The sequence below is a fragment of the Monodelphis domestica genome, chromosome 1 (genome assembly GCF_027887165.1).
Source record: "Monodelphis domestica isolate mMonDom1 chromosome 1, mMonDom1.pri, whole genome shotgun sequence".
NCBI classification, from domain to species: Eukaryota; Metazoa; Chordata; class Mammalia; order Didelphimorphia; family Didelphidae; genus Monodelphis; species Monodelphis domestica.
The window spans coordinates 722,313,715-722,457,893 of NC_077227.1; the positions used below are offsets into that span (position 1 = coordinate 722,313,715).

The following is a 144,179-nucleotide window of genomic DNA, read 5'->3' on the forward strand; positions in this document are numbered from 1 at the left end:
CTCTGCAAGGAGTATTATATTTTTATGAGGTTTATTAAAGGTTAAGGATTAAAGAAAATCCAGAAGAAAGCACATGTCTAGGCCCAGAGAGGCCTAGACAACCTCACTTACATCATGATAGAGACGCGCCTGCTGGGAAGCGGAAGTACGAAAAAAAGCCAATAGCCTTTACAGCCAGGTTAAACAGAAATTCTTGACCTCGCCCAGGTGGAAATCTCAGTGAGATTAGAGGACATTCTGGGAACTAGCAAGGACTCCTGGGGTTTAGAGTCCAGAGTTCAAGTCTCCATTTTTACACTACCATCCCAATAGAGAGTTCACCAGTTTGTTAATAGAAAGCCAGTGGGATGTGCAAAGGGCTACTCCCTTTCCCCATCTCCACAGGCACCTAAGGACATTTCTCATATCACCCACCCCTCTAAAAGGTTTGCCATCACTGCCCTAGGCCATTTCACCAGCCTAGGCTATTATATCATCCCAAAAACTTCTTTAAATGGAATTCTTTCAAATTTCTGGATTGAATGGAGTTTTGAGCTTCCCATTCTTAAGGCAAGCTCCCACCACAAATCTTGGTATCTTTTCCCACAACAACAACAGAGTAGTTTGCCATTTCCTTTTCTATTTCATTTTGTAGTTGAGGAAACTGAGACAAACAGGGTTAAGTAGCTTGCCCAGGGTCACACAGCTAGTAAGTGTCTGAAACCAGAAGTCTCTCTGACTTCAAGACAGACACCATATTCACTGTGCCACCTAGTTGCCCTCAAAGTCCCGGTGAACATGCTTTAATTTTCTGGCAAAATTATAAATTATATCTTTAAGTGCTTTTAAAAAATTTTATTCTTATTATCATGCAAAACACACTTCCATATTTAAGTACTACTGAAGTGTTTTGTTTTGTTTTAAACTCTTACTTTCTTCATATATTAACTCTAAGACAGAAGGGCAAGAGATAGGTAATTGGAGTTAAATGACTTGTCCAGGTGTTCCAGTAAATGCATCCCTTTGGGGAAGAACTTTCCAACAAGGACAATGGAAGCTCTTGTTCCATTTGCTGCAATACTTGTTCCCAGAATATCCCAGCCCAACCAAGTGCAGGGTTATCAGTTTCCTAACTTTTTTAAGAGCATTGACCTCAGGAAGTGATGTCTTGACTTCTGCAATAATTGGATAAGTGAGGCAGGGTAGCACAAAGTCAACAGCCTCACTCTGTCTTCCAAAGTCAGAGTCATTGAAGTCCAGTGGCAAGGCAAATAACAGGATAACTGATGATGGCCCAGGATGTAGTGGATGGCTTTGGTGTATCTGATGTCTGACAGCTGTTTCACAGCTACTTTCATGGCAATTGAAATAAAATGAATCCCTTCTAGAACTGGTTGAGACATTGCAGAGCCAATTTCTGAATGTTGTATGCATTAACTTACCAAAGCTTCCTTTAACTTAGAGCCCAAACTTGGGACCACTGTAAATTGAACCCCATTGGACTTTGCACTCCTCTGGCTAGAACCGATGGGCAGATTATTGGAGTTTAGGGAATGGAGCAAAAACCTTAGATTTTTCCTCCCTGCTGCAGAAAGACCTAAGACTCAGAGTTCAATAATCTGGTCTATGTTATAGATGATTCCGAATTTTTTAGGAACAATTTTATTTTTTTAACATTCTTTTTTTAACTTTGAGGTCCAAATTCCCTCTCCTTCCATTGCCTTCCACACCCATTATGAAAGCAAGCAATATATTAATTATATGTGAGCTTGGCAGATAATAGGTATTATATAAATGTTCATTCCCTACCTCTTTTGGGAGAAGAGACAATTCCATTTTTGTTATTGCATCCTTAACATCAAGCAAAATGTCTAATGCATGTCAGACAGTCAATAAGTTCTCATTGATGGAAGAAATTAAACATGTGAAATCATGTAAAACAAGTTTCTAGAATAGCCATGTCCCCTAAAAAGTAAGAAAAGTAAAGAAAAATTTAAAAAACCCTATATTTCAATTTATACTGAATTCATCAATCCTCTCTCTAGAGGTGGATAGTACTTTTCATTACAAGTCCTTTATAATTCTCTTAGATAATCATCTCATAGCCAAATTTTTCACAGTTGTTCCACATTATGATAATGCTGTTACTGTGTTCTGCTCATCTTCACTGAGAATCAATTCATATCGGCCCTTCCAGGTTTTTTTGAAACCAACCCTCTTACAATTTATTCTGTTGTTGTTTAGTCATCCAGTAATTTTTAACTCTGTGACTCCGTTATGAGGTTTTCTGGCAAAGACACAGGAATGATTTTGCCATTACCTTCTCCAGTACATTAGAACAAATGAAGTTAAGTGACTTGCTCAGAATCACACAACATAAGTATATGAGGCCAGATTTGAATTTACATCTTCCAGACTCCAGGCCTGGTGCTCAAGCTCCTGAGCCATCTAGCTAGTATAATTTCTTATAACAAAATAGTAGTCCACCACAATTATCACCAATTTTTTTCATCACTTTCCAATTAGTGGGCATCCCCTCAATTTCTGATTCTTTGTCACCACAAAAAATTGCTATAAATATAAAGTACATGTAGGTCTTTTTCCTTAATCTCTTGTTAGTATAGCTGGGTCAAATTTAGTACATGTAGGTCTTTTTCCTTAATCTCTTGGTAGTATAGCTGAGTATACACAATTTTATATCCCTTTGGGTTTAGTTTCAATTGGTTCTCCAGAACAGCTGAACCACTACAGAACTCTACCAACAGTGCATAAATGTCCCTATTTCACCCACATCCCCTTCAGAATGTGATTTTCCTTTTCTGTCATGTTAGCCAATCTGATAAGAATGAAGTAGTATCTCAGTGTTGTTTTCATTAATAAAGAACCTCTCAAATTGTGAATTCTCTGATGGATATAAATGTGTGTCCTCAGTCTAAAAGCCTTCTCACATGCATTACACTCATAAAGGTTTTTTCCAGAATGAATTCTTTGATGCTGAGAAATTTGTGTCTTCAGTCTGAAGGTCTTCCCACATTTATTACATTCATAAGGTCTCTCTCCAGTATGAATGTTTTGATGTTAAATTCTCCATTCATGTGGAAGATCTTTCCTTATATGGTACATTCAAAAGGTTTCTCTCCAATATGAATTTTTTGATGTTGAATAAGATCTTCATCATAGGGAAAGCTTTGACACACAAAACAATCATGAAGAATCTTTCCAATATGAATTCTCTGACATACAATAAGATGTGCCTTCCTCCTAAAGGCCTTCCTACATATATTACATCCATAAAGTTGTTCTCTAGTATGAATTTTTTTAATGTTGAATCAGTTCCAATTTGTAGGGGAAAGCCTTCTCATAATCCTTACATTCATACAGAATCTCTCCAGTATGAATTCTCTGATGGATATAAAGGTGTGTCCTTTGTCTAAAGAACTTCCCACATTCAGTGCATTCATAAGGTTTCTCTCCCGTATGAATTCTCTGATGCACAGTAAGTTGTGTCTTACTCCTGAAGGCTTTTGTACATACAGTACATTCATGAGGTTTCTCTCCAGTATGAACTTTTTGATGTTGGATAAGATCTGAGTTGTAGGGGAAAGCTTTCCCACACTCCTTACATTCATAAAGAATATCTACAGTATGAATTCTCTGATGGATATAAAGGTGTGACCTCTGTCTAAAGAACTTCCCACATTCAGTACATTCATAAGGTTTCTCTCCAGTATGAATTCTTTGATGCACACTAAGTTGTGTCTTACTTCTGAAGGCCTTCACACATACAGCACATTCATAAGGCTTCTCTTCAGTATGAATTCGCTGATGTCGAGTGAGATCTGAGATATAGAGGAAAGTCTTCTCACACTCCTGACATCCATAGAGAATGTCCCCAGTATGAATTCTCTGATGCAAGGTAAGATGTGCTTTCCTCCTAAAGGCCTTTCCACAATCATTACATTGATAAGGTTTCTCTTCAGTATGAATTCTTTGGTGTTTGATAAGATTTGAGTTGCAATGGAACTCCTTCCCACATTCCTTACATTCATAAAGACTCTTTCCAGGATGAATTCTCTGGTGCACTGTAAGTTGTATCTTACTCCTGAAGACCTTCCCACATTCACTACATTCATAAGATTTCTCTATGATATGAATTTTCTGATGTTTAATAAGATCTGAGCTGCAGAAGAAATCCTTCCCACAAACACTACATCCATAAGGTCTCCCTCCAGTATGAATTCTCTGATGCACAGCAAGCTGTGTCTTCCTCATGAAGGCCTTCCCACATTCACTACATTCATGAGAAATCTCTTGAGTATGAACTGTCTGATGGACATAAAGGTGTGTTCTCTGTCTAAAGGACTTTCCACATTCACTACATTCAAAAGGTTTCTCTCCGGTATGAATTCTCTGATGCACAATAAGATTTCCATTCATACTGAAGGCCTTCCCACATACTGTACATTCATAAGGTTTTTCTCCAGTATGAATTCTTTGATGTCGAATAAGTTCTGAGTTACAATGACAAGCCTTCCCGCACTCCTTACATTCATAAAGAAATTTTCTAGTATGAATTCTCTGATGCACAGTAAGCTGTGTCCTACTGCTGAAGACATTTCCACATTCACTACATTCATAAGGTTTCTCACCAGTAAATTCTTTCATCCCTGAAAGGAAGAATAAACAGTCGATTAACCTTACCTTTCCATCCTTTTTCCATCATTTCTAGTTCCTTAAAGATTTCAGTTATTCTCTTGCCTTCCCACTTGAGAAGACTAGTCTCATTGGCCTTTAACTATGGATCACAGTTTATCTTATGTGGAAATATGATGGTTAAAAGTTAACATATAGGGGGCAGCTGGGTAGCTCAGTGGATTGAGAGCCAGGCCTAGAGACAGGAGGTCCTAGGTTCAAATCTGGCCTCAGACACTTCCCAGCTGTGTGACCCTGGACAAGTCACTTAACCCCCATTGCCTAGCCCTTACCACTCTTTTGCCTTGGAGCCAATATACAGTATTGACTCCAAGATGGAAGGTAAGGGTTTTAAAAAAAAAAAGTTAACATATATAAATAAATAGAATTAGAATGAAATTACCAGGGGGGATAAATAATCTCTAACCTACTATAAATAGTTTATATTTGAATAAATAAGGACATAAACAACTACCTTAAAAATAGATGATTTAAAAAAATAGAGAACTTAAAAATATATATTTACTATCTAAGGTAAAACTAGGAAGGGAAAACACTGAACAAAAAGATAAGGAGAACTTATGAGTTTATAGTGAAGAGGAGAGCTAAAAAAGAGATGAAGTAAACAGATCAAAAATAAAGTATGGGGAAAGGGGATCATATCAGACAATTGTTGCCATAAATTTCCAAGAAAAATCCAATGTATCTTCTTTGTAGAGAACCAATTCATATTTTTAAATTAGAGCCAATTGCAAAGAGGTAAATGATCAAGACCTACAGGCATTTTTCACAAGAGAAATTATTAATAATTTCCTAAAACACTATTCAAACTCTGGTAAACAGAGAAGTAAAAATCAAAACAACTTGGAAGTATCACCAAATAGCCATCTAATTAACAATGATACTTTAAAAGAATAACACATTTTGGGAGTTAAGATGAAAAAGTTATTTTTTAAGTAGCTGTTGCCATTTTCCTGAAAAGCAACTGAGAAATTTAAGCCAAGCTACAAAAAATTTCATATCTTTTGATCCAATGGTCCACAACTAGTTATCCACTCCAAAATGTTATTGAAAGCAAATAAAAATCTCAATCAAAAAATACTCACAGAAGCTTTTAGAGATATAGTAAAATACTAAAAAGTTACAGATATAATGAATGATAGGGTTGAGGCCAAACAAGTCCTGTCATAGGAATATATTATTTTGCCTTTATAAATAGAACTTCAAAGCATAAAGGAAAACAGTATTGTTAAATTAAAATTAATAACTGTGTCCCAGTTTCTTATTTTCCATAGTTTATTAATAATCACTTGAAATAGAGAAAGAAGATATATAGAGATTTAAGCCTAATCTAACCTAACCCTGACCATGTGTTGATCCTCAGGCACAGTCCTCCATCTGTGCTCTTGTGCCCCATTCAGGAAAGTAGAGAGAGCATACCCACACCCTTTAATTCACTTTCATGGCTGCAGCACCGGCAAGCAAAAATGGGATAAACCGGGTCAGCAATCCAGGAGGAGAAGGGGATGAAACTCCTTCTCCACAGGATAATATATAAAATGATAGGCTAGAGAAAGACAATTTACATTATGATTAAATATCTTAAAAAGTAACAGTAGCAAAGCAACATAGTCATGAACAAAATGAAAGAAAATATCAAAAAGGGACTCAGAAGCAAAAAGGATAAATTTTTAAAAATTAAAAATTCCTTAAAATGCTGATTTTAAAAGAGAATCAATTCATTCATGGGAGACAAGAGAATGCCTACTTAAGATAAGGCAGTCTTCAACAAACAGAATAGAAATTTGAATCCCACACTGAGGAAACAACTTATTTGACAATAGAGGTACATGTAAGCAAAGAAATGCATTAAAAAGTAACTCATTGAGTTAAAAAAAGAAGTTTTAAAGTCAACTATTCTTGGCAGCCTTGAGAAACATTAAACAGACCACTCTGTTCAATACTATATAAGAGTGTTGACCTAAAATGACCAACAGATCTATATTTGCAATGAACCCTCTACTTGATTTTTATGTAATCACCTGAATAACTGCTTTGTGAAACATCTGCTTCTGGCATCCAAGATGTTTCCTTTCTTTCCAGTTGGTGGATCACATCTGGCTTGGAAACTTCAAATCCTATTTGTTAAAAATAAAAAAGAACTCAGGACAGTCATCTCGGCATTCCATCACAGAACAGATAGATGAAATATTCCTCCCAACTCTTAGTAGAAAGATGGGGAAACAAGGGTATAAAATGTATCTTATACAATCAAGGGCACTGGCTACACCAGCTGATTTTTTTTCTGAGATCCATTTTTTCAACAGGGAGAGTTCAATGAGCTGGTTGGAGGGGGAGGGGAGGGCTTTTAGTTTTTTTAAGCTAGGAGGCAAAGAGGGGAAGAGAAAAGAACTGACTTTTTTTTAAAAAAGCATTCATAATACTTAACAAAAGAATCCAAAACTAGTTTGAGCTCTCTTTGGGAAAAAAATAAGTATGCTATAAAGATCCCAAGGATAGTACAGAGGACCACTGAAAGATAATCTATATTATGAAGGAATGGGTTACAGAATAAAACTTGAGAAAAACAATTCATCTGACTCCCTGCTTGGACAATGGGAATATTTTGTATATAATGCACTAGGATTGAACATAGATCGAAGCAACAGAGGAGATGATACATGCTCAAGGACAACAACAAATCAAGTCTCCAGGCATAGTAAGCAAAGGCCTTTCCCCTCAAAACAGGTAGCATAAGAGTGCTTTCTCTTGGCTACAAAAGGAGTAAGAATATCTTCCTTTCGTATGCCAAAGAATAACTATTAGAACTTCAGAGTTTCTAATCTATATATGAAGACTCCAAAGGATTAGCTGTTCTTACCCAAAGAGATCAAACTCTGATAGTTCTCTAGCATCACATCCTTGTACAACTTCTTCTGAGATGGGTTCAAATATCTCCACTCCTCCCAGGTGAATTCCACAGCTACATCCTGGAATGTCACTGATTCCTGAAACATCCAAAATATTTGTGCTTAACCGAGTATAGCTCTGGCTGTAATGAAGTTTGAATGTAAACTCCCTGCTAGTAGGTTGTTTCATTTATTTATTTGTAGCCCAGTACAGTGGCTGGTACAGAGTAGACACATAATTCCTCTCACATTAGAGTGATTCTGAGCTCCCTGAGGCCAGAAGCTGTTTTTGCTTCCTTTGTATCCTCAGCACTCAGCACAGTTCTGGTACATATTAGATATTTAAATTCTTACCATTGTCAATGGATCCAATGACATCATTTTTAAATGCTTTTTTTTTTACAAGATGTACTCATATTCCTACTTCCTACTCATTGCCCTGCAAACTCAAACAGTTATATGCCTAAATCTTTTTCTACTTGCCAAAATAAAAAAATGAAAATGAAAGAGTTCAAGATAGCTATCATGTGCCTCTAATTCTTCCCTTCCCACCTTAATATGCCCAGTTCCTTTGACCAATTAGCCTTATTTCCTTACCACTAAGGGAGTCACTTTCTTCTCTTCATCCAATCTCTGTGTTTCTTAAAATGTGGTGCTGTGAAATGAACCATAGATATTCAGTGCTCCCAGAAGCCATAAGAGTAAAGGTAAGCATGGAGGGCTACCCTCTATACCATCTGGAAAACTATATGAATTTTTTTTTACAGTTGAAAATAACAAAATTCATCTGGAAGGACAAAAGATCAAGAATATCAAGGGAATTAACGAAAAGAGTGTGGATGGTGGCCTAGCTGTACCAGATCTCAAATTGTACTACAAAGCAGGAATCATCAAAATAATATAGTACCATAAAATGGTGGATCAAATAAATAGATTATGAGTGAATGACTGTAGTGTTTAATAAACCCAAAGATCCCATATTTGGGGATAAGAATTCACTATATGACAAAAACTACTGGGAAAACTAGAAAACAGTATGGCAGAAACTAGACCAATAGACCAATCTCTTACACTATAAAACAAGATATGGTCAAAATGGTATATGATTTAAACTTAAAGGATGATATTATAAGTAAATTAGGGGAACAAAGAATAGTTTACCTGTCAGATCTATTTAGAAGGGAAGAATTTATGACCAAATAAGGGACAGAGAACATTACAAGATAGAAAATGAATAATTTTTGCTATATTAAATTAAAAATGTTTTGTACAATCAAAACTATTGTAATCAAGATAACAAGGGAAACAACAGTGGAAAAATTTATAACAAATTTCTCTGATAAAGGTCTTATTTCTCAAATAATAGAGAAATAAGTCAAATTTGTAAGAATATAAGCCATTCCCCAATTGACAAATGGTCAAAAGAGATGAACATGAAATTTTTAGAAGCTATCAATAATCATATAAAAATGTTCTAAATCACTCTTGATTAAAGAAATGCAAATTAAAACAACTTTGAGATATGACCTCATACTTATGAGATAGGCCAATATGACAGTAAAGGAAAGTGCTAAATGTTGAAGGAGATGTGGCAAAATTGAAACACTAATTGCATTGTTGGTGGAGTTGTGAACTGCTACAACCATTCCAGAGGGCAATATGGAAGCTATAAAATTGTGCATACTCTTTGATCTAAGCCTATATTCTAAAGAGATAAAAAGTAAAGGGTAAAAGGATAAAGAACTTACTTGTACAAAAATATTTATAACAGCTTTTTTTGTGATCAGGAAGAACTGGAAATTGAAGGAATGGTTCATCAATTGTGGAATGGTTAAACAAACTGTGGCATATGATGGTGATTAAATACTATTGTGCTATAAGAAATGAAGAACAGACTTCCGGTCAAGATGGCAGCTTAGAGAAAGCTAAAGTTCAGATCTCCAGAAACCCTTCCCTACCGAACTCAAACTATATGCTCCTAGGGCACCGAAATTCAAAATGATCAACAGCATAGACCCCGGGAATCCTCCTCCTGGACCTGGACCAAAAGGTATGCCCCCCCCCCAAAAGCCAGAACCCGAGAATACTCGGACCTAAGGGGTAGGCAGAAGGAAAGTCCCAGGACCCATCCCCCCAACCCAGAGCGCTGAGACCGAGGCAGCAGAGGGAACCTCAGAACCTCAGGGCCAGCTATTCTGAAGGCCTCTTCCTGAAAACAACCTGACTCACCCAACACAGACAGAAGGAAAACAGAGAGAGACTGGGGGAGCTTGTAACCCCCTGGCTGGATCCCTCCATCCAAGTCTCACAGAAGGTCCATGCCTCAAGGCATACTCAGTTCAACCCAGGGAAAACTAATCTTATCAGGAGCTTCTGGAAGCTGCGACCCCTCCCCCTCACTGTGCTGGCTCTTCTGGCAGCCTAAGGCACTGAAAAACCTTGCAGAGAGTGCCGAGCCAGGCTCAGAGCGTGGAAGTAAGGCAATGGAGAAGCATCGGGAGGGAACTGAGGAGGGCAGTAACACGGAAACACCAGCACTTCCTGGCATCCCTGGGAAGACAGAACAACAACTGCATAGAACGGACAATCTGCCGAGGGCTAAAACCTCTAAACAGCAGACAGAGATAAGAAAAACTAATCCTCCCCACTCAGATAGAGATGGTAAACTCCACAGAAGCACAAAAGCCCCCAAATTCCAAGAAAAACAAGAAGAAGGGGGCAACTTTGGACACATTTTATAGAGCAAAAATACAAAATACAGAGGAGAAAGAAGAGGAAACAGAAGCAAATGCTCCAAAACCTTCCAAAGGAAATGGAAACTCTCCACAAACCCATGAAGAATTTGAATCGGAAAGGATCAAAAAGATGGAAGCCCTCTAGGAGGAAAAGTGGGAAATAATGCAAAAGAAATTCACGCATCTACAAAACCAGTTTGACTAAAGTGAAAAGGAAAACCAGTCTTTAAAAGTCAGAATCAGGCAACTCAAAGACAACAAGCAAGAATTAATAAAGCAAAGCCAAAAGACCAAGAAATTAGAAGAAAACATAAAATATCTCACGGACAAGGTGACAGACTTGGAAAATTGAGGAAGAAGAGATAATTTAAGAATAATTGGACTTCCAGAAAAGCCAGAAAAAAAACGCAAACTCGACATCGTAATACAAGATATAATCAAAGAAAATTGCCCAGAGATTCTAGAACAAGGGGGCAATACAGCCACTGACAGAGCTCACAGAACACCTTCTACACTAAACCCCCAAAAGACAACTCCCAGGAATGTAATTGCCAAATTCCAAAGCTCTCAAACAAAAGAAAAAATCCTACAGGAAGCCAGAAAAAGACAATTTAGATATAAAGGAATGCCAATCAGGGTCACACAAGACCTTGCAAGTTCCCTCTGAATGATCGTAAGGCAGGGAACATGATTTTCAGAAAGGCAAGAGAGCTGGGCCTTCAACCAAGAATCAGCTATCCAGCAAAACTGACTATATACTTCCAAGGGAAAGTATGGGCATTCAACAAAATAGAAGATTTCCAACTTTTTGCAAAGAAAAGACCAGAGCTCTGCAGAAAGTTCAATATCAAAAAACAAAGAGCATGGAATACCTGAAAAGGTAAATATGAAGGAAAGGGAAAAGGAGAAAAATGTTATCTTTTTCTTTTACTCAAACTCTCTTCTCTAAGGACTACATTTATATCAATCTATGTATACTAACATGTGGGGGAAATGTAATGTGTAAATAGGGGGAAAAGAAAGACCAAATAGAATAATCTTTCTCACACAAAGATTCACGCGGGAAGGGGAGGGGAAGAAAACTCCTATAAGCAGGAGAGGAAGAGTTTTTACTTAAACCTTACTTTAAGGGAAATCAACTCTGAGAGGGAAAAATATCTAGATCCATTGGGATCTTGAATTCTATCTTACCCAACAAAGGAAGGGAGAATGGGAAACCAAGGGGGGTATGGGGGAGGGAACACAAAAAAGGGAGGGAAGAAGAGGGGGGAGGGGGAAGGAACAAAAAGGGAAGGACTAGAAAGGGAAGCATATCAAGGGAGGGGACAAGGGGGACTGATTTAAAGTAAATCACTGGACTAAAAGGTAGAGCTGAAGAAGAAAGGTTAGAATTAGGGAAGGATATCAAAATGCCAGGGAGTCCACAAGTGACAGTCATAACTTTGAACGTGAATGGAAGGCACTCACCCATAAAACGTAGACGAATAGCAGAATGGATTAGAATCCAAAACCCTATCATATGTTGTCTTCAAGAAACACACATGAGGCGGGTAGACACCCACAAGGTCAGAATTAAAGGATGGAGTAAGACCTTCTGGGCCTCAACTGATAGAAAGAAGGCAGGAGTGGCAATCATGATATCTGATAAAGCCAAAGCAAAAACAGACCTGATCAAAAGGGATAGGGAAGGTAATTATATTTTGTTAAAAGGGACTTTAGATAATGAGGAAATATCAGTAATCAACATGTATGCACCAAATAATATAGCAACCAAATTTCTAATGGAGAAACTAGGAGAACTGAAGGAAGAAATAGACACTAAAACCATATTAGTGGGAGACTTAAACCAACCATTATAAAATTTAGATGAATCAAATCAAAAAATAAATAAGAAAGAGGTAAAAGAAGTGAATGAAATCTTAGAAAAATTAGAATTAATAGACATATGGAGAAAAATAAATAAGGATAAAAAGGAATACACCTTCTTCTCAGCACCACATGGCACATTCACAAAGATTGACCATACATTAGGTCACAAAAACATGGCACACAAATGCAGAAAAGCAGAAATAATAAATGCAGCCTTTTCAGATCACAAGGCAATAAAAATAATGATCAGTAATGGTACATGGAAAACCAAATAAAAAACTAATTGGAAATTAAACAATATGATACTCCAAAATCATTTAGTTAGAGAAGAAATCATAGAAACAATTAATAATTTCATCAAGGAAAATGACAATGGCAAGACATCCTTTCAAACCTTTTAGGATGCAGCCAAAGCGGTAATCAGAGGTAAATTCATATCCCTGAGTGCATATATTAACAAACTAGGGAGAGCAGAGATTAATCAATTGGAAATGCAATTTAAAAAAAACTCAAAAGCGACCAAATTAAAACCCCCCAGCAGAAAACCAAGCTAGAAATCCTAAAAATTAAGGGAGAAATTAATAAAATCGAAAGTGATAGAACTATTGATTTAATAAATAAGACTAGAAGCTGGTACTTTGAAAAAACAAACAAAATAGACAAAGTACTGGTCAAACTCATTAAAAAAAGGAAGTAAGAAAAGCAAATTAACAGCATCAAAGATGAAAAGGGGGACAGCACCTCTGATGAAGAGGACAGTAAGGCAATCATTAAAAATTACTTTGCCCAATTATATGGCAATAAATACACCAATTTAGGGGATATGGATGAATATATACAAAAATACAAACTGCCTAGACTAACAGAAGAAGAAATAGAATTCTTAAATAATCCCATATCAGAAATTGAAATCCAACAAACCATCAAAGAACTTCCTAAGAAAAAATCCCCAGGGCCTGATGGATTCACCAGTGAATTCTATCAAACATTCAGAGAACAGTTAATCCCAATACTATACAAACTATTTGACATAAGCAAAGAGGGAGTTCTACAAAACTCCTTTTATGACACAAACATGGTACTGATTCCAAAACCAGGCTGGTCAGAAACAGAGAAAGAAAACTATAGACCAATCTCCCTAATGAATATAGATGCAAAAATCTTAAAGAGGATACTAGCAAAAAGACTCCAGCAAGTGATCAGAAGGATCATTCACCATGATCAAGTAGGATTTATACCAGGGATGCAGGACAGGTTCAATATTAGGAAAACCATCCACAGAATTGACCACATAAACAAGCAAACCAACAAAAATCACATGATTATCTCAATAGACGCAGAAAAAGCATTTGATAAAATACAACACCCATTCCTATTAAAAACACTAGAAAGCATAGGAATAGAAGGGTCATTTCTAAAAATAATAAACAGTATATATCTAAAACCATCAGCTAATATCATCTGCAATGGGGATAAACTAGATGCATTCCCAATAAGATCAGGAGTGAAACAAGGATGCCCATTATCACCTCTACTATTTGACATTGTACTAGAAACACTAGCAAGAGCAATTAGAGAAGAAAAATAAATTAAAGGCATCAAAATAGGCAAGGAGGAGACCAAGTTATCACTCTTTGCAGATGACATGATGGCCTACTTAAAGAATCCTAGAGATTCAACCAAAAAGCTAATTGAAATAATCAACAACTTTAGCAAAGTTGCAGGATACAAAATAAACCCACATAAGTCATCAGCATTTCTATATATCTCCAACACAGCTCAGCAGCAAAAACTAGAAAGAGAAATCCCATTCAAAATCACCTTAGATAAAATAAAATACCTAAGAATCTATCTCCCTAGACAAACACAGGAACTATATGAAAACAACTACAAAACACTCTCCACACAACTAAAACTAGACTTGAGCAATTGGAAAAACATTAACTGCTCATGGATAGGATGAGCCAATATAATAAAAATGACCATCCTACCCAAACTTATTTATCTATTTAGTGCCATACCCATTGAACTTCCAAAAAATTTCCTTACTGATTTAGAAAAAAAACCATAACACAGTTCATTTGGAATAACAAAAGATCAAGGATATCCAGGGAAATAATGAAAAAAAAACCCAGAAATAATGGGGGCCTTGCAGTCCCAGACCTTAAACTATATTACAAAGCAGCAGTCATCAAAACAATTTGGTACTGGCTAAGAGACAGAAAGGAAGATCAGTGGAATAGACTGGGGGCAAGTGACCTCAGCAAGACAGTATACAATAAACCCAAAGATCCCAGCTTTTGGGACAAAAATCCACTATTTGATAAAAACTGCTGGGAAAATTGGAAGACAGTGTGGGAGAGATTAGGAATAGATCAACACCTCACACCCTACACCAAGAGAAATTCAAAATGGGTGAATGATTTAAACATAAAGAAGGAAACCATAAGTAAATTGGGTAAACACAGAACAGTATACATGTCAGACCTTTGGGAGGGGAAAGACTTTAAAACCAAGCAAGACATAGAAAGAATCACAAAATGTAAAAATAAATAATTTTGACTACATCAAATTAAAAAGCTTTTGTACAAACAAAACCAATGTAACTAAAATCAGAAGGGAAACAACAAATTGGGAAAAAATCTTCATAGAAACCTCTGACAAAGGTTTAATTACTCAAATTTATAAAGAGCTAAATCAATTGTACAAAAAATCAAGCCATTCTCCAATTGATAAATGGGCAAGGGACATGGATAGGCAGTTCTCAGATAAAGAAATCAAAACTATTAATAAGCACATGAAGAAGTGTTCTAAATCTCTTATAATCAGAGAGAGATGCAAATCAAAACAACTCTGAGGTATCACCTCACACCTAGCAGATTGGCTAACATGATAGCAAAGGAAAGTAATGAATGCTGGAGGGGATGTGGCAAAGTAGGGACATTAATGCATTGCTGGTGGAGTTGTGAACTGATCCAACCATTCTGGAGGGCAATTTGGAACTATGCCCAGACGGTGACAAAAGAATGTCTACCCTTTGATCCAGCCATAGCACTGCTGAGTCTGTACCCCAAAGAGATAATGGAGAAAAAGACTTGTACAAGAATATTCATAACTGCGCTCTTTGTGGTGGCCAAAAATTGGAAAACGAGGGGATGCCCATCAATTGGGGAATAGCTGAACAAATTGTGGTATATGTTGGTGATGGAATACTATTGTGCTAAAAGGAATAATAAAGTGGAGGAATTCCATGGAGACTGGAACAACCTCCAGGAAGTGATGCAGAACAAGAGGAGCAGAACCAGGAGAACATTGTACACAGAGACTAATACACTGTGGTATCATCGAACGTAATGGACTTCTCCATTAGTGGTGGTGTAATGTCCCTGAACAATCTGCAGGGATCTAGGAGAAAAAAAACACTATTCATACGCAGAGGATAAACTGTGGGAGTAGAAACACCGAGGAAAAGCAACTGCCTGACCACAGCGGTTGAGGGGACATGACAGAGGAGAGACTCTAAATGAACACTCTAATGCAAATATTAACAACATGGCAATGGGTTCGAATCAAGAACACATGTGATACCCAGTGGAATCACATGTCGGCTATGGGGGGTGGGGGGGAGGAAAAGAAAATGATCTTTGTCTTTAATGAATAATGCTTGGAAATGATCAAATAAAATGTTATAAAATTTAAAAAAAAAAGAAATGATGAACAGAATGATTTCAGAAAGAGCTGAAAAAACCCACATGAACTGATACAAATTGAAATAAGAAGAACCAAAGGAGGGCATTGTACGCAGTAACAGCAATATTGTGGAATGATCAAACTGTGAAAGTCTTAGTATTATTCTGAATCATTATATTGCTAAGAGTACCTGAGGGACTTATAACAAATAATGCTATCCACCTCCAGATAAAGGACTATTGGAATGAGAATGCAAACCAAAGCATATGATTTTTCACTTTAGTTTATCTGGATTTTTACTTGAGGGGAGTTGGTTTTAGAGAAGTATTCTCTTCCCAAAATGATCAATACATTAGTAAGTTTTGCATGATAATATATGTATAGCCCAGATCAAATTGCTTAACATCTCTGGGAAGTCGGAGGGAAAGGAAAGAAGGAGAAAATTTGAATCATATAACTTCAGAAAACTTATATGGAAAATTGTTATTACATGTGTAAGGGCAGGTTGCAAAGGACTGTGAGATTTAATATGGTTGAGGTCTTAAACTGTAGTGATTAAAATAGTGGAAGATATAAATTGTGATAGATATAAGAGAGGGTGAGTAAATTTGACCGCAGAAATATGTTTCACTACAGTGTTTTTGGTTTTAAAATCAAATATAAGGTGGTCACCAGGGAAATATTCCCAATTATTCAAGCCCAAGTCAATTGGGTTTTATAGAGATTTTAATTAACAATACAATGAGTAATCAAAGAAAGAGAGAGAGAGTAAGAAAGGAATAAGTATGAAGGACCTCAAGCCAATATGGCCTAGACCTGAGTCTTAAAAGAGAAAGAAATCAGTCAGTTTTTAAACACTCACCACAAGGTCTGACTAAACAAGGATTCTAGAAACACCAGGCCAGCATCCTTCCTCAAAGAGTCTTCCAGCTAGAGATTGTTTCAAAGGGCCTCTCTCAAGAGCCTCCAGAGCTCCTACCCCAGAGGGACAGAGCCCCTCAGAGGAGCTCCTCAAGGAACTCTCCTTCAGAATAAGAGTCAGAAACTGAGATATCCTCCTCCTGCTCTTCTCTGAGCTCTTATTTTTAAGGGCAAAATCTCCTCTGTCACCTCCCCTAAGTCCTTACATCTACCAATCACTGTAGATGTTTCTAAAGGACCGCCCATTTTGAATTCACAACTGAGTAGTTTTAATCTCTTTAGTAAGTCAGAAAAAAATACTGCTGTGTTGACAAATTTCATTAGAAAAAACCTCTGAATAAGTTATCACCCTTTTAGGTTTAAGTAGTTTACAAGTTGCCCCACCTTTATAGGTACTTAGTATCCCACTGTATCAATTCTAAAACAGTCATGACTCAAAGAACTTCCTGTCCCTTCCATAAGCATGGATCAAAGTACTTTCATTGTTTAGCAAGCCATTTTCTGTCCTAAAGCAGTCTTAAGTAGGGTGGAGCAGGGACACTCCCATAGCTAGGAGCCCCCACACTCAAGCAGAGTTCTCACCATCTTCTAGGGAATTTTTTTAAGTAGAAGATTCCCCAATGGGGGAAATCCCTAACATTCATAAGTCTGAGAAATTTTGAGGTTTACAGGACATTGAAAGAAGAGATGATTGACAGCAAAGACTGTTGGCAGCAGAGAATGCTGGGAGAGAAGGGACTTAGCAAAGTTCCATGAAGAATTCTGGGCTTTTGAATGGAGACCTCAAATAGTTAGGAAGCATTTCTTTGCTAGGGATCTTGCCAAGAGCCACTAAAGGATTCACCTGTGTATAGCCCTGTGATTACTCCTACCAAGTTATTTCAACAAGGTATTACATCAGGGAACATCTCAACAGTGTCAAGATTCTGCAGACCTGGGAAGGTCGTGGATTCTGCCTGAGAGCCCAGCTCTCTCCCTTTGCCTTTTGCGCCTACTGAGACTATTTCTTAGCCCAATAGTATTATAAATAGGATTGAGAGAATTAGTGGGTAAGGGTAGGAGAAACTCAGGTTGGCTTGACAGCTGCCTGAGTGAAGGACCTTTAGGGGGATAAATCAGGGACCCTGACTTCCTCATTCCAACTCCCCAGTTTTCCTTACAGTCATTGCTCATAAAATCTTACATGTAGTCAGATATTTTCTTGTGGCTTATTTCTAGGAGCTAAGAGGAAGGGTATCTGTTGTGGCTAGATCAGTCGTAACAGAAGTGCTATCCAAGACCTCTCCCCTGCTGAGTCAAAGACTCGGGGAGGCTTATCTCCATAACATCTTCGTGCCAGGGAAATCTGGGGTACCTCTTATATCACCTGATAGGAGAGACCTGCCTTCATCTTCCTGTCACCCTTACACAACAGGAGAACCCCAATTTCCCAAGTAGTACACCTTGACAGCATTACCCAGGAGGAATGAGTGAGAGTAGGAGTCATCCTATCAAGGCTCCTACCTTTCAACACCTTTCCTCCTTCACAACTAGCTCCCTTTGACCATCTTTAACCAGCCTTAAAAGTATTAAAGTAACACCAGGGTCAAGTTCACATATAATCATTACACATATAATTGGTAAATTAAAATATCTTCACAAAAAAATAAAAATGTTCTTGGAAATCAAACACACCATTTTGAAGACTTCTCTCAAATAGAAATCACGTTTAGAATTCAGACCTCCCACAAAGACAAAGACAAATTTTCTCTTGGCAAAGTCATCTGTCTCTATCTATGAGATAGGCCCCAATTTAAATCCTTTGCTGGAAAGAAATAACAAAATGAAAAATAATAGCACCTAGATCTACTTTTTTGGACTCACCAGTCATTTCCTAGACTCACTAACAAACTCCAGACACACTGAAAAGTACTCAAATTTAATTTGGCCAGACCCACTGTAGCAGTCCGCCCCCTAGCTATGGGCAAGGGGAACAGTCAGTCTTGGGCATGCTCAGTAGTGCTCATGGCTGGGAAGGCCTCTGACCCTTGACCCCAGCTTCTCCCAGGTTAGGCGGGAAAACAGGTTTCTTTGTTCTCCCCTGGTTAAGAGAAACCACACCTATGCCTTGTCATTGACCAATGAGGGTCATCCCTATGTACTGTGTATATTTGCATATCAAAAACTATTTAGCCCAGCAAGCTCCGCCTTCTCTCTCTCTGCTCTCCTTCTCTTTCAGGCTACCTGATGGCTGTCCTTGCAGGAGCTTGGCCTCTGGCCAAGCTCCATCTTTAATCTTTCTCTATTCACCTCTCTGACCTGTGTGGTATGGATCTCAGGACTGGAAAAGCCTACGCAATGGTCCTTTGATCAGAGCTTAGCTGTGGCTCATTGATAATTAATAAAGACTCATTCTGACCACCTCATATCTCTAATTTGACTCCGTCACTCCCCTCATGGTATCAAAACTTCTATCCTGTCTCTATCTTCCTACCTTGTGGCTTTCTCTCCCCTCTGAGAGAGAGCCATACCCACTGACTCAATTGGGTTCCTTTTCCTGACCCCTGCACATGGCTCACTAGAAATTATAGAGAAAAGGATAGTAAGAACAATATACACAAGACACAGGACTTAACACAACACATCCCATGAAAGAAATAGGGCTTACCTCACCTCAGAATGGCTAGGATCTTTAATGAGGAGTCAGAAACCAGATAGTTCCTTGAAAAGAAGAGTTCTCAGGTGTCCCCATGAGTGTTTTTTACCCTTGAGGGACCTTTAGCTCCGAAGTCTGTCCCATATGAGGTGCCAAAATGTAAGAAATAAAAATATCTAAGCCATGCTCCAGGGCTGAAAAATCTGACTATTTTGTGGGTAGAGTTATCTCTCCTCATCACTCCTAGTCTGTGGCAAAGACCTCATTTAGATGTACAACAGTTCATTTTATAGGCTTTTGTCAGTCCACTAATATAAATGATTAACAAAACCAAATATATAGAATATTTTACTAAATTATTTGCTAAGAGAGTTAATAATTCCAATAAAAGGTTTAAAGACGGTCAGCCCCCATTTATTCTTATCCTGCTGTTAATATAACACCAATTAAGACTTCTTATTTGGACATCAGAAGGATTTACAAAGATCAGAGCCTCTTTTAAATGTCTCAACCTCTAGAAAATATGGTTCACAGTACATTACAAACACCATTCATCGCTACAGTTTGAAAATAACAATAACAGAAAATATGGTAATGAATCTAATTAGGATACATTTTTCAGTCATCTCCAATTGACAGAATGACAAAAAATCACTATATTGACTTAAGATAAATCTCTCCCTTCTTCTGACCACCAGGGTCAAGTTCACATATAATCATTACACATATAATTGGTAAATTAAAATATCTTCACAAAAAAATTCTCCATATTCATATGGAAAAAGGCCATAAATCACTATTAGATAAATGCAAAATGTAAATTAAAACATCTCTGAGGTACTACCTCGCATATAACAGATTGGCTAGTATAATAGAAAAGGAAAATGACAAATGTAGGGAATATGGGGAAATTGGGATACTAGTGCACTATTGTGGAGGATGAACTAATCCAACCAACCATTCTAGAGAGCATAGTAACTGATGCACAGTAACTTGTGTCTTTGTGCTTAAGATTTGCTACATTCACTATATCCATATGGCTTCATTCCCATATGATTTTATGTCTAATAAGGTCTGAATTGTGATGGAAAGCCTTCCCACACATCTTACATTTATGAGGATTTTGTCTGATAGAAATAAAGGTGTGTCCTCTTGTCTAAAGGTCTTCCCACAGGTATTAGACTCCTAAATAATACCTACTGCATGGCATATATCAAAGGCATACTTAGAATCTGTGTAAATTGTTGCTTTCCTACTCTTGGCAAGTATACAGGCATGTATCAGAGCTATCAATTCTGCACCTGGAGCACTAATATTTTGGAGGGCAGTGAAGCTGAACAAATCATAGAAATTATAATTGTGTGGAAGACAAGCATAATAACAAAAATGCATGCCAACTTTTCTAGTAATAGCAAAAATAATCCTCAGATGAAAAATCATATTCCTAAAAACATAAACAAACTAGAAAATAGATGAATTAACTTAAAAACTGAATATTTGAAATAATTTTTTGAATTTTGAATTTTTTGAAATAATAAATATACACAAGGTAACATCAAAAGTAGAGATGCTGATAGGGGATAAAAAGATGAATTAGCAAACAAAAATAAATTATACTCAAAACTAAAACTTAGTTTTTAAAAAAGATTCATAAAGCCTTAGCTTTATTTTTTAAAGTTTTTTAAAAAAGAAGAAAAGTAAAATTACAAAGTTTATGATGAACAAGATGAAGCAAATCAGAATAATTATCAGTGCCTACTATACAATGCTATTTTTTTAAGCTGAGAATACAAAAGATATAGATGGTTACCTTAAAAAATAACAAAACAGAAAACCGAGAAGAAATTGTAAATGGCCTGGTTCTGAAAAGGAAAAGGGTCTAAGTATAAAGATACTGCAAAAGAAAAAAAATACTCCTCATTTTGACAGATTTACAAATTACTTCTTTGAAACATTTTTTAAAATCCTTATCTTCCATCTTGGTTCCAAGGAAGAAGAACAGTAAGGACTAGGCAATGGAGGTTAGATGACTTGCCTAGGGTCACAAAGCTAGAAAGTGTCTGAGGCCAAATTTGAACCTAGGACCAACCATCTCTAGGCCTGGCTCTCAATCCAATGAACCACCTAGCCACCCACCTTTGAAACTTTTAAAGTACCCAATACCCATATGTGGGGGTTGAAATTGTGCATTATTCCCCAATATATATTGATTAGTATTAATAATCATACATTGGCGACTTCCTATAGAAAACCAGTGAAGTTAGGTGTTCTCCACTAGGAGATATCAATCGTTCATTTTGAAGAGTAGAAAAAACCCCTCCCCAAGCATATATATATATGTGTGTGTGTGTGTGTGTGTACATATACATATATATGTATGTGTGTGTGTATATATATATATGTATTAGTATAGGCCTTTTGATATTCTTCTCAAATTTGGCTAAAGAGTACCCCCCCTTTTTATTCCTATTCCCTTTGGAAGACGTTTTGGGTATCCTAATTCCTGAGAGAATTCTCAAAACTTACAAGTTATAATCTTAAATACATGTCCTAAGAAATGATTATTAAAACCCAAAGAAATGTTTCAATGCTATAGCCCAAGAAATGTTTCAGAGTGTTTTAGTCTGAATTGTTGCAATGCTGCCACCTGATAAATCCTTAAACAGGCATAAAAACCTGACTCAGCTAAAAAACTGTAAACCTAAGGAATATTCCCATATGCTTGGAAACATCGGAAGATAAGGAACAGACACTCGGAAGTGTTGGGAAAGATTAAGGAGGAGAGAAGGAGGATACAGTTGATAGGGAAATGGGGATAGCATTGTGTTGAATCCCTATAAAATCTGAGTAAATACAGGCATCTGGGCCCACTACTTCTGAGACCTCTCAGACTCTGGAGCCACTCTCTCTCTCTTGGCCCCCCACCCTCGGGGTGAGGATACTACCATTCCACAGGCAGTGTTCCCTCACTCTATGCACCTCTGAATAAAGTCACCTAAACTCTGCCAGCATCGTCTCCTGTCTGCTCATTAGAGTGATTCATGGGGGAATGAGACCCCCCAGAATTGCATTCCACACACATTTCCCAAATTATTCTCAAAAACTGGGAAGGAATGTACTTTATCAGACTTCTTTAATACATATAATGTAGTACTAGTTCCTAAAGAAGAAAAGGATAAAGAACATGATTGACATCAGTAAGAGGCTAGAGATTAAGAAAATCCCTATAACAATACCAATTTAAAACTTTTAAATAAAATCTTTACAAACACACTACAGCAAATTATTCAAGATGTAATTTACTATTACAAATTAGATTCATACCAGTGATACAAGGATAGTTCAACAATTAGAAAACAAGCAAAATCATTAATCATATTTAAAATGAAAATATTTCAAACCACTTGATTATCTTAAAAGATGTAAAAATCTTTTGAAGAAGCACAACATTCATTTATAGAAAAAAAGTGGGGGGAACTCTATCAAGTACAGCCATAAAGGAATCTTTTTTTAAAAAATATCATTAAAAGTTTACATTGAAATTCAAGGTTAGACATCATACTCATATCCCTAAAACTGGGATTTCCCACCTTTTTAATGGAACATGGACTTTTTGGCAGTCTGGTATAAGTATTTTAAATATTAAAAAATACTCAGAATTACAAATTATACTGAAATACAAAAATGAAAAATGTAATAAAATAAGTTTGCAGACCTCAGGATAAGAATCTCTGGATTACAGGGAGATGGAGACTAGACTGTATCAGGGGCACTTTGGGACCCAAAAATGTCTAGAAAGTATGCTTTATTTTAAAGTATCAATGCCTAAGAAGGAACCAACAGTTAAGACAAATGGGCCCAATTAAATCATCTCATTCAATTAAACTATCAAAAAGCATTTATTAAGTGACAATTATATGCCACACATTGGCTGGTTGGACAAAATGGAAACAGCACCTGGAATTACTCCTAGAGCTTATTTTCTATCAGTGGCATCAACATAGATAAAGCAGGCAGGGGAATGATATCATCAAACAGACCAGTGCAATTAAATAGGACAGAGTGGGTTCTGAGGTCCAGTATTCACTGAATGACCAACTGAAGGGGAATTCATTCATGTATAAAAAGGAAATTTCTCCTTCCCACTTTTCACTACACGTACCTAACACAAGTTTCTGGGCATGAGTCTGAAAGTGAGGACTATACCAGGAAAATTATTGGATAAATTTAGTCACAAGGGTAAAACAGCCAGAAAAAAGGAACAATGAAGTCAAGAATATGGTGAGACCAGGAGGGCAGGATGATCTTTCCTGAACTAGCCCCCTGGGTGGTACAGACAAAATGGAAAGCCATGGTTGGTTCCTGAGAAGTCATGTGTTAGTGGGTGGAGATTAGGCTGGATAAACTGAGGCAGGAAGGGAGCTCACAGGCTCTGGACTTCCATGTTTCCTGGTGATTACTCTACTCAGTGTCAAAATGGCAGCCCAATGGGAGTGCTTCCTCCCTCCTCTGTCTGGGGTAAGGCAGAGGGGTGCAGTTTGGGCACTTGCTCTCTAAAAGGTTCACCATCACTGGTCTAGGATCTACCAAACTGCTTTCTAGTTTTCCCAGCAATTTTTGTCAGATGGGAAGTTCTTACCCCCAAAGTTTGGTTCTCCGTATTAATCAAATACTATACTACCAGGGTCACTTATTACAATGTTCTATGTTTAATCCATTTAATTCATCTACCACACTTTTTTTTAGCTAGTACCAGATTGTTTTGCTGATTACTGCTTTGTAATATAGTATGAAACCTTTAACTGCTAGGTTGTCTTCATTCACATTTTTTCTGATTGATTCTCTTGATAGTGTTAACCATTTATTCTTTGAGATGAATTTTATAATTTTTTCTAGCTCAATAGAATTGTCCTTTGATACTGTGATTAATACAGCATCAAATAAGGAAATAAAATTAGACAGAACTATATAGTAATTTTTACTATATTGACTCAACCTACATATGTACAACTAAAATATCTTTAATTGATTATATCTGTCTTTATTTGTGTGAAAAGTGTTTTGTAATTGTCATTTGGTCTCTGGATTATCTTGGCAAGTAGTTTTCCAAGAATTTTATACTGTCTGCAATAATTTTAAATGGAATTTCTCTAACTCTTCCTGTTGGGTTTTATTGGTAGTATATAGAAATGTTCATAGTGTATGTGGGTTTATTTTATAAACTCCAACTTTGTTAAAATGCTTCATTGTTTCAAATAATTTTTTGATTGATTCTCTAAGGTAGCTCAAGTATACAACTGTATCTTCATTAAAAATGAAAAAAAAAATAGTTCTGTTTCCTCAGTTTTTTATTCCTTAGACTTTTTTCTTCTTATTGCTATAGCTAGCATCAGTATAATATTGAATAAAAGATAGTTATCTTTGCTTCATTCCTGAACTTATCAAGATAGCTTCAAGTTTATCCCCAAGATGCTTGTTCTTGATTGTAGATACATATTACTTATCATTTTAAGAAAGTCTCATTTATTCCTATATTTTCTAATGTTTTTGGCCCTTCCCAAAAAGATGCTGAATGAAGCAAGGAGAGCCATTATGAACTCTTTTATTTGAGAGTACTGTAAGTGGTTGCTTTAAAAATAAGAAAAAAATAATCCAAGGAATAAGGCAATAAGGAAACAAAGTTATCACACTATGCAGATGATAGGATGGTATACTTAAGAGAACCCTAGAGAATCCACTAAAAAACTACTTGAAACAATTAAAATTTTTAGTGAAGTTGCGGTAGAAAAAATAAATCCACATAACGTTATGGGAAATATTGATCTTGATCTTGTTTTTGTCAGGTGCTTGTCAGTTGGTATTCATACTGCCTAAAGGGAACTTTCTCTTATAGATGACAGTTGATATATTTGGCAGGAGACAGACTTAAAAAAAACAAAATACCCTATTTATGTAACTAGTTCAAGAAGCAGGGACAGGGAAAGCAAATATAGATCAGTAGGAAATATATCTACCCTAAAATCTAAGATGTCTAAATAATAACCCAGGTCTCCCTTTCATGCAAGGGAAAGCTTTGTGATCACCAAGGGTGATCCTCCTTAAAACTATGCTACAGTTATCTACCTAACCCCAAATCTGTCTACCTGTTTACCTTGTCCTAATAAATAAACTTTTCAAACTGATTTCCAAATAAAAATAGTTCATCTCCATAAAATGTTTCTCACAGCCTTGTTGGGGCCCTCAGCAGGGTTCAGTGAAACTGACAAATCCTCCTGTTTGAAGAACCAGCCCCACATGGTGGTCCTTTCTCTACCAGAGAGAAACTTCATGCTAACCAAAACTCCCTAACAAAGATGTTAACTTCCAAGGTCAAGTTTATCTACTCTTCCCAGAAGGATCTTGTTTTTTTTTTTTTTATCTTGACCTTAAACACCTTCTCCTCCGAATAAGCTTCCCAGAGAGACTGACCAGTATTCCCAAATGCCCTTTCCTTGAAGGTTCTGGGAATTCCATCCCTCTGACCTACTCAAAATTCTCTTGCTGCTTAAAGGAGCCCTGACAAGGTTTTAAAACTTTTTTCTACTAGTCTACTCCTTATTTCTATCTAGAGTCTGTTCTTAATTAAGCTAATTAATTAATCTCTACAATAATCAGTATTTTTGTATATTACAAACAAAAGTCAGTTTTCAGAAATGGAAGGAGAAATTACACTTAAAATAACTGTTAATAGGGTTAGCTGGGTAATTCAGTGGATTGAGAGCCAGGCCTAGAGACGGGAGGTCCTGGGTTTAAATCTGCCCTCAGACACTTCCCAGCTGTGACCCTGGGTATCAATACACAGTATTGATTCCAAGATGGAAGGTGAGGGTTTAAAAAAATATATAAAATAAAATAACTATTAACATTAAAAAATGCTTGGGAGTCTACCTGCCAAATACCAATAGCAATCAAACTACCAAAGAATTCTTATAGAGCTAGAAAAAAAAAAGATTCATCAGAAGAAAAGGTCAAGAATATCAAGGAAATCAATCCAAAAAATGTGAAGGAAAGGGGCCTAGCAGTATCATATTTCAAAGTATATTAAAAGGCAGTAATCATCAAAACAATGTGGTATAGACTAAGAAACACAGTAGTTGATCAATGGAATAGATTAGATATACAATAAACAGAATTAAATGACTATGATGATCTTGACAAACCCAAAGATCCAAGTATGAGAAAAAGAACTCAATACTTGACAAAAATTGCAAAGCTGTCTAATCAGAAACTAAGCTAGACCAGCATCTGATACTCTATACCAAGATAAGGTCAAAATAAGTACATGATTTAGGCATAAAGGGAGATAAGCAAAGATGAGGAGCATAGAAAATTTTTCCTGTTAGATCAATGAATAAGAGAAAAATGTATGACCAAACGAGATAGATCACACAGTAAGGTGTATAATTCTGATTAAATGAAATTCAAAAGTTTTTGTAAAAACAAAACTAATGCAGCCAAAATAAGTGAATCAGGAAAATGGAAAAAAGTTTTTTTCTAATAAAGGCTTCATTTCTCAAATATATAGGGAATTGAGCCAAATTTATTAAAGTAAGAGCCATTCCCCAGCTGAAAATTATGAACAGGTACTAAGAAGAAAAAATCAAAGCTAACCAGAGTAATATGAAAAAATGCTCTAAATCACTAATAATTAGAAGGAAAAGTATTTGAAACTCAAAAAATTTTAATGAATATTTAAACCAAAGTAAATGGAAGGTATTTTTGTGGTTGTGAGGAAAAGGATAAATTGATGACCTCTATGTATCGTTTAGCCTAAATATATGAGTCTCAGGACAGAATTTCCAGAGTGATAGCACATAAGGAGAAATGTGCCCAAGGTCTTTGGCCAGAGATGGCATTTCAGGAAAGAAGCAATTGGCACTCACCTGGCAAGGCCCGGTTGGCAGAGGCACAGAGGCCATCCCCTTCTCCTCAGGGCTCCCACCTCCTGCGTAGAACAGAGGCCACAGAAGCCAGAGCTGGGGAGGAAACAGGCATCATGAGAAGCGGGGCTCAGGCTACGGGTCTCCCCTCCTCACAGGACACAGATTCCCACTTTTTCACTGAAAGGGAGACCAGGGAGGAGGCCTGGGGCTGGGGAAGGATCAGAAAGAAACAGTCCTTGTTCTCCTGGAGGTGACTCTGACTCGAGATCGGAATCTCCTTAGGAGACAGGAGAATAGACCGAGGTGATGCTTTCAGGAGGGGGAGAGCTTTGACCAGCATCAGGGAACGCTTCCAGGGGGAGGTGATACCCAGGAGATTGCAGGGCGGAGAAGATACGGCCCCAGGGAACCTAGACTAAGGCCTAGACATACACCAGGTGCTCATTCCCTCAGACTCTTTGCTCGGGGGAAAGACAAAGACCTGAACGGACAAGACTCACAAGGGGTAGCTAGAAGTAGCGTCATGTGGAAAGGTTGTGTCTAAGGCTGAATTTTAATCAGCTCCGCCTCCGCCTCCGCCTCTGCACATGCGTCTTTCTGGAGCACTCCGATTCGCTCTCAGGCAAACGCTCCGCCCCTTCTCTCTCTGCTCCCCAACCAGCCCCCAGTGACCTGGACCTGCCTCAACTCTGCATTCGGCCTCCGGCTGGACCTGGCCTGCTTTGGGCTTCTGCTCACCACTTCTCAATTTGGCTCAAGATAGACAATGGAAAGCGGCCACGGGAGAGCGAGAAATGGACAGAGACAGGGCGTGCCGGAAATGACGAGAGTGATTTGCCTATTCTCTCTCCTTTGGGCTGGTAAAAATACCCTTAGGTTGAACGAGTCCTTCTGGGACTCGTAGTCCTGAGACGGCGGCATCTTCTACGCATGCGTGGAGTTCAGGCTCCTTTTCCCTGCCCTGCCTGGCGGCCTTGTTCCTCCCTGGCGCCTCCTGGCAGAGGCTGTGGGAGCTCCTGGAGCCCTGTCGGTGGCCACGTGACCTAGTCAGAAACGTGCAATGGGCTTTGTGGCAGCTGTGTGTAGAAGGACTGGAGTGGTCCGAAGGGGACAGTACTGCAGCACTACCTGTTTCTTTTCTGACAGTTCTAGGTTTTAGTTTCCCTAATCAAAGAATTATGCCTTATAAACAAAGAATTCAAAGAGAAGAAAAACAGTTCAACAAATCTTAACACATTTACAAAGAAGTGTAAGTTATGTTCCACAAATATGAATCAAAACAATTAACTGCAAAGAAGAGAAGAGGAAGAATTCAGAAACAAGAGAAGGCTTATCTCTCTTCACTTGCTCTTCTGAAATATTATTACATTGAAAAACAAAGAAGAGGCAATATTTCTTGCATGTGATATTTGTTCCTTGAGGAAAAAATAGCTCCATGCAAATTAGAAGGTAGTTAGATTCTCAAAATGTATTACATTAAATGTGTTTATATCACAACCTGAAAAATTTGCCAGGGATTTTTATTTTTGATAAGACGAGGGCGAGATTGAAAATGTGTTCTCAGTCTTCATGAACACTTCTGAAATTCTTTTTTGATGCATGACTATCACATAAGTGGAAATTATGGAATTCAAAACTTTACTTATCTTCAGGGATAAACGTGTATTTATCGTTTCCCTAGGTCAGAGAAAATTTTTTCTAAGAATAGTAAAGTATTTTTAATGTATTGAAATAGTTTTTTTAAAAATAAAAAGCAAAAATCTCTAATTAATATATTAAGTGGCAATCAGAAATAAATCCCCTTCATTTATCTTAAACAGTGATCTGTAAGGGATTTTTCCCTATAAGTTTTTTTAGTGTATGCTAGGTATATTGCTAGAGAAAATTTTAATTGTAGCTTGTACTCTTTTCCTTTATGATCCTGATGGCTAACATAGGGTCTTGCACATTAGGCACTTAAATCCTTTTTGATTATTAGAAAACAAGCTGAGACTCTGCCAGTGGTCGTGGTTGACTGGTAAGTCAGAGCCAGGAACCACACAAAGTAAGAAGGTTAATTTTAGGTGTCTGTTGCCTAACATGGGTAAATGGCCATCCTATAACCACTTGGTCAGTGGAGATAAGCCTTGCTTTGCTCATCCTGTGACCACCCATACAGATACATCATCCCATAAATATATGGGATTGGTTACTAAACAATGAGATTTTGTATTTTACTATGTATCACCTGTATCAAATGGGTTTCAAGCATTATAAAACCAGACTTCTGGAAGAAGGGATAATCTCAAATCATTAGAAAGATCTGAGGTCCTATTCCTTAAAGGAAGCCAGGTCCTTTTGATAAATAGTTCTTGGTTTGGAGCTCTGCCTCAGTTCTTTGTATTGCAGATTGGACAAATTTTTGACATACAATGTCAGGGTTCCCCAAACTTTTTACACAGGGGGCCAATTCACTGTCCCTCAGACCGTTGGAGGGCCAAACTATAAAAAAAAAAAAAACAACCTATGAACAAATCCCTATGACCCCTGCACATATCTTATTTTAAAGTAAAAAAACAAAATAGGAATAAATACAATATTTAAAATAAAGAACAAGTAAATTTAAATCAACAAACTGACAGCATAACAGTCCCTATTATGTTGTACATCTAGGGGAGTATGAGGGCCATTGTACTACCATGTTTCCCCAAAAATAAGACACTGTCTTATATTAATTTGACCCAAAAAAACCAGGGGGTGTATTAAAAACACCCAGTGGCAGTGGTGGGCTTCTCACAGTAGAGGCCCACCACTGATGTCACAGGCCAGATCACTGCTATCCTATGTCTGGATACAGTACTGGAGGCAGTGCTGGGCCTGTGACACTGCATACTGCTGTCTGGGACAGCAGAGGCTGCAGCACTGGCTGGGATGGGCCTGTCATATCTTGCACAGACCCATCACTGCCAGCACTATACCGGGCAGCAGGATACACAGTGAGGAATCCCCTTTCCAGGTCGCCGCTCACCATGATGACCATCTTCCATTGTGCAGCCACATAATCCTTTGTGTGGTGCCTCATTCTCGTTCAGTGACTCTCAGAACAAGGCTCCACACAAAGGATGATGTCACCGGAAGTAGTACTGTACCGGGAGTGATGCCTCGCTCTGCTGCGCCTCCACATACAGTGCTCCAGGAGCACAGGATATAGATGCATCCAGGGCTCCTCTCACTGACCACCAATGAAAGAGGTGCCCCTTCCAGAAGTGCAGTGGGGGCTGGATAAATGCCTCAGGGCCACATGTGGCCCTTGGGGTTTGGGGACCCCTGCCCTAAGGTCTGGAAAAATGTCTCATTTTACTGTGCCAGCCAGAATGTTATTTGGTACATTATTTTAAAGGTTTTTGGAAGATGATGTTGGGAAAGTTTGGGGAAATGCCTTCTACTCTACCATCTTGACTGCATTGCTCACTTTGTGTATATTTTGGATTTTTTATACTCAGTGTATGTGCCTTTTTTCTATCAGATAAACGTAGACTCCTAGAAACCAGGGAGTATTTTCTTTTCCTTTATGATCCTGATGGCTAACATAGGCTAACATAGGGTCTTGCACATTAGGCACTTAAATCCTTTTTGATTACTAGAAAACAAGCTGAGACTCTGCCAGTGGTCATGGTTGACTGGTAAGTCAGAGCCAGGAACCACACAAAGTAAGAAGGTTAAGATGTCATCACAGGTATATAAACCCCAGAAGCTTATGTAACTTAACAAGGTGCTGTACTAAGGGCTGAATATACAAAGAAGAAAAAGAAAGACAGTCATTGTGCACAAGGGGCTAAAATCTTTTGAGGGGAGACGGCATACGAATGGAAGCTAAAGTGGAAAAAAGGCTTGAATAGGAAACCCAATGTGGGGACTGTGATAAAGGATGGAAAGGCTTGCAATTTGTAAAACTGTGCAAGAACTGAAAAGGGCAAACCTAGGTATGAGTGACAGTGTCACGTGACCCAGGGTCACATGGGAGCTTGAGGAGAGGATCTGGGAAGACTCCATTTTGCCCCACCAGACTTTTCTTCTGGTCTCCTGAGGAAGTCAAGAGGAGGGTCTGAAAAGGATTTCCCTGTGTTGAACTGAGGAAGGGTTCCTTTATCTGGCTGCTGGCAGCATCAGTCTCACTTGGACATCAGGACTTGCTTGGACATCTAACAACAGATCCTGGCTCTCACTGGTTTTTTTTTTTTGGACCCCTGCTGATTAAGATTAGGAAACTTGGTTAAGTTTTAGTTTAGTAACCTAGTTAGCATAGTTAGTTAGTTTTTAAAATAAGAATAAGCATAAGTAAATCCCTCAGCCCTTATTCCTTTCTCTTCCAAAACAATAAAGTAGATTTTTATATGTTTTTTCCCCTTGTGTTTCCCTTATCCATGATCCTATCCTAACAGGACATGATATTGTTGGATTTGAAACCAAGCAGAAGAGCGGGAGGAAAATGGAAGAATTAGCTAGAAAAATCTGAAGCCTCTAGAAAGAAAGGCTTTGAGAGAATTTGTTGTGCCGCGATCCAGCCCCTCAATCATTGGAAAAAGGTAAATGAAGAAGAACAAGGAGAATAAAATTGCCATTATCAAAAATGAAAGAGGGGAATTTACAACAAATGAAGAAATAAAATACATAACTAGAAATTATTCATTGTATTAATATACTAATAAAACTGACAATTTAAATTAAATGTATGGATATTTATCCATATATGTTTGTATATGTAATAGCCAGATTAACTGAACATAAAATAAAAAACTTTAAACTTAGCCAAAGAAATTGAATAAGCTATAAATGAGTTTGCAAAGGGGGAAAATGGGAAATGAGAGGGAGAAAGCAAATGACTGGCTTCCAATGAATTTGCAAGTGAATTCTATAAAATATGTAATGAACAACTTATTTTAATATTATATAAGCTGTTTGAAAATATAGAAAAATATATTAGCAAGAACTTCTAGCAGAAAGAGACAGAGGGGGAAATTCCATTTAAATTATATGTAGATAATATGAAATACTTGTCAATCTGTCTACCAAGATAAGCCTAGAAACTATACAAATACAATTATAAAACATTTCAAATGAAATCATATCTAAAGAATTGGAAAAGTATTAATTATTTATGCATAAGCTGAGCTAATATAATAAAGATGACATTTCTTCCTAAAATACTTTACTTATTCCATGCCATACCAATCAAACTACCAAAACTTATTTCCTAGAGCTTGAAAAAAATAATAAAATTCATCTGGAAGAGCAAAAGGTCAAGAATATCAAGTGAACCAATGTTAAAAAAAAAATGAAGGAAGGTGGCCTGGCCTCACCAGATCTCAAAATGTATTATAAAACAATAATCATGAAAACAATCTGGTACTGGCCAATAATTTCAGTGGTGGATCACTGGAATAGATGAGCTACATAATAGTAGTAGTAGTAGTAGTCTCTTGGTAACCAAGGATGACGATTGTCTTTGTCCGTTTTCATCTATGATAGATGAGTGTGCACAAAGACACTTGTGTGTGAAGGAGATTTAAGTTGAAAAGTCGATGCACAGAGACAGTCCCACTCCCTCGTCGTTGAAAGCCTGGGTCCAGTGGCATGAAAAATTGTTACACCTGGAGACTTCCTCAGCTGCATTGGATGGCCTTGTTGTCCTTTGTGCTCCAACATACCCTAAGCACTCCACAGTGCTTTGCTGCATCGCCCTCTCAGCCGTTGAACCTTTTTATTGGTTTCTTCCATCTGTTCAGCCGAAGCAGTCTTCACATGCTGGGTGAGCAAAGCCCTGGTTCACCAGGGGTCCATGACGGCCCAATGGCTACCCTCACAAGGTTTAGCCGGCCTGTTGAAGCCGTTGCCCAGGGTGTGGCTGCTGCCGCATGCTAGCAGCTACTGGGAGCCACAAGTGAGAGCTGGGTGTCAGGTGGGGGTCAGAGGCTGGAGAGCTGCCCTAGGAGGGCATGACAAGCCCTCCATACCAGAGATACTACCCCTCCCTGAGCACCCCATACACCCCATGAGCTACATAATACACAGTAGTAAATTGCCATAGCAATCTAGTATTTGATAAAAAGAAAGATCCAAACTTTGGGGAGAAGAACAAATTACTTGACAAAAACTGCTGGGAAAAACTATAAAACAGGATGGCAGAGACTAGGTATAGAACAATATCTCTCACAGTCTAACAAGACAAAGTCAAAATGGGTACCTGATTTAGACTTGAAAAGTCATACTATGAAAAAATTAAGGCAGCATGAAATAAATTACCTGTGGATAAAAGAATAATTTATGACCAAATAAAAGATAATTACAAAATATAAAATAGATACTTTTGGTTATATTAAATTTAAAAGGTTTTGTAGAAGCAAAACAATGCAACCAAGATTAGAAGGAAAATAGAAAACTTGAAAAAAATGTTTATAGCATATGGTCTCTGAGAAAGGCCTCTTCTCAAATATATAGAGAACTGAGTCAAACTTGTAAGAATACACATTATTTCCCAATTGATAAATGGCAAAAGGATATGAACAGGCAATTTTCAGATAAAGAAATTAAGGCTATATATATACATATATATATATATATATATATATTCATGTGGAAAAAATGCTCCAAATCACTATTGATTAGAGAAATGCAACTTAAACCAACTCTAAGATACTACCTCATAACTATCAGATTGACTAATATGACAGAAAAGGAAAGTGACAAATATTGGAGGGAATATGGGAAAATTGGGACACTAATGCATTGTTGCTAGAGTTGTAAACTGATCCAACTATTCAGGAGAGCTATTTGGAACTATGCCCAATTGGCTATGAAAATGTGCATACCCTTTGATCCAAAAATACCACTACTAGATCTATATCTCAAAGAAATTTTTTTAGAAAGAAAAGAACCTATTTTTACGAAAGTATTTATAGCAGCCCTTTTTATGTAAAGAACTGTAAATTGAGAGGATGTCCATCATTTAGAGAAAGACTGAACAAGCTGTACATGATTGTAGTAGAATACTATTGTGCTATAAATAGTGAGCAGAATGGTTTCAGAAAAACACAGAAAGACCAAGAATTGATACAAAGTGAAATGAACAGAAGCAGGAGAATATTGCTCAGCAATGTTGTACAATGATCTTTTCCCAGCAGTATAATGAGCCAAGACCATCCTAAGATTCATGATGAAAAATTCCATTCACCTCCAGAAAAAGAAGCGTGCTACTAAGTAGATTTATTTCTTATATATTGAATTATTTCAATTTTTAGATTTTCAAGCTCAGATCTGTTCCTCAGATCTTCATACTCATTCTTAAGAATTTCAAGGAATGTTCTACCCTAGAATACTTTCCACTGTAGGGTGATAGAAAAATGAGATTATGGGTTCTATCTTGCCTGGTAAAAAACCCAAGTCAGGTGTCTGCTAGCAGCAGAGCAGATTCCTTCTATCTCCACTGGGAGAAGTAGAGAATGTCACACATAACTAGACAAGACCTGATCACAGACTTCAGACATAATTGCCCACCATATACCAGGTAATCTTGGGAGGAATTGAAAGAATGATGGACCATCTCCTTATTGGCTATTCACTAATAAGAGATGTCTTGGGATACTTAGATGAGTACTGAAAAAGTAGCTTCAAAAATTATATATATATATATATATATATATATGTCACAAGGCATAATTTCTTGGAGTTTCTCACTGAGAAAGATCATTGATCAATTAATTTATTGGTTTTTGCTAGCCTAGTCAACAAATTTTTCTAACCCAAAAGCAAGTCTTTCAAAATTTTGAATCATCATACTACCCAACCTCTGACATTGATGTGATTGACTTGTAGGGTGCATATTAAAAAAATACATATTTTGGATATGTGGGAATTTGTTTTGCTTGCCAATGGATATTTGTTAGAAAAAATACTCATTATAGTGACTCTACCTGAGAATTCACAAAACATTATTCTATAATGGTCTCCATCTTTTCTGCTGTGAAAAATGGTAACATTTTAAAAATTACTCAGACTTAAGCGTCTTTTAAATTGTATTTTTGTAATCTTTGTGTATAATGCTTTGTTGATTCTGCTTTTTTCACACTGCATTGGTCTATAATCATCTTTCAATGTTTTTTGAATTTTTTCATATTTGTCATTTTTACAAAAATAGTCCAATGTATTCTAATGCCATTTTTATTGGTGAGATTTCAATTTGTTTCCAGTTCTTAGCTTCCTCCACAGGATGCTCTTGTGAATAATTTTTGTCCATAAACATCAGTTATAGCTTGGTCTGATTATAGAGAAAGGGTATGGCAACATAGTAAAGTGAGAATAGCCCTGGATTTGGAGTCACAAGGATCTGGATTCAAAATACAGCTCTGCTATTTTCTTCCATTTTGATCTTAAGCAAATTATTTTGCTTTACTGGGTCATAGTTCCCTAATTTGTAAAATGAGAAAGTTGGACTCTAAAATCTCTTCCAATCCTAAAAATGCAAATTTGGAACCAATGATCCTTAAACATGTTTTTCAGCTGTAAAAATAATTTTCACTTGGTGTTCTTAGACAGGAAATAGTAGTTCCCCATATTTGCCTTGTTCTTATGGTTCTGGGAACATTGATCACAATCCTGTCCATTTCAGAGTACCACATTTTAAAGAAGCATGGCTGTTTGGATAAAGGGAGGAAAGTATACCTTAGTAGTAAACAGATTGAGCTAATCAATAGAAGGAAAAAGGGCATGTTTAGCTTGGAAGAGAAGATTTAGGAGCACATGATAGCTGTCTTTATTTCAGTTTCATTGTTTTATTTCAGCAAGTAAAATTGGAATTAGTCATATTACTTTTTTGTTAACCCTTACTCTCTGTCTTAGTAATAACTCTAAGACAGAAGAGTAAGAGCTAGGCAAATGGGATGAAGTGACTTGCCCAAAGTCACACAACTAGGAAATATCATATTTGAACTCGAGCCATCCCAATTCCAGGTCTGGCATTCAATCATCCAATGTACTACAGCCATATTACTTCTTGAGCTCAGAGGGCTGAAGTAGGAGCCAAGGGTGCAGGTTGTTAAAAAAAATTTTTTTTAATTGATGGCATGGGATCCAAACCAGATGTGATTTGCCAATTGGGAAAAAAGGAAGCATATTGGAAGCCAGAGGCAGATAGTCTTAGAAGCAGCTGTCCGGGTGACTACATAAATCAGAGGGGTCGATGCAAATGAGAGCTATGTTGCTCATTTTTGGTCATATCTATTCTAAAATGTTGAAGAGTGGTCTTATTAAAGCTTCTCGGGCCTTTAAAGAATTGAGACTTTAAAACTCCATTAAAAGAAAAATAATTGTCCATGTTAACATGATTCATTTTCCTTCCTTCCCACCTCCCAGAACCAGTAAGCAATTCCACTGGGTTTTGCTAATGTTATCCCTTGATACCTATTTCCATATTATTCATTTTTGCTATAGAGCAATCTTTTAAAGGCTGAACCTAAGTCACATACCCACATATACATGTTATAAGTGATGTCATATGTTTTGCTTTTGCATTTCTACTCCCATAATTCTTTCTCTCCATGTGGTCAGTATTCTTTCCCATAAGTCCTTTAGGAGTGTCCTAGCATGTTGCATTGCTACTAGTAGCAAAGTCCATTACATTGGATTGTTCCACAATTAAAACTGCATTTTTTAACATGTATCTCTTCATTTTTTATCCTGAGTCCTTTGGAATTTCCATGGATCGTTGTTTTGTGAGAGTAGCTAAGTTTTTTTACAATTGATCATCATCACAATATTGTTGTTTCTGGGTACAATGTTCTGATTCTGCTCACTTTACTTTGCCTCAGTTCAAAAAAGTCTTACTTGGTTCTTCTGAACCCACTCCTTTCATCATTTCTTAATGTCAATTATATACTTATTCAACCTTTCTTAGATCAATGGGCATTTGTGGTGAGTGAAAGAAGAAATGACTGTGGAAACAAAAGTCTGATCTTCTGAGTATATCAGTTTATTAGTCAAAGCGTGTCAAATGTCCAACAAAGTAGGAGCAGACCTCCTCAGCTTTGACCTGTACCCTATAGGGAGGCAGATTTTTATATCTTAAAAATAATCAAATATGGTCAGTTAATTGAAAGGAAATAATATAACATTTGGTTTGTAATTTAATAAAAGATTAGGGATTTTCCAGTTTGGGAGGTCAAGAGCAAATATGTGAGGTTCCTTGAATACAGAAAAAGAAGTGTTCCATTCTCCCCAAGGGGCTGTAAGAAAATCAAAGGAACATGGCAAGAAACGATGGATTGATTGTAATGGGAATAGTTTGTAGATAAAGCATATGAATTGTCTGAGATATATCCTGGTGCACAGTGAGTTGTGTCTTACTCCTGAAGACCTTTCCACATTCACTACATTCATATGGATTATTTCCAGTAAATACTTTGTTCTCCAAAAGGAAGAATAGAGAGGTGATTAATCTTCTCTTTTCTTGCCCTTCCAAAGATTCCTCTTTCTTCAAAGATTTTAGAATTATTCTCGTCTTCTCACTTGAGAAAGGTAGTCTCACTGGCCTTTTAATAAAAATCACAGTTTATCTCATGTGAAATTGCAACTAAATGGTAACATATGTAAATGAATTGACTCAGGATGAAATTACCAGCTGAGTGTGTATATATATATATATATATATATATATATATACCTCACTCTATTACAAATCACTAACATTTGAATGGAATATGGAAATACTTGTTAGAAAAAGTAGATGACTTTGAGAGCTTGCAAATATACCCTTAACCATCTGAGATGAATATAGGATGGAAAGACACTTAGTAGAAAAAGAAGAGAACTGATGAGTTTGGCGTGAGGAGGAAATAAAAACATAAAATAAATGGAATAAATAAATATGAGGAAAGGGGGTCATGTGAGAGAATTGTGGTCATAAAATTCCTATAAAAATCTAACATCTACTTTGCAAAAAATAGATTCAAATTTGTAAGAATAAGATATGCAAGTATCTTAGGCAAGAAAATTTATTCATATATATCTGAAACACTGTTCAAACTCTGGTAATCAAAGTAAAAATGAAAACCATCTGGAAGTATCACCAAATAGCCATCAACTTAGCAAAGATAGTTAAAATGCAACAAATTTTGGCAGTTTGTGTTGAAATAGGTATTAAGCTTCTGCTTATATGAATATAAGGAGTATAAGAAAGCTTTCCCATATAACTCAGAACTTATTTGATATCAAAGAATTCATACTGAAAAGAAATCGTATTAATATAGTGATTGCAGGAGGGCTGTTAAGAGGGAAACATCTTAGTGAGCATTTGAAATTCCTATTGGTGATATTCTTTCTGAATGTAAGAATTGTGGGAAGGCTTTCCCCTTGTAATATTTATTGGGAAAGGAAATGGAGGATTGGAAAAAATGGGAGATAATGGGAAGTTCATATGGGATATGGAGTAGTTGAGGGGGAGAGAGGGAATATTGCTTGGTGAGGCAAAGGAGGGAGATTCCCCCTGCTGAGAGGAAGCAGCAGGGGACCGATAAGGACTGTTTGTTGTTGAATGACTGAACTGAAGTTCAGCTCCCTCTATGACCAGAAAAGATAGTCCACTTATCAGCTCCCTCTATGACCAGAAAAGATAGTCCACTTATCTGACTGCGAATTCAAATAATATAAAGTTTAATAACCAGTTGGGATTGGAGTTTTTTCCTCAGCTTCAGAGTTGAGGCCAGGCCATCTACTCTATATCAGTCCTGCTTTGTCTAATTCAGAATCTTAGCAGTAGATAGAAAGCAAACAAGAATAGGTCTAACTTTCAGAAGTGATTGGGCCTGAATTTTAGGGCTGAACCAAGAAGAGGAAGCACACCACACCAGACTGGGCTGAACAAGCTCCTCTCTCCTCCAATACCAGGAAGGAACTCTCCAAACCCGACAGGAGGGAAGTGCTAGTCACCAGACCCAACTGCCACTCCCGGCAGGAAGGAAGTGCTAGTCACCAGACCCAACTGCCACTCCCAGTTGCCCCTTCCCCCACCAACTTTCAGTCTAGTTTCCTTTCCACAATCGTCCCCTTTTTTTTGTTGTGACCTTCCCAAGGTCACTTATTTATATTATAGTTACCAATTTACTAAATCTACTCTAAGGAAAGTTTGGGCAAGGGTAGTTTTGGGGTGTTACAATAAATTCAGTACAATAAAGGTTGAACAAAACTATTACAAGAAATCTTAGAGCTAATACTACTTACTCTAAGTTAACTAAAACTAATACATTATTTATAGAAATTATTTACATATAATACATATAATACAATATACATATTTACATTTTGCATAAATACAATTTCAGATACTTGCTTATGTAAACAAGGTCTCTCAATATGTTAGTTTGTGATTTTGTTTTGTGTCTAATAGTGTTGTGTTGAATTAATACTTATCAAGTTTCTTCAGATTTCCACTTCTCATGTTGACTGATAGATTTCTTCTTTCTTCCATGTTAGTTCCATGCAGTGGAACTACACTTCCATGTAGTGATGCATGCTATTTCCCTAATATGTGAAATTAATTTTGTTTTATTATTTCAACACACTCAGTCTTACATATGTCTTGTTTTATTATCTGTCCTCTTCTTATATAAACAAATTTACAAAGTTCAAAGTCTTAGCTGTCCATTTAATCTTTTTGTTTGTTTCATTTCTCTAGTAGCTATTAAACAAATTTGCAAAGTTCAAAGTCTTAACTGTCCATTTAAACTTTTCCTCTTTGTTTCTTGTCTCTAGCATCTTTTCTTGATGCTTTTCCTCTGGGTTGGTTTAAAATCTTTTCCTCTGGGATGCTTTTCCTCTGGGTTGCTATTCCTCTGGGCTGGAAAGTTGTCTCAAACATTATGTGTCACTATTATTTCTTTGTGGTGTACTTTTTATGTTAATCAGCTTTTGTTTTCATTTCTCAGCACTATCTGTTGTCTAATTATCTTCAATGTCTGTTACAGTGGTGAACTTTTTCTGGTTTCATGTGGGATCAGTGAAACCATGAGTCTTTCCCTGCAACTTTTATAGCTGTTGGGGTAGTAAGAAATACTTCATGTGGTCCAGTCCATTTTATGTCTGTAGCCAATTTTCTATTGAAATTTTTTAAGTATACTATGTCTCCCGGTTTGATGTTGTGCAAATTATAATCCAGGGGTACTGTTTGTTGTATCAAGCCCATTTCATGCAACTCTGCTATTCTTGTCTGTAAAGCTTGTATATATTTTGTTAATTGACAGTCTAGTTTGTGAAAAGTTCTATGTCAGAGAAAGGAAGATGTGATAGGATCATTACGCTGTTTGCTTCTTCTTCTCTTTGTTTTGGATCAGGTATATGATTTTGTTGTACTGCAAATTTAGTGTCTTTATCTACTTCCTCATACTTTTCACAAAGTTCTTGGTAATTCTTGACTCCCAATGCTGCCAGCATTTCTTCTAATGAGATTGTGTAGTTTATTTCCTTAACTAACTCTTCTGACTGGATCGTTTGTTCTTGATTTGAGTTGTTAATGAAATCATCTGTCGCCCCCTCTTGTAAAGCTTTGTGATCTTGATCATAAGGTTTGGTATATTCATAAGGTTCTTGGTCTTCTTCATTTTCTGAATCAAACATTATTGAATATAGTGATTCTGTGTGATTCGTGTCTTGTATTGACTCTTGCTTGGTGATTTCTATATTCCCCAAGTCTTTTGCAAGTTCTTTTACTTGTATGTAACGTGATTTGGCTGTCTTCAGGAGATGTTTTTAAAACAGATTTAGTTGCCCCTGTATCTATAAGAGCTGGGTAGATCTCATTACCCACTTTTATCATGACCCTTGGTTCTGGGTTCTCATTTTGTTGGCACACTTGGACCATAGACACCTCTATTTCTATTTTGTTCAAATCCCAGTTTTGTTCTTCTGCTACATACTTTTCTTGTTGCTCTGAACATTCATTTTGCAATCCATCATAAGTTTGCAAGGGATTTGCATTATCATGGAGACTTAAGGATGGCATAATAATGTTTGTGTTTGCTTTTTCTTGTGCAGTTACTATTGGTTGGAATTCTTCTGCATAAGGATTTAAGGTTGACTTTTCTATTATATCATTGGTATTTTCTTTTGTAATATCATCCCTGCTCTCCGATTCTTTGTCTCCCGGAGGTCTGCTAATTTGAATGTTCTCTGTTATTGCATTTTCCTCCCCATTGGACTCTTCTGTTCTTAGCTCATGTGCTTCACTTAATTCATTTACAGTTTGTGTATTACAGACTGTTGCCAGTTCTGTTTCTTCCTCTTTATTTGTAGATTGTTCCACTGTTCCAAAAATTTTCTCTTTAATCTCTGTTACATCATTATCTAATTGGATTTCTTCTTCTAACTGTTCTTTAGTTTTATTTTGTGCTTTTGCAACCTCAAGTTCTATTTGCATGCAATCTCCTTCCTTTTCATTTTTCCCTTTTCCTTTCCCATTTTTCCTTTTTGATGTTACCCCATGCACCTGGCTTCATAACTGACTTTGTTTGGCAGCACCTGAGACTACTTGCAAATAATGTGGTTTCACTCCTTGTTGGATATATCTCTCCATGGTTTCTAAATGTGGTGCTTGCAATGATTTCTTGCAATTACAATCACAACATTTTGCATTTGTTTGTGTATTATTGCTGCTATACTTTACATTGCTTTTCCAAGACCTCTGTTTGTTATTAGCTTGGAATAATTGTGCCTTTAAATAACAGTCTCGAACCATGTGACCCATTTTTCCACAGAGGAACCATCTAGGTACATTTCTCCTTTGATTACTTTGTATGTAATTTCTTGTGGTTTGTATGATTGCAGAGGGGCTAGATTTTTTATTTCTTCAATTTCTTTATATTTACTTGAGCTATTTGTCTCCTTGAGCTTGGCTTTAAGCTCTTTTATTTTTTCATCCTTTTCCTCTAGCATTTCTTTATGATCTGAAAATATGTAAGTTGCAGTTTTTCTTAAATCTTCCAGACTTAGTGTTTCCCAATCTGGGCATTGAAGTTTAAAATATGATCTAATAGGTGTGTTACTGCCTTTCACAAATTGTCTTCTTATGTGTTGGAGATTTTGTTCAGTTAAATTTTCAAATCCAAGCACAGCCTCTGTTACTTCAATCACTCTATTGAGGAACTTTGATGGATGTTCCCCACTTTCCTATCTCAATTTCTCAAATTTTCCCCAAGTATCTGGTCTTTTTGAAAAACTTTTCATTGCCTCTAATAGATCTTCTCTGGCCTTTCTTAGGTAACGTAGATTTTCATTTTTAGATAACTAAGTCTGTTCCTTCCTCTGGCCATAATGTTAAATTTGGATTGTTTCTTGTTTCATCAATGAATTGTTGTTTTTCCCGTTTTGAAAATAATTCTGAGAGAAGAATGTCAGTGTCCTGGAAATCTGGATCATAAAGCCTAATTGCTCTTTTAAATTCTTTTAAACATCTCATCGGTTCTGAAAACCAGGAAGGCATCTGTTTTTTCAGACTTTCAAGGTCAGCTGTTGTAAATGGTTTATGTGTTTTAATATGAATTATGCCACTATCTGATTGTAGGCTTGTTTAATCTCTTAGTGGCAATATTGGTATTCCACCTTCAGCCCCATCTGTATTTTCTTGCTGAACTACATTGTTTTTTTTTTAGGTATGTCTTGTTGTGTGTTAATACCTTTGCCACATTGCTTCTCTTCAGTCAGTTGCTTCATAATTTCCTTTAATTGCATCATCTCCTCTTTTATGACTAAAATCATCACAGCCATTTCATTATCTTTTGGGTTTTTTTCCATAAATTAGATGCACACCTTTTTTTAGGGCATAGTATAATTGGGTTAAGAAGAATAACGCTCCAGAATATGTGGGAATGAATGAAATCAAGCGATACAAAGCCATTGCAAACTTTCATAGATGCTAAGCAGAAAATAAATATAATCTGGAATCATGACAAAAAATAAGTTGTAAAACATATAAAAGAAATATCCAATCCAGGCTAGATAACCCATGGCAAGTAATAGTTTGTTTGCCGTCTTTTATCTTGAAAAGCTTTTTGCAACAGAAAAATGTTTTTAAGTCTGGCCCTTTAAGAGTCGCCTCCTCCCATCAGGAGGAGTGGTTTCTTTTGGGTGTGGTATCACTGGCAAATTAGTTGCACTCAACACTGCTCTCAAAATGGTTACTTTTCACAGTCACACAGGCTTTTGAAATGTATGCAGGCCCAACTTCTCTGACAACACCAATTGCCTTCTTTTCCCCAAATTCTTGAAAAAATAGGTTGGAAAAACTAGCTGGTTCTGCCAAAAACTGTAATATTTATTGGGAAAGGAAATGAGAAATTGGAAAACAGGGGAATAATGTGAAGTTTGTATGGGGGTATGGAAGAGAGAGGGGAGAGTGGGAATATTGCTCGGTGAAGCAAAGAAGAGAGATGCCCCCTGCTTAGAGGAAGCAGCAGGGGTCCAATAAGGACTGTTTGTTGTTGAATGACTGAACTGAAGTTCAGCTCCCTCTATGACCAGAAAAGATAGTCCACTTATCTGACTGTGAATTCAAATATTATAAAGTTTAGTAATCAGTTGGGATTGGAGTTTTTTCCTCAGCTTCAGAGTTGAGGCCAGGCCCAGAGGCTGGAGTAGGGATTCTCCCACTCCCTCTACTCTATATCAGTCCTGCTTTGTCTAATTCAGAATCTTAGCAGTAGATAGAAAGCAAACAAGAACAGGTCTAATCTTCAGAAGTAATTGGGCCTGAATCTTAGGGCTGAACCAAGAAGAGGCCGCACACCACACCAGACTGGGCTGAACAAGCTCTTCTCTCCTCCAACACCAGGAAGGAACTCTCCAAACCCGGCAGGAAGGAAGTGCTAGTCACAAGATCCAACTGCCACTCCCAGTTGCCCCTTCCCCCATCAACTGTCAGTCTAGTTTCCTTTCCACACCCTATAACTCATCATTTATTTGATATCAAAGAAGTCATATCAGAGAGAAACTTTATTAATGTAATAAAGATGTTCCCTTGAAGGCCAGACAACTGGGGCTTTTTCTTGACAAGAAGATCAGGTCTTATCATATCTCTTTCTATAAGGCAGATTACATATCCCTTTGTTCTATATATGGTAATAATGAGGATAGCCAGTTATTTTGTAGCTTCAGAGTCAAACAGTCAGTTAATTGAAAGGAAAAATACAACATTTGGTTATTTGGTTCCTAATTTAATAAAAGATTAGGGATTTTCCAGTTTGTGAGGTCAAGAGTAAATATGTGTGGTTCCTTGAATACAGAAAAAGAAGTGTTCCATTCTCCCCAAGGTGCTGTAAGAAAATCAAAGGAACATGGAAAAAAAACAATGAATTGATTGGAATGGGAATAGTTTTCAGATAAAGCATATGAATTGCTTGAGATATATCCTAATCTTCCCAATTCCCTCACTGTTTACTCACTTAGATATTTCAGGAGGAAGTGTGTTTCTGGAATTAGCCAAAACTCCAGTTTTCCCTGCCATCTTAAAACTCACTTTCCCTCAACCCACTCAATTTCTAAACCTTTGACACTACAAAGAAGCTGCTATAAATATTTTTGTACATTTAGGGCCTTTTTCTTTCTATTTGATTTTTTTGAGAATACTGAGGAGTTGCTAGGTCAAAGGGTTTTATAGCCCTTTATCATATTTGTTCCAATTTGTTTTCCAAGTATAATAAAAAGATAATCTGGAGATATTTCTAGTTGTAATAAAAGAGATACTCTGGAGTAACTAGAGAGATATTAGGGGAAACTTGTGAGTGCCTAATTGTAATGGAGATAGAGATACTTCTGAAAGATAGAGAGATTTCTAGAGAGGATACTCTGGGGTTGCCTATGGATCACTACTAGATGGCTAATTGATTAATATTTTTCCTACCCTCCTCCTCCCTCAATACCTCCCTTTACCACCGTCTTCTGAAACCTTTGGCTTTGCCCCTCCCCCCTGAGTAGACTATGAGGTTTATGAGGAAAAAGTCTTTTCTCTTCCTTTCTCAAGTAAGGGGATTTATTGGGAACAACAGGATGGAGGACTGAGGTAAGATGAGGTGAGAGGGATGGGGTTATCCCTAATCTATAAAGAGGGTTAGGAGGATTTTGAGAAATGTCAGTCCTGTCACAGCTGTGACACAAAGTCTGTCATGAAGTCAAGACGGACATTTGATTTTCTTCTGTCTTCTTCTAATCAGCCCAGTATATAACAGTCAATCACCAACATCAGCCACACCAAAGCCTCAGCCTAGGTCAGAAGCCAAGGCACCCTCTCCCTTGGTCAGAAGCCCAGGACAGAAGCTAACAAGGGTCTTGTTCAGAGCTTCTTCCCTAAATGTTCATTATCCCTTTTTGATAATGTTCCAGTCTTTCTTTCTTGCAACTCCACAGCTGTTCTCCAACAGCTCTAAGCTGTCCCCCAACAGTTCTAATCTGTCCCCTATTGTGACTCCGTAGATGTCCCCGGCACCCTCAAAATTTGTATCTTTGGGTTTAGCAAATACTAGATTTTTATTGTCATTATTTCTGTATATTATGTACCCAATTTATTCCATTGATCAACCATTGAATTTGTTAGCCTTTACCAGATTATTTTGATGATTACTCCTTTTAAAAATAGTTTTAAATCTGTTTGTGCTAGGCTGCCTTCCTTCATATTTCTTTTATTGATTTCTTTGATATTCCTGAGCTTTTGTTTATCCTGATAATGTTAATTTTCCTAGTTTTATGAAAAAAAAAGTTCTTTAATGGCACTAATTAAACATAATTTAGGCACAATTGCCATTTTTTTTTACATTGGCTCAGCTTACCCACAAGCAATTAATGTCTCTCCAGTTGTTTACATCTGTCTTTATTTGTGAGAAAAAGTGTTTTATAATTATGTTCATATAATTCCTGGGTGGGTCTGAGAAGGTAGACTCCCAAGTATTTTGTGCTGTGTGTGATTTTAATTTTTTTCTTTATAAAGATATTTTATTAATTACATGTAATAACAATTTTATACATAAGTTTTCCAAAGTTATATGATCCAAATTGTCTCCTTCCTTCCCTCCCTTCCCTTCTCCTTTCCAGAACTGGCAAGCAATTTGATCTGAGTTATACCATGTATTGTCATGAAGAATATATTTCCATATTATTCATTTTTAAGAGAATAATCATATAAAACCAAAACCCCAAAATAAAAACCCAAATAAAATGAAGTGAAAAATCATATGCTTTGATCTCCATTCCCACTCCAACAGTTCTTTCCCTGGAGGTAGATAGCATTCTTTGTCCTAAGTCCCTCAGAATTATCCTGGATCATTGTATTGCTGTTAGTAGGAAAGTCTATCATATTTTATTTTCCCACAATATTTCAGTTAATGTGTATAATGTTCTCATGGTTCTGCTTATTTCACTCTGCATCAGTTCATGTAGGTCTTTCCAGCTCTTTCTGAAATCATCCTTTTCATCATTTCTTATATTACAATATAATTCCATCACCATTATATACCACAATTTGTTCAGCCATTCCCCAATTGATGGACATCCCTTCAATTTCCAATTCTTTGCCACCACAAAAAGGGCTAATATATTTTTGTACAATTCAGGCTTTTTCTCTCTCCCTTTCTCTCTCTCTCTCTCTCTCTCTCTCTCTCTCTCTCTCTCTCTCTCTCTCTCTCTCTCTCTCTTTCCCTTTCTTTCTCTCCTTTCCACATGCATATAAAATTATGTTTACATTGTAGTCTACTATACGTGCAATTAATATGTCTAAAAATGGATTTACCTTAATTAAAAATTTAAAAAATCTTATTGCTAAATAATGCTATCATCAGTGCCTTCAGTCAGTAGTAATCTTTTTGCTAGTGAGCTAGCCTCATTGTTGATGGCTGCTGACTGATCAGGGTGGTACTTGCTGAAGGTTGGGGTAATTGGGGCAATTTCTTAAAATAAAACAACCCAGCATCTAATAGTACTGTAGATTTGAGTAGGTCACTGGGACTGGGACTACCTACTTATTTTTGGAAACTCTGACCTTCTTAATGCAGATCAAGATGGCATTTGCTTTTTTGGCTACTTATATCCCACTGATGCATTTTCAGCTTGTAGCATACTAAAACTACTTAGTATTTTTCAGAACTGTTATTGATCTAAGCTTCCTCCATCTTGTATCATTTGTATACACGGGCAAGAGATTTCATTTTTCCATTTTCAATGCCGTCTTTCTGGATTCAATCCAGTGTTGGCTTTCCTTACTTTTGTGTCATCTGCAGAATTAATGAGCATACTATGTCTTTATCCAATTCATTAATAAAAATATGAACATAGAGACAAACAAAGGTCCTGGGTCCTGCACTGGGCAATCTCCTGCCACACTGACATGGAATCATTAATAACTCTTCTCTGTATTTACCATTTAACTGGTTCTGCATCCATTTGATTGTGTTATGAATTAATCCATATTTTTCCCTCTTCTCCATAAGAGTATGAGACACTTTTTCAAAAACTTTACTCAAGGTATAGATAAACCTTATCCTCAGCATTCTTCTTGTCTATTTGGAAGTCTTGTCAAAAAAGGAAATGAAGGGAGGCAGCTAGGTGGCTCAGTGGATTGAGAGCCAGGCCTAAAGACAGGAGGTCCCAGGTTCAATTCTGGCCTCAGATAATTTCTAGCTGGGTGACCCTGGGCAAATCACTTAACCCCTATTGCCTAGCCCTACCCACTCTTCTGCCTTGGAACCAATACACAGTATTGATTTCAAAAAAGAAGATAAGAGTTTAAAAAAGGAAATGAAGATTTCAGAAAAAGCTAGAAAAACTAAATCAACTGATGCAGAGTGAAGGAAGCAGAACCAGGAGAACATTGTACATAGTAACAGCAATATTGTATGATGATCAATTGTGAATGACTTAGTTACTCTCAGGAATACAATGGTCCAGGACAGTTCTGAAGGACTTATGACAAAGAATGCTATCCACCTCCAGAGAAAGAGCTAGTAAGAGTCAGAATGCAGATGCAAATATATAATTTGTTCACTTTATTCATGTTTTTATTTTGGGGTTTTGGTTTTATATGAGTATTCTCTTACCACAATGAACAATGTAAAAATTTGTTTTGCATGATAATACATGATAATACAAGGTCAAAGCACTTGCCATCTCTAGTGGGGATTGGGAAAGGAAGGAGGGGGATATTTTGTATTTTATAACTTCAGAAAATGAATGTGAAAATTTATTACATGTAATTGGGGAAATAAAATATCTTTTTAAATTAAAAAAAAAGGAAATGAATTTAATCTGTCATCATTTATTTTATTAAACCATTACCTTATGTCTTAGAATCAATACTGTGATTCTAAGGTAGAAGAGTAGGAAGGGATAGGCAATGGGGGTTAAGTGACTTGCCCAGGGTCACCCAGCTAGGAAGTATCCGAGGCCAAATTTGAACCTAGGACCTCCCATCTGTAGGCCTGGCTCTCCAATGAGCACCCAGCTGCCCCTCTGTCATCATTTATTCTTGTCGAAGCTATGAGGAACAGGTCCTGATAAGATGGTAGACTCCTCTCACAAGCCCATATAATGGAGTGGAAAGCCATATCACCCAAGTTTTAATCGAAATAAGTTGTTTTATATTCCTGACTAAAACTTCCATTTCCCTGAAATTATATCAGCATATTATAATGAGGTTGAGAGTCATAGGCTGCCCATTCTAAGGTTTACTTAAATTGGCCATTTTCAAAAAAAGCTAATTGGCTATGTAAATGAATAGACTAGAAAAACACTACTCTTTGATTGGCTAAAGCTTATATGAATAATTAGGGGAATGAGGTGTTATAAATTATACATTCTGATTAGTTAGTTCTCCTGCCCAGATTGTAACTCTGATAACTGAATGAGACCATTTTGCAGTAAGGACTAGGATAAAGAGGAGTCTATGAGCTCCCATGCTTTGCACTTGCTGGTTATAAACCTACTTTCTGCTTCTGAGTGGCATTCTTATGAAAATGCAATAATAAGCCTTTGGCACTCTGCCACAGAGTTGAAGATTATTTTGGAGAAAGAGGACATTACTCTCAATACCATGTGGATTCTTTGTGTTCAGTGCTTCCTTTTCTACATGGTTGACACCCACCTCTTTAATGATCCATTCTAGAATATTCTCAAGAATCAAAATAAAACTGACTGGAAAATAGTTTGTATGCTCTGTTCTCTTATACTTTTGAAAAAATGAAAAATTGTTTGCCTTTTTAAAAATTTTGTTATGCTCTCATATTCCATGATATTTTAGATATCTCTAACAATAACTGTATAATTCATTTGGGCAAAATAACTTGAATTAATGAAGGGCATCTAAGTACTTTCTCATTTTTAAAGAGAAGTCACTGGATCATTTCTGAAATTTCCATCATAGAGGTCATTCTCCATTGGAGAGAAAACAGAATAATAATAATTGAGTATTCCACTGCATTGTCAGTTATCATTCTATCTCTGTTTTGATCTTCTTTCTCCCAACGTGACTTTTAAAAAATACCACACCTTTTTGTAGTCCTCAGTTTTCATTACCAGCCTCAACTTATTCTGAGTTTTAACGTTCCTGATAAATGTTTTTCAAGGGCCATACTATATACTCATATATTTGTTCTTATATGATTTTGCTTTTTTTTTTTATCCACCTAAGTTGGTTTGTGAGGTTATAATCGATATACTTTGGTCTATTCAGACAAAACTAATTTTTCCACTTAATTGGAATTCTTTCTCTTTTTGTCTTCAGGATTTCATTCCTGAGCTTCTATCATCTTTCCTGGCTGATTTCCCTCTAAAGCATTTTATTCAATGGGAAATGTATCTCTGATATGCTTAAGACTGATTCTGTGTCATTTATTTATTGATCCTATTTACAATCAATTGATTTGGTCCTGTAACTGCTTAAGTCATAGCTTTTTGTCTCTGAACTCAATTCAGGATTCAGCTGATCTATAATGGGTTGTTTAGAAATCCAGCTCTCCTAATAATCACTGAACCACCCTTGCCTCAAGGAATTCAATTGGAGGATGTCTATGAAGGCAAGCAAGTTGGGCCTAATATTGTTATACCACTAAACTATCTTTCAGGGATGTCAAGGTTGCTGTCCAAAAGTCTGGGCTATTATCTTGCACCTATATTCAAACAAGAAGACTTCTTAGACTCACAAGAGAAGAAATGGGGTTATTGCTAGCCCTCATTACCAAATGTCCAACCAGTCATGTCCTCTATCCATCAGCTCTATTAACAATCCTGTTTGTTGCTCTGTCTCATGAGTTCACCTACCTTGTTCTGTACTTTTACTTCCTAAAACCTAAAAAAGGGGTTTGACTGTCTTTTTGTTCCAGATCTTTGACATAATTAGAGGTAAGCAATTGACCTATCTATTTGTAAATTACACAAATCAAATGCCCCTGCTAATAAATGCTTTCTTGTTTGGAGAAATACCTCAGTTTGCCCTTTTGTTAAATTTCACTCTTGACACCTTTTATTTAAACAACTTCAAATGTGCTTTCCCAAAATCTAGAGTATGGGTTTTTTCCCCCCTTTTTGTAGTTTTATTCTAAAGTAAAATATTTTATAATACAAATGAATAAATCCTCCTATCTTATTGTTTAATGTTAAAATATATTTTCAAATAGTTTCAAGTTTCAAAATTTCAAAAAAGATTCTGATACTTTACATGAATATATTTTACAAGATCAAAATGATAGATCAAGGTGAGTCTTGTAGTCTATAATTTTCATTTCTGTGATAGTCATGCACTATGACTAGAATGTCAGAAGTGCTCATACATTTTCAGTCATTTTCCTCTTTTCCTATTGAAAACAAAAATCCATAGTAACATTGTGACATTGTGATTTAAGACAAATTCCTAAATCTGACTACCTTTCAATTTGAATGAAGCTATTTCCCCCTCAATAACAGGTTATCATTTGTAATAGCTTGCATCTTTTTGGTTTTTCAAAGTTCTTTAAGGAACAAAGACATCATAGACTGATGTCTTGACTCACTTGTGACTTGGATTTAAGTGATGCAGAGTTGTACAAAGTCATCAGTCCCACTTTCTCTTCCAGGTCATTCCAGGTGAGTGGTAAGACAAAAGTCAGATGACTAGTAATGGCTCAAGTCCAAGTGGATGATTTTGGCTCGTATGATGTCTTACCAAGCTGTAAGTCCTCCACAGCATCTGCTTCAGCCCTCTTTGAGACAGTTGGAATAAACTGTTCTCATCCACCTATTCAACTGGGAAAATCTTCACCTGTTTGGTGTAGTCATCCCTCTAACTCATGGTAGGGTTGAGGAGCTTCTTGGAACTACAGGTGAGAGCTGGGTGGAAAGATGGACTTCAAAGGTAGATGCCGAGCCCGGAAAAGGGTTCACTAAGACTTGGTGACAGTAGAGATGCTAGTTCTCCAGGAAAAACCCTAACATTTTCAAAGTAATATCATCTCAGAAGGACAAGAGAAGAGAGATCCCCACCTTTTCTGAATTTTTCTTCTTCCCTTCTTTGAAGATGTGGTGGATCCTATTTGTTCAACATGAATTAAACTCAGTAAATACTTTAAGTTTGTCCAACAGCTTCTTCACTCTCTGCCCATGCTCCAGATGATCCGAGTGTTACACCCCAGAAACAAGATTTCCCTTTGGGTCCTCCTGGCCTAGGAAAAATCTGTGACCCTACACAGGCGTCCATGGGTCACGCCAGGAGCAGGTGAAGAGGGAGGGGGCGGGGCTTCTGGCCAGGAAGTTCGGGAGGGGAGTGGTGAGCAGGGCCGTATTCAAGGCTAAGGAAGGGCCTGAATCCCAGGCATGCGCAAAAGATGCCGCAGACTCCGGACTACGGTTCCCAGAAGGCGCTGGTCACTCTGGAAACCTTTTCCAAACCCTAAAGATCTAGGATGAGAGAGTAATCCTTTTATCACTTCTGCCACGCCCTTTCCTCACCTTTTTCGTGCTTGCTAGTAGGTACTTCAATATCTCGGTGCTGAACCGACCTGGGACTGGGTGAGTGGGAGCAGAAGCCAGGCCCCGGCAGAGACCGAGTGCGGGGGGTGTGGTGCGACCAGAGTATGGGGTAGGGAGCGGGAAGGAGCAGAGAGAGATGGGAGAGACGTCGGCGAGATGACGATGAATCCTTGGAGACTGATGGTGATGGGACGGGAGATATTGCCCAGGTAGAGCTGTAGGGGGAGGGGAGAGGGGCTGTGCAAGGGGTGTTTTTGGCGGAGTCTGGAGGCGGGGCCGGATTCAAAACCACGCCTTAGATACGCCCTCAGCAGGTGATCCGGACTAGGATTGATTCCTGTTTTGACTCTTTCCCACTTTGGGAAGAGATCTAGAGAGTGAGCTCCTGGTGTGTGTCTGGTCCTTGGTCCAGACTCCCTGGGCCTCATCTTCTTTTCCCAGCATCCAATTGGGTATCACCCCCTCCAGGAAGCCTTCCCCGATTCTGCAGCGGATCAGAACTCTTCCCCTCCTGAAAGCACCACCTGTGTCTGTTCCCCTGTTTTATCCTGGAGTCGCTTCCAGGAGAGCAAAGATTGCTTCCTTCTGGTTCTGCCCAAGCCCGAGTGGAAAAGTGGGAATCTGTGTCCTGTGAGGAGGGGAGACTCCCAGCCTGAGCCCTGCTTCTCATGGTCTTCATTTCCTCCCCAGCTCTGCCTCCTGTGGCCTCTGTTCTTTCCAGGAGGTGGGAGCCCTGAGGAGGTGATGGCCCCTGTGCTCCTGACAGCCAGACCCTGCCGGGTGAGTGCCAGTTGCTTCTTCCCTGAGATGCCATCTCAGACCAAAGACCAAGGAGCACATTTCTTTCTCATGTGCCTTACCCCTAGAAGTTGTGTCTTTCTGAGAATCATATTTTTAGGGCTAAAAGACACATTGACATTATGTATTTATCCTCTTCCCCCATCACAAAAATAATATCTTACATTTACTTTTTTAAACATTTATTTTTAAATTCTGAGTTCCAAAATCTTTCCTTGCTTCCCTCCCCTTCTTTACACATTGAGAAAGCAAGCAGTAAGATACCCAGTTGGCATGTGAAATCATGCAAAACATTTCCATATTAGCCCTGCTTTTTTAAAAAAGAGAAAAAAAGTGAAGAAGCTTTTATTTTTCACTCAGTTCATCAGTTCTCTCTTCATTTTTCATCATGACTCATTGGAATTATCTTGGACCCTTGTATTGATCAGAGTAAACAATTCTTTCCCAGCTGATTAGTTATAATATTGCTGTTACTGTGCACAGTGTTTTCCTGGTTCTGTTCGCTTCATTTTGCCTTAGTTCATACAAAGCTTCTCAGGTTTTTCTGAATCCTCCCTCTTATTTCTTAATTGACAATAGTATTTCTTCACAATCACTTACCACATGTTCAGCTATTCTTCAGCTGATGGTCATTAACTCAATTTCTAAGCAGAAAAAGCTGTTAAAATATGTTTGTACATTTAGGTCTTTCTCTTTGTCCTTGATCTCTTTTGGGTATTGCTAGCCCAAATATTATGTAGTTTCATAGCCCTTTGGGCATAGATCCAAACTGGACCAGTTCACAATTTCTCCAACATTTCATTAGTGTCACTATTTTTCCACATCCGTTCTACCTTTTATCATTTTCCTTTTCTATCACATTAGCCAATCTCCTAGATGTAAAGTGGTATCTCTGAGTCATTTTAATTTGTATTTCTCTCCCAATGATTTAGGGCATTTTTATATGATTTAGTTTTGAAATTCTCTTCTTAAAAGTGTCCAATCATATCCTTTGACAATTTTTCAATTGTGGAGTAGATCTTATTTTTATAAATTTAACTCAGTTCTCTAAATATTTGAGAAATGAGAGGCTTTAATCAGGGAAACTTGCTGTAAAAACTTTTTTCATTTTCCTCATTTCCTTCTAATTTTGGCTGTATTGGCTTTGTTTTTGCAAAGACTTAAAATTTCATGTAATCAAAATTATGCCCTTAACTTCCTTTGATTCTCTCTTATCTCATGTTTGATTATAAAATCTTCACTTATCCATAGATCTGATAGATAAATTTGTCCATGCTCTTCTTCTTTGCTTATGATATTACCCTTTATGTCTAAATCATGTAGCCATTCTGATCTTTTCTTGATATAGGTGTGAGATACTTGGTTTCTTCCAGACTACTTAGCAATTTTTTGAAGAATCCCTTTAGGTGTCGATGGCCTTCTCCCTTAGTACCATGATAGGTCATTCCTATTTATCCAATGTATGATAGGGGTTTAAAACTTATGTATTTCATGTATAACTTATATAATATCACTTGCCATTTTGGTGTGGTGGGGGAGAAGAAAGGAAGTGAGGGAGAGAATTTGAATTCACAGATTGTCAGAAGACGAAGGTTAAAAATTGTTTCTATATGCAGTTTGGGAAAAAATACAACTAAAAAAAGGCTCACGCTTGATTCAAATCTGCTTTTTGAGTAAGTGCTATGTCAAAGTGAATTGAAGATTCAGCTTTAATTCTTAATAGCTGATTGACTTGAAACACAACTAATCATGTAATAATGTTTTTTTAAGAACCATTATCTGAGGGTGAATATGAAAGAACAATAGGGTAAAATGTTGTTGAGAGATAACAAAGTCCCAAAAGAACCAATTTTGGTGATAAATGTTACAAAAATATCTTTAAAATGTAGTTTGGAGGCAGTCAAGAAAGAGATCAGAGAATAAATAGTAGTAAGAACCATATTTAGATATTTAGGGGTGGATGTGATGATTGTAATAAGGAAGAATATCTGTAGAAGGCTAAACAACTAAAATCTTGCTTGGCTTTGTGATATTGAAATCACTTTAAAAGACTGATATATATTAATTTAAGGTCGCCAAGGAATTCACTTATGTAATTCCTAAATGAAACACTCAAGTCAGCTGCCAAATTTTTATGGTGTTTTAATTACAACAGGAGGAAGAAAGTATTAGAGGGATAAAGAGAGAGAAGGAAAAAGGGAGAGAAGGAAAGAAGTTTAAGTCAGAACTACTCTGGCTCAGGCTGAGCCAAAGTGGGCGTTAAGGCCTGGATAGCCAAGGCAGCAAAAGGGATCAGTCCTTATCACTCACATGACCAATCTGAAGGAAAGCAGTCTGTGGGACTCCTCCAACCTCAAGCACCAGCCTTGAATTGAACTCTTGCCCTCCTCACAGGAAGTCCTGAGAACTCCAGAGGCTGTTCTCTACCTCACTTCCTGCGTCTCACATGTGCCAAAAGTGGCTCTGGCTTGACCTAGGACCGCCCAGAGATCTGTCTTTTTTTTGCACATGTCTGTTGAAGGCCATATTCTCAAATAATTAAATCTTGAATTTGCTGCAGCCCTTCCTAATTTTGTTATACTGAGTAGGGTGGAGAATGTAGTTTCCAAGACCTGATTCTGTTATTCCAAGTATCTCTATTGTTATTGATCAGGAAATAGCTAAATCTGATCTTCTAAAGAATGGTCTGAATAGGGTGGAGTAGTTTTGAAATTCACAGCTTTAGTTTTCTCTCTGAAGAATGATATCATCTTTGAGCTGAGAAGGAAAGTCCAAAAGGTGTCAACAGGAAGTGGATTCCCAAAGTAAAGGAGACAGACAAGATCCAGCTGTTCTGGAAGAAGTCTATAAAGTTTGCTTGGTCTTTTTCACTTGTCCCTGAGAGATCTTGGAGACTAGGGGAGGTACCACCAGCCTGGAAAAGGGAACATGTGCCAAGTGGCAAAAAAGAAGGTGTATTCTGGAAAACCTCAGCCATTGACTTTAAATTTTGGGACATTTATAGAGTACACTTTTCTATAATACTTTTTGCTATTTCACCATGCTCATTTCTGAAAAGTATCTTCTTAGCCTCCAGATTTTACCCTTTATGGCAAAGAAGCACAGTTACATAAAAATGCCCATTATTATGGCTCTACAAAACAATTCATAAAATATTGTCCTCTAGTGGTTCCCATCTTCCCTTCTATGAGAAGTGTTAACATTTTTTTTCAATTACTCAGAATTCAACTTTTTAAACAATTTTGTTTTTATAGTGGTCATGTATAATGCTATGTTGGCTCTACTTATTTCACACTGCTTCAGTTAGTACACATTTTCTAAAACTCAGAATTCCTCACATTTGTCTTTCTTATTATATAATAATAGTCCATTCTATCCATATGCCATTTTTTTCTAGTCATCTTTGATTGATGAGAATTGAATTTGTTTGTAGTTCTCTTTTTTTCCTAAGAATGTTCTTATGAATGTGTTTGTGTATAAAGTCAGTCATGGCCCTGATCTGGTTATAGAGAAAAAGGTATGACAAGAGGATACAGTGAAAATAGCTCTAGATTTGGATTTAGGAGGATGTGGACTCTAAGTGGAAATCAGCAACTTACTTTCTTTTTGACCTTAAGCAAGCTAATTTTTCTTTCTGGTCTTCATTTCCCTAATTTGTAAAATGACAAAGTTGAATTTTAAACTCTTTTCCAGGTACAAATAATACGGCTTTGAAAATAATAGTCCTTTAATAGCTTTTTAAGCTGTAAAAATTTTTTTTCACATTATTGCAAATAAGACGTAGTAGTCCCCATGTTCACCTTTGCTCTTTTGGCTTTGGGAGCATTGAACACAATCCTGTTCATTTCAGAGCAGAGTACCATGTTTTAAGAAGAACAATGTTAGATAAAGAAAGAAACCCATCTTAGTAGTGAAGAGATTGGGCTGATCGGTTGAAATAATTGGATGTGTTTAATCTGGAAGAGAAGATTTAGATTCAACAATTTCATTTTCATTGTTTTATATCAGCAAATAGAATAGGAATTAGACATACTGCTATTTGAGCACAGAGGACAAAAATAGGAGCCATGGGAGCATGTTGTTAAAAAAAATTTTTTTAATTGGTGTTATTGGGTCCATTAAGAACAATAAACATTTATTAAGCATCTCTTATATGCCAGGTTCTGTGATAAGTGCTGAAGCTATAAAAGGCAAAAATAGCCCCTGCCCTCAAGGAACTCACAGTCTAATGGGAGAACATGTCTTAAGTGCCTACTATGCACTAGCCAGTGTCTTGGGATACTAATAAATAAGTGAAACAATCCCTAATAACAAGGAGTTTACATTCAAACTTCATAACAGAGCTATACTTGATTAAGCATAAATATTTTTTGGTGTTTCAGGAATCAGTGACATTCAAGGATGTGGCTGTGGAATTCACCTGGGAAGAATGGATATATTTGAACCCATCTCAGAAAAAGTTGTACAAGGATGTGATGTTGGAGAACTACAGGAACTTGATCTCTTTGGGTAAAAACAACTAATCTCTTTTATGTACTCTGGAGACTTTAAAAATGTTAATGTATTCTTTGCCATACAAAAGGAAGATAATCCTAATCGTTTTGTAGCCAAGAGGCAGAATACTTGTGTTAACCCATTTCCAGGGGGAAAGTCTTGTTTAATATGCCTTTAAACTGATTTCTTGATTTGTTATCTATGAAATTATATCTTCTGCTTTCTGTTGCTTCATATCTAGGATTTTCTGTTTAATTCCACTGTAGGTATCATAATACTTAGAGTGGGGAGGGATGGGGGATTTTCCTAGAATTCATACCTGTTTTCCTGAAAAAAACTTGAATCGGTTTTGAATTTTTTTATTAAGGTTTATGGGTGCTTTAAAAAATATATATTCTCCTTCCCTACTCCCACATACAAAATAAACTACCTCTTCAAACAACCCATTGAATCCTCCATGGTTGAAACAAAAATCTGTCATAATCAGCTAACATAAGATACATTCTGTACCCTCATTTTTCTACCTTTCTTCTGAGAGTAGAGAGGATTATTTTATGTGTTTTAAGATAGAATTCTTATATGATTATCCATACAACTTTTTCATTTTCATTAGGATTTGCACTTTCCAAACCAGATGTGATCTACCACTTGGAAAGAAAGGAAGCATCTTGGATGCCAGAGGCAGATGTTCCAAGAAGCAGCTGTTCAGGTGAGTACAAAAAACCAAGCAGAGAGTTCATTACAAACCACAGCTCTGTTGGCCATTTTAGCTCAAAGGACTTGTAACATGTTAAACGAGGTGGTCTTATTAAAGCTTCTCAGGTCTATTAGGAAGAACTGAGACTTAAAACTTAATTTTTTAACTCAATAAGTTATTTTTTAATGTATCTCTTTACTTACATGTACCTCTACTCTCAAAGAAAGTTGTTACTTCAGTATAGGGGTTAAATGTTTCTCTTCTGTTTATTGAAGATTATTTTATCTTAAACTACCATTCTCCTGCCTCACTTGTATGAATTCATTCTCCCTTTTAAAATACACACATTAAATAGTAACAATATGCCTCTTTTGCTTCCGAACCCCCTTCTGATATTTTCTCCTGTGTTGTTTTATGATTATGTTGTTTTGCTGCTGTTACTTTTAAAAAAATATAATCGTTATCTAATTTCATTTTCTTTAGTCTGTCATTTTATATGTCATTTGTTGTTCTTTATGCTTTGAAATTATGTTTATGAAAGTACAATAATGTGTCATATGATAGGTCTTGTTTAGCCATAACCTCCTCATTGGACCTATAGGTTTTCAGTATCTTGGTATTTGATAAAAATCTAGTATTTTTGTGAGAGATCATTGTTTGCTTTCAATAACATATTGAGTATGTAAATCTAGCAGTTAGACCATTTGGTTTAAAAGTATCAATAGTCAAAATTGATTACATGTCTTATCTTACAAATTTAAATCAATTCTTTACACAGTAGATATGTTGGATTTTTAGAGACAATTTATAGTAACAATGGTCTAATATGATCCCCTTTCCTCATATTTCATCGTTTTTCTGTCTATTTCATGTCTCTATCTTTCCTCCTCAGTGTAAACTCAACAATTCTCCTTTTTTTCTTCAGTCTTTTCCTATTTTTACCTCAGATGATAAGGATTTATTTGTAAACTTTCAGTAATTTACTTTTTATGAGTAGTCTTTCATTTCTTTATTCCATTCAAATGTCAGCTATTTATAAGAGTAAGGGCTTATTTGTCCCTCCAGGGTAATTTCATCCTGTCATTTCATTTATATTTGTTATCTTTATGTTATCATACTTTCATAAAGTTAAACTGTGAGCCTTAATAAAAGATCAGCGAGAGTAGCCTTCTCAAGTGAGAAGACAAGAGAATAGCTCTAAAACCAGAAACTAGGAATTTTGGGAAAGGTAGGAAAAGGAAAGGTTAATTGGCTCTTTATTCTTTCTTTCAGAGAGCAAAGAATTTACAAGAGATAAGCCTTATGAATGTATTGAATGTGGGAATGCCTTCAGGATTAAAAAACAGCTTATTATGCATCAGAGGAGTCATACTAGAAAGATTTTCTATAAATGTAAGGAGTTTGGGAAGACTTTCTTCTGCAACACAGAGTTTATTCAACATCAAAGAATTCATACTGAAGAGAAACATTTTGAATGTAGTGAATGTGGGAAGGTTTTCAGAAGGAAGTCAGAATTTACTATCCATCAAAGAATGCATACTGAAGAGAAACCTCATAGATATAGTGAAGACATAGAAGCTTTCAAGAGTAAGACACTACTTGCTGTGCATCAAGGAACTCATAAAGGAGAGAAACCTTATGAATGCAGTGAATGTGGGAAGACCTTCAGGAGGAAACAAGAACTTATTGTACATCATAGAGTTCATACTGGAGAGAGACCTTATGAGTGTAGTGAATGTAAAAAGGCCTTTAGGAGGAAGTCAGAACTTACTGTACACCAGAAAATTCATACTGGAGAGAAACCTTACAAATGTAGTGAATGTGTGGAGGCCTTCAGGAGAAAGACACTGCTTACTGTGCATCAGAGAATTCATACTGGAGAGAGACCTTATAAATGTAGTGTTTGTGGGAAAGCCTTTAGGATTAAAGCTGAACTCACTATGCATCAGATAATTCATACTGGAAAGGTTCTTTATGAATGTAAGGAGTGTGGGAAAGCTTTCCACTACAACTCAGATCTTATTCGACATCAAAGAATTCATACAGGAGAAAAACCTTATGAATGTAGTGTATGCAGAAAGGCCTTTAGTATGAAGACAAATCTTAAGGTGCATCAAAGAATTCATACTGCAGAAAAACCTTATGAATGTAGTGAATGTGGAAAGAGTTTTAGACAAAAGACACAGCTTTATGTACATCAGAGAATTCATACTGGAAAAATTCTTTATAAATGTAAGGAGTGTGGGAAGGCCTTCCTCTACAACTCAGAACTTGTGAAACATCAAAGAATTCATATTAGAGAAAAACCATATGAGTGTAGAGAATGTGGGAAGCCCTTCTGTATGAAGTCAGATCTTAATGTGCATCAGAAAGTTCATTCTAGAGAGAAACCATATGAATGTAGTCATTGTGGAAAGACCTTTGTGATTAAGACACAATTTATTATGCATCAGAGAATTCATACTGGAAAGACTCTTTATGAGTGTAAGGAATGTGGTAAAAGTTTCCTCTACAACTCAGAACTTATTCAACATCAAAGACTTCATACTGGAGAGAAACCTTATGAATGTAGTATATGTGGGAAGGCCTTCAGTATGAAGTCGAATCTTACTGCTCATCAAAGAATTCATAATGGAGAGATTCTTTTTGAATGTAAGGATTGTGGTAAAAGTTTCCTCTACAATTCAGAACTTATTCGGCATCAAAGAATTCATACTGGAGAGAAACCTTATAAATGTAGTGAATGTGGGAAGGCCTTCAGTATGAAGACAAATCTTACTGTACATCAGAGAATTCATACTGGAGAGAGACCTTATGAATGTAGTAAATGTGGGAAGGCCTTCAGTTTGAAGAAACATCTTCTTGTGCATCAAAGAATTCATACAGGAGAGAAACCTTATGAATGTAGTGAATGTGGGAAGGCTTTTAGACAGAAGACACAGCTTTATGTACATCAAAGAATTCATACTGCTGTGACCCTTAAAAATTCCAAGAGACTGGGTTCCAGTTAAGAAAATCAATATGCTGATCAGGCTAGCAATAACCAAAAAATCAGCCAGTGATCTCAGTGATTAAAGACAAATTCATTCAGCATCTTGAGTCATTCAATATAATTTGGGAAGTTCATTATCTAAGATATCTCTAATTGGTGGATACTGTTATAAGGAAATAAGTAGGAGGGGCTACTGCAAGGAGAAGAAGCAGGAAGGTTCCAGAATTCTAGAAGAGTGACAGAGAGGCTTTCCCTTGGGGACAGTTGAAGCTGGAGGTTGGTTGGTCTTAAGCTTCTTGGGTAGACCTTGTGAGTTTGACCAGTCTCCCTCTCCTATGGCTGTCTTTCTGAACTAACTGCTTGTTCCTGTGTTCCTGTGTATATCCAGTTGTTGCTGGTAGAGTGATTTTCCAGCAGAGCAGCTCACGACATCCAAGAGCCAATTGTCAGTGAGAACTCTTTCCCTTTTATCCTGTTCCTGCTTACCTTCAAACCTTACCACCTTTAATCACCATCTAAGGGGGGTTAATTTGGTTAGTGAAAGGTATTTATTGTAGGAACTAGGACTTTAGGTAGAGAGGTGATAGAGAGTGCAGATACCAACTGTCAAGGTAACAACTGTATGGGGGAGGGGGGAGAGATATTATTAAAATAGATCAGCTTAATTCCCTTCTCTTCCTTCCCTTAATGTAAATAAACCCTGTCACATAGTTTATTGTTATCCTGTTAACTTTATCCAATGGACCTTCCCAAACCCTGAGATCCTTCTGATTACTAGTCCTAATAATATTCCGTGGTCTACAAATATCCCTATGCCACCAAGTATCATCTAGTTGCTTATTTCAATACCTAAGTTCCTCCCTGATTTCCTTTATCATGATGGAAAATCATGTGCCTGATCCTAGAATTCTAATATTTAGATGAATAAACTGGGTTATGCCTATTTACCCCAGTGGGGGACCCCAGAACACTGCCATGCTGTTTCTCAGACATAACTTTGCTTAAACTAGTTCTTGTTTACTAGGCAAAATGGAAATTGCAATATCAATCACAATCATCCCAATTTTATTTATTTTTAAAGAACCTTTACCTTTCATCTTAGAATCAGTACTGTGTATTGGTTCTAAGGTAGAAGAATGGTAAGGGCTAGGCAATGGGAATTAAGTGATTTACCCAGACTCACACAGCTAGAAATAGGCTAAATTTTAACCTAGGACCTTCTGTCTCTATTCACTCTCATCCGGCTCTCAGTTCACTGGGCTGCCTAGCTGCTCCCTGTCATCCCAGTTTTAGAAGCTGATCTGGGTTAGGAAATGTGAGAGCATTCCTTAGATTGTTAGGACAAAGGAATGAGGAAAGAGGTTTAAAATCATACGGAGCCCCATTTGGAAAATTATTTGAAGCATTAACTTAGAAATAAAAATAATATAGTATTAGAAATAAGTCTTTGCACGTTAAGAGATTTCTTATGGGTGTAAGGAATATGGGAAGGCCTTCCCCTACAAACCAGAACTTATCAAACATCAAAGAATTCACCATATAGAGAAACATTGTGGATGTAATCAGTGAGAAGACCTTCAGGAGGAAAGCATTCCATATTTCACATGGAAAAATTAATATTGGAGAAATTTATGAATGTAGTGAGTGTGAGAAGGCCTTCAAAAAAAGATATGACTTCCTGTGTATAAAATAATTCACAATAGGGAGAAACCTCATGAATGTAGGGAATATGGAAAGGCCTTCAGGAGGAAGTCACATTTACTGTGCATCAGAAAATTTATACTGAAGATATTCTTTATGAATATAAGCAATGTGCAAAGGCTTTCTGCTACAACTTGGCATTTATTGTACATCAAAGAACTCATACTGGAGAAAAACTTCATAAATGCAATGTGCATTTATGTGCAGAGTTTCAGGAGTATGATACTTCTTGGGTGTGTGAGAATTCATACTAGAAAGAATATGAATGAAAGACGCGTGGGAAGGTTTTCCATTGCAACTGAGATCATATTAAACAGAGAGAAACCTTATAAATAAAGTGGATGCATGGAGTTCTTCAGGCAAAAGATGTTATTTACTGTGCATTTCTTCTCTTTTGATCAATGAAGGAGAGAGGTGGTGGAGGAAGAAGAAAAAGTAATTACTAATTTCCTAGCCCTTACTACTCTTACCTTAGAATTGATATTTAGTGTTCATTCTAAGATAGACAAGAGCTTTTTGTTTTTTAACAGTATATGTGTGTGTGCATATATATGTATATATTTACAAAAATTAGATTTTTGTGAAATTGTGGAGTGTAACCAAAACAGTACTTACTATAACATTTATATCTCTAAATACTTAAATGAATTTTAAAAAGGAAAAACAAGTTGGGCATGCAACTAAAAAATGGAACAAATTTGAACTCCCCAATTAAATACTAAAATAGAATTCATGAAATCAAAGGTGTGGATAATAATATTGAAAATACAAAGAACTATTGAATAAATAAAACTAGAAGGTAGTATTAGTACTATAAAAAAATAAGCTGATGAATAATTTCTTTAACAGTATCAAAAATGAAAAGAATGAATGTAACAACCAGTGAAGATGAAATTAAGCAATTATTAGGTATTTACTATGTGCTAATAAAGCTGAAAGCATAAATGAAATGGATATTTACAAAAAAATATAAATTGCTCAGATTAGCAAAAAAAGGAATTAGAATGCCTAAATAATCATTTCTTAGAAAAATAAATTGAATAAGCCATAAACAAGTTCCTTAAGGAAAAAAATCCAGGATCAGATGGAAAAAATAACTAAAAATAAAGCTAAATATTTAATTAAAAATTACAATACTGAGGGTCTAGAGCATATCCAAGCCTCCAGAAATGGAATGTGTGTAGAGTACCATTATATACAGAATAAATATTAAGAGGATAAACACAAATAAATAGGAAAAACAAATTCAGAGGAATAATAATGAGTCAAATGGAGGAAAAGCTTTGGGCTTTTATACTTCCTTCCCATCCCCATGCTAACACAGACCATACTCTCCTGCACAAGGAGTTAGGGAGAGTTAAGTTGGTAGGAAAGAAGAATAAATAGAGCATTAGCATCCAGAATCCTTCCAGTGGTCAGAGGAGGTAAAGAAAGCCCTCCCAAGTACCCATCATAAAATATGCATAGATTGACACTTCAGAGAATAAGCAGCCAGGGAATGTGTAGTCCTTTATCAGTAAGGAGACTAATGAAAAAAAAATAAGAGTTTCTAAGATAGGAGAGTCCAAAGGATAATGGGAGTTGTAAATAGTAAGGGGTAGAGGGAGTAGGAAATTTAGAGCTAGTTGGAGAACTGATAGCTGATAGAAATGCTATTGTCCAAATGAATATAATTGTGAACCATTTCAAAACCAAATTTTGTTAGGATCTTCCACAAGGACTAGGTTTGATTAATAAATCTGCATAGACTTATTGTTCTGCTCATGAAATTTTTCATGGAGTTGTTGAGCAGCGAACACCTTGTTGACCTTTCCCCTGCCCTTTCTAAAAACACTGACTCTCGGCTGGGTGACCATTTTCCAAGTGATGGTCTTCCTGGATCAGCCTATTAAGCAGGACTCTGGCAAGTAACTTTCCAGCAATGACTAAGAGAAAGAACCCTCTATGATTGTTACAGGACAACCCATTTCCTTTTCCTTTATTGAAGAGGACAGTGGAGTTATCCTTGATTTCTTGGGCTATAATCTCCTGTTATATAACTCCAGAAGATTTCAGTCAAGCTTTTATATAAGCAGTGGACCCCCTGCTTTGTATATCTCTGCTGGAATGGAATCAACACCATGTACTTTGCCACATGAGAAGAGCCTAATGGCCTTTAAAACCTCTTTAGTTGGAAGTTTGACTAGAAATGAATTGACTTCAACCTGAGGTATACAATTACTAGCTTCAGCATTGTTTGATGATAATCTATTGAGAACACTATGGAAGAGAAATCCCATTCAAAATCACCTTAGACAAAATAAAATACCTAGGAATCTACCTCCCAAGACAAACACAGGAACTATATGAACACAACTACAAAACACTCGCCACACAACTAAAACTAGACTTGAGCAAATGGAAAAACATTAACTGCTCATGGATAGGAAGAGCCAATATAATAAAAATGACCATCCTACCCAAACTTATTTATCTATTTAGTGCCATACCCATTGAACTACCAAAATACTTCTTCACTGATTTAGAAAAAACCATAACAAAGTTCATTTGGAAGAACAAAAGATCAAGGATATCCAGGGAAATAATGAAAAAAAAAAACCACATATGATGGGGGCCTTGCAGTCCTGACCTTAAACTATATTACAAAGCAGCAGTCATCAAAACAATTTGGTACTGGCTAAGAAACAGAAAGGAAGATCAGTGGAATAGACTGGGGGAAAGCGACCTCAGCAAGACAGTATACGATAAACCCAAAGATCCCAGCTTTTGGGACAAAAATCCACTATTCGACAAAATATGCTGGGAAAATTGGAAGACAGTGTGGGAGAGACTAGGAATAGATCAACACCTCACACCCTACACCAAGATAAATTCAAAATGGGTGAGTGACTTAAACATAAAGAAGGAAACCATAAGTAAATTGGGTAAACACAGAATAGTATACATGTCAGACCTTTGGGAGGGGAAAGGCTTTAAAACCAAGCAAGACATAGAAAGAATCACAAAATGTAAAATAAATAATTTTGACTACATCAAACTAAAAAGCTTTTGTACAAACAAAACCAATGTAACTAAAATCAGAAGGGAAACAACAAATTGGGGAAAAAATCTTCATAGAAACCTCTGACAAAGGTTTAATTACTCAAATTTACAAAGAGCTAAATCAATTGTATAAAAAATCAAGCCATTCTCCAATTGATAAATGGGCAAGGGACATGGATAGGCAGTTCTCAGATAAAGAAATCAAAACTATTAACAAGCACATGAAGAAGTGTTCTAAATCTCTTATAATCAGAGAGATGCAAATCAAAACAACTCTGAGGTATCACCTCACACCTAGCAGATTGGCTAACATGACAGCAAAGGAAAGTAATGAATGCTGGAGGGGATGTGGCAAAGTAGGGACATTAATTCATTGCTGGTGGAGTTGTGAACTGATCCAACCATTCTGGAGGGCAATTTGGAACTATGCCCAAAGGGCGACAAAAGAATATCTACCCTTTGATCCAGCCATAGCACTTCTGGGTCTGTACCCCAAAGAGATAATGGACAAAAAGACTTGTACAAAAATATTCATAGCTGCACTCTTTGTGGTGGCCAAAAACTGGAAAACGAGGGGATGCCCATCAATTGGGGAATGGCTGAGCAAATTGTGGTATATGTTGGTGATGGAATACTATTGTGCTAAAAGGAATAATAAAGTGGAGGAGTTCCATGGAGACTGGAACAACCTCCAGGAAGTGATGCAGAGCGAGAGGAGCAGAACCAGGAGAACATTGTACACAGAGACTAATACACTGTGGTATAATCGAACATAATGGACGTCTCCATTAATGGCGGTGTAATGTCCCTGAACAATTTGCAGGGATCCAGGAGAAAAAAACACTATTCATAAGCAAAGGATAAACTATGGGAGTGGAAACACTGAGGAAAAGCAACTGCCTGAATACGGCGGTTGAGGGGACATGACAGAGGAGAGACTCTAAATGAACACTCTAATGCAAATATTATCAACAAAGCAATGGGTTCAAATCAAGAAAACATCTAATGCCCAGTGGATTTACACGTCGGCTATGGGGGGTAGGGGGGAGGAAAAGAAAATGATCTATGTCTTTAATGAATAATGCTTGGAAATGATCAAATAAAATATATTTTTAAAAAAAAAAGAGATATAGGATGGGGGCAGCTGGGTAGCTCAGTAGATTGAGAGCCAAGCCTAGAGACGGGAGGTTCAAATCTGGCCTCAAACACTTCCCAGCTGTGTGACCCTGGGCAAGTCACTTGATCCCCATTGCCTAGCCCTTACCACTCTTCTGCCTTGGAGCCAATACACAGTATTGACTCCAAGACAGAAGGTAAGGATTTTTTAAAAAAGAGAGAGATATAGGAAAATAAACTGTTCTACTCAATTTTTATTGATGGGAAAAAAAGAATAAATTCATAACAGGCCCTTGTTTTAGGGTCCAATTAAAGTAAATATCTGTCCCACAATTCTGTAAGGGAAAAAAATGCAGTAGTGTTGTATTTATCCATTATAAGTCAAGACTACAGGAAGTTGCCATACTATAAGAGTGAAAAAAGGACTAGATTTTTGTGTAAAAAGGGAAGTATCATTCCCTGGTCTGATAATTTCTCAGGGATAGGGGAGCCAGAACAGCCAATTGTTAGGTACTTTTATAGAAAGTATTTTATACAAGGAGTGTGGTTCAAGAAGTTCTGTGTCTTAACATATGTCAAGCACCACAACCTCAAGTCTCACACTAGGTTCAAGTCCTTTCATATTGGCTTAGAAGTTCATTAATCCCACCTAGATTTGTTTCTTTCTTTTTGACCTGTTTGCTTCTTTTGGCACAATTCAGGTTAAATATGTGCATCTAAGGCACTGTAGATAAAGTCTGTGCTCCTTTTTTGATCCCATTTCCTAGAATCAAATACAATCATAAATCACAGTCCCATAACATTTATCAATAAATGGCAGGTTTCCATAGTCTAAAGCTGTTGAGTACGCATTTATATACTAAGCATTGAACATCTAGCTTATTCTATTGAAAAAATAAAAAATAATTAAAAGAAAATCCCAATACTGTAAAAATGGAGACTTGAACCTGGGACTCCAAAGTCCTTGCTCTGACTCCCAGAATGCTTTGTAACCTCACTGAATTCTCACCTGGGCCAAGAGCAAATTATTATTTAAAGAGTCTCCACCTATGGCTGGCTCTCTTTTTGTTTCCACTTGCAAGCAGACGGGTCTCTTTCATGATTTAGCTGAGGTTGTGAATGGGCCTCTTGGCCCACCTAGCACATGGTTTTCTTACTTGAATATTCTTAAATTCTCAACCTTTAATAAAACTCTAAAAATATAATACTCCTTGCAGAGAGAAACTAATTTCTACCTGCCTCAGTTTCCCCTAAATTTTAACTGTTACATACTGGTGATATGTGCTTCAAATGCAAAATATGAGAGAAAAATAAAATATTGTATGGCATAAAGTGCAACAAAATAATATAGATCCATCAATAGGAACATCTTATCATAATCAATAATTAAATACTATCAATATAGTCAATCATTCATTATCAACAGAGGGTACTGTTTTACATGGCTTCAATGAATCCATGAGTTCTCCCCAATTTTAATAGCTGTTGGTGTAGTTAATAGGACTTGGAATGGTCCATCATAAGTAGGTTCAGTCAATTCAGGACATTTGAAAGTCTTTCTATATACACTATTACCTGGGTTTAAATCATGAAGTGAGAAGTCTATGGGACCTGCTTGAACAGCAGCTCCAGAGTTCTGGAGTTCTCTCAAGGTTGTTTGTAATTGCCTGATATATGTAGCAATAGTTGTATTGGGAATTTTAGAATTACTCCACCTTGCTTAGTCTTTAGAATTCTATCAACCAGGAATGTATACACCCCCACTTAAGGATTAACTGTAGGGGAAGATGGCCTATGACTGGCATGTGCTAGCAAGAGACAAATCAGAAACAACTGACTAACCCCCTAGGCTGTCCTAAGCCAAGCTTAAGCCACCATTGGTACATATGAGACACAGGAAGTGATGTAAAGAATTGCCTATATATTTCGTGTCACTTCCTGTGAGTGCTCTCTCTTTCTGCAGCATTGGGAGCTTTTGGTGGTGTTTGCTGTGCTTGAGGCTTTGGTGGATTTGGTGTTGGAGTTAACTGGGAGAAGGTCTGTAGCGTGGTCTAGGTGAGGTGATTTCCCTGAATCGGACTTGATGAGTGAGAAGGCTGACTCCCCTTTTCCTTGACCTTCTGAAGGCACTATCCTCTGAGGAGGCTGCTCATCTTGGAGGAGGCCTCATGGCTGGAAGCTGAACTACATTTAACCTTCTCAGAGGGCTCCTTGGCTGAGGCCTCTGAACTTCCCTTGACTTAGGCCAGGCTGGAACAATCTTCTACCCCTTTCCTTTTTTCCTTCTTCTTAATTTCTTCCTTCTATTGTAAATAAACCACCATAAAATCCTATACTGACGAGTATTTCATTGGGATTGAATTTAAATCCCTGGCAACCATAATATAATATATTCAGTCTCAACTCTAAATTTACCCCTAACAGTATCCCCTCCTCACAGTGAGGCATAGGCAGTGGTAAATGGTTGTGGCTGAATAGATGGATGTCCAAATAGCATCTCAAATGGTGAGATGTGTAAATCACCTCTGGGCCTGCTTCTGAGATAAAATAGGACCAGAGGTAGAATTTCAGGTCATTTCAAATGAGTCTCCATGCACAGTTTTCCAATCATAGTTTTAAGTTCTTTATTCATTCTTTCAACTTGGCTGGAGCTCTGGGGATGATATAGTGTATGAAATTTAGGAATTATTCCCAAACATGAATAAATTTGTGATAAGACTGAATCTGTAAAATGAGTTCCTCTATCTGAGTCAATATGGCAGTCCAAAATGGGGAATAATTTTACTATTCTCAGGTCCTGTATGAATCTATAGAGGTGCTTTCCAGTGGGCCCCAATTTTGGTTTTTTAATGGGCAGGATGGGCATATTGTATTCAGACTTGCAGGGAATTATGATGCCCTGGTCGATTAATGAGTGTATTACCAGGGTAACACCCTCAATGGCTTATTTTGAGAGAAGGTACTGAGGTATGGAAGGAGGTAGGCTAGATTTGTTTTAATCTACATAGGAACTGCTGATTTAAGCCGATGAAGGTGTGGCCCAAAGAGACTAAAGTATATCTGCAGGAATTGCAAAGGTGGGAGACTCTTGCACTTCCTGGCTCTCTGAGAGAAGCACAGGGAGTAAATTTAAATATTCCTCAGGCACTTCCAATGGCATAGAGCCATCTGGAGCTCAAATTATTGTGGCCTATAGTTTGCATAGTAAATATCTTCCCAGCACGTTTGTGGGGGATCTAGGCATTAAAAGAAAAGTGTCCATTGGTTAGGGGTCCCACACATACCATGCAAGGAGAAAGTTTTGGGACCTTTGGAGGTGTTTCTGATATACCTACTACATTTAGAGAGCCAATAGAGTTACATTTTGCATCTCCTTTGCTTATCAAGACTGACCTAGAGGCTCCAGTATCCAACAGACAATCATAGTATGAATTTCCCACCTTTAAGGTGACATGAGGTTCCTTACTATGTCCAGAGCACGGGGGAGGGGGATGTATAGGGATAATTGGCATTAAAATATCAGGGTCTGGAAAATCAAAGTTTTCACTTTTTGATTCCAAAGCCCTTGTCTCCCCATCACACCATCATAAAGATGCTTGGGCAGTTCTCTGGGATTCCCCACGTTGATGGGTATTTTCACCTTGGTTATAACATAGATGAGCTCCATTTTTTATATATTGTTGTCCGGTATTTTGTCGTATATGTTCATTTCTCTCAGTTTGAGCACTGTCATTATTCTGATTGGCATTGTGATTTCTAGTTATATAGTTATTTCTCTAAGTTCTAAAGTTGTGAGTTCTATGATCATTATTATAGTCATTTCTATTGTTATTATTTCTAAAGTTATTGTTTCTTTTTCCCCATAGCCAGTTCTTACAGACCATCATTACATGGTGTCTTTTTCCACAGTAAAGGAATATTATTGATTTATCTGTGAATTCCCACAAAGGGGCAATGATCTCTCCCTGATTTTTCAGTTTTCTTTTTAACATTTTAATTTCTGTAAGTCTTCCACCGATTTACTGTTTTCCTTAAGTCTTTTTGTATGGCCCTTATGAATAGATTGCTACTCTCTTCAATTCTTTGAGGTCCATAAGGTCCCAGTTTGGGCAGCTATTTTTAAAGTATTCTTTTACCACTGAACAACAATTCTTATCAAATTGTCTATGTATTTGTCTAATGTCTCTTTCTCTGGATAAATCAAAGTCCATATATAGGTTCCCCACATCAATAAGTCTAACCATAAACTGAGATGGAGTCTCATCTATTTCTTGTTTTGTGCTTTCAAATTTAGACCATGAATCTGGTGTATCAGAGCATGCTCTCGTGGCTGTCAATAATGCTTCTCTGGCGAAAGGAGCAGAACCAGGAAAACATTGTACACAGAGACTGATACACTGTGGTACAATCTAACGTAATGGACTTCTCCATTAGTGGCAATGCAATGTCCCTGAAAAATCTGCAGGGATCTAAAACACACTATCCACAAGCAGAGGATAAACTGTGGGAGTGAAAACACTGATGAAAAGCAACTGCTTGACTACAGGGGTGGAGGGGATATGACTGAGGAGAGACTCTAAATGAACACTCTAATGCAAATACCAACAACACGGAAATGGGTTCGAATCAAGAACACATGTGATACCTAGTGGAATCATGCATCAGCTATGGGAGAGGTGGTGGGGAGGGGGGAGGAAAAGAAAATGATCTTTGTTTCCAATGAATAATGTTTGGAAATGACCAAATAAAATAATGTTTAAAAAAAAAATTATGCTTCTCTGGCCTGGTTTAGTTTTGTATAATCTGGTTCATTATTGGAGTTCCAATGTGGATTTTCAGTTGGCCAATAATTTGCTCCCCTACCTCGCTTCTGGTTAGCCAGAGAGATGACTTTTTCTCTCTGTCAGATTTTTTTCTAATAAATTTTCAACATCTATCCAAGTAGAATCAAAAGTTTTGAATATGTTCTTCAATCTTTTTATAATTAATATTGGCTCCTCCTCAAATGAGGGAATGTCTTCCTTGAATTTGTTTAACTCTTCAGAACTGAAAGGTATATGTTGTCTTGTAGATACCAAGTTCCCATTTTTATTGAAAGTGGGTAAAATTTCCCTTAAAGGGAATAAACTTCTATCTGAATTTTCTTATGCTTCTGTCTCTAGGCTCCTTGCTCCATTTTCAATGGGGTAGGTAAGAGAAGGGGAAAGGGTGGGCAAGCTGAGGGGGAGGGTTTGTCGGTCTAGAGTGCCAGAAGGATGAGAGGTAGGAGCAGTGTGGGAAATGAATTGGGCAGGGTAGGAAGGAGGCAGAGGGAGCGGGGGGAGGAGGCATGGGGAGGGACTAGAGCAGAGAGGGCAGGACAGGCATGGGTGGGGGAGGGGCTAGGACAGAGGAGGTGGGGCAGGAGGCATAAGCAGGGGGGTTAGGGTAGAGGAGATGGGGCAGTCAGCATGGGTGGGGGGAGACTAGGGCAGAGGGGGTGGGGCAGGTGGCATGGGCAGGGGGAGGAGTGTGTTGGGTATTAGGAGTAAGTTGTATATGGGAGGGGATGGTTTGAGAACTAGAAGTCATATTGTGTAGAGCAGGGTGGGATAGAGATTCTGATAATGAGGAAATATGGAGAGATAAAGCACTCTTACTCTGGGGTGGTTTAAAAGTAATTTCAGTGTTTTTTATAGAAGCCATTATCTCCCCCAAACATTCCTCCACATACTCAAGTAGAGTTTTTAGTTCCTCATTTTGTTGAGTAGTTGAAGGAACACTTGTTCCGATTTGATCAGGAAATGTATTTTAGAAGGGGAGACTGACCTGAATCTCTTATTTGATTTTCTAGCATATGTATGGTGTTTATCAGATCTCTCCTAGAGAAAAATAGATACAACATTCCACCTCCAACATTTAAAATCATACCCAGGAACAGTGCAGAGTTTCACTATTGTCATATGTTCTCTGGAATTATGAAAAAGACAAAGAACAATGTTTGTCCAATTTTGGTTATTGTGCTGAAAAGCCAGTTAATTAGGCTGTATGCTGGCCCTAACCACATTTTCTAGGTGTTTGGATGTGGTCCTTTTAAAAGTTTTAATCCAATTAACTCTCCTGAATGAAAGGGCAAACAGAAAACAAAACCTTTTGCCTGAGGTCTGATGTTGGGATTTTAGAGAGGCTTGAAAAAAAAGGAATGTATACTTCTAGGAGCAGGACAAGGTTAAAACTTTAATACAATCATTCTATCTAGCAGGGCTCCTTTTTCCAGGATTTTTTCTCACAGCTAGTTAAGAAAACTCCAGCCAGCTAGTATTGCCAGTGAGGGTCAGATAATTGGGTTGATTGTTCCCTAAGCCAAGGAAGAATTGGAAACAGCTGCCCCAGCTAGGACCTTAGGGCCCTGTTGCTAATATTAAAATGGCTGTGTTCTATTTAAGGAGGAAAAAAAAACCTTGAACATAACTCTACAGCTGATTTGTGTAGATTCAAATTAAGCTATTAAAAGCTGACTTAGGGATAGTCACAAAAGTAAAGGAAAAGTTTAGGAAAGTTAAGAAGATTGAAGGTATTATGTTACAACCATCATGGTCAGCCAGATTATTAAATATATGGTTGAACTGAACTGAATAATATTTTACTTGGTCGCCAGGGATTTAATTACTAAAGTCAGAATGGAATTTATGGTAGTTTATTTACAACAGAGGGAAGATATTGAGGAAGAGAGAAAGAGAGGAAAGAAAGAAAGAAAAGGAGAGAGATAGCTACTCTGGCCTCCTCTGAGCCAGGCAGGAATTCAGAGGCCCCAGCTGAGGAAAAGGAGTCCCAAATAGACCTCTCCAGAGGCTGATGCCTCCAGAAAAGCCATGGAGTCAGCCTTTGCACTCACCAGAAAGCCAAGAAAAGGGGTCACCAGGAAATAGGTCCAGTCAGCACTCTTCTGAATGAAGAAAATTCTCCACTCCAGTAGAACTCCCAGTTGGGGGGAGGAAAACAGATAGGTGCAATTCTCTGAAATCAGAAAAAGAGGCTTCCCATTTCCCCCAAGTAACTACTTAATAACAGGAACATGAAACAGTAACTGATTGATGAATACAGGGCCACTTTTCAAATAAGACATGCAAGTTGCTGGAGCTGTATAACTATAATAAAACTCCTTGCATTTTTCAAAACTGTCTGGGTTTCTAGTCAGCATAACCTGGGTCCTTGGACCAAACATCTCTAAGTAGCAAACAGAAGTGATCCAGCTTCCCAGTCATGCAGAACTAAGTTTAAACAATGCAATTTTTCTCACAATTGAATAAAGTTTTCTTACAAGACAGAAATTGGATTAGAGCCATAATTTAATTAAAAGGGAACTAAACTAGCTGCAGAATTGAGTAATAAAATGGAGTCAGTGTGGTTCACCCAATTCTTACTACCACTTGCTGTTTTAATTCCCTCAGTTCCCCCTTATAATTCATGGGGGGAAGGAGCCAGCCCTCTCCTTCCATGGATCATTTGTCTATAAACTTAATCTACAAGGTTGGTCACATTCATAATCAGAATTATAGAAGATCAAACTATAAACTACTCAAAATGGGCTAATTTTGAGAGATTTCAATATGCCCAAGGTAAACAAGAAAACTTAAAACATATCACTATGATACAAAAGGTATGCAATGCCAAAGCAATACAATGATGACTATCAATATTAAAAAATCTTATAGTCATCTGGTCCCTGGAAATATCTTCTCTTGGACATTCTAGAATAGGCCTCGTTCTCAGGGAAGCTCTGAAAGGGGCCCTGTTCCTTGGTTCCAAATCATTTGTAGAGATTTCTAGGCAATTCTACTAAATCTGCCAATAACTAACACAATTTCAATCTCATACATTTTGTTTTCCAATAACTAGCTCATATATTGAAAACTAGTTCAAACCTCATGGCTCTGATATTAACAGGAACTAAAAGAAGAATGTCAAATTAGGAATCCATAATTCACATGAAACTTCAGAAATTTTTAATTCCCACTTTGTACATAAATTCTGGAATTAAAAAAATTCCTCGGTGGTTCAGTTTGTAAGATGAACTCTTTTGTCTTTTAAAATTTAAAAATCCTTTAAAATGGAAAAATAATTTCAATTATCAATTATCAGTACAATTTTATATGTATAATACTTAATCCAATTTTGAGATCTTATTACTGAAACATAATCAAAACTTGAATTTTCATACTTGATACATCAGGAAACCATCTATATAGCTTTTAGAGATAACAGTCTAATTCTGTTGCTTTCTCAAATTTTATTATTCCATTTAATCAGCAAAATCTTTCATTATATCTCTGTCTTATAGCTAATTCCCTCCATAGGAGGATGTTGTTCTTAAATTGTGGTATGACCACAAATGCAGATTAAAATTTTAAGATTTTTCCACACTTGTATCCTATTACAGTAACTCAGAGCTGTTCCAGTATTGACTTATTAATAGATTTAGAATTGTCCTTATAAATTTTTTATTGCTTACCTGCCCTGATTACAGAAATTTGCTATTAATGGAAAAGGAGGGACATGGTTAGAATGTCAAGATCCTTCCCACAAATGGTATGGATTGACTCGACATATACCACAACAGGGAGGGAATTCCCTTATATCTGTTTGGTTCCAGGCACAAGTCAAATATAATAGCCAATCATGGAGTCACAGAGAATCAAAAGCCAGGCTCAGGATTAAATTCTGTTCAGAAAGGAAACAGCACAATGGTAATACTGTCAAGAGGATCCTATCTTAGGTCATGCCAAATTTATCCCCTCAATTTGTCCTAGAGATAGACATCCACCTGAAGCAGTGCTCAGACTGCAGTACATGCCATTTTCTATTGGCTTTCATGACAGTTTAGACAATAATCCATATAATCAAAACAAAATTATACTCCCAAGAAGTTTTACCAAAAGTAGAAAAATTTCCCTAATCACAACTTAGGGCTTGAATGCTATTCATTTCTTATATTTCCCTAAAACTTACATTTAATTTATTAACGACTTAGAACTAACCACATTCTGGGGTTTGTAAACCTTAAAATTTCACAGACTTATGAATGTTAAAAATTTTACTCCACATTGAGGAATCCTCCAATTCCCTACTTGAAATAATTCCCTAACAGATAGAGAGAACTCTACTTGAATGTGAAAACTCCTTGCTATGGGAGGATCTCTCCCCCATCCCTACTTGGGACTGCTTTAGGGGAGAAAACTCCTTGCTATGGGAGGACCTCTATTCCACCTAGACTTAAGACTGCTTTAGGGCAGAAAACTCCTTGCTAAACAATGAAAGTACTTGAAAACCATACTTATAAAGGAAAGGAGTTCTTTGAGCCATGAATTGATACAATGGAATGCTAAGTGCCTATAAAGGTGAGGCAACTTGTAAACTACTTAGACCTAAAAGGTGAAAACTTACTCAGAGGTTTTCTCTTAATGAAATTAGTCGACACAGCAGCATTTTTTTCTGACTTACTAAAGAGATTAATCTACTCAGCTGTGAATTCAAAATGGGCTGTCTTTTGGAAAACATCTACAGTGATTGGTAGATGTAGGGACTTAGGGGAGGTGACATAGGAGAAAAACCCCTATATAAGAAAAAGCAGAATCTCTTGAGGAGATATCCTTTTGGAGAAATCCTTTTGGAGGATCTCTGATGAGGATCACTTGGGAAGAATCTCTTGAGGCTCTGGAGAAAGGCCCTTTGGAACAGTCTCTGGCTGGAAGGCTCTCTGGTGAAGTCAGCTGAGATGGAGCTGGCCTGGTGTCACTAGTATCCTTGTTTAGACAGACCTTGTGGTGAGTGTTAAAAAACTGACTGATTTCTCTCTTAAGACTCAGGTCTAGGCCATATTGGCTTGAGGCCCTTCATACTTATTCCTTTCTTACTCTCTCTCTCTTTCTTTGATTACTCATTGTATTATTAATTAAAATCTCTATAAAACCCAATTGACTTGGGTATTTGAATAATTGGGAATATTTCCCTGGCGACCACCTTATATTTGATTTAAAAACCAAGACACTGTAGTGAAACATATTTTCTGCGGTCAAATTTACTCACCCTCTCTTATATCTATCACAATTTATATCTTCCACCATTTTAACTCACTACAGTTTATGGGCTTCACTGTTTTAAATCTCACAGGTTTCAGACATATAGAAAATACCTGCTAGTTGACTTGTTACTGCAGTTACATCGTTAAATCTGTGGCAAATAAAAATGTAATAAAGGCAGCTTTCTCCAGAGTAAGTTATTGTTTTATTATCAGTGATGCATATGCTCCTAGTAATAAGAGGGTATTACAAAGGGTAGTAATAAGAGGTAATAAAAGGGACACACTAATACCTCAGCAAAAAGTCAGGGATATTAGCATGATTAATTTATTAGACTAGCTACAACCAAGAAATCGAGTCAACAATATCTCCCCATGACCAAAGACCCCCAAGTGAAGGTCCACATGTGTTTTTAAACCTAAGTGTGACTTCCTTCTGATTGGTTTGACAGTATGGAATTTAGACCTCCCTTGGCAAAAGTGAGATAGAGGTAAGATTGCACATATAAAATTCCAAAGATTGGTAAGTGGGTAGGTCTTCGAGTATGGATGATCACACCATTCTCTGGCAATTAAGGAATGTTTATTGCTTGATGGGAAACAACTGCTTTTAGTAATCTTGGCTAGAAAACAAAACCACCTGAATCAGGACTTCTCATGGTTAGCCTTTGCCTTGGAGACCAGATCATCCCTACCTTTCAAGAGGAACAGCAAAGACAAGAGAATCATCCCCTAGGGAGTAACCCAGCTTAAGCTGATTTCTTTGTTTACTGCTTACATTATATGAACGCACTGTTTAGGACCTGCTTAGTGAGCAAGATTGAGAAGTGAGGTTTGACAAAATGGGGGAAAGGATGGATTTCAGATTAACATCATATGGCATAATAGTTGTTGTTCAGTATTTCAGTCATTCCTGACTCTATATGACCTCATTTGGAGTTTTCTTTGCAAAGATACTCCTTTTTCAGCCAATTTTACAGATTAGGAAATTAAGGCAAACAGGATTAAGTGACTTGTCTAGGGTAACAAAGCTAGTAAATGTCTGAGACCAAATTTTATCTCGGGAAGATGCATTTTCCTGACTCCAGACCAGGTACTCTATCTATGGCATCATCTAATGCCCATAATTAAAGTTAATTTTCTTCATAAGAATAATATTAATTTTCCTCAAACCACTCTGTACATTTTCATAATTCTTATAAGTGAGCCAAAAATTTTCAAATGAAAACTCATTCTTTATTATAGTAAACTTATCCATTTTAAAATATACCCCATTAAATATTTGAGTTTTTAAATATCGATTTTTAATTACATTTTTTTCAAAAGTTCAATTTGTCATCTAACAACTCAGAATAGTCAAACACTAAACACAAGACAAGACAAGGATTTTCCTATATTTTACAAAGAAATAGTCACAGACAAAATAATTAGACAACACATACTTGATTTTAGACAACACAGTCTTAATTATTTTTTTTTGTTTTGAAGTAATGGAACAAGCTGAAATAGAAGCAAACAAGGTTAGAAGGGAAACAACTGGGAAAAAATTTTTACATGAAGTATCTCTGTCAAATGCCTCATTTCTCAATTATATAGAGAACTAAGTTAAAAATTTAAGAATACAAAGCATTCCTCAATTGACAAATGGTTAAAAGGTATGAGTCGACAATTCTCAGATGAAATTAAAACTATCTTTAGTCATAGGGAAAAAAATGCTCCAAATCACTATAAATTGGAGAAATGTAAATTAAAACAACTCTGAAGGAAAATGATAAATGTTGGAGGGGATGTGAAAAACTGGGATATTAATATAGTATTGGTGGAGCTGTGTACTGGAGAGCATAAAACTGTGCATACTGTTTGGCTCAGCAATACCCCTACTAGTTGGTGCCCCCAAAGAGTTCAAAGATGGAGGTATGGACCTACTTTAAAAAAAATATTTATAGTAGCTCTTTTTGTGGTGACAAAGAACTGGAAACTGAAGGGATGTCCATCCAGTGGAGAAAGGATGAACAGGTTGTGGTATAGGATTGTAATGGCGTACTATGACGCCACAAGAAATAACAAACAAGATGATCACAAAAGCCTGGATTATAGGAAGTGCTGCAAAGTGAAGTGAGCAGAACCAGGAGAATGCTATACACAGTAACAGCAATAAAGTACAGCGAATGAATGAACTATTATGAGCACTGCAAGGATCCAGGACGACTCCAAGGGATTCATGATGAAAAAGGCCATCCACTGCCATAGAAGGAAGTGGCGGAGTCTGGATGCACACTGAAGGACACCATTCTTCACTTCCACTCCTCCATGAATTTTTCCTTAGTGTGGTATGTGTCTTCTTTCACAACATGGTGAAAACAAATATGTATTGTAGAACACATGTACAACCCACATCATATTACCTGCTGTCTTGGGGAGGTGCAGAGAGAACATGGATCACAAAATGTCAGAAAACAATCACTGAAAACTGTATTGACATGTAATCAGGGGAAAAAATTAAAAATTGGGAAATATGTAACTGAAAATTTAAAAACAAAAAACATAAAAATGAAAAGAGGAAGAAGGCAGCTGGGTAGCTCAGTGGATTGAGTCAGGCCCAGAGATAGGAGGTCCTGGGTTCAAATCTAGCCTCAGATACTTCCTTGCTAAAGAAGTAAGGCACCCTGGGGTGGGTAGGTGGCTCAGGGGATAGAAAGCCAGACCTGGTAACAGGAGATCCTGGATTCAAATCTGGCCTCTGCCACTTCCTTGCTGTGGGACCCTGGGCAAGTCACTTAACCTCAACTTAAAATTGATTCTAAAACAGAAGGTATGGGTTAAAAAAAAAAGTAAGGCACCCCAAAGTGGAGATAGCTATCATCTCTGGCATCTTAAGCCAATTAAATCAAATCACAAATGCCACTTCTCCTCAGCCCCTGAAGGAGATAGCCAAGGATCCTAAAGCCAAGAGCTTTAGGAAAAGCAGCACTACCCAGACCAACATGTTTGCTGATTGACTAACTGAATGGGCTTTTGGGAAAATCCCTAAAAAGCTTGAAAGGCATGCGTGAAAGACTGAAACGGCAAAATTTACAAAATCATGCAATGATGTTATTTTATAGTATGAGGGTATTGGATTTGAATATCAAGTCCTGGAATAATTCACTGATATGTCCCAGTCTAACTGGCCATTTGACAGTGAATAAATCCCTCTTTTTAAAAAATAATTTTCAAATTTTTGATACCCAGAGTTCTACAACCTACAAGAGATATAGTTTAGTGATTTATATAGATATAGATAAATACGTAGACTTTCTTACCATTCTCATGCCAGATGAACAACAATTTTATAAATGGCTAACATCTTTTAGACTGAGCGTACCATCAATTTTGTGTTACTTGAATACAAATTTATAGTGAAATTAAGTCACTGTGCCTCCTTTCTGAGAGGCAGTAGATTTCAAATCAGAGAACCTGGTTTCACACCCTGGCTATACCATTTCATAGATATATGAAATGAAGTATCTCTTTATCTCTCTGGGGCCTAATTCTCATCGTCAATAAAATAAAGGAGTTGGAGTAGATCTTCTGTAAGGCTTACTCCAAAGATCAATGTACAATATGAAAATTAAATTTGTATTTCAAGCTACAGCATTAATCCTTTTGTATTCTATATTTCCATAACATGTCATAGGATCTTGTATTGAGAGTAACCTCAGAGCACTATCCACATCCAGAGAAAGAACTGTGGGAGTAGAAACACAAAAGAAAAACAACTGCTTGATCACATGGGTCGATGGGGATATTATTGAGGGTGTACTCTAAACAATCACTCTATTGTAAGTATTAATAATATAGAAATGGATATTGATCAATGACACACGTAAAACCCAATGGAACTGCTCACTGGCTATGGGAGGGTTTTGGAGGAAGGGAGGGAAAGAACATGAATCATGTAATCATGGAAAAAATATTCTAAATCAATTAATTAAATAAAAAATTTCAAATGAAAAAAAAGTAACCTCAGAGATTTCCCAGCCTATTCTTTCCACTGTTAAAGAAAATGAGGCCAAGAGAAGACAAAGGACTAGGCTTTAATATGGACCTAAGTTCTCTGCTAACAAATTCAATGCTCTTTCTGCTTTACTCCATTCACAATGTGTCCAAAGTCAAGATTTTCTTTTAACTGGGTGGAGAGGTGGAAGGAATCAATAAAAATGAATATGAATAAAATGTGAATATGTTCATCTAAGTTGAAAGTATTTTTTTCAACTTTTTTGGTCCATATTTTAAGAAATTCTAGTACTGTGGCTATATCTGTAGCTGTAAATCAAATACGGATGAGATTTCATCCTTAAGAGAATCTCTAAGCAAGCATCATTCAGACTGTTTGTCTAGGTTGTATCTGTAGCTATATACTTTGCAAATATCATCATCTATATGAGGCTTTATATTAAGTTCAAAAACAAACTTCATACCTTACCAATCATCTCTTTCTGTTGGAGTATTCCTCAAGGGAAAAGGAATTTCTATTAAAAAATTTTTTTTTAAGTTGCTATTTTGCCAGTCCCCAAGTAGTAGGGATTTCCCATGCCCTAAGCAGGCAATTTAAAAAAAAAAATGTTTGTTGGTTACATTAAAATTCATAGGTATCTACTTTCCTTTCTCTCTCCCACTAGAGAAGACATCATTTGCCCCCCTACCCACCCAAAAGAAATCTCTATATAAACTATGTCTTTTGTGTTTCTTTGAGTTCTTTCTCTGAAGGTGGACCTTCACCAGTTATTCTTCTACCATTAATTCTATAGTTGTATATGATGTTCTCTTGGTTCTACTAATTTCACTTTTCATAATTTCATGTAAGTCTTTCCATGGTTTTTTAAAAAGTTACCTGCTCCTCATTTCTTATGCACAGTAGTATTTCATCACAATCAAATTAGTCTTTGCCTGGAGATTTCATCTCCCAACTTGTCTAGAAAGATTGTCACCATCATCACCACAAGGCTAGCTCAAGCACTGGTGACTATCTAAACAGACCCTGAGAGAAGCCAGGACAGGCTCCTTGTCTATTACAAACACCTCATGGCCTCTGGGGTTCTGGCCGGTTCATTGACAGTGGCTCCAGTAGTGGTTACACCGACTGTACCTTCACTATCAGCTCTATGTAATCTGTCACGGTCAACAAAATGACATCGCTCTGAAAGTGCTCTAGCCCCCAACAAGACTGTCTGCTCAGTGAGGCACAATGACCTCATCTCTGTCAAGTTTCTGGCTTTGTTCATGAGGTTTTGTTTTTTTTAGTTCTCTGGGGGACACTGTGATCTTTGCCCTACTTTGGCACCTCCGGAACAAGTATAGGGCACATTTTCATTGTGTTCTAATTGAGCAGTGATATTTTTTTTTTGAGGTGATGATTTTAAAATATCAATGTCCTTAATGCTATGGGGTTTTTCTTTTTATCCTCTCCCTCCATGTTTGAGAAGAGAAAAAGGAAATATTTATTTCCTATAAGTGATACTATAGGAAGTGGGCAGGGTATGTAAAACCCACCAATTATCAGGCAATTTACTCATTGGGACAGGCAGCCAACTTCATTTTTGCACATCTCTAACAGTGAGGAAGTTTGTTCTGACATTGGGCCTCATTTGCCTCTTTGAAACTTTCCCTCATTGCCTCTAGATCTTTGGGTCAGACAAGGCAAAGACTAAGCCTTTTCTTTCACATGACAGCCTTTCAAATACTTGTGTAGTGGAAAGTTGGATTAAAGCTTAAATCATGGAACATAAGAGGGAATGCTACTACCATATAGTGCTGCAATCATCTCATTTTATCCCCTTGTGGAAGATAGGTGCTGTTATTATTATCCCCATTTTACAGGTTTTGACAGAAATTGAGGCAGACAAAATTGACTCCTCATGCATGGAAAAGTGCAGTTCAGGAAAGTAAAAACACATACAATCAGCAGGTAAAGGAATTAAAGACAATCAAAAATAAGATTCCTGGGGATGTCAAGAGCTCCTGTCACTGTCCTTTAACTTTATTATTTTCTCCATGCCCCAAAGAACCCCTAAAAGTGGGTCCCCAATGAATCCACCTAAGAGGAAACAACTCAAAGTGTTCCAGGTTTGCCATATAGCAACTTTGCTCCTAACAATCCTTGTTGCTATTTGTGGTAGTGGGAAGATTTTTTTTAAACCCTTGCTTTCCATCTGAGATTTAATACTAGGTATTGGTTCTGAGGAATAAGAACAATAAGGGCTAGGCAATTAGGGCTAAGTGACTTGCCCAGGATCATATAACTAGGAAGTGTATGAAGTCATATTTAGATCCATGACCTCCTGGCTTCAAGCCACTCTATCCAGTGGGAAAGTTTAACTCAAGTCTCCTGGGCTCCATTAGTATCCTTATTTCTAATAAAATATCTTTAGGGATCATCTAATAAAAGTCTGTTATTATACAGATCACTAGTTCAGAAAGTTAAAAGTTCAAGATTCCACAAAACAATGGTTAAAATGACATTGTTCTCTGACTCCTAACTAAGATCTCTTATCATTCAAGATGCCACAAACCAGTGAGTCATGCAGGATCAGGAATCACTTAGATTAAAGCTCACGGATTTCAAGTATGAGTTGAGCCAATGCCGATTTAAAAGAGGTGGAAAGGAGAAAGCTCTAGGTCAAAGGGTGATGTCCTCTAGGTTTCTAATGAGGAACAGAAATCTCTGGGAACACGAAGATCAAGAAGGCTAGATAACCCTATAGAGGTCCCATATCTATTAATTCCTCCAATTTATGACTCATTGTCAAGGTTCTACCATTAAATTTCTCATCCCATTGATAGCCTCCTCCCAGAGTCCTAAGGCACCTGATTTCACTAATAGATTAAATCTTTTTTAAAATTTAGATAGAATTTAGAAATTTAGATAAAATTTCAGTACTCTAAAGAGCCTGTCTGACATGGCTTGAAGCTTCTCCTAAACAAAAGCAATTTGGAACTATGCCCAAAGGATCATAAAACTGTTTAGCACAGCAATATCACTATTAATTGCTACATTGGCTAGGAATCATACTTGGGCTGTGCTCACCACTATACCACCAACACTTACCAAAGGGTGTTCAGAGAAGAATAATGCCTCTGGTGTGAGGACTTGTTGAGTCCTCTCCAGGACTGTTTTCCTTCTTTAGACCCAGCTCTCTCCTGTGGCTCGAAGAAGCTGTAGTATTCACAGTGGCCACAACTCAGGTGAGTGGGAAGGCTGGGTGTAGCTGACAGGCTTCAAACCCATTGGTAAGATGTGGGTATCTATCCCAGGCATGTAAAGACTTCCCCCATCAAAAGAGATTAATAACCAAAATTTGTTCCAATGGTTATGGGGGTGGCAGCAGAAGCAGGCACTGAGGACCACTTAGAGCTTGATCAAATATCACAGACTCTAAGATCATCCACTATATCCTGGGTGACATCACCAATCATTCTGACTTTTGTCTTGTCACTGGATTATGATGATTCTTGAAGAGAGAGTGGGTACTTTAAGTATCTCTTATATCATAGATATCTTGATTAGTAATTATTTTAATCTTTATGAGGTCTTTGAATTTTTTCTTTTCTGTTTACCTTTTTATGCTTCTCTTGAGTGTCAAATTTGATCAATGAATTTTTTTTTTGTCTCTGGTCCTTTCATCAGGAATGCCAGCAACTCCTCTATGTCATTCAATATGCATTTTTTACCCTGAAGTATTATGTTCAGTTTTGTTAGGTAGATGAGTCATGGTTGTAGCCCAAGTCTTTGCTTTCTGGAATACCATGCCTTCCAGTCCTTTTGATTTAGAAGCTGCTAGGTCCTGTGTAATCCTTGCTGTGGCTTCATATTTGTTTTTTGGTTTGTTTTTTTTTTTTGGTTGGGGGGGGGAAGGTTGGCTACTTGCCATAATTTCTCCTTGGCCTGGAAATTTTAAAATTTGGCTATAATAGTCCTGGAATTTTTAAATTTGGGGTGTCTTTCAGGAGGCAATTGGTGAATTCTTTCAATTTCTATTTTCCCCTTTTGTTCAAAACTATTAGGGCAATTTCTCCTGATAAGTCCTTTCTATATGATGTCTATGCTGCTTTTCCAATTATGGCTTCCAGGCAGTCTAATGATTCTTGGTTATATTTCCTGGATCTATTTTGCAAGTCATTCATTTTTTTCAGTGAGATATTTCAGATTTCCTTCTACTTTTTTCCTTCCTTTGAATTTGTTTCCTACCATCTTCCAGAGTCATTAGCTCCCATTTGTCCAATTCTAATGTTTAGGGAGTCATTTTTTTCTTAGACTTTTGTTATTTCCTTTTTTAGAGAGTTACTTCTTTTGCTTGAAGTTTTGTGTTTCCTTTCTTAGGTCTCTCACTTCTCCTTGAAATTTTTCTTCTAGTTTTCTTATTTGTTTTATGATCCTCTTTTGGAGTTCTTCCAGAGTTCATTTTGGGACTGATATATCATTTCACATTTGCCTTTGAGGCTTCACACACTGCCATTTTGGTACTGTTTTCTTCTGAGCTTATGTTTTCTGAGGCCAGACTTTTGTCTTTTGCTTATTTAAGGGGGATTTTTGTGATCCTGCTTATATGCTGAAGCTCAGCTCCACTCCTGGGGTAGAGGAAGTACTATCCCTGGGTTTCCCTGAGTGAGAGAGAAATGTACTGCATAGGTGAATTATGCTCCTTAGAAAGCCAGTTCACTGTGATATCATGAGTACCAGGTTAGTTCTGCTGAACTAGTCCTCCCAGCTGTTTGCACCTGGGCCTCTCCCCATATTCCTCAGTATGTGCTGGGATGCTCCTTACACAGCCTGTTCCAAAGCTCTCCCTGCTTACCTCAGCAAGGTAGATCCTTCCTACTGTCCCTCTATACTGAAACTCTGCTTCCCTTTGTCTTATTAGTTCTATCTCTCCAAAATTTGTGTTGAGTCAGTTTTTATGTGGTTATTTGGAAGTGGGTTTGGGCGTGTTCAGAACATTCCTTACTCTACCATCTTGGATCCCAGAAGCCAAGAGATGCATTAGGATCTTTAAGGTAATCAAGAGAAATAATGGGCTTAAACTGATTGCATTACTATATAAGATGATAACTTAAGATACTTAAGATATCTACAATACCTAAAGTGCTTGGGATCTTTAAGGTACAAAAGATACTTAAGAATTTTATCAATATTAGAATAGTGAATAGATCCATACAAAGAGATGGCAAGGAGTTGAATATTAAGGGATGATGGTTTTGTTTTTTTTTTAATCAAGGGATAAGAGGAATGAACTGGGAAAAGAGAAAAGTTCAGAAAGTTTGGGGTAAATTATCTCACATGATGAGGCATGTAAGAATCAATACAATGAAAGGGAAGATGGGGAATAGGGGTGGCAGGCAATGCTTGAACCTTACTCGCATCGGAATTAGTGCAAAGCAGGAATAACATTCACATTCAGTTAGCTACAGAAACCTGTATGGAAACAAGAAAGGAAAGGGAAATAAGACAAGTAGGGGATGGACAAAAAAGAGAGTGAACTTGGAGAAGTGGTAGTCAGAAGCAAAAACTTGTTAAAAGGGAAAGGCTGAAAGGAGAGGAAGGTGAAGATAAACAGATGGAAAATAAAATGGAGGGAAATACGTGGTTAGAGATTATTACTGTGAATGTGAACAGCATTAACTGACCCATAAAAGGGGAGATAATAGCATAGTGGATTAAAGGCCAGAATCCCACAAGATTCTGTCTACAAGAAATACATTTAAAGCAAGAGGACATGCACAGAGTAAAAGTAAAGAATCTATTATGCTTCAGCTAAAGTTAAAAAAGCAGGGATATACATAAACCCCATCACAGAAAAAAATTATTAAAGAATTCCCTAAGAAAAAAGGACCCCAAGGTCAGATGGCTTCACAAGTAAATTCATTCAAATATTCAAAGAAGTCCAATATTACATAAACTGTTTGGAAAAACAAGAGAAGAAGGAATTCAAAAATCACTTTTATGAAAGAAATTTGGTACTGATACCTAAAACCAGGAAGAGCTAATATAGAGAAAGAAAACTATAGACCAATAGCCTCAATAAGAACACTGAGAAAAATTTTTAAATAAAATACTAATAAGAAGATAACAGCATTATATAAGAAAGACAATACACTATGATAAGGTGAATTTTATACCAGGAATGCAATGTTAGTTCAATATTAGTAAAACTATTAACATAATTGACCATATGAATAGCAAAACCAAGAGAACCATATTATTATCTCAAAAGATGCAGAAAATGCCTCTGACAAAATACAACACCCATTCTTATTAAAAAATTAGAAAACATTGGAATAAATCAGATTTCTTAAAATTATAAATAGCATTTATCTAAAATTATCAGCAAGCATTATCTGTAATAGTGATAAACTAGAAGCCTTACCAATAAGTTCAGGTGTGAAGCAAGGATGCCTATTATCACCACTACTATTGAAATTTCTTTTAAAAAAGAAGAATGCAGCCAACAACTTTGTGTTTTTCTACCTCACTTAAATACAATTCATGCACATGTGAAGATATCACTTGTGATATCTTTGGTCATCTTTGAAAATGTAGGACAAATAACCACTAGTAGGTCTATATCTCAAATAGATTTAAAAAGAAAAGGAAAAGGACTTATATGTACAAAAATATTTAAAGTAGTTCTTTTTGTGGTAGAAAAAATTGGAAATCAAAGGGATGCCCATCAATTGGTGAATGGCTGAATAAGCTATGGTATACATCACGAGTTGTAATGAATATTATTGTGCTATAAGAAATAACTTGGTAAGATTTACATGAACTAATGAAAAGTGAAATGAGTAGAACCAGGAGAACACTGTACATCATAAAAGTAACATTGTTAAATGATCGATTTTAATTGACTTAGCTATTCTAAGCAAAACAATGACTCAAGACAATTCTGAAGGAATTATGAAAAATGCTATTCATCTCCAGAGAAAGAACTGATGAAGTCTGAATACAAATCAAAACATACTTAAAAAAAATTCTTTCTTCTTTTTTTGTCCATGTTTTCTCTTAAAACATGGCCAATATGGAAATATTTTTCATGACTGCATGTGTGTAGCCTATTTGAAACTGCTGTCCTTCTCATGAAGGGTGGAAGGGACGAAAGGAAAAGAGAGAATTTGGTACTCAAAAAATTTTTAAATGATTGTTAAAATTTATTTAGATGAAATTTAAAAAATAAAATATTTTTTAAAATAATCTTTCCAATATGAATTCTCTGGTGCAAAGTAAGACCTGCCTTCCCAAATTCACTACCTTCATAAGGTTTCTCTCCTTTATGTCAAAAAAACTTCTAAGCTATAGTAGAAGGCCGTCTCATACTCCTTATATTGATGATGAATGTCTCTAGTATCAATTCTCTGATGGGTATAAACTAGTGTCCTCAGGCCTAAAGGCCTTCCCAAGTGTATTACACTCATAAGGTTTCTATCCAGAATGAATTCTTTGATGCTGAGCAAGGTATTTCCTCAGTGTGAATGTCTTCCCACATTCATTACATTCAAAAGGTCTCTCCCCAGTATGAATACTTTGATGTTGAGTAAGATCTACAGTCCGGCGGAAGGCTTTTCCACATACAAAACATTCAAAAGGTTTTTCTCCAGTATGAATTCTTTGATGTGGGATAAGTTCTGAGTTGTAATGGAAAGCCTTCCCACAAACCTTACAGGCATAAAGAATCTCTCCAGTATGAATTCTCTGATGCACAGTAAGACGTGCCTTGATCCTGAAAGCCTTACCACATTCACTACATTCATAAGGTTTCTCTCCAGTATGAATTCTTTGATGTAGAATAAGTGCTGAATTATAGTGGAAAGCCTTTCCACACTCCTTACATTCGTAAAGAATGTCTCCTGTATGAATTTTCTGATGCACAGTAAGTTGTGCCTTCCTTTTGAAGTTCTTCCCACATTCACTACATTCATAAGGCTTCTCTCCAGTATGAATTCTCTGATGCACAGTAAGATGTGGTTTCCTCCTGAAAGCCTTCCCACATACAGTACATTCATAAGGTTTCTCTCCAGTATGAATTCTTAGATGACGAATAAGTTCTGAGTTGTAGTGAAAAGTCTTTCCACATTCTTTACATGCATAAAGAATCTCTCCAGTATGAATTCTCTGATGCACAGTAAGTTGTGTCTTACTCCTGAAAGCTTTTTCACATTCATTACATTCATACGGTTTCTCTCCAGTATGAATTCTTTGATGTAGAATAAGTGCTGAGTTGTAGTGAAAAGCCTTTCCACACTCTTTACATTCATAAAGAATATCTCCAGTATGAATTCTCTGATGCACAGTAAGATGTGCCTTCCTCCTGAAGGCCTTTCCACATTCACTGCATTCATAACGTTTCTCTCCATTAGGAATTTTTTGTGTTTTAGTAAAAGCTGAGTTGCGATTGAAGATCTTCCCACATTCCTCACATTCATTCTTTCCACTAGGAATTCTCTGATACACACTAAGTTGTGCTTTACTCCTGAAGGTATTCCCACATTTATTACATTCATAAAGTTTCTCTCCAATAAATTCTTTGTTCTCTGAAAGAAAGAATAAAGAGCTGATTAACCCTGTCTTTTGGTCCTTTTCCCAAGTCTCCTATTTCCTCAAGTTTTAGAACTATTCTGTTGCCCTCCTACTTGAGAAGACTACTTTCACTGGTCTTTCACTAAGGATCACATTTTATCTTATATGAAAGTATGATGAGTGAAAGTTAACATATGTAGACGAACTGATTTAGGATGAAATTACTAGGAGTTATGAACTAGCCCTTACTCTACTATATCGTTGACATTTGAATGGAATAAGGAAATGAAAGACTATCCATAAAATATGGATGACTTTGAGAGCTTACAAATATATCTTTACTAACTAAGATGTGGTTCAAAATTCTAATTAATACAAAGGAGAAAATAAGGGAAAATACTGAACAGAAAGAAAAAGAAAAACTGATTGGTTTAGAGTAAGGAGGAAAGATAGACATGACATAAACAGAATAAATAAGAAATATGAGGGTAAAAGGTCATATCAGACAATTGTGACCAAAATTTCCTGTAAAAATCCAACAAATATACTTTGTAAGGAATTGATTCAAATTTGTAAGAGTAGTATTCAATTCAAAAAAAGTAAATGATCAAGAGATATGATATTTTTCACAAGAGAAATTATTAATAATTATCAGAAACATTACAAACTCTGGTAATCAGTGAAGTAAAAGTCAAAATAACTTGAAGATATTACCAAATCACCACTGAATTAACAAAGATACTTTAAAGTGATAACACATTTTGGCAGTCATATTGAAATAGGTACTTATTAAGCTACTATTGCTACTTAAAAAAACAACAACAGTGTAAGCTTGATCTACAAAATTTTTCATATCCTTTCACCCAATGTTCTACTAGTAAGTCTATATCCTCAAAATGTTATTGAAAACAATATTGAAGTAGCAAAATATTGAAAACCTATAAACCAATGATGTGGTTATGGCTAAAAAAGGGCTGTCATACGAACATATTATTTTGGGTTTGTAAACATAATGTGGAAAGGAAACAAGACTGACAGTTGGTGGGGGAAGGGGCATCTGGGAGTGTCAGTTGGATCTTGTCACTAGCACTTCCTTCCTGCTGGGTTGGACTTCCTTTCTGGTGGGGGAGGAGAGAGGAGCTTGTTCAGGCCAGTCTGGTGTGGTGTGCCTCTTCTTGGTTCAGCCCGAAGATTTAGGCCCAATCACTTATGAAGGTCAGAACTGTTCTTGTTTGCTTTCTGTCTACTGCTAAGATTCTGAATTAGACAAAGCAGGACTGATATAGAGTAGATGGGAGTGGGAGAAACCCTCCGCCAGCCTCTGGGACCTGGCCTCAACTCTGAAGCTGAGGAAAAACTCCAATCCCAACTGGTTATTAAACTTTATATTATTTGAATTCTCAGTCAGATAAGTGGACTATCTTTTCTGATCATAGAGGGAGCTGAACTTCAGTTCAGTCATTCCAGGACAAACAGTCCTTATCGGACCCCTGCTGCTTCCTCTCAGCAGGGGGCATCTCTCTCCTTTGTTTCACCGAGCAATATACCCTCTCTCCCCTCAACTCCTCCATATCCCCATACAAACCTCCCTTTATATCCCATTTTTCATATCCCCCATTTCCTTTCCCAATAAATATTATAATAATTCCAAAGAACAAAGAAAAACAGCATAGCATAAAATGAAAGAAGAAAGGGAATTAGGTTATGATTAAATATTTTTTTTAAAAATGGCAGCAAAGAAATACAATCATAAAAAAGCACAGAAGAAAATATCAGAAAGGAACTCAGGAGCCAAAAAAAGGCATATTGTTAATATTTTAAGTAAATTGCTTATTTTTTAAAAGGAAAAATTATTTCATATAAGTGTGGCAGAAAAATGCTTGCTTAAAATTTAAAAAATTACAAAAAGAAAAATACCTCTCCTATACTCAGGCAACAACATTCTTTTAGAGTACAAGTATATGAGAAAAGAGATTCATAAAAAAGTACCTTTTTGAATTAAAAAATGAAGTTTTAAAATCTCAACTCTTCTTAACAAGCCTGATAAGTTTTAATAAGACCACCCTTTTCAACCCTTAAGACCTCTGGGCTAAAATGATCTATAGAGCTATAGTTTATAATAACCCATTTCCTTGTTTTTTATGTAGTCACCTGGACAGTGGCTTCTTGAAATATCTGCCTCTGGCGTCCAGGATGCTTCGTTTCTTTCCAATTGGTAGATCACATCTGGTTTGGAAACTGCAAATCCTGTTCATTGAAAATTTAAAAGTTCTGGGGAGAATCAATTCAAAATTTTACCATAGAACAGACAGATGCAGTACTCCTTCCAACTCTTGGAAGAAAGGGAGAGGGGAAGGAGAAGGCAGTTAAGTAGCACAGTGGATAGAGCATCATACATGCAGTTGAAAAGGCTTGGGTTCAAATTTGACCTCAGACATTTCTTAGCTGTGTTACCTTGGGTCTGCCATAGAATTAATATATACTTTCAATTCTAGGACAGAAGGTAAGGGTTTAAAAAAAAAAAGAAAGGTGTGTTAATAAGGGTGCAGAGTATATCTTAAGCCATCAAGAACATTCACTGTATTAATTAATTTTATATCAGCTTTTTTCCTAGCCAAGGAGTGCTCAATGGGCTGTTTGGGGAAAGAGGTAGGGTAGGGTTTTTTGTTGTTGGTTTATTTTAGGTGGAGTGTAGAGTAGAGAAGGAAAACTATCATTAAAAAAGAATCCACAAAACTTAATAAATGAATTCAAAATTAGTTAAAGCTTTCTTTGAGAAAAAGAGAAGGCATGGTAGGAAGACCCCAAAGAAAGTACAAAGGACCATTGAAAAATTTTCTACATTATGAGGTAATGAGTTACAGAGAAGGATTTAGGAAAAATAGTTTATTTGACTCACACCCTGTTTATCCAAGAGGAATGCTTTGAGTATGATGATACCTACAAAGGAGTTAAACTTAAAATCTTGAATTTGAAGCAAGAGAGAGGAAAATACATTCTCAAGGATAACAACAAATCAAAAAGCCAGTTTCCAAGCGTACTAAGCCTGGAAACAGGTAGCATAAATACTCTAGACTACAAAAGGATTAGGAACATCTATCTTTTGTATGACAAAGCATAACTGTTACAATCTTGAAAGTCTCTATCTATATACAAAGACTCCAAAAATTATTCTTACCCAAAGAGACCAAGTTCTTGTAGTTTTCCAACATCACATCCCTGTACAACTTTTTCTGAGATGGGTTTAAATGTCCCCACTCCTCCCAGGTGAATTCAACAGCCACATCCTGGAATGTCACTGATTCCTAAAACACCAAAAATATTTATGTTTAACCAGGTATATAGCTCTGACTGCTATGAAGTTTAAATGTAAACTCCTTGCCATTAGAAAAGGCTTCTCTTATTCATTTGTAACCAGGTACATTTCATGGGGTCCTTGAGCAGGCACTTAAGAATTCCTCTTCCTCTTCCATAAGACTCTGAGCTCCTGGAGAATAGGGGCTGTTTTTGTATTTCTTTCTCTCTTCAGCACTTAGCACAATATTTGACATATGGTAAGTTGTTAATAAATGCTTAATTAATAAACCCAATTGCAAAAGTTAAAATTAAATCTCAATAATAATATTATATTTTAAGAGATTTATTAATGATCATTAGAAATCAAGGAATAAAGAAGATACAAAATAAAGACCACATACCCATGGCTGGTTAGCCATTTTTTAGTCAACCCCACTCACCATCATCAATGCTGATTCTACATCAGAGAGAGCGAGCCTCTAAAGCCCACACCCTTTATCCTCTGTCTACAGGAAGTATGTAATGACAAGAAGTCAGTGGGCTCTTAGGATATGTCGTTCCTTTTCGGAGTAACAGATTTTCAATCATACAAAATAACATCAATTTTAAACGCTGTTTTAAACTCCTACTTTTACCCTGTGAATTCAAACAGGAGTATATCTAATTCCTTTTCTATGTGCTAGGGGAAAACCCAACAAGAATGAAATAGCTGAAAATAGCTCTTATGTGCCTCTAAGTCTTCTCTCCCAGATTTAAACATACCCAGCACCTTTGACTAATCAACATGATCTTTTCCCCTCTAAGACAATCCCTTTCCTCTCCTTATCCAATCTCTGTGTCAATTAAAATGTGGTGCTCTGAAATGAATACAATTGTGTTTGATGCTCCCAGAACTATAAGTGCAAAGGAAAGCAAAGGGGACTACCATCTCCAGTCTGGAAAAGTATATGAAAATTTTTACAGCTAAACAGGCTATTAAGGGACACATTACTTTCCGATTTTTAAAGTTAGAGCTGGAAAAGAATTTGGAGTCCAACTTTCTCATTTTATAAATTCAAGAAGTGAGGCCCAGGGAGGCAAAGTAACTTATTTAAGGTCAAAAGGGGAGCTAATGGCAAATCTACACTCGGAGCCCAGGTCCTTATGAATCCAAATCCAGAGCAATTATTTGACTCCATTGCTATACGCTCTTTATATAACCAGGCTAAGGTCACAATTGAGTTTAGACCCAAAAGCCATTATAAAAGCACTCTTTGAGACAGATGAAAAGATGTTTGTTATTTACTGCCTCCTAATCATTTATATTGATCTTGTGAATATTGGATTTGATTATCTCCTGATTGTAACAATGAAGGTACTTAGCTCTTTCTTTATTGTGAAGATAAAATTGTAATTCTTTGTCTATTTTTAGATCTTAATCCCCAAAGTGTTAACTCAGTATTTAAAGTAGATCTACCCATTTTAACAACAAAAGGTGTGAACACTCATTTCATAAATTGAGTGGGCAGTCCTGGAGAAGAGCATCTACTGTGATTGGTAGACATGAAAATTTAGGGGAGGTGACACCAGAGAAAAAGGTCTTTAAATAGAGGAAACAGAGGCACAGAAGGAGGGAATCAATTGATAGATCAAGATCATTCAGTCAATCTGAGTTGGACTAGAAGAAGACACTCAAGAGTTGGAGTGAAGAGAGACACTGAAAGACAGATACTCAGACTTGGAGTGAAGACACTTGGCTATAGAACTGGACCCCTGGAGGAGCTCATGCAGGAGACCTCAGATTGCTTTCTTTTTAGACGGTCACCGTGGTGAGTATAAAGGCTGACTTAGTTTCCTTGCCTTTCTGGAGGTGTGAACCTCTGAGAAAGGCCCATCATCTTGAGACTCCTTTCCCCTGGCTGGGGCTTAGAATTTCTATCTGTTTCAGAGTGAACCGGAGCTTTCTCTCTCTCTTTCCCTTTTTCTTCCTTCCTCAATATCTTCCCTCTATTGTAAAAATAAAACACCATCAATTCCATTTACTTGAGCAATCCATTTTGGGATTTAGTATCTCTGGCAACCACAAATAAATTATTCAGTCCAACCATAATAAATTAAACAATATGATCTAATGATATGTTAACAATATTTTATAAAAGTTTCCTAAGTTGTAATTGTTGATTTAATAATTATGGGCCTAGTTATTAGTTGATTGAATAGCTGAGTACAAGAATTAAGGATCAGCAATCATAATCATGATGTTAATTATAGGGATAAGATTAATCTACTTGTAAATACCCCTTCAACATGCCTTACAACATGTTCTTGACTCAGATCACTTTGTCCCAGCATCTGGATACATCTCACAAGACAACACCTAAAATTAGGGTACCCAACTACAGACCTGAAACATGGGTACCTAACCTTAAAACAGGGACAAAAGCACTTAATCACAAGGCTAGGTGTTTTGTTTCTTCTTGCCCCAAACAAAGCAGGCATCTCAGTATTAAATTTCTTTGCATAAATTATAAATATTTGTCAGCTGTAATGTTCAGGGTCTCAAGACTACCCTGGGTGTGTCTACAGACCACTGACTTTTGTGATTTGCACACTCACAATAAAATCAGTTTGTTCAGAAAATCTGTTCCCAATCTTTTAAACATAGCAAAGAACTGAACACAAATTGAATTCTTGCCAGTAAAGAATGGCTACAAAACAATGGCAGGTGACTACAATGAACTATTATTATATAATAAGATATGAAAAATAATGAGACTTCTGAAAAGCATTTGAAGATGTATATTAATTGCTGCGATGTGAAATAAGAGCCAACAGAACATTATAAACAAAGACTAAAAAAAAAATAATCTTAAAAATAAACAGATTCTGAACTTTTGAAAAAAAAATGTTCCTACTTCTCCCAGTAAAGAAAATGGAGACCACTAATAGAGAATATTTTCTGAACTGTTAGGAAAGTCACTATAATGGACATCTTTGCGCAACTAAATTTCTTTGGTATAAAGGAGGGTACAATTTGAAGGGTGAGGGAGAGAAGACTTTATCCAAAAATGACTTGTAAAGTAGCAAAATGCATTGCAAGAAAAATAAAACTGCCTTTTTTTTTTAACTGCCTCTTCTAATTGTTCCTTAACCACTTATTTGTCAGTGTAGTCCAGGAATTTGAGAAAATTCAAAGCCACTGGCCTAGGCTTTGTGGAATCCACTCTTTTTTGATATTTGGCACATGTCCTCATTTCTAGCTCTTTGTTCTCCAATATCGTTCAGGGATGTGGCATAACAGCTAAACAACCAAACACACTGCACAATTCTTTCAGAACAGCTGGATCCCGTCTGTCTCCTTTTACTTTGGGGATCTACTTCCTGCTAACAGCTTTGGGGCTTTACTTCCCAGGTCAAAGATCTTTAATTCTTCAATGAGAAAACTAAAGTCAAAATAAGATTTTAGCTGTTTAGCCTTCTCAAAGGTATCCCTCCATATCAGGCTCTTTCCACATACCCCTAAGCATAGCCTCACTATTCTCTGGTCACTTGCATGCCTACAAAATAGGAGTCATTTTGTACCACTTGTCACTAGAGATAATGCTTTGGCTACTTTGTTGTCTCTCCACTACTTTTTTTTTTACACTGCTCTATTTCATTTTTCCTCTATCCTCAAATAATGATTATTAAAAACATATTTGTTGTCATGATTATTTGAGTTTCAAGTCAATCACCTATTACAATTATAGGGGTAACTGAGTAGAATGAGAGCCAGATGGTCCTGGATTCAAATCTAGCCTCAAACACTTTCTAGCTGGGTGATCCTGTACAAGTCACTTAACCCTCATTTCCTAGCCCTTACCACTCTTCCACTCTGGAACCAATACACAATATTGATTCTAAGATGGAAGGTAAGGGTTTTGTTTTTTCTAAGTCTCAAGTACAAACCTTCTCATACACAACCCAATATTCATTTCTTTATACTTTGCTGCCTTTTATTCTCTAGTTCAATTCTCTTTAACATATATAGTACTTCTCCAAAAAGTGGATTTGAATCAAGCACTTGAGTCTTAATCTCCTATTATAGATTAGATAAAAAGGTATGACACAGGGTACTAGTAGGAAGGTCCACTGACACCAAAAGACATTCTCCTCCTTCTTCTTCCTCCAGTCCTAAGAAGGAAATCCCCCTTTAAAAAAATCTATTTTATATCACTCCCACTTCCCCCACTAGGAAAAAAAATATAAGCAAAACCCCTTTAAACCAATATCCATAGGTAAGGAAAACGAAGTCCCATGCTGGCTATATCCAAAATATGTAAGTTTCAATTGGCACCTTTTAAGTTGATCACATAATGTCAGAAGTTGAATGGCATGTTTTATCCTGAGTCCTTTTGAAAAATAGGTCACTGTGGTGACCAGAGCACTTAAATCTTTCATCTTTGTCTTTACAATGTCATCATTGGACAAACTGTCCTCTGGGGCTGCTCACTTCATTCCACATTGATTCATACAAATCTTCCCTGGGTTCTAGCAGCAACCATATTAAAGCAGCAGAAGGCTTAGAATATACTTTCTGGAGGGCAAAGGGGCTAAGATTATAATCAAAACTAACCTACCCAAAAAATAGAATATAATCGCTCACAAAAAAAGTTATTTAATGAAACTGAGTACTTTCAAGCATTCCTGATGAAAAGGTAAGAGATGAATAAAAAATGTGACATTAAATCACCAGTCTCAAAAGAAGCATAAAAAGGTAAACATGAAAGAGAAATATAAAGGGAGTTAAGTTCAACTGTTTACATTATCATGGGAAGATGATAGCTGTAACTTCTAAGAACTTTTATCATTAGTAAGGTGATTAGAAGGAGTCACAGGTATGAATCAGTATTGCTGTGATGAACTAAAAGCAGAGGAGTGAAAAAGAAAGATGTACTAGGAAAAAAAGGAAGGAAGTGGAAAAATGAAGATTATCTCACATGAAAAAGGTACAAAAGGAGGAATTCTTACAATCAAGGAGAAAAGGTACAATTCTTGAACCTCACTTTCTTCTGGTTCAGAGACAAAAGGGTATATACAAACTAAATGGGATATAGAAATCTATCTTACCCATTGTGGAAATAGAAGGGGAAGAAAATGTGAAAAAAGGATGAAGTCTGCTTAAGGGAGACAGTAGTCAGAAGCAAAAAAGACTTTTAGGGAGAGAAACAGTAAAAAAAGAAAAGGATAAACAGAAGAAAATAGAATAAAGAGAAATACACAGTAATCATGCATATGCAAGTGTGAAAAATTGTATAATTTTAATCTGTATTTGTTGTCAAATTATCATATGCTTCTAAAGGGAGAAATTAGATTCGGGAATATGATCCAGATGTAATATTAAAGTTTTCCAAATAATGGAATAGCAAATTTTGAGCAAACAACAGAAATCAGATTGTTTTCTAAGAAATATATATATGCAACTGGGTGGCTTAGCTGACAGAGAGTCAGGTCTGGAGATGGGGGGTCCTGGGTTCAAATCTGCCTTAGACATTTCCTAGCTATGTGACCCAGGGAAAGCCACTTACCCCCAATTGCCTAGCCCTTACCACTCCTCTGCCTTGGAAATTAGTATTAATCCTAAAACAAAAGGTAAGAGTTTAAAAATATATATTTGGCTTTCAAACATATCTAACACTGAAATTTAGGCTTTGAGTATGTTTTAGTAGTAAGTTTTCAATATTGAATTAAAGATTTTACATATAAAATTACAGCAAGTGTAAAGAAAGTGGAATTATTATTCAATTTTTAAAGTATTTTAATAGAATTTTAGTAATTCTATTAATAATTTAAATTTTAATAGAAATTTAATTTTAACAGAATTCATTTTACAAGTTATACCCTCATTAATTTTTAAATCCTGAACCTGATATTAAAAAATTCAAATTTAAATTGAAGAAAGTAGGGAAGACCATCAGACCATGTTGGTATGATCTTTATGAAGTGGAAGTGACAAACAGATTTAACAGGTTAAATCCTACAGATAGAATGAAAAGAGAACTACAGAGATTCCCAATATTGTATGGAAGGCAGCAACAAAAAAACATTTTCAAGAAAAAGAGCAAAAAAGCAAAATGGTTGTGTGATGAGATTACAAGCATCCAAGAAAAAAGTTTGTTTTTGCAAAAACAAAACCAATGCAAGCAAAATAAGAAGGCAATCAAGAAAGGTTTTATAGCATGTGTCTGATGAAGGCCTCATTATACATAGGAAATTAAACCAAATTAATACAAATAAAAGCCATTCCCAGATCAGAAAATAGCCAATGAATATGAATAGGCACTTTACAGACATCAAAGCTATTAATAGTCATGGAAAAAAATTAAATCACTAATAATTGGAGAAATATAAATTAAAACAATTCAAAGATACTACTTCATACCTTTCAGATTGGCTGACATGACAGAAAAGGACAACATCAAATACTGGAAGCAATATGGAAAAATTGAGACATTAATGCACTGTTGAACTGTTCCAACCAATCTTGGAGAATGAATTAGAACTATGCCCAAAATTTCTCTATTAGACCTATATCCCAAAGAAATCAAAGAAGAGAAAGGACTTAAACATTAAAAATCTTTATTGGAAGATTTTTGTGTTGCAAAAAATTGAGTGTATACTCATCATTTGGGGAATCGGTGAATGTGATTTAGTAAATGATTGTAATGGGTGCTATAAAATGATGAGGAGTGGATTCAGAACGACCTGGTGAGGCTTGTATGAACTGAGGCAAAGTGAAGTGTGCACAAAGTGAAAGTGAAGGAGAACACTGTGCACCATAAAAGCAATACTATAACTGATCACCTATAAAAGACAACTTCTAATATGGCAGAAAAGGAACATGATAAACATCAGAAGGAAATGTGGAAAAATGGTAGGGACACTAATGCACAGTTGGTGGAGTTGTGAACTGATCCAACCACTATGGAGAGCAATTTGGAACTCTGCTCAAAGGGATAAAAAACCGTGCAGACCCTTTAACCCAGCAATACCACTACTAGGTCTATAGCTCAAGGAAAGCCAAAAAAAAATAAGGAAAATAAGTGATATATGAAAGAAAAATTATTTATATCAATCTTTTGTGGTGGTAAAGAATTGGAAATTAAAGGGATGTCCACTAATTGAGGAATGGATGAAAAAGTTTTCGTCTATGAGACTATGATGGATATAAATGGGCTATAAGAAATGATAAGTAGCAAGCTTTCAGAAAAGCCTAGAAAGACATGCATGAACTAATGCAAAGAGAAATAAGCAGAATTAAGATAACATTATACATAGTAACAACAATATTATAAGATGATCAACTGTTATGACATATTCTCAGGAATAGAATGATCTAAGACAATTCTGAAGGACTTATGATGAAAAATTCTATTCCCTTCCAAAGAAAATGATGGAATCTCAAAGTAGATCAAAGCATACATTTTTTAAAAAATTTCATTCCTCTTGATTTTTAGCCTATGTTTTCTTTCTCAACATGACTAAGATGGAAATATGTTTTGATTTGTTTTGATTCTAAAGTATTCCTAAGTACTAGTTACAAGGCAGAAGAGTGGTAAGGGTGAGGCAAATGAGGTTGTGACTTGCCTAGGATCACACAGCTAGGCAGTGTCTGAGGCCAGATCTGAATCGAGCCCCTCCCATCTCCAGGCCTGGTTCTCCATCCAGAGCCAACTAGCTGTCCCCAGAAATATGTTTTGCAGGACTATCCAAGCATAACACATCAAATTGCTTGCCATCCCAATGAGGTAGGAGAGCAGGAAGTGAAGGGTCAGAATTTGGAATTCAAATTTTAACAAAATAAATATTAAACATTGTTTTATGTGTAAATGCATATAATGAAATATGAAATTAAAAAATTAAAATGCTTAAGTATCAAAAGAAAAGACTTGGCTCCTCTAATCAATACAATGATCTATGAAAATTCCAAAGGATTTGTAAGAAAAATGAAGAGAAAACTGATGAATTCTAAGTGCAGATGAAAGTATATAGCTTTTATTTTCTTGCCTTTTTTCCCCAACATGACTAATATGGAAATGTTTTGCATGACTTCACATACATAATGCATTTTTTAAAATTGTATTTTATTTTTTCCCCTCAATTACACAAAAATACAATTTTTTTAACCTTTCGATTTTTTTGAGTTTGTCAAATTCTTACCCTTCTTCCCTCAATGTGTTTCCCACCTTCCTGAGATCACAAGCAATCTGACAGATTTTACTTGTATTATAATGTGAAACATCTTTCCATCTTAGTCATTAATGAAAGAGAATTAGAACAAACAAAAGTGACAAAATAAAGCAAAATATAGTATATGTTGGGCTGCATTCAGATGCCATCAGGTGGTGACAGATGGGCATTTTTCATCATAAATCCTTGAGGATTGTCTTGGATCACTATATTGCTAAGAACAAACTCATTTTATACATACTCATCATATAATACTGCTGTTACCACGTACTCCTGGTTCTACTCACTTCACTTTGCATCAGTTCATGTATGTCCTGCCAAATTTTCCTGAAATCATCCTACTCATCATTTCTTACAGCACACTGTATTCCATTACAATCATATACCACAATTTATTCAGTCATTCCTCAGTTGATGGGCGTTCTTTCTGTTTTTAGTTCTTTGCTACCACAAAAAAAAAACTGCTATAAATATTTCTGAACATACAGTTCCCTTTCCTCTTTTTTAAAAGTCTCTTTGGGATACATACCTAGTAGTGGTATTGTTGGATCAAAGGGTATATACAGAATAATGCATAGTCTATTGCTTGCCTTCTCAATGGGTAAGGGAGAGGCCTTGGAGCTCTCATTTAAAAATTAATATTTTGGGGACAGCTGAGTAGCTGAGTAGCTCAGTGGATTGAGAGCCAGGCCTAGAGACGGGAGGTCCTGGGTTCAAATTTGACCTCAGACACTTCCCAGCTGTTTGACCCTGGGCAAGTCACTTAACCTCCATTGTCCAGCCCTTACCACTCTTCTGCCTTGGAGCCAATACACAGTTAGGTAAGGGTTTAAAAAAAATAAAAATAAAAATGAATATTTTTTTAAAACACAATTTTTATGAGCGTGAAAATAAATGATCTCTCTCATATCTCTTGGCTCTAAATCTATGACTCTCTGAAGGATACAATTTCCAGAGTAAAAGCCCTAGAGAAAGAAATGTGCCCGAGGTCTTTGGCCTGAGGTGGCATTTCAGGAAAGAAGCAACTGGCACTCACCCGGCAGGGCCTGGCTGGCATTGGCACAGGCGCCATCCCCTCCTTCTCAGCGCTCCCACCTCCTGGGGGACAGCAGAGGCCAAAGGAGACAGAGCTGGGGAGGAAATGGGCACCATGAGAAGCGGGGCTCAGGCTGCGGGGCTCCCCTCCTCAGAGGGCAGATCCCCACTTCTCCACTCAGTGGGGGGCCCAGGGAGGAGGCCTGGGCTGGGGCTGGACCAGAAGGAAACAGTCCTTGCTCTCCGGGAGGTGACGGTCTTTTGGACAGAATCTCTAAAGAGGTAAAAAGGGAGAACCGACACATAGGTGGTGCTGTCAGGCGGGGAAGAGCTCTGGTCAGCATGAGGAAAGGCTTTTTAGAGAAGGTAGAACCCAGGAGGATGCTTGGAGAAGAGAAGGATGCTGGGAGGAAGAAATAAGGTCCCAGGGAGACCTGCAGAGTCCTCTGGACTCTGCAATGGGGGAAGGGCGGAGAAGTGAAGAATCACAACAGGCCAGAGGTCACCTGATTGGGGTAGGTGTGAGGTGGGATTTGAATCCGGCCCCGCCTCCAGACTCCACCCACATCCAGCCCTCGGGAGCTAAATTTCTGCGCGTGCGCAGTCCCTAAACCCGCTGTTAGCCACTCCAGGCTCCATCGCCCTCTGGCGGACACACCTCCCCTTCTCTCTAGGCTCCCTAACCAGCTGCTGGTATTCCGGTCCCGCCGCACCTCCGCACTCGGTCTCCGCATGGACCTGACCCCACTTTGGGTTCCCGCTCACCCTGTCCCAGGTCGCTCAGGACAGAGAAGGGGAAGCAGCCTCTGGCAAACGAGGAAAAGGGGAGAAGGAGGGAGGGAGGAAATGATGTAAGAAGGATGGCCCATCTTCCCACCCTGGGACTTGGAAAGGGTACCCAGAACGAGCACAGCCTTCTGGGAATCGTAGTTCGGAAGCTGCAGCACCTCCCTCTCATGCCTGGGGCTTAAGCTCTTCCCCAGCCTAGGATGCGGCCTGGCGGCGCTTCCTGACCCGGAGCAATGCTTCCTTCTTCTGAGGGAGTGACCCTCAGAGTCCAGTGCCCGCAGAAACTCCCAAATTCCTGGATCTCAGACATAGAGAAGTCCTGGAATCGTCCTCCCTAACCCTCCAAGTCTAGCCCAGCCCAACAGTCTCTCTGCAGACACCCCCCACCGCATGTATAATCTGGACAACCTGACAGCCCCAGTCCGCCAGCACTTGTTAAATGCCTCCTGTTTGCTGGGAGCCTTTCCCAAACTCAGGAGGACCCGAAGGGAAACCACATCTCAGAGGAAGAAAAGCCAATGTATCTGGAGCATGCGCAGTGAATGTGCTCCTCTTAGGGTTGGGAGAGGGCATATGCAAGACTGGTCCCAGGACCACAAGGGTGGGTGCCAGAGGACCGAATCCAAGAAGTGAGAAAGGAAGGGACGTATGTTCAGATTTGACCTCAGATATTGCCTGGCAGTGTGACCCTTGGCAAATCAATTAACGATAATTGCCTGGCCCTTAGCACTCTTCTGCCTTGGATCCAATGCTTAGCCTCAAAGACACAAGAAGGTAAGGGTTTTTTAAAAAAAGAAGTTAAATAAATTCACACCCCTTCATTTATCTTAATGATACAGATATTTTTGGGTTTCTTTTTCCTATAAACATTACTAATATAATCCAGGTATATTTGATGGCTAGAGAAAAATTTCATTGTATCCTGTATTCTAAAGATACAGGCAATATTGATACTTCATATTGGTGCAAAGAATTATATTTCAAAAAGGCTTTATTAGAATGTAAAATTGCACATGGATAATAGAATGATTTTAAATGTTAATAATAAAATGTGCTTAAGCTATAATTCTGATATAAAATATATTCATGTGTCAACATGGAAATATAGAGATCCCCAGTTTATTTAGTTTGAGTGTAGAAACCCCAGGTTTTGACCTTGTCACCTGAGAGGTTTCCCCCTGAGGGAAGGTCCCTCTTCACCAGACAGTGAACTTCCTGGTAGTTTGGGTGGGAACAGCTAATCCCATCCAATGTTAAGTATCCCTTTTGTCCCAATGGTTTCTCCCCCTAGGCTAAGGTCCATGACCAAGGTGGCCCAGCCCTGGGTTTTGTCTTTCCCTTTTGTGTCCAAATAAGCCAAACTCTGCTCCTAAAAAGGACAGATTCAAGTCTCTCCAAGCCACTGCGCAGCTTGAGATCAGGAAGATGCAAGACCAATGGTGGGGAAAAAAGGCAGAAGAAATCCAGCAGTTTGCTAATATGAAAAACTACAAACAATTTTTCAGTGCCCTTAAGACTGTCTATGGGCCATCAAAACCCACCACCATTCCCTTGCTATCCTCTGACGGTGACACTCTCATAAAAGATAAAAAAGGCATCAGGAACAGGTGGAAAGAACACTTCAGTCAGCTTCTCAACCAACCCTCTTCAGTCGTCCAAAGCGCCCTTGACCAGATCCCCCAAAACCACTCCATTGAACAACTTGATGTCCCTCCTTCAATAGAGGAAGTCCAAAAATCCATTAAACAAATGAGTGCAGGCAAGGCACCCGGTAAAGATGGGATCCCAACCGAGGTGTACAAGGCCATAAATAGAAAGTGTAAACCTCAAAATTTCTTAGACTTATAAATGTTGGAAATTTCACCATTGGGAAATTTCATACTTGAAAAATTTCCTATTGATAGTGGGTCTTGGCTATTGGAATGTGAACCCCATTGGCATGAGAGTTTCCCCCTCCTACCTTCTTAAGATTACTTTAGGACAGAAACCTTTTGCTGAACAATGGAAAGGACTTTGACCTATGCTTAAGCATAGAACAGGAATTTCTTTGAGTCATGATTGATTTTAGAATTGATACAATGGAGATACTTGGAATCAATCTCCACCCTATTCAGTCCTAACAGGATTGAGTAAGGGCTGCAGCCTAGATCAAAATTTAATTATTCCAATCTCTACCCTACTCAGGTTAACAGGATTTAGAAAGGGCTGTAGCAAAGGATCAAAGATTTAATTATTTGAAAATATGACCTTCAACAGACATGTGCAAAGCCAGAGACCTCTGGGCGGTCCTGGATTAAGCTAGAGCCTCCATTGGCACAGGGAAATTGATGGACAGGTGATTGGTAGATGTGAGGACTGAGGGGAGGGAACTTGGATGGTTTCCTTAAGGATAGGGGGGGCTGAAGACTGGAGGTGGTTGAGGAGTTTGTCGGAGTGGTTGCGGTGTGCTCTGAGAAGCTTGTGCTGAAGGAAGCTGAAGGTGGGGGCCCCAGAGACTGTTTCTCCATTTTTGGTCACGTGAGTAATAGGGACTGATCTCCTTTCATTGCCCCAGCTATCTAAGGGCTTGGGCCTTTTGGCCCAGCCTAAACAGAAGGGGTATTTAAGCCCTATTCCCTTCTCTCCCCTTTCTCTCTCCCTCTATCTCTCTATCTCTAATTCCTTTCTTCCTCCTGTTTGTAATTAAAACTCCATAAAAGGTTGACGGATGACTTGAGTTTTCATTAAGGAATTACATAGCTGAATTCCTTGGTGACCTTAAATTAATATATGTCAGTCTTTTAAAAGTGATTTCCTTGTCACAAAAGGCACTCCAGGCATTCCACATAGTACTGACCAGCATATGGGAAGAGGAAGACATGCCCCCAGAACTCAGAGATGCCTCCATTGTAGCCCTATACAAGAACAAAGGCTCACGAGCAGCCTGTGACAACTACAGAGGCATCTCACTACTCTCCACTGCCAGAAAGATCTTCTCCCGTATTATACTCAACAGACTCCTGTCATTTGTTTTAGAGCAGAACCTGCCTGAATCACAATGTGGCTTCCGACCAGATCGCAGCACCATCGACATGGTCTTCACAGTGAGGCAAATGCAGGAAAAATGCCTTGAGCAGAACCTGAGTCTCTACATTGTCTTCATAGACCTGACAAAGGCGTTCGACATAGTGAACAGGGATGCATTGTGGGTGATCCTCAGCAAGCTCGGTTGCCCAGCAAAATTCGTCAAACTGATCCAGCTCTTTCATGTCGACATGACAGGGGAAGTCCTATCTGGTAGAGAGACTTCCGATCGCTTCAACATCTCCAATGGCGTGAAACAAGGCTGTGTCCTCGCTCCGGTACTATTCAAACTGTTTTTCACCCAAGTATTACGACATGCTGTGATGGATCTAGACCTGGGCGTCTACATCAAATACCAACTGGATGGCTCACTATTTGACCTTCGCCACCTGACTGCAAAAACAAAGACAACAGAGAGACTCATCCTGGAAGCTCTCTTTGCAGATGACTGTGCTCTCATGGCCCACCAAGAAAATCATCTCCAAACCATTGTGGACAGGTTCTCCACCGCAACAAAACTGTTTGGCCTGACTATCAGCCTCAGCAAAACAGAGGTGCTGTTCCAACCTGCACCAGGGAGGCCAACGAACCAGCCGTGCATTACAATCGACAGCACACAGCTTTCTAATGTCAACACTTACAAGTACCTGGACAGCACCATCACCAACGACGGGTCCCTAGACCACGAGATTAATGCCAGGATCCAAAAGGCCAGCCAGGCACTCAGGCGGCTGCGCTGCAAAGTCCTCCAACACAGCAGTGTAAGCACTGCGACGAAGCTCAAAGTGTACAACGCAGTGGTCCTCAGCTCACTCCTGTACGGTTGTGAAACATGGACACTACTGGAAGCACATGAAGCAGCTGGAGCAATTCCACCAACGCTCCCTCCGGTCAATCATGAGGATCCAATGGCAGGACCAAATCACCAATCAGGAAGTCCTCAACAGAGCCAACTCCACCAGCATCGAAGTCCTGGTCCTCAAAACCCAGCTACGATGGTCTGGACACGTCATCTGCATGGACCCACAGCGAATACCAAGACAGGTATTTTACGGTGAACTGTCAGCTGGAGTCAGGAAACAAGGCCGACCAAAGAAAAGATTCAAGGATCAGCTAAAGTCCAACTTGAAGTGGGCTGGCATTACAACAAAGCAACTAGAACTCGCTGCCTCTGACAGAAGCAGCTGGCGAACCCACATTAGCCATGCCGCCACCACCTTTGAAGATGAGCGACGTCGACATCTTGCTGCTGCACGTGAACGCCAACACCAGGCCACAACCGCACCTCCCGTAACAACTGGCGTCCCATGCCCCATGTGCCACAATCTCTGCGCCTCAGCCTTTGGACTCCAAAGCCACATGAGGGTACACCGTAGATGAAACTGCACAAAGACAATAGTCATTCTCGATCACCGAGAGACTACTACTACTACTACTACTACTACCATTGTAGGGCATCAGCCCCTCACTATTATTCCTGTCTGGAACTCTTCATTTTCCTTTCTCACCATTGTAAAGTCAATCAACTGTCCCTCTAATCCTAAAGCCCCCAGGTCATCTAGAGTAGTATATAGGTTCCCGAAGTTCTTTTGTTCATCTGAGTCCATCCTGAGTCGGTGGCACTCCCAGGGGCTGGTGACCAGAGCGTCTTGACTCTGTGCAGTCATGGAAAGCAGCTCTGTTGTTGTATTAGTAGCGCTAACCCCTTTTCCCTTGATTAAAGAGTGATTTTTAACTATTTAATAGTTCTGTGTTTTTTTCTAGTTGACATTAATGGAGTTCCCACCGAGATCCGAAGTCCCCGCTACCTGAGCCCTCCAGCTAATGAGGAACCCAAGACTTGAGGTACCTCACAGGAGTCCGGTTACCAAGGGCCAGGTAAGCGGCTCTCTCGGAGGTAGGACTCGCATCTCTTGTTTGGGAGTAACTCGCTCTTTAATTAAGGGATCTTTAGTCAAGCGTCTGTGGGGTACACAGCCGCATTTGTCCATAGCCACCCGGGCGCTATTGGACATGGGTAACAGCTTGTCTGTTGTCCCAAAATTTGGTGGGGGTGGTCAGCAGCCCAAAGAACTACCTAGAAATACGGCCACAAGTTACATGATTTCGAAGAATGGACCTGATACAAGCAAGTAATTGGATAAATGGCAAACAGTGACAAAGGCCAATCCAAAGGTAAGCTGGCCAAGGTGAGGTTCATTTAATGAGGAAAAGATAATTGTTTCTATAGTCTGTTTTAAGTGAAGCAGGTTGAGAAATTGAAGAAGACGAAAGAGAAATCTTCAACCAAAGGCTTGAGGAATGCACTCGAAGAAAAACCAGGTCAGAACGGTCCATAGACCAGAGAAGGGTAAGAATAAGAGAGAGGTGAGGTCCAGGAGAGCTGGTCAGAGGCATGAATGGTTGGCTGAAAGCTTTGAATGGGAAACTCGAGTTGGCGTGTGAGAGCCTGAGTGTTCAATTGAGAGTCTGAATAACTACTTTAAGTTGGTTAAAATAGAGAAAGTTTCTTCATGAATTGAAATGCCATGGCTTAAGGTTTAAATGGTTATAACGTTTTTAAAAAAAAAACAAAAACGAGCTTCTCATAGAAGCTTAAGAACTTCAGTTCTGGATTTCTTCTCAATTTTTTTGTGGGTTTTTGCTTGTATTGTATGTCTAATGGATTTCTTAGGTGGAGACTTCACCAATAACTTCAAATGCTGGTGATTTAAACGTTAGCAAATAATGTCTGAAAGTTGTTAACAATGAATTCCTCCCAAAAGCTGAAGAGGTGAGACTGGAGCTGGTGATCTGGATCTGGGAATATCCAGCAGGAGGCAAAAGGAGGTCCAGAAATCCTTAACTTTAAGGTCTAATTTTTCTTCCCAAAGTTTTGGTATAGTTAATGTGTGAAATATTGTGTATCAAGTGCAATTAATATTGGCAATAAGATGCATTTTATTCTAGGTACTAACTTGGTTATTTGAGTGCTATAATTTCACATTTTTTCAAGCTGTTAATTGTTTTCCAATAGCAAGGTGTGTGTGAGTTCTGGAGTAAAGAAATTTCATTTTAGGATGGTCAACTGCAGATCTGACTGGTCATTGAATTGGTGTAAATGACAAGAAATAATGGGGGAAAGGCATTGCTTTAAAAGGTAAGGAAACCCTGAATATTTTAAACTGACCCAATAAATTTCCTCTTTAGGAGCGGCTTTAGCCTTAGGTCAAAGTGGTTTGAGGCAAGGCTAAGAGAAAGGCAAACTTGGAACCAAAAGTAAATTAGAGCAAAAAAAAAAAAAAGAAAAGAAAAGAAAGGAATTGTAAAGGTATTCAGAGTTAAAGGTAACTTTTAAGCTTTCTTAGTAATCCTACGTTTTGTGTTTGGAGAAACATGTTATGGGTTTTGGCTTTTTTTAAAAGGTAAAAAGAATCATGAACGATAACCTGATTTTTGAATAACCTGATTTTGAATTTTTAAGGTAAATTTCCAGAGTGCAACCATTACAATAGATAAATTTTTGCTTTAAAAGACCAGTGAATACTGATAATTAATTTTACTTTTTTAATTGGAGAGAACTAATGGTTTTGTGAGCATCATTTCTGATGATCTTTGGCACATGACAACTAATAGAGAAAGGAATTCCTCACCCGGGAAACTCTAAAATTTCTAGCAATGTCTTGTATTTTGCCACCCCAGTTCTGGAGTGTGGGTGAAGTGATTAAAGCCTATTAAAGTTTTACCTCAAGACGTTTCTTAGGAGCCAAAAGCCTGGACAAGATTTTCCTACAGCCTAGAATCTGAAGGATTCCTGAAGAAGACATCCCTACGAGAAATCCGAAGGAGCCCCAAGATATTAGATCCCAATAAGTATTGTCTCTCATCATTTTCATTGACATTAGAAATATTTCTGTAGCAGACATAAAGCTGGCCATTTTATTTCCCCTGAGAATTTTATTTCCCCTGAGCAAAGTCCCTTTAAGTAGAGACCCTAGAATGGACAGAGCTATTCCCCAAACTTTGTTGAAGTAGGGAAGTCTAAATAGGAGCATTTTACCTGGTGAAGAGGTTTGAAAGTAACATCTGTTCATTTGAGAATTTGCAGCAAAGATTCCAGAGTGCTAGTTTGTCTCAAAGTAGTATCAGAAGTTAGGAAGAAATGATGGAGCCTAGAATTAATTGTTAGTAATACTAGATAAATTTATTTTAAATCTGGAGCATGGTTAGAAAGAATTGCCATCAAATAGTGAATTGAATGGGAAGAGAATTGGGAAAAAGAAAAGCTATGGAGGAAATTGGTTATTGATACAGTCACAAGGGTGAATGGAAAGGCAGAGTTAATGCCAAGTTCTACAGGTGACTGCTGATCATTGCCAATTCTCCTTCATTTTACTTCCCACTTTTCTCCTGTCAATAGCAAATTTTCTGTATGATGAAAGGAGCCTCAGAAAGGCAAGGCGTAGAATATGGGAAATTGTGGAGGCAGATAGAAATTTTTAGCCATTATGAATAAGTAAGCAAATTCAAAGAGGTTCCTTAAAAAGAAGAGTTTAGGTCATAAGGAAAACCTGGCAAAATATCAGTGCCAAAAGGGGGGAGGCTTTGCACATAAATAATAGATTCTAAGCAGCAGTTTTAATAAACAAGGTTCTGATAGAACACTGAATTGCTCCCTAGTACAAGTAAAGTTTATACATTTTGAAGCCTCATGGCAGTGTTAGGGTCCATTTAGAAGTCCAAAAGGAACAGAACAAACGATGCAATCAGCACAGAGAGGTACTTTATTGCAACACACTTTCACACGCGCAGGGAGGAGCCCAAAGGGAGTTCCTCCCCAAAGCAATTTCCAAGGCAAACTTATATACCCTTGGGGCTGGCCATGGAACTTACCGAGGGTCAATGTGGTTATCACACAGGGTTCGTTGGCCTAGGAAGGGTGCTTATCTTGGTATGGTTCACACAGGGTTCATTGGCCTAGTTCCCTTTCAGCAGGAAACAGGGAGATAAGAAGAGAACCTTTGTGACTAGGAAAGCTAATCTATTCACCTATAGATTTAGGCAGAAGTTCAATGGTAAATGAGTCCTCATTGCCAATGAATAAATACTCAGGAAAATGAAATGTGTACCCAAAACTAATTTAAGGCTACAACTCAGTCAAATCAGGAGAATTATTTTAACAAATTTTTATCTACAGACTTTACATTAGTTGACTCAGTTGCAACGTTAATTTTTTTCATACTCAATAATAGGAGTAAAAAGCCTATGCTACTTAAGCATGGTTATGGTGAGGGGGCCCCAAGCAGGGAGCTACTCAGTACAACACGTATCACTATAGAACATCTGGCCAACAGACCCCTGTCAGGGAGCATGAACATGTCAACACCCAACACGTAGATTCCAGGAGAAACTAGTACCGACGCCCAAAACATAGATTCCAGGAGAACTTGTGGGCCACATATGGTGGCTAGTGATATGCTGTCAGGCTTCATGTATAAAAGACTCTGCACTCACAACTGCAGGCGGAACTCTTGTGCTGAGCTTTGTAAGAAATAGACTCTAATACAGGACTACAATCCCCATGAGCCTTTGCTCCATTTCCCCAGAATGCCTTGTAATCTCACCTGGGCCGAGATTGAGAAGGTATTTAAGCTGATTCAAAGTCTCGGGCTCTGGGGACTTCCGCTTTGGGGCAGGCGAGGCTTTTTTTCATAATGTAGGTGAGGTTGTGTCTAGGCCTCTCTATGGCCTGGAGACGTGTCTCTTATCCTGTATTTTCTTTAATCCTTAACCTTCAATAAACCTTTAAAAAATATAATACTCCTTGCAGAGAGAAACTAATTTCTACCTGCCTTAGATGCCTCAGTCTCCCCATATTCCTAAATTTTAATTGTTACAGCTTCCCCTGGTGTATACCAGAATAAAGGACCCTCCTGCTTGATTGCATTGTCTGTGGGTTTTTCCTTGGTGGCCCAATAGGAATGTTATCACCTTTGCTGAGGATGACTGAAGGGGACGGGTCTCAGGCCCCCTCCCTGAGTCCTGGGTAACGGCTTATATTGAGGGGAAACCCTTTCCCATGCTTGTGGATACTGGAGCTGAACATTCGGTCCTCCTGTCACCCTTGGGGAAGACCAGCTCCAAAACCTCCTTGGTCCAAGGGGTGACAGGGTCTAGCCGATACCCCTGGACCATGGCACGGACCGTCAACCTAGGAACCCTCCAAGTTTCCCATTCCTTCCTCGTCATCCCTGAGAGCCCGGCTCCCCTTATCGGACGGGACCTCCTCCACAAGATCGGGGCCCACATTCACTTTTCTTGCGAGACCGTGTCCCTTACGGATGATTCGGGGCCCCCCTCCCGGTCCTTATCCTAGCCCTCCAAGATGAACACCTTTTATATTCTGACCCAGCCCCCCTGGACATTCCCCCCCCCCCATGTGCGACCATGGGTGGACTCCATTCCTAAAGTCTGGGCGGAACTTTCCGGTTTTGGGCTGGCCATAAACCAACCACCCATTATCATCCCCCTCAAGAGTGGGGCCACCCCTATACAGGTTAAACAATACCCGATGTCGGCCGAGGCCAGAAACAGCATTCAACCTCACATTAAGCACCTTCTGGCCTCCGGGATCCTTACATCTTGCAAATCTCCATGGAACACCCCACTCCTCCCCGTCTGCAAACCAGGCACCAGGGATTACAGACCCGTTCAAGACCTACGGGAAGTCAACAAGCATATTGAGGACGTCCACCCCACCGTCCCGAACCCGTATACTCTCCTTAGCAATCTACACCCTTCCCTGACCTGATATACTACTTTAGACTTGAAGAATGCCTTCTTTACCCTCCCACTGGCCGCTGTTAGTCAGCCCATCTTTGCCTTTGAGTGGTTCTCCCCTGAAACCCACTCGACTATTCAACTCACCTGGACTCAACTTCCCCAAGGGTTAAAACTGAGCCCAACCATCTTTAGCAACGCTTTGGAAGATTTGAAGCCTTTTCTCCAGCTACACCCCGCTGTGACTCTTTTGCAGTATGTAGATGACTTGCTGATTGCCTCTCCCACAGAGGAATCCTGCAAGGAGGCTACAAGGGACCTCTTGCTCTGCCTCGAGGCCGCTGGCTACTGTGTCAGTGCCAAGAAAGCACACATAGCCCGCTGAGAGGTCATCTTCCTTGGCTATCGCCTGCATGATGGCCTCCGCTGGCTCACCCCAGCCATGACCCAGGCCATCCTTTCCATCCCCACCCCCTCTTCGCCTCGGCAGGTACGGGAATTCCTGGGATCTGTGGGATACTGTTGCCTTTGGGTGCCCAACTTTGCAGAAACAGCAAAACCCCTCTATGTTGCCGCCCGAGAAACCTCAAACTGGGTCTGGACGGAGGCCATGGAAATAGCCTTCCAAGACCTCCGAAAGGCTATGCTGCAAGCGCCGGCCCTAGCCCTTCCTGACCCAGAGAAACCCTATCAACTGTTCGTTGACGAACGTCAGGGGGTGGCGAAAGGGGTCCTTACTCAGAAACTGGGACCCTGGGACCGGCCGGTGGCCTACCTTTCCAAACGGCTCGACCCTGTCTCGGCGGGATGGCCTTCCTATCTCCGCATCATCGCAGCAGTGGCCCTTCTGATCAAGGATGCTGACAAACTCACACATGGCCAGCCGCTTCTCATTGCCACCTCGCACGCCATTGAGAGTGTCCTCCGTCAACCTCCGGTGTGCTGGCTGTCCCACGCTCGGCTGACCCACTACCAGTCACTCCTCCTGAATGAGGCTCGGCTGTCCTTCCGGGTAGTGTCCACCCTGAATCCCGCCACGCTTCTCCCCACCGGGGATGACAACACCGAGATGCACTCCTGCCAAGAGATCCTTGTGGAATCGATATCTGCACAACCTGATCTCAAGGACATCCCTCTGGCCAATCCGGACCTCATCCTTTTCACCGATGGCAGCAGCTTCATGTCCCCACAAGGTAGGAGAGCAGGAGCTGCGGTAGTAGATCATACTGGCCAGATCATCTGGGACGCTTCCCTGGACGTCAGCACAGAAAGCTGAACTGGTTGCCTTGGCAGCAGCCTTGGGGGCAGCAAAGGACAAGCGAGTCACTATATACACAGACAGTTGAGACGCCTTCGTGACCCTGCATGTGCATGCACCGATATACTGGGAAAGGGGTTTGTCACTTCAGCTGGGAAGTCGGTGGCCCACCTTGAAGACATCCAAGATTTCCTCGCAGCCGTCTGGGAGCCCCGTGCAGTTGCTGTTGTCCACACTCCTGGACACCAAAGTGGCTCGTCCCTCCCCACCATGGGAAACCGCTGGGCAGACGAGGAGGCTAAGGCAGCAGCAACGTGGGATCGGGCCCATACCCTAGTGCTGCCCATCCAGGCCGACCCAGAGCCACTGGGCCCTCCATCCCTCATCCCAAACCCCCCACCGGACCCTCCACAATATTCGGACAGTGACCACCGATGGATAAAAGGGAAAGAAGGACGGCCAGTTGGGTCTTTCTTCCAGGACCCTGCTGGTAACCTGCTTTTACCTAGTATTTCTGGCCAACTTTTGACCACCCACCTCCACCATCTCATGCACCTGGGTGCTAACAAACTCCATGAACTACTCCGGAAAGGACGGATTCGCTTTCAAGGCTCTTGGTCCTTCCTAACAGAATTGGTCAACAAGTGCACCGCCTGCCAGCTGACCCGGCCGGCAAACCCGAATTTGCACTTCAGAACCCGCCTCCGTGGCACCCGACCCTGTGAACACTGGGAACTCGATTTCACTGAAGTACAGCCTGGCAAATTTGGATTCCGGTACCTCCTAGTTCTTGTAGATACCTTCACAAGGTGGCCTGAAGCCTTTGCAACAAAGACTGAGGCCGCCCAGGCAGTCGCTAAAATCTTACTGGAAGAAATAATCCCTCAGTTCGGGGTGCCCTCCTACCTAGGCTCAGACAATGGCCCTGCCTTTGTGGCCAAGACCTTACAGGAGCTGGCAGGGGGTCTCGGGGTCAAATGGAAATTACACTGTGAGTATAACCCCCAGAGTTCAGGGCAGGTAGAGAGATTAAATCGGACCCTAAAAAAGACCCTTACTAAACTCTCTTTGGAGACTGGCAGGGACTGGGTGATGCTCCTTCCCCTAGCCCTTTTTAAAGCCCACAATACCCCTGGGCCCCTCTCCCTTACCCCCTATGAGATCCTTTATGGCTCCTTACCCCCTTTTTTATCATCCCTTCCTTCCACCGAGAAAACACCCCCCCCCATCTGCGAGATTTTGTTTTTTCTCTTTCCCAGGTGCATGCCGAATTGTGGCCACGTCTTTGAGCCCGGTTTCAACCACCACCCCACGAGCCCCACCAATTCAAGCCAGGTGACTGGGTCTGGGCTAAGAGACACCAAAAGGAAACCTTGCAACCCAGGTGGAAAGGACCATACGTCGTCCTGCTGACCACCCCATCTGCAGTAAAGGTGGACGGCATTGGGCCCTGGATCCATCATTCCCACGTCAGGCTAGCCACAGCACCAAACCCAGGGTGGGAAGTCAAGGCCCATCCGAACAACCCCCTGAAGTTGACATTGAGCAAACCCTAATGGCTAGCCACTTCCAGCCCCTGTTCCCCATCCTTTTGGCAATAGTGGTACTGAACAGCGGTCCGTGCACTGGGGATCGGATTCCCGGGTTGTTGTGTGCGAGAGGTAATACTCTTGTACTCATCCGTGACTCTTCAACTTGTCCCCCGCCCATGACGACCCTGAGCACACCAACGACGCCCACTCCAGTAGACCAGGTAACCAGCACCAGCGACGGCGCCATCTCAACCACCATGACTGCCGCCAACACCGCCTTGACCCCTGAGGTTTCTACCTCAGCCAAAACCCTTTCCCCAGCTAATGCCCCTTCACTGCCCCGGATTCCACGAAGCTTATCCGCGCCACTTGCCGGTAGCCCGCACCGGCCATGGAAGTGGATGTTAACCAGCAGACAGTCCACACGACCTGTGGGAGAGATAAGCACCGCAGGGTCTCCCTCCTTCATCGTGTATCCCTGCGACCTGGCCGATACTTCCCCCTGTCTCTGTGACACGGCTCAACGTGCCAGTGCAGACTGCTATATTCGAAAAGGGTCTGACTATGACCTCAGGACCCCACAGTACCATGCCTGCCCAGCTTCAAACCCCGGGAAGCCGTACTGCAACTCACCAGGCCAGTACTATTGTTCTTCTTGGGGTTGTGAAACCCTGGCCACTAACTGGCAGATATTTGCAAATGAAAAGACATACTGATGGCCAGAATCTCAACCTCACGGTACTACAGCCCGAGGATGTCGGATGGCTGTCCGGTAGGACTTGGGGGATTAGGCAGTATATGTCAGGAGCAGATGAAGGAGACCTCTTTCGCATCCAAAAGTTACCTATGGTGACTGCCCCCATATTCCTGGGACCTAACCAAGCCCTAAGACCCCGACCCCAGCCGCCGCCCAGACCCGAGACCACGACAACTCTTGCTCCGGCTGTCAACAACTCAGCTAGTGCCCCAACCCCCATTGCAACCTCTGGAGCTCTGACAGCTGCAGCCCCCGGACCTGCAGCTCCCAACCAAGCATTCCAACATCTAAACACTTATACCTGCTACAGGCGGCCTTCGCAACACTCAATTCCTCCGCCCCTAGTCTGACCACCAGCTGCTGGCTGTGCCTCGTGGCATCACCCCCTTACCTTGAAGCTTTTGCCATCAATGGCACCCCCCTTACCACCCACAGCGCCCAACAATTGCCTTGCAATTGGACCGAGACAGGCACAGGTTTGACTGTTCCCCTAGTGGGAGGGAAGGGCACTTGCATCCTTGGGAATTCCTCTGCCATCTCGACTGCCGAAGTTGAGGCATGGGCAAAACAAGCCCCGAACTGCCATACCATCGCCACCTTCAATGGCACTACAGGCACTCAGTATAGGACCCCCCCTAACGGGACCCGGTTCTTGTGCTCAGTGACAGGGTGACAACCTTGCATGTCCTCGGCAGGGCCCAGGGAGATTTGCCACTTGGTAGCGGTCACCCCGCGAGTCACCGTACGGTCACCTCAGGCCTTCATGGCCTTGTGGGAAAGACCTCAGATCCTTAGGGAAAAGAGGGCGCCTGGAGCCATTGCACTAACCACTGCCACCCTCCTAGGGGCGGCAGGGGTGGGGACTGGAATAGCCGCCCTCACCACTCAAGAGCAGGGCCTGAGATGTAGCAGCCCAGGGGCAAGGGGAACAGTCAGTCTTGGGCATGCTCAGTAGTGCTCATGGCTGGGAAGGCCCCTGACCCTTGACCCCAGCTTCTCCCAGGTTAGGCGGGAAAACAGGTTTCTTTGTTCTCCCCTGGTCAAGAGAAACCACACCTATGCCTTGTCATTGACCAATGAGGGTCATCCCTATGTACTACGTAGCAAATGGTATTTATGGCCCAGCAAGCTCCGCCTCGCTCTCTCTCCCTCTCTCTCCTCTTTCAGGCTAGGCGATGGCTGTCCTTGCAGGAGCTTGGCCTCTGGCCAAGCTCCATCTTTAATCTCTCTCTCTCCCCCTTTCCTTTATATACCATGCTTTTGCCTCAATAAACGACTCCTCTTTGCATACCATGTGAGAGCTGTCGGTACCTTCCTTGTCGCTTCCCCTTTCCTTCTCTCTCTCCCCCTCCCCTCTCAGGGGTCGTAAGGGGCTGGTCCCCGACATATCTGGCGCTCCAACGTGGGGCCCGAGCGACCACCAGACGACTGAGGAAAAATTCGGCGCCGAAATCGAGACTACAATAACGGGTAGGGATCGAATACGATCCTGAGGAAATCGAGGCTACAGTAACGGGTAGGGATCGAACAGATCTTGAGGAAGGGTAGGTCGTCCCATTCATATCTCCCTCTCAAACCCCATTGTGTGAATGGTCGAATGTATGTGTGTTTTGATGGCAACGGAATAACAGTCCCCTTATATATACGAAGTGCAGTTTCCCTCCCCCACCTGGGTCTGCTAGTCGGAGGCCTCCTCTCTCGGACCTGGATCTCCGGAGGTTAAGAAACACCTGAGGAGCGGTCTGAGGGGGAGGGGAAGGAAAAAGAAAATTTGACCCAGGGAAACCCTCACTAGGGGCGATTGAGAATTCGAAAAATCTCACTCTGAAACAAACAGTTGCTAGAGCCTAGTGAATTTCAAAAGGAGCAACTGGGAAAAGAAAAAGCAGGAGTTAAAATTTCATCAGGAAAGCAAAGTCAAATTTACGGGCTCCTGAGACAAAAGGCTCCTAGAGCCAGGCTGCTATTTATAGGCAAAACAGTCAGTTTAGCAAAAGCTGGAAAGGCTAGGGAGGAAGCAAGGCAGAAACTGCTGCAGAATGCTAAGGAGTTCTTTCTTAAGCACTTCTTATTTCAAAAGTTCTGCAAGCTAATCTTTACAAGAAACTCCCTGTGCCTTTTCAGGAGAGGTCAGACTCAGATGCATTTGAAAGGCTTATCAGGAAGTGCTTGCTTAGACTCAAAGCAGGGCATTTAAAAGATCAGAATTACTTGGAAAAAACGGATAAAAAACAAAATTTTTTTTAATAAAACCGTAGGTCTCAGCAAAATTAAGGAATCAAGGCAATAATCCTGAATTAGGTTAAATTCAGAACAGCCTAGGTTGTAAAAAGATATTGCCATTCTGTAACCAAAGGCAGAAGATTTTTTTTAAAAAGGGCAAGCCTCTACACTCATTTAGCATTTGAAAAAAGGTCCTAGGAATTCTTTTGTTTGAGGTCCAGCCAGGTAAAGGCAGGCTTTACCTGGGTGCTGGGAATTTGAATTTTAATTTAGTTTTAATTTAGGTTGGATAGGCAAAATTATAAAGGAATGTCTGCTTATAATTTTTGATAAAGGAAGTTAAAAAAGGAGAATTAAATATCTTTCTCTGACTTTTGTTATATGCCACAGAATATCAGGACTAGAAATGTTTTATCTGTAGAGAAATTTTGGTATATATCTCAAGGTAGCTAAAGTGCACACAGAAAACTTTTAAGGTTTGGGCTTAGATCCGAAGCAGCTTGAGATTTTTTCTCTACCGGCCACGTGGCTTGAGCCACGTGGAAGATAGCATCAGAGCAACTGAGGTTGCAAGTTTTATCACTAAGGCTGTAATTGGCTAGAAGAAAAAATTTAATACTAAGATATAATAAGCATGAATTGGAATATGATTTAAAGGAATTTATAAAGCTTTCTAATTTTAACTATGGAGGAATTATTAACACTTTTCTAAGCAGGACATAAAGCAACAGGATGAATCTTGAGCAGAGCTTATTCAAACAACCTGTATGCAGTTCAGAAACTTTTTACTGGGCATATTAACATACCTGTATCCAGAAAGCAAATGATTTATAACTAGAATAGCTTTTACTATGGAAAATTAAGACACATGCTCAGCAGAGTGAAAGCATGGTTGGAAGGATTCAATCTGTTTACCAGTGGTTAATTATTAAAGTTATCAGGAACTCTATTACTCAGTACAGTAATTTATTAAGGATTTGAAAGAGATAATACTATCATGTATTGAAATTGCAGATATTGAGGCTGATCATGATATTGAAAAGAGACCTATGATAATAATGCAAATTCAAAGATTACTGGCATAATTTGATTTATTTCTGCAGTGAAGATTTGCAGATTTAGCAGATGAAAGTAATGATTTTATTCACAGTATTAAGATCTTTTCAGTTATGGAGCTAAGGGCAGTAGTTCGGAAACAACTTCTATGCAATTGTTTGATAATTCTGTGCACATTTTTCTAGCATAGGACAATGCTATAATTTTAATAACTGCACAAGGTGGAAATTTTTCAAAAAGCAAAAATTGTGTGCAGGCAGACAAAGACCTAAGATCCCAGCACACATGGGTCAATTCATAAGTAATTTATAGAATGATATTTTTATGATTATGGGTTTGAAAAAGCAAATATTTAAGCATCTATACATGCTGTTTTGAACACACAGCTGCTGGCATTCTCTGCTCTAGCAGAGGGCCAGATCTATAGTACATCTATATCCTGAACAAGCAGGTGATATCGTTTATCAATGCAAACTGCTGTGGATTGATTTCACCCCTGATAGATATCCATGCATATTTTGGAGCAAAAGGTGCATTTCAGTTTGCTCCTGGCACAAAGGTTGAACTGTGAAAAGTGATGGGAGATACTTACTCTCCTGGGTTATGGGTTCAAGCTCAAATGAAGAAGTGAGCAAAGTGATTGCAGATTTTATGAATAACTGTGCACAACTGTCTATTCCAAACAGCTTGGAATGGCAGGGCTTTTAACAGCAATGCAAAGGCTAAATTACATAGCTCATGGCTTACATGCAAGCTATGGTACAAAGAGCTCAAAGGAATTCATGAGCCCCAAGGTTCAAAAACTGAAGGTATATATGTTCTGTCACTTTCTAACTTTCTAAGACCCAATGAGGCTTTCATTTGGGGTCGAGGTTTTCTGTTTATTTTCTCAGATACATGGAGTCCATGGAAGATGACTAAGAGCATCTGATGGCAAGAAAATCTGCCCGGAAGAAGGACAGAAGGCAGAGGTGTCTGGCACAGGACACCAGAAAAGCAGCACACGGACTGTAAAGACTGCCCTATAGGCAGGTTTAACACACTATACACACATGCAATTGTATGAGAAACAATGTACATGCAGAAGAGTATCATTAAGTCACTAACAGATATTCGGTTCTAGGAATATAGGGGTATTTGGTAAAAGATCTAACTATTATATGCCTGAAAATTTTGAATGGTATTGGTACAATGTGTAACTTGAAATGATATTATTGGAATTGTTCCATGTTAGCCAAATTTGATCAAATATCAAAAGGGCATAATTGGGAATGTTATGACAGTATAATGAATGCTGTCCACTTGCAGCACAAAAAGGGTATTGCTATCCAAAATGTAATGATGAATATTGTCTTAAAGGGTACATTATATTTGCAAACAACATGTCTCTATTAGAATCAGACTTATCTAGAAGTCAATTTTGTTAAGCTGTGACATTTCCACTTTCATAAGGAAAGAGGTAGATATGATATCACTAATCATCTATCTTTTCTACACCCCAGAAAGAATATTAGTTAAAGCTTTGTAACAATCAATATTGAATGTAATGATAGAGATCACATTGTGTGAGATACCTGAAGTGGGTTAAAAATCATCAAGATATTAAGACTGTAAGGGACCCAAGGGGATGATAATGTTGGGTCGAGGTCTTGTTTGTATGTTCACAGATAATGAAAACATCTGGTCTCCCACGTCATGCTTCATGCCAGCTGATACAGACCAGGAAGAGAAGCAGACGGAAGGTGATGGCATCAGCTACCTATATGCCAGCCACAATCCAGACTCGCTGGAAGGACACTTCTTTGGTGACTAATATCACTCTAGAACAATGACATTACACTATTAGAGACATTGGCTATTAGGCCACTGACGGACACTTGTCATGCTGACATCCATTGAGATGGGGTACCCAGAGCAACATCAAGTATGCTAACTCAGAAGGACTAAATCACACTTGTGTCTGTACAAGACACCAGATACATCCCACATTCCAAAGACTTTGCGATGGGATTGAGATGAATTAGCTACAAATTGTCTAGCTGCTAATGTATACCCTGTATTTTGTATATGATACTGTCAAAAGAAATGTATATTGTATGCATTGTAAAGCTACCACTTGTATTGTAAGAAATGCTGTTATCAACAAGGGTATAGACCTTGGTATGATTCTCCAAAGAAGTAGGAGATAGAAAACTCTCATCCATAGCATAGATCTGATACCTCTGACATCAAAAATGAGGTGCTAAGCAGAAAATGATGCACAGACAGGTTTAATGGACAGATGACACTGATGTTACTCTCAAGAAAGGATGAGAGATCAGGGAAAAGACACTAGGAAATCTTTAATCAGGAACATGAGTTATTGTAAGAGATCATTGACATCCAGGCAAAGATTATGTTCCTGACATTACATTAAGGGCTGACTACCATAGCAGTAGTTGAGTGTTAATACCATTGTTAACCATTACTCCTGATACCCTGTTTTTGTGGGTAATATTTTGATAGGAAAAATGTCTTGCTCTCCTCCAACAGTCCCAGAATTCAGACGGCCGCTGGATTCGGGATCTATTGGCTTCCCTTTCATATACTGGAAGACGTTCTGGTATATGGAAGTAAGACCTCATGAAAAACTGAGGGCTCTAGGTTTGACAATTTCTGTGGACGCGCAGTCATTGTCTCTCCTAGGTGGAAAAAATTATTATTGCACAAAAACATGGAGCAAGGGCAAAGTATAATCTAAGTTTTACTGTTTTGGAGTATGGATTAAAAACATGACACAATAGGCACAGATAAGCTTGTAGAAAAAGCACATTGAATATTATACACTGATAACTAGGAATGAAAAAGCTATGTCAAATGCTGTAGGTACAAGAAACTGTAGAAATTGTTTCTACAGGGGAAACAACTTAAGCTTCTATTTACCCAAACATTGGTTTGGTGGAAAGAATTTTGCAAATATTGGTAACGGTATAGGCTTGGTTACCATATTGATGGGTTTATTTATACAAGCAGAGATTTAAAATAAGGAAGACATTAGGAATATGCAGTCAGAACTTGAAATATTACTTCATTATCACCATCATGGTTATTTAAGCTACAATTGAGAATGTAAAATGGATGGGAATATTGGTATTTGTTAAAAATTTGCACTGTGATTGATGTATTGATGTTTTTGCAAAGCCTGTAATGGTGCAAAATTATGTTCCTATACAAGGCGAATTTTGATCTATTTAGATCAGGAATTAGAAATCATTGGGAATGTAAGTTCTGATATTTTACATTGGCTCAGTTTCAAAGATACCATATAGACTGTGAGCCAAGAGAATCTTGTATTAATTTTGGGATCAGGTTCCCAGGATCAATTTTCTGAGATCATTTGACATGTGATAACATGATCCTCCAGAAATGTTTAGAGAGGATGTTTTTCTTTGAAGGGATCTCTCCCAACACACAAACAAAAAGAAAAGGGAGAGGAATCTTATAGAGATCAGTATTTATATTTTAGAGGAAACTTTTTAAAGTCACTCTTGATTGATCAACCTTGATTTTTTCTTTTACACTATTAAGGCCAGAATTTTTAAGTACAAGGAAAGTACTGTTAATGCTCTGATCCAGAATTATGAAGGTGCAAAGATTTCTAGAATTGCAGTCACCTAACAGTCAGTGAACATGAGAACATGACAGCAATTGTTAATTTTCAGATGACCATACTGGAGAGTGATGTCTGATTGCATGTAAGGGGAATCATAATGAATCTTTCATTATGGACCAGACAGCCTCAGCCACGGTTACATTTTCCATGTGAAATGGATGTTTGAGGTTGGGAAATGCAGAGACATGGCGTACTGACACCCTCAGTCGCTGGATGTCCTGGCATCGAGCTACCAACCAGTCTCTTAATGTGGCAGGCATCTGGCAGTGAGCACGGAAAGATCCCCAAGATGCAGTATCAGGACGAGAGAAAGGAAGGACTTATCCTTCATCTCCAGGGATAGTATTTTGCTAACTGTTGAAAAGGCTGACAACTTCTGATAGTCCAGACTGTGAATGGTGGCATGTTTGGTTATTGCACCTGTCATGTGAACCATAGAATTCTACCTCATTAGATCAGGATCAGTAGCATGGAAATTATTTTCTTAACATCTTTATATCTACTAAGACTGTTGCATTGATCTTGAAATGCAGACAGACAGATAGAAAGATCAGTTTGGGAATTTTTAAGATTGATCACTGAATCAGTTTATGCTGATGTTCACTCTTGATTGGTATATCTAAGTTATACAATCAAGGTGGGTTTTTCATCTCTGTATCAGAATATGATTATGCACCAGAGTGTTTGTATTTGTTAAAGCTGTAATGTTGCTACATTTTGATATTACACTATTCATTTGTGTGTAAAACAAAAAGGGGGAGATGTAGCAGCCCAGGGGCAAGGGGAACAGTCAGTCTTGGGCATGCTCAGTAGTGCTCATGGCTGGGAAGGCCCCTGACCCTTGACCCCAGCTTCTCCCAGGTTAGGCGGGAAAACAGGTTTCTTTGTTCTCCCCTGGTCAAGAGAAACCACACCTATGCCTTGTCATTGACCAATGAGGGTCATCCCTATGTACTACGTAGCAAATGGTATTTATGGCCCAGCAAGCTCCGCCTCGCTCTCTCTCCCTCTCTCTCCTCTTTCAGGCTAGGCGATGGCTGTCCTTGCAGGAGCTTGGCCTCTGGCCAAGCTCCATCTTTAATCTCTCTCTCTCCCCCTTTCCTTTATATACCATGCTTTTGCCTCAATAAACGACTCCTCTTTGCATACCATGTGAGAGCTGTCGGTACCTTCCTTGTCGCTTCCCCTTTCCTTCTCTCTCTCCCCCTCCCCTCTCAGGGGTCGTAAGGGGCTGGTCCCCGACACTGAGACACCTTACGGCTGCCGTGAACGAGGACCTCGCGAAACTCGAAAGCACTCTGAGGTACTTAGAGAAATCCCACGAATCCCTCGCCGAAGTAGTCCTACAGAATAGGAGGGGCTTAGACTTGCTCTTCCTTAAAGAGGGGGGACTCTGTGCAGCCCTAGGAGAAGAATGTTGCTTTGATGCCAACCATTCCGGTATCATTAGGGACACCCTCAACCAGCTCCGAAAGGATCTCGAACAAAGGAAGAGAGCAGCTATTGGCCCCTGGTATGCCAACCTTTTTAACACCTCCCCCTGGCTCACTACCCTGGTCTCGTCCCTCATAGGACCCCTCACTATCCTAATCCTACTCTTAACATTTGGCCCCTGTATTCTCAACCACCTTGTCCGGTTCGTGAAGGATCGTCTGGATGCGGTCCAGGTGCTGGCCCTCCGACGACAGTACCAACCCCTAGCCACTATCGAGCCCCAAGCCGAGGGCTGCGAGATGACCCCACAGACAGGCCTTCCCTCTGACCCTTGAGAGAAAAAGAGTAGGGAATGAGGGGGCCCAAGCAGGGAGCTACTCAGTACAACACGTATCTCTGTAGAACATCTGGCCAACAGACCCCTGTCAGGGAGCATGAACATGTCAACACCCAACACGTAGATTCCAGGAGAAACTAGTACCGACGCCCAAAACATAGATTCCAGGAGAACTTGTGGGTCACGTATGGTGGCTAGTGATATGCTGTCAGGCTTCGGGTATAAAAGACTCTGCACTCACAACTGCAGGCGGAACTCTTGTGCTGAGCTTCCCCTGGTGTATACCAGAGTAAAGGACCCTCCTGCTTGATTGCATTGTCTGTGGGTTTTTCCTTGGTGGTGGGCGGTGCACTGGACCCTAACAATGGTTGTTAAGTAGTTAAAGGTGAATGAAAACCTTTTAAAATCCCTAGCATCTCAATCTCCCCTAAGGGGGGTGTGTGAGTTAAGTGTGCAGAAGGTTTTAAAATTTAGGAAAATTAGAAGCATTTTTAATCCTGAAAATTTTTGGAGTTCATTTCAATGCTGAAACTTAAGTTTGACTAAAAATAGTTTTGAAGATGAAGTTGTCATGTTAATGTGGTTTTGGATTTTTGGATGATAAAATATCTAGTTAGAAACTCACTTGGTGCTACACAATATTTTAATTTTTGGCCACAAACAGGAGGTAGGGCCATTTCCAGATTTACCAAGTACTGAGTAACCTGTGATATGGATTTTGTTTCTGCTTTTATATTTCTATAGTTTGTAGGATTTATATTTTGGTAAAGTAAGGCAATCTTTCTGATTAAGCATGTAAATTACCTAATTTTATAATTTGTGTGGAAAAGACATTATTAAAAATTAATAAAATGGGATTGCAGATTTAAGGTTAGCAGCGTGGTTAATCCTTGTAGTGAGTAAGCACATAGGGAGTTGATCAAGTCCTGTTAAAGAATGTGTTTATGGATTTCTCTTAAGTTTTCTCTTGCAGCAGCAAGGAAGCTGGCTGATACCAAAGGAGGAGCCTGCCAGAGGACAGAAGTCTGGGAGAGAGGAGGCTGAAGGCATCATCAGGACCCACCAGGTGTGAAAGACTTAAGACTTTGGGAATTGGGGTAGTGTTTTGATTGTTAGTTAGTTTTTGGCCAAAGGCAGACTGCCTGCCTTTTTGGCGCAATTGTCAATGCCCTGGTGGCATTGGGGAATGCCCCCAAAGGCCAATCACCAATACCTGTGTCCCTAGACTTTCCCACCAGTAGGGGATGGAGTCCAATGCCATATAGCATTACTCATTTGTCCATATGTTTGGTCAGCAACGTTCGGTCTTGACCAAAAGGGGGGTGTGTCAACATGGAAATATAGAGATCCCCAGTTTATTTAGTTTGAGTGTAGAAACCCCAGGTTTTGACCTTGTCACCTGAGAGGTTTCCCCCTGAGGGAAGGTCCCTCTTCACCAGACAGTGAACTTCCTGGTAGTTTGGGTGGGAACAGCTAATCCCATCCAATGTTAAGTATCCCTTTTGTCCCAATGGTTTCTCTCCCTAGGCTAAGGTCCATGACCAAGGTAGCCCAGCCCTGGGTTTGGTCTTTCCCTTTTGTGTCCATTGTAGGGCATCAGCCCCTCACTATTATTCCTGTCTGGAACTCTTCATTTTCCTTTCTCACCATTGTAAAGTCAATCAACTGTCCCTCTAACCCTAAAGCCCCCAGGCCATCTAGAGTGGTATATAGGTTCCCCAAGTTCTTTTGTTTCTCAGAGTCCATCCTGAGTCAGTGGCACTCCCAGGGGCTGGTGACCAGAGCTTCCAGACTCTGTGCAGTCTTGGAAAGCAGCTCTGTTGTCGTCTCATTAGTAGCCTAACCCCTTTTCCCTTGATTAAAGAGTGATTTTTGACTATTTAATAGTTCTGCGTTTTTTCTAGTTGACGCATGTTAAATTGATCAGAATCTGGTAATTTTTGGAAATATATTTTTATTACAAAATAATAGTGTAGGAGAACTTATACTTTGATATTATAAAAGTTATTTAATAATTAAATTTTAGAATTTTAGAATTAAACTACAAAAAAAAGAAATATATCTAATCTGACTGAATTATAGATTTTGAGAAGTCTGATTTGAAATGTTTCAGAGGAAAGGTCCAGAGTTATAATAGCATAGAACATGTTGAGGAAGGCCTGACTCGTGTGCCCCAGAGGCAGTGTGACAAGGAAATCACTTTAAAAGACTGATATATATTAATTTAAGGTCGCCAAGGAATTCAGCTATGTAATTCCTAAATGAAAACTCAAGTCAGCAGTAAATCTTTTATGGAGTTTAATTACAATAGGAGTAAGAAAGGAATTAGAGATAGAGAGAGAGAAAAAGGGAGAGAAGGGAATAGGGCTTAAATACCCCCTCTGTTTAGGCTGGGCCAAAAGGCCCAAGCCCTTAGATAGCTGAGGCAAAGGAAAGAGATCAGTCCCTATCACTCACATGACCAAAATGGAGAAACAGTCTCAGGGGCCTCTACCTCCAGCCTCCTTCAGAGCCAAACTTCTCAGAGCACAACCTCTCAGACCAAAACCTCTCCCACCCCCTCTATCTTTAAGGAAACCATCTAAGTTCCCTCCCCTCAGTTCTCACATCTACCAATCACTGTCCATGTCTTCCCTGCACCAATGGTGGCTCTAGCTTAACCCAGGACCGCCCAGAGGTCTGCCCCTTTGCACATGTCTGTTGAAGGTCATATTCTCAAATAATTAAATTTTGATCTATGCTGCAGCCCTTCCTAAATCCTTTTACTCTGAGTAGGGTGGAGATTGTAGTTTCAAGACCTGGTTCTGTCATTCCAAGTATCTCTATTGTATCAATTCTAAAATCAATCATGACTCAAAGAACTTCCTGTTCTATGCTTAAGCATAGGTCAAAGCCCTTTCCATTGTTTAGCAAAAGGTTTCTGTCCTAAAGTAGTCTTAGGTAGGGAGGAGAAGGATCCTCCCATGCCAAGGGGGTTCACATTCCAATAGAGTTCTTACTATCAGTAGGAAATTTTTTCCAGTATGAGATTTCCCAATGGTGAAATTTCCAACATTCATAAGTCTAAGAAATTTTAAGGTTTACAGCAGGGAGGGGGCTGCCTGTTCCCCAGTGCCTGAGGACATTTTTCATATGTCCCAACCCTCTGCCCAGCCACTGAATTCCTTTCTCCACTGTCTGGGATAATAGGAGTGACCATAGGCAGCTTGAAGTTGCAGTTTGGGCACCTGATATCAAAAAGTTTTGCAAACCTGCCATAGAGTAAAATGATTTACAGGGAAGTCATCCCAAAAGAGAAGGGAGAAGCCCAGGAATGAAGTGTTAAAGAGAGAAAGAGAAAAAGATCTGGGGCTGTTTAATTGTCTTTTGGCTCAAAATGAGTCAGCAGGAGGATGTGGGAGCCAAAAAAGTGAATGCAACTTTGATGTATATTAAGAATATAATAACTTCCAAGGATAAGGAGGTAATCCCATTGCCCTGATGTTGAGAGTTTTTATTCATTTCCCCCTTTTTTATATTTAAGAGGAAAAGGAGCAATAATATTTTTCAGTAAGAGACCCCTTGCTGTGCAGGTTGTCGGTGACAGTTAGAAGCCTGTGACTAAGTATGTTTTGTAAGTTGCAGACTGTTGGAGAGGATGGTTTGGTCTCTGGGTCCCCTGGGGAGAGGAACAACAGCTTTTGGCTCTCTCTCTCTTTGAGAATGGGAGTTTTTTCTAAGGCCCTAACAGACTTTTTGATTATTTATTATTAATAACATGGGTAGATAAGGTTGATAGATACTGGTTATATTATTACTATATATTATATTATATATTATTATAGAGTAGGAGAGTGGGCGAGGGCTTCAGCCTAGCAGAAGATACTGCCCTCTGAGGCAAATAGATTTAGGGTTTTTTAGAGAAATTTAATTAGGATTGGGATCTGGGGTATAGTTACAAGCTATTGTAAGATTACTTTCACTTTCCTCCTTCCTATTTCCTATCTGTATTTCCTAATAATAAACTATGTTTTGCGTTTAAGAAACTGTTCTCCTGAATTTTGTTCAGACTCCTATCCCTAAAAATTTAACCCTTCACACTAGTCAGAGCACATCTGAAGCACTGGCAAGTACTGAGTGCTATGGTCTAAGGACAGATGCTAAGCTAGAGAGTGTCCAAAGGAGGGCAATTAGGATGGTGAAGGGCTTTGACTCTATGGTATAAGATAATCAGCTGAAGGAAATGGAATAATTCGCCTGAAGAGAAGACTGAAGAGGAGCATGATAGCCATCTTCAAGAATGTGAAGGTTTGTCATGTGGAAAAGAGGTTAGAGATTTCCCCTTTGGCCTTGGAGGGCAAAAGAGGATCAATGATATAAAGTGGGAAATTTAGACTGTAAAAAAATGGAGACTTGAATCCAGGACTTCAATCCCCAGGAGTCCTTGCTCACTTCCCAGAATGCCTTGTAACCTCACCTGGGCCAAGAGCGAGATGGGGTATTTAACTTGGCTGTAAAGGCTATTAGCGTCTCTCTTTTTTTTCCTACTTCTGCTTGGGAGCAGACATGGCTCTCCACCTAGCAGGCAAGATGTGAGTGGTTGTGAATAGGCTCTTTGGGCCTAGACACGTGCCTCTCTTACTTGTATTTTCTTTATATTTTAATCTTCAATAAATCTCTAAAAATATAATACTCCTTGTAGAGAGAAACTAATTTCTACCTCTATCAGTTCCCCTAAATTTTAATCTTTACAAGACTTATTGTCAAGAAATCTTCCTAACAATGAGAACTGTCCATAAGTGGGATGCATTGCCTTGAGAGGTGGTAGGATTTCCCTCCTTATATATCTTCAGACAGAGGCTGTACTACTGTCATATATGTGATAGTGGGTGGAGATTCTTTTCGCATTTGAGTTGGACTGGATTATCATCAAGGTCTCTTCTTACTCAAATTCTATGATTGTGTAAATCCTACAGCAATGTTTAAATACTTCTCTCTGGGGCTCAAATTAGGAAACCTACAAATGTGAAGCAGGAAGTATGTTTCTTTTAAATGGCATAATTATACAGTAACAGAAATATCATACAATGATCAATCAACTGTAAAGGACTAAATCATTATCAGCAAAGCAAGTTTCCAAGATAAAGACAAGGGATTGATAATGATAATGCTATCCACAGCCAAAGAAGAAACTATTGGAGTCTGAGTAGAGATCAAAGCATGCGATCTTCCACTTTATTTCCTTCATGAATTTTTTATTGTATTGTGATAGGTCTCTTTCATCACGACATGAGCAATATGGAGATATATTTTGCATGAAAACTCCAGTATAATCTATATCAGACTATTTACTACCTTAGGGAGTGGGGAGGAGTGACAGAGAGGAAAAAAATTTGAATCCTAAAATGTCAGAAAACAGTGATCAAAAATTGTTTCTATATGTAACTGACAATAAAATAAAATGACATGAACTGAAACAACTTAAGTGGCCTGATATTTCCCTCTATTGTTTCCATATATATTTAGAATACTGTTAACAGAATAGTAAGACTGATGAGACTCACAGTGCCCCAAAACAAAAAGGTCTCCAGTTAACAGAGACAATAACAACTTGGAAAATATTGACACTAGTGAATTTTCCAATAGGTTTCAGAAGTTCTCCAACTACCTGGCACCTAGCTATTGGGCCCATCAGCAAGAAAAGTGCCCTTCAGTTCCACTGGTTGGATCTATCTCCAGTATTGTTTGCAACAAAAATTACTGTCTATGTACAAAACACCTATTGTAGACCCATACATCATCCTGTCATGGAACCTTTTGGTATATCAGCCACTTCTTTCACCTCCATCCCCTATACTGCCCAATTGTTTCATTTTTGGATACTTGCAGTATTTTCTCCTTGACTAAGGAGTTCTGGAATTTGCATATAATGTTCCTGGAAGTTATCCTTTTGTTTGTCTATGTGTTAATATGTGTCAGTTAATTTGTCATACTTTTAAAAAGATTCTTTTCCACAGTGAATTTTTGTACCTCTTTTTCCTTATGGCCAATTTTGCCTTTTAGGACATTCTTTTCTTATCATTGTATTTTTATATATCTTTTTCCATCTGACCAATTCTGCTTTTTTAAAGAGTTCTTCTCTTCATTGGATTTTTTGCCTCTTTTATCAATTGGCCTATTCTGTTTTTTAAAAGATATCAATTTCTTCAGTATTTTTTGTGACCTTTATCGAAGTGTTGATTCTTTTTTTTCACAATTTTATTGTGCCACTCTCATTTCTTTTCCCAGTTTTTCTTCTACCTCCCTTATTTGATTATTAAAAGCCTTTATGCACTTTTCATTAATTTGGAATTGAGAACAAATTATTTTTGTTGTTGAATTTTTGCTTTGGATGAACCAATATTGACTTTATCATCTTCTTCTGAGTTTGTGTTTTGGTCTCTTCCCTGTTACTGAAATAACTTTCTATGTTGAGTTTCTTTTTTTGTTTGCTCATTTTCCCTAGCCTTTTCCTTTTCTTTTAATTAAAAAAACTGTTAATGTTGGGCTCTATACGTGTAGTGAAGGGAACACTGTTTCATGCTTCAAGTTCTTTGGGCCTCTGCCTTCAGAACTAGCTTTGGGGATGTAGGGTTTAAATTAAATGTCCAATACTTCAAGTATTATTTTTTATGAGTTTTATTATTTGACAAAACAGAATCACGTGACTAAGTTTTTCTACCTGCTCAAAATCCCCACTCCACCAAAGATGAGATGGAAAGAAAAGAGGGAGAGAGATGGTCCTCCACCCAATTTATATCCTGTTTACAGTCAGCATGTAACAACAGGAAGTGAGTGGGGTTCTGGGAATTGTAGTTTTGCTGGGGATCATAGTTTTTAGGGTAACAGATTCTAATTACACAGGGATCAATATGCTTTCATTTCTTCCAAGGTGGTATTATGTAAGGAGAGGAGTGTTTAATACTCACCCATCTTGTGCTCCAGTCTGTGAATAACCACAGGCATTCTTTTCTGCCTTGGAACTATGACCAGGGTCCCCTGTTCCCCTGTGGACACAAGGGCTGATTTGTACTAGTATTCCTCCTCACCCTGAGACCATGCCCTAGGACTGCTACTTGGTTCTGCATTTGGGCAACTTGACAAGACTCTTGCACCCAGAACCAGAAAATGGGCCACCCTGTAGTCTCCTGAGCAGTTGTCCTCCAAGTTGCCCCCACTGTCTATTGCCACAGTGGGACCTGCTTGGGCAAGCTGCTGTTCTCCACTCTTTTGTGCCAACTTTCAGTGGCATCCTGAGCTGAAAAATTATTTCATGTCATCCTTTTGTGGATTGTGCTGCTCTAAAATTCATGTTGAGGCATTACATCATAGTTTTTTGGAGAATAATTTGGCAGAGATTAGGTGGATTTGTGTATTCCCTCCACTCTCTTGGCTTTGCCCATTCATGAGATATTAATTGTGAAGCATTTAGCAAAGTAGTTGGTATATAGTAGGTGCCATATAAAGCTATTTAAAATTTTTATTTGTTCATTTATATTAGGTTGGGATCTATTTCAACTAAATAAAACTTCTCCCTGAATGCTGTTTTTACCTGGGGGGAGAGGGATGTGATAATAAAAAGACAAGAGAATCTGGCCTTTCTCCTGAAACAATAACTTTTGAATGGATTTGTGATTTTATTGACTGCCTGTTTCTTCATCTATAAAATGAGGTGCTATTACAATAGCACCAACCACCCAGTTTTGTTGTAATGATCAAATGTGCTAACATGATCACATAACTGTAATGTCCAGTTCTGGTTCTGATTTCAAGGAGAACACACACATGGTAATGCAACACACAAGAGGTACTTTATTAACCAAACTATAGCTTGGGGCTCAGCACCAAAAGTGCTGGCCCTGAGTCTGGGATTTGCAGGCTTTTTATACACTTTTAGGGTAGAGGGAATACAGAGGAATTCCTGGGGTGGGGGAAGTGAACAGGAACTCCTCGGGCTGGGGTCCTTATCAGTTCCTGGCATATGTCAGGAGAGGGAAGGACAAGAACTCCTGGAGTCAGGTCTTTATGGCTCCTTTTAACACATGGTCTGGCCAATGACCTAAGTCAGGTCAGGGAACCCTGGGACAACATATCCTTGTGAAACATAACATATCCTTGTGAACCTACATAAATAAGGATATGTCATTTTTAGTTCTTGAAATAAGGGGCCCATTAGGGTATCATCTGGAGGGCAAGTTCCTATCATATCAATCTGTTTCTTCAAACAATGTTATTGTAGGCCTTATGAAGTGCTTGAAATAATTGGACTTTGTAAAAAACAATGCCGATTAATTGAAATTCAGTATAATACCATTTGGAAATAGATAATCCTTAGTGTCAAAAATACTATGTTTTTAGGTATCTTTAAAAAAATTTCAGGTTACCAATTTTTACTGTGGATTAAAATGCTGTGTAAGGAAGTTCATCCCCTCCTCCTCCTGAATAGCTTGACCTATCCATCAAACATTCCTGAAATAACACAGTTGGCCAGGTTTGCATCTCTCTACATGCTGTGCATCAGTAAAAGTCAAGACTTTGGGCTTGAGAGAGAGAGAATGGGGGAGAACCAGGAAGAGAATAGAGCAGGCAGGTGAGAGGGATGGAGGAAGAGACTGGCAGGCCAGGGACCATGTGGTCAGGTTACTTAGAGGAATGATTGTCTACCCTTTCCAATAAACTTTATAAAATATATATATCTGGGTAGGAATATTATTACAATTCTTACAATGCCTAACATGAATTCAGTACCTATTGTTAATCTGGTAAATTCTTTTCAATTTTAATTCTTTGGGGTTAATGGATTACAAAGAATTGTTTGAAATTGTCCCTTTGGAAAAGAATAATTTTACTGTAATTTGCCATAGCAGGTGTGGAAGTGAAAATAATGATGTGTGTGACTATTAATTCTGACCATGATTCAAACTCTTATGGGACAGTATGTATGTAATCCTGGCTCAAAGGCCTTATGTTATCAGAACTGCCTTGTTTTTCATATTCTGGTGAGGAACACTAGGATTAGCCCAAGACAGTGGTGCCCTTCCTAAATCCTACAAGAGTTTGGGTCAGCCTAAGCATCCCCCTAATCATCGCTGATAATCGTAAGACCATTTCTCTCTGTTTATTGGAGTCTCAGAGTCCTAATTAATATTCCAAACTATCTAAATGGCTGATAATCAGCTCCTGCTGCTGACTCAGAGTTTTCCCATGTTGTTCAATCCCAGAGATCCCCATCTCCATTTCCCCCCAAAGCACTATATAATCTGCTACCTGCTTCTCCCTGTCAGACGGGGCTTTGTCCTGAGTTCTAGAACATCTTCTGAATCCTCTTTCAGTGGAATAAACATTCTCAGTGTAAAGGCTATGTTTGCTCTTCCATTATTTAGGATTAACAATCGTGGCTCTTTGGTGATAGGGTTGACACTGGAAACCCCAAAGCAGGGAACTAAGACCTTCCATTTAGGTGACTTAAGTTTAGGTAAGAAATGAGAGTAACAAAGAGAGGAGATTGTTATTATGCCACACTGCCCTAAGGGTTTGAAGCCTTAATTACAAAGCTTATTACAAATTAAGTTAAATTTAAGCACATCTGATAGTTGTGCCCTTTCTTCTTAACACTATAATTATTAGCCATTGTAATTTTTAATGTTCTATTCCGTTTTAGATGTGAACTTAAGTTTCTCTTTTATGGTACAAAATGGAAATCATTGTATTAACTCTTCTATTCTCTGAGAACCCTCAATTCTGCCCTGAGGAAAAAAATTAATTTTGGGGAGTCCATGATATAATTTTCATTGTCGAAAGAGATGTTTGGCATTCACAAATGCTTTTCTGGAGGTCCACGGTGCAACTACAGCATTGATTGAAAGCGTTTTAAGAACTGAGAAGAGTGATCCCAGGCACTTTGAAAAAAAAAAACCTAGCAGAAAGAAATATTACGTGAAAAATTTTCTGATTTTTTCTTTGGAGGTTTGAAAATTTTTATTTGCTAGCTAATTTATTGCAAGGATTTGAGAGTGTTGAGTCACTAGGGCTCTAACAAACTGGCTTGGCCCATCAATATTAATGGAGAAACATGGGCATGATATTTATCTACAATATGAATTCTGACCCAAACAAAATGTTAGCCCAAACCCCTAATTCTCCCTCTTAGGAGTCTGGAAGATTGATTTTATTCAGCTCCCACCCCCATCTGGGTCCTTATGGTTGCATTCTATTCCTTGCTGATAAGCCACTCCAAAAGCTCTAGCTAGAAGGGATTTTCTCCATCTGGGGAATTCCATTGTGACAGAGGAACCCACTTCACTGGTTCAGTTGTTTCTTTACTGTTGGTTGTTTGGCCAGTTATTTTTTAAAAACCATTATTTTGTCTTAGTAACAATTCTAAGACAGGGGTCAGTGAGACTGGTCTTCCAGACAGATGCCAAGAGTGAGACCTTTAGAATGGCCACACAGCGACATGCCCACCTCTCTCTGCTACACTATTTTGAATCTTATTTATAGATAAACAAAAGGCTTTGTCTCCTTTTATTCAGCAAGGAAGTGGGTTTGTAGCTTTGTAGCTTCAATCCTAAAATTTCCCTTTAAAATCTAAAGGTTGTCTTGGGGTGCCAAAGAAAAGGATGTAGGTATAAAAATGGACTCAAATCCAGGACTTCAATCCCCAGAAGTCCTTGCTCCACTTCCCCAAAAAGCTTTGTAATCTCACTGAATTCTCACCCGGGCCGAGAGTATAATCATTATTTAAAGGGTCTCTGCCCACAGCAGACTCTCTTTTCTTCCTGGCTCCGATGGCAAGCAGACCCGTCACATGATGTGAGTGAAATTGAATTGGGCCTTTCGGCCTACCTGGCACGTGCCTTTCTTACTTGTATTTTTCTTAAATTCTCACCTCAACCTTAAATAAACCTCATAAAAATAATACTCCTTACAGAGAGAAACTAATTTCTACCTGCCTCAACTAATTTCTACCTGCCTCAGCTTCCCCTAAATTTTAATCTTTACAAAGGCTAGTATTTAAGGCTATTTTGTTTCCTAATAGAATATCCATCTAGAATTTGTTCATTCACGATTATATCTACTACCTTTTTCTTTCTGTGAATGTTATTTTGTTCATTGCTAGGTTTATGAACTCTGGTGATCTATGTTATGTTTTTTAGCTTTTGTTGTGACAGCTTGATATTTCTTTACTCTTCACGATGTCACTATTAAGGTTTTTTTAGGCAAACTGTATTTTCACATCAAGTGTGACTTATGTATTTTTGTATTTATGTTTATATTTATGTAAATTCTAATGAAATTGTCACCTCTGTTCTATGTATCAACACCAAATGACTCGCATCCAAACATTTGAGTTAGTTCAGTAATGTGGCCTACCTGTTGCTGCTGACAACATAGATAAGAATGTATGTGTGTACCTATGTGTATGTAGTCACACATGGACATGTGTGTATATGCAGAACCCAAAGGAATCATCTGTTCCCTTTTGAGAATAGATTTACCACCCTGAGATCACTGTATAACCAGAAAGCTCATCCTATGATTCATAGATTCTTTTAGAATCTCCCTTCAGCCTGTTGTTGACAATTCCTAAACCAAGTATCTGGTCTAGATAAGGGTAGGAGCAGCAATGAAGCTGCTCTGAAAACTCATCTATTGCAGAGATTTCCAGAAGGCCAAATGACTGCACTCTCAGGAACTGGAAAACGACATGAGACAACAGACCTCTACGAAATGATGGTCTGAAGGAAAGGGTCACCCTTTCTCTTTGACTACTTCCACGTATTTGTAAGGCCTGCTTGCAAAGGGGCCTGCCCCAATGGCTCCTGTCACTGTGTCTGCTTCTTTCTCCCCCATCCTTGGTGGAAAGATGGCCTTTTTGGCTGGCTCCCCATAACCCTGGATTCACGCATTAGAGCAGTACCCCAGGATCTCCTGGAAAGCCTCGTTATTCCTTGCTTATTCTGCAAAGCTTGGACTAATGGTCCAACAGCACATCTGAATCCTTGGCACCTTTTTTGGTCAGAGACAGAATTTGAAATTTCTTTTCACCAGCAGAGGGAAATACAGACCTTAACTGCAGAATATTTTCTGTTATGCTGTTCCTAAGGTTGTATACAAATCCCTCACCTCCTCCAAGCCTTGGACCAGCTTTTCCCAGTCTATATAGGCTTTTAGTTGCTATGTAACACAACTATGCTATGCCTTCTAAATGAGCCCCTTGTCCCAAGCAGATACCCCAGTAGTCTAGCACTGTGAGGGATCTCAGATGATAATCTTTTCCCCTCTATTAAAGACCCTTTATTATTACTACTTTGGTAATTTTGTTTTATCTAGGTTGACATCATTAATTAGCAAGTTGTCAGAAAAGAGAACCTGTATGACTGGACAGTCATGGAGAGTCTAAGGTGACCAATTGAATTTTTGAGCATAAATGTCTAGAAGAAAAATGAGGACATCAGAAGAAAATGTCAGGCTAATAAGGGGATCAAGTTTAGGGCACACTGAGAAATTCAGACCTATAGCTAAAGAGGCAGGCCATGACAGAGAAACAGATTTGAAGATTGTCTGTACAAATATACTCATGAGTCTCAATCACAAAGGAATACTTTTCTCTTGACCAAGGACAGGCTGAAAGGAAGAGTGGAAGAGGAAAGAGACCTACCGAATGGGAATTTACAGAAATAGATTGTGGGAAGATGTTATAAGACCTTAAAAATAAAATTCCATTTGGTGGAATAGGTCAGGCACTTTTGGGGAAAGTACTTTGTACAAAGAGATTTTTGAATGAGATCCCTTAGAATGGATTCCTTTAAATATTCTAATAGAACTAAGTAGGAGAGATGGAGGAAGGATTTTTGGGAATGATAATTAGAAAATCAGATTTTAGACACATAGACTTAAGGTAGTTTTATGATACAGTTATAAAGCCAGAAGAGAGGATTTTTAACCTCAGCTGGAAAGTCTATAGCTAATGCAGAAATTATTAATGAAATCTGCTCTCCAGCTGCCTGAAGCCCTAGCTGTAGTTCATTGTTCTGCCCATACAGGTAGCATTGACCCTGTCTCTAGAGGAAATGATCAAGCAGATGCCGCTGCAAAGACAGCAGCCATAGAAGGGCCTGAATTAATTTTAACATTAACAACCACTGATGAATTAAATTTATCACTTTCCTATAATGAAAAGGAAGTGGAAAAATGGAAGCAAAAATTCAAAGCAAAACAGATTAATGGAGTATGGGTGTCAACTGAAGGAAAACTCCTGCTCCCTAGAAGTTTCTATCACCAGATTTGCCAATCTGTTCATAAAAATGGTCACTTTGGTACCCAGGGCATCATGGACTCTGCTAAGAGTATGGATAGCCCCAGGTATAACTACCGTAGCCTCTAAAGTGTGTTCAGCCTGCTCTACCTGCCAGGCATATAACCAACACGCCTTTCATGGCAAAGCTTTTGATGGGCATCCTCTGGCTTACATACCTTTTGAGCACCTACAGATAGATTTCATAATAGTGCCAAAGGCCGGATATTATAAATTTTGTCTAGTCATAGTAGATCAACTGACCAGATGGCTGGAAGTATTTCCTGTGACCGAGGCACAGCAGCTTTTGTTGCTAAGATGCTTTTAAAAGAAATTATTCCTCGCTTTGGCCTGCCAGCACGTATTGATTCAGATAGAGGAAGTCATTTTACTGATTCTGTCCTAAATCAGATATATTCTTGCTTGGGGATAACTCCCAAATTCCATGTTCCATATCATCCCCAGAGTTCAGGCCAAGTTGAAAGAATGAACAAAGAACTTAAAACTATGATTAGCAAATTATGTACTGAGACCCATTTAAAATGGCCTGAAATTCTCCCTCTGGCCCTATTTTATCTTAGAAGCAGGCCTAGAGGAGACCTACACATCTCACCATTTGAGATGCTTTTGGGACATCCACCTATACAGGCTAATCCTTTCTCCCTGGCATATACATCACTATTAGGGGGAGATACTACTATTGCTTCCTATGTGCAGGAATTACAGCACAAACTGCATGAACTACATGAATCCGGAGCTACAGTACAAGCCGGACCACTAGACTTTTCACTTCATTATCTGAACCCAGGAGACAAGGTGTATATTAAGAATTTCCAGTGTACTGGAGCAACTCAGCCTTCCTGGGAAGGGCCATTCCAAATATTGTTGACTAGTCCAACATCTATAAAGATTGGAAAGGACTCTTGGATTCATTGCTCATATGTGAAGAGAGTATCTTCTGTTGAGACTGATTGACTATATCCTATCACATGCAGTGAAGATAAAACATTGACAAGTGGATGCTGTTTTTCGAGAACACATTGAATTCCTGATTTTTTTCTTTTCCCCCTTATTTTTACTATTGCTTTTCTTTTTGGTTAGAACATTTGAATTTTTTCTTTCTTTTTTTTCTCATTTCTTGTACTAAAGGTACATACAATAAATATTATTTTTTCTGCAGTAACATAAATTTAATATATATATTCTTGCTATAATATCAATGCATACCCCAAAAGCTTTAAACTGTGGGAACCTGCCATTTATTGATAAAATGTTATGGGACTGTGATTAATGTTTGTGTCTGATTCTAGGAAATGGGATAAAAACAAGGAGCACAGACTTAACTGAACAGTGCCAAAAAGAGCACACAGGAAAAACTAGTGTGAGACTCAAGGTTGTGACGCTTGACATATGTTATATCATAGGACTTCCTTGTATCTACACTCTTTGTGAAGTACTCAGATAAATACCAAAGTTTGACTATCATCCTGGCTCCCCATATCCCTGAGAATGACAAAAATCAGATCAGGGAATGACACTTCCCTATCAAAATAAAATTCTAGTTCTTTTTCTTTCTTATAGTATGGCAACTTCTTGTAGTCTTGGCTGCAAATGGGTAAGTGAAATATTACTGCATCCTGTTCTACAGAATTGTGGGATAGAAATTTATTGAACCCTAATACAAGGGCCTATTATGAATTTATTCTTGTTTACTCAACATTTTATATACATAGATTTGGTATTTTTATTCCAATTTTGAATTTTTTTCTTTCTACCAAGTTTAACTTTCTTCCATTTTTTGTTTTTCTTTTTTTGATAATTAACTCATACACCCCCATAACTCAACATTGCATCCTAAGCTGAACTGGATGTTTCTTAACATCCACTTCAGGGGGGATTGTATTTTAATAAAAATCCAAGATTTTGAAATTTTTTGAGAAAAGATCTTCAAGGAAGAAGTTTGCTAACTCCTAAATCCAGAGAATGAACTGTTACAGAAAGATGCCAGAAAACCTACACTACATCAAGAAGTTCCAGAACGAACTGTGGATGTGGTTGATTGAACTGAAGTTTGATTGAACATTTGTTTGAATGTATACTCTTATGCCAGAAGGGAACTGCCCCCTAATTTGGCTTTTTGTCAGTGCGCCTAGCAAAACATTGGTTTTGCTTTCTCTCTTTTCTACTTCTCCCTAACTATTGTAATTTCCTCTTAGAAACTGAATATTGTATACATCTGTAGTTAGAAGTGCTTTAGGACTACAAGATGATTATGTTAAATGATTAATGGGGAGACTAGTCTCCCAATGACCATCAGGGGAGATTGTGAACTTTAAATTACTCCACCCTACTTGGATCTTACTTTATGGGAAGATAAAGTTGTAGTCTCCTGATTGAACAATGAAAGTACTTAGCTCTTACTTTATAGTATAGCTACAACTTTAAGCCAAGTCTATTTTTAGATCTTAATACAAAAAAGTGTTAAGTAACTAAAAAGGTTAAATTAATCACAAAAAGGTCAAGTAACTAACAAAAGGTGAACTTCTCTAAATATATAATCTAATCAAAGAAGATGAGAACTAAAGAATGGGCATTTAGAGGAGGGGACACAAGGGTAAAAGGTCTATATATTCGGCTCACTTCCTTTCTCCAGGACCTTTGGTAGTGGAGAGGTGGCTGACAGCAGCGTACTGGACCTTGTGGCATCTTAATGTGACTACAGCTATTTTCTGGTTCGGTGGTGAGTTTCTGGCTGAAGTTTACCTCTTTTACTTTCTAACTTTATCCTCTTAGAAGCCTCTCATCTTCTTCAGAGACCTAGAGGTGGAGATTTTAAACTCCCCCTGGCACAGGCAAGGTGGGAGAAATCCTATATCCTCTTTCTTCCTTCTCCTTAAATCCCTTCCCTCTATATTAATTAAATTACCATAAATTTCCAGACTGACCGGTATTTTATTTGAGATTTTCCCCTGGCAACCAATTAATTTTGATTTTAAGTCACAATCCTAAAACTATCTTTACACCTTCAAACCTCTTTTAATAATAAAATTACAACTTCCACTGACTTTTGCCTACTCTGTGCCCTAGTGGTCTGTGTGCTAGACTCTAAACCAGGCTTCTGGCCTGGGCAAGCCTGCCTTGTACCCACAGTGTAAAACCTCTTACTAGCCCAAAGTAGTTTACTTATCCCACCCACTCCCATCTCCCAAAATACCCCCATTACAGGCAGAAGAGTAGTAAGGACTAGGAAACTGGGGCTAAATGACTTACTAAGGATCATACAGCTAGAAGTGTCTCAGGCCAAATTTGAAACCAGGACCTCTGGCTTCTAGGCCTCTTTTCCTATCCACTATGCTCAGCCTAGCTGCTCCTCATAACTATCCTTTTATTTAAAAACCCTTACCTTCCATCTTAGAATCAATACCATATATTGGTTCTAAGGCAGAAGAGCCATAAGGGCTAGGCAATGGAGAATGACTTGCCTAGGGTCACATAGCTAGGAAGTGTCTAAGGCCAGATTTGAACCCAGGACCTCCCATCTCTGGGCCAGGCTCTCAATCCACTGAACCACTTAGATGTCCCCCTTCATAATTATCTTTAATGAAATCATTTCTATGATTTGTCTTTGACCCACTGATTTCAGTTTAAATTATATAGTTTTTGATTAATTTTTTAATCTTTGCTTCAAAGGCTCTTGGTAGAATAGATTTTGATCAATCTGAAAAAAGGCATATTTTTTTACTATTTCTGCTTTTCAACATTTGAGAGGTTTTTAGGTTCTAATACATGATCAATTTTTGTGAAGGTGCCATATTGTAAACCTTAAAATTTCTTAGACTTATAAATGTTGGAAATTTCACCATTGGGAAATTTCATACTTGGAAAATTTCTTACTGATAGTCTATTGGAATGTGAACCCCATTGGCATGGGAGGTTCCTCCTCCTCCCTTCTTAAGATTACTTTAGGACAGAAACCTTTTGCTAAACAATGGAAAGGGCTTTGACCTATGCTTAAGCATAGAACAGGAAATTCTTTGAGTCATGATTGATTTTAGAATTGATACAATAGAGATACTTGGAATGACAGAACCAGGTCTTGGAAAATACAATTTCCACCCTACTCAGTCCTAACAGGATTTAGGAAGGGCTGCAGCATAGATCAAGATTTAATTATTTGAGAATATGACCTTCAACAGACATGTACAAAGCCACAGACCTCTGGGCGGTCCAGGGTTAAAGTAGAGCCACCATTGGCACAGGGAAGACATGGACAGTGATTGGTAGATGTGAGAACTGAGGGGAGGGAACTTGGATGGTTTCCTTAAAGATAGAGGGGTCTGAGGACGGAGGTGTTGGTTGGAGAGTTTTGGCTCTGAGTGGTTGGAGAGGTGCTCTGAGAAGCTTGCACTGAAGGAAGCTGGAGGTGGAGGCCCCAGAGACTGTTTCTCCATTTTGGTCATGTGAGTAATTGGGACTGATCTCCTTTCTTTGCCCCAGCTATCTAAGGGCTTGGGCCTTTTGGCCCAGCCTAAACAGAAGGGGTATTTAAGCCCTATTCCCTTCTCTCCCCTTTCTCTCTCCCTCTCTCTCTCTATCTCTAATTCCTTTTTTCCTCCTGTTTGTAATTAAACTCTATAAAAGGTTGACTGCTGACTTGAGTTTTCATTTAGGAATTACATAGCTGAATTCCTTGGCAACCTTAAATTAATATATATCAGTCTTTTAAAGTGATTTCCTTGTCACAATATACAGTTGAGAAGTAGAAGTACTCCTTTTTTTCATTCTCCTTCAGCATTCCCCAGAGATCTATCATACCTAACAATTCTGTTTATTTTATAGATAGATTTATCTGGGTCTAAGAAAGACAAATTGAGGTTTTACCACTAGGATAATTTTACTATTTTCTCCCAAAACATCTTTAACTCTTCTTTTTAAGAATTTGTATGCCATTCCATTCCATTCCATATATTTGTACTGAAATTACAGTATCTTTTGACAAAATGTAGTTACTCTTACAATCTCTCTTAATCAGGACCATTTTTACTTTTGCTTTGTCTGAGACCACAATTGGAAACTCTGAACCATTTTCCCCTTTAACTCAAACATAATAGATTCTACTACAATCTCTTTAACTTTATGTATCTTGTGTCTCTTCGGAATATCTTTTTAGACAATGGTTTCTAATTCATTGTGCAATCACTTGGCTGATGAGTGGATTCATCCCATTCACATTCAGTTATGATTATTATGTCCTTGTCCCCTTTTCAAGCCAGTTTTGCTTCTGACCACTGTTCCCCTTTAATGTTCCCTCCCTCTTATTGCCCCTCCCTCTTTCTTTGCCCATTCTGTTAGTTAAGTTCAAATTCTATATGTAATTGAGTATGTATATATATATTCTTTCCTCTTTGAACCAATTCAGACCAGTTCAAATTTTTTTCTTTGCCTCTTCTAGGAATTTTTGTAGGGCTTGTGTCCAATTTGCATTTTTCTTTGAGGTTTTCTTATATATTCAAGTAATTGTATTCTTCTGAGTCTGTGTCTTGCAATCCACATTGACCACGAGTAGATTTTTAATGGTCAGGTTCTTTGCCTCTACATTTTAAATTCTTTCTTATAGGCCTCTTGTGATATAAGCATTCCCAGTCTACTTCTCCCTGTACCTTCCA

At 38.5% G+C, this 144,179-nt stretch overlaps 3 protein-coding genes across 9 annotated transcripts; 1 reads left to right on the forward strand and 2 right to left on the reverse strand.

The window, feature by feature from the left end:
- Positions 1–819: 819 nt before the first annotated feature.
- Positions 820–28,190, reverse strand: LOC100028819 (zinc finger protein 420-like). 3 transcript variants are annotated; one of them, XM_056812921.1, is made up of 6 exons: positions 27,853–28,190; positions 27,353–27,445; positions 8,178–8,235; positions 7,553–7,679; positions 6,714–6,809; positions 820–4,646 (listed from the first exon to the last, which is right to left on the reverse strand). In XM_056812921.1, the coding sequence occupies exons 4-6, from the start codon at positions 7,584–7,586 to the stop codon at positions 3,298–3,300; spliced, it is 1,479 nt and encodes a 492-aa protein (XP_056668899.1). In that variant the 5' UTR covers positions 7,587–7,679; positions 8,178–8,235; positions 27,353–27,445; positions 27,853–28,190; the 3' UTR covers positions 820–3,297. The 3 variants fall into 3 exon arrangements, with proteins under 3 accessions (XP_056668899.1, XP_056668889.1, XP_056668891.1); XM_056812911.1 differs by lacking the exon at positions 8,178–8,235 and having other exon boundaries at positions 27,853–28,189; XM_056812913.1 differs by lacking the exons at positions 8,178–8,235; positions 27,853–28,190 and adding an exon at positions 27,785–27,839.
- A 21,832-nt stretch (positions 28,191–50,022) lies between these two features.
- On the forward strand, positions 50,023–66,589 carry LOC100028837 (zinc finger protein 585B-like). 4 transcript variants are annotated; one of them, XM_007477701.3, is made up of 5 exons: positions 50,023–52,560; positions 53,042–53,131; positions 57,532–57,658; positions 58,257–58,352; positions 59,613–66,589. In XM_007477701.3, the coding sequence occupies exons 2-5, from the start codon at positions 53,096–53,098 to the stop codon at positions 61,349–61,351; spliced, it is 1,998 nt and encodes a 665-aa protein (XP_007477763.2). In that variant the 5' UTR covers positions 50,023–52,560; positions 53,042–53,095; the 3' UTR covers positions 61,352–66,589. The 4 variants fall into 4 exon arrangements, with proteins under 4 accessions (XP_007477763.2, XP_007477762.2, XP_007477765.2 ...); XM_007477700.3 differs by having other exon boundaries at positions 52,162–52,390; XM_007477703.3 differs by having other exon boundaries at positions 52,162–52,351.
- Positions 66,590–78,462: 11,873 nt separating this feature from the next.
- On the reverse strand, positions 78,463–103,258 carry LOC100617293 (zinc finger protein 30 homolog). 2 transcript variants are annotated; one of them, XM_007477699.3, is made up of 5 exons: positions 103,104–103,258; positions 102,340–102,433; positions 92,977–93,103; positions 91,950–92,045; positions 78,463–89,812 (listed from the first exon to the last, which is right to left on the reverse strand). In XM_007477699.3, the coding sequence occupies exons 1-5, from the start codon at positions 103,205–103,207 to the stop codon at positions 88,704–88,706; spliced, it is 1,530 nt and encodes a 509-aa protein (XP_007477761.2). In that variant the 5' UTR covers positions 103,208–103,258; the 3' UTR covers positions 78,463–88,703. The 2 variants fall into 2 exon arrangements, with proteins under 2 accessions (XP_007477761.2, XP_056668911.1); XM_056812933.1 differs by having other exon boundaries at positions 102,997–103,187.
- Between the last annotated feature and the right edge of the window lie 40,921 nt (positions 103,259–144,179).

Bases quoted from the DNA above. Each gene is read 5' to 3' on its own strand.
- LOC100028819 (XM_056812911.1), bottom strand. From the start codon at position 27,388: ATGGCCTCTGTGCCTCTGCCAACCGGGCCTTGCCAG. The intron at 7,680-27,352 runs GTGAGTGCCAAT...TGGATGTTTCAG, and splicing joins TGCCAACCGGGCCTTGCCAG to GAATCAGTGACATTCCAGGA. The intron at 6,810-7,552 runs GTAAGAACAGCT...TTTAACAAATAG, and splicing joins TCAGAGTTTGATCTCTTTGG to GATTTGAAGTTTCCAAGCCA.
- LOC100028837 (XM_007477701.3), top strand. From the start codon at position 53,096: ATGGCCCCTGTGCTCCTGACAGCCAGACCCTGCCGG. The intron at 53,132-57,531 runs GTGAGTGCCAGT...TTGGTGTTTCAG, and splicing joins TGACAGCCAGACCCTGCCGG to GAATCAGTGACATTCAAGGA. The intron at 57,659-58,256 runs GTAAAAACAACT...CATTTTCATTAG, and splicing joins CAGGAACTTGATCTCTTTGG to GATTTGCACTTTCCAAACCA.
- LOC100617293 (XM_007477699.3), bottom strand. From the start codon at position 103,207: ATGGGCCATCCTTCTTACATCATTTCCTCCCTCCCTCCTTCTCCCCTT. The intron at 93,104-102,339 runs GTGAGTGCCAGT...TTGGTGTTTTAG, and splicing joins TGCCAGCCAGGCCCTGCCGG to GAATCAGTGACATTCCAGGA. The intron at 89,813-91,949 runs GTGACTACATAA...TCTTTCTTTCAG, and splicing joins TTCAAGAAGCCACTGTCCAG to AGAACAAAGAATTTATTGGA.